The following is a 121,896-nucleotide window of genomic DNA, read 5'->3' as shown; positions in this document are numbered from 1 at the left end:
GCATGTACGCTGCATGCAGTTAGCGTTTCAAGACCACATTCAAGTTCAAATAACATTAACGATCACCACAAGGACAATGTTATTTTTTTTCTACACCGATAGTATGTGTATTGTTTATCGATCTATTAGCTGCAATCAAGTAACTCAAGTTCTCAGATGAAAACCAACAAATTTGTTATGGTCCGCGAATTCTGAGCAAGGTTGAACCCACAAAGCAGACAACAATAACAGAGGAATTGTGTACAAGGGTTTATTGAACAAACACATATGAACACACACACACACACAAAAAAAACACACGGTCGTGAAAAGGGAGACAAAAAAAAGGGTCCATGACAGCAGGTTGGGATGAATAGAAAACAAAACAAAACAAAACAAGGGAAAACTGCGGTGAGAGGCGGCAAAAGCATGGCGAAAACAAATAAGGCACTCAAATACCTGCAGAAGATAGAGGATTCTAAAAACGAGGGCGGCAGACGAACGTAAAAACCAAAGCAAGGATGCAACGAGCAACGAAGGGATCGAAAATATAAACTGGCAAATAGCAGCAAGTCAATATCTCGGCAGCCCGCCTAGGATCGGTTTAAAGACACTACTGATGGGCTGGAATTGGATGCAGGTACGACGTCGGGAGCTCATCCCAAAGCTCTGTGACAAAACAATCTGACCAGCAGCAGAATGTGACAAAATCATGCCAATCGTCATTCTAGCTTTGCTGCTATAATCCACAGCTATTCTCCCAGCACCACCCAACGTCATCACCCCCAGGTGTATTGCGCGAGTAAAACATGGCGCCCTCCGTAGGTCAAAACATGTACTAAATATGATGCTTTTAAATCAATGGCAATATTTTATGTTTCTAATAACATATTTTAGTAAAAGAGAATAATTGTGGTTTATTAGAGCACATACGTTTTAAGTCCGTGGTTCCCTTTAATGAGTAACGACTAAATCATGCCGCTTCCAACTCTCAAATGACTCTCTGAATCTCAAATAAGACAATTTAAATTTAATTTTAAATTCAAAATTTCTGTAATAGTTGCTATAACATATACGCATGTGTACATTTGTTTTAATCAACTATAATATTTTATATAACTATTAATGTTCATGGAATGCATGCACCGCCACATACACTCAACCCTGTTACCATAACCTTTTAGGCATGGTAAAAGAAGAATGGTGACACAGGATGTCATCAATTTTCTAAAAGAATGACTTAAGCAAATTTATATTCTTTTAGCTTTCATATTTTTGTATCATGCGAGCCTTGATTTAATGCCCCTACCTCATACAACCCTGTTATACATGTTCTCAGAATAAGAGCTTTTTCACTTATTTACCTAAATAAATCTGTCAACTTGGACAACAATAACAGTTAGCTAAACAGTTAGCTTCTACTACCGAGAGAAAGCAAATATTAGTAGGCACTGTTTGCAACCCTGTTAATGGCAACCCTATTACTGTGACCATACCAAGTATTGAAAACGCCAAATAAATCATATAACTTTTTATCATTGTTCTGTAAGATATCAAGCCTGTGGTTGTATATTACCTATTAAGGAGGAATATGCGGTAGAAAAAGTAAAGGTTCATTATTCAAGAACTTTGAAGCTGAAAAGTCCTCAATTCTGGAACGACCAATCTACATATATAAGATATTATCTCTCTTTGGATGTAGTGCCTACAGTGACAGCCAGCCTGTTGTTGTCAACAAAGCTGCATTTCCGATAAACTGATAATCTTTCATGCACTCGGATTCTGTGTAAGCTTCCCGGCAGCAGTACTTGGACAACAGGTCATTGATATCTAGTACAGAATCCGTGTGTCTCTCTCTCTGAGTCTGCATTTATATAGATGAATAATTTCCATGAAGGGAATTAACTTTTTTGCAGGACTGCACTACATACAGTACATGGTTACCTCATTTGGCAAACATATTAGACACAATTCCTGTGTTGATTAAAATTGAGTTTTAACATATTTTACGATGAAGATTTATTGTGACTCAAGCGTGGGAGTGGGTTATTCAAACAGAGCAATGAAGAAAGAGGAGTTTGCCCTTTAGATCAACATTATTTGCACATACATGCTGCCCTGTGGGTTTATTTGAGTTTAAAGGCCACTTTAGGACTCCTGGCTTCACTTTGATCAGCGCCACGATGAAGAGAACTGTGCTGTATATCAGCATCTTTGGGCTGCTTCTGGCTTTTGGTACCACACAACCCAAGGTAGGATGATTGATGAGACAAACGAATGCAAGGCCACAACACATTCTTGTGATGTTTCAGTGCTTGACTTCAGGATCGTGGGTACTCGGGATAACTGTATGTATTTAACATTGATGTATATCAGCAGCAATTTGTCCAAATTTCGAAATTGTCCGATATGCACGTGTGATATATCATTGGAAATCTTAAAATCACAAATTTTCTGGGGGAAGAAAAATTATGAACAGGAGGGCATTTCTAAAAAAAAAAAAAAAAAAAAAAAATGTTAAACAGCAAAACCCTATCTGGAAGTGAGAGCATGCGAGAGCAGAATTAAAGACGCCACAATTTTGATGAGATATTATTGCGTACTTACCTTGTTTCGATACAAAAAGTGTGATCCAAAAAAGCTGTGTCAAGACACAGCTGTGAATGGATTTTTGGGGATTTTATGGGTGAAACATGGTAATATAACAAGGGTCGGGATGCAGAAATCACAGACATCAAGGAGTGGTCGAGATGTTGTTTTTCATATATTTACCCTTTTAAATGTTGTTTTTCAGTTTTTCTGTGTTTTGAAGCAATTATTTATTATCTACCATATAGGAGAAAATGCGACAGTAACAAAAAAAATACAATTAAGCGATAGAGGTCGATAGCCATGACTTTTTTACAGACACCATTTTTTTTTTCATTGTGACATCATTTGTTTAAAAGTTAAAAATATGCGAGTTAATAATTTTTTTTACGTTGTTTTTTTTTATTTTTTTATTTTTTTAAAGAATTAATGATTAATTAATAACATTTTTCATTTTTTATGGCTGGGTTGAAACAAAAGCGGTTGCGCGACATCTGTAAACGGGGGTTTCCAGGGTAAAAGGTACAGATTAAAAATAGTTCGGGGGCTTAATGCGCCATGAATCTGCTATGGCAGCATATCGACATATTGTTCTTTCAAACACAACAATTCTTTTGGCTTAATACACAGCAGTTTATTTTAAAGAGGGTTGCAAGAGCAGAAACTGGTTTTTCAGTCTTGTCTGTGTTTTCCGCCATATATATACATGTATATATATATATATATATATATATATATATATATATATATATATATAAATATGTATATATATGTATATATATGTGTGTGTGTGTGTGTGTGTGTGTATATATATATATATATACATACATTATATATAAATGGCGGAAAACACTCAGGTGACTTGAATGTCCGCTCTGAGACCCCCAGTTTAGCCAACTTTCAAGATTGTCCGATATGCATGTGCTACATCATTGGAAAGCTTAAAACCTCGATTTCCGGGGGGAAGAAAATATTTGAACAGGGGGGCATTTAAAAAAAAAAATGTAAACAGCGAAACCCTAGCTGGAGGTGAGAGCATGAAAGAACCGAATTAAAGACGCCATGACTTTAACGAGATATTATCGCGTACGTACCTTGTTTTGATCCAATAACTCCATGTAGCATGTATCACTGAGTGTCAAGACACAGCTGTGAATGGCCATTGCTGGATTTTTTGGGGAATTTCATGTGTGAAACATGGTAATATACAGTAACTTGCAAAAGTATTCGGCCCCCTTGAACTTTGCAACCTTTCGCCACATTTCAGGCTGCAAACATAAAGATATAAAATTTTAATTTTTTTGTCAAGAATCAACAACAAGTGGGACACAATCGTGAAGTGGAACAAAATTTATTGGATAATTTAAACTTTTTTAACAAATAAAAAACTGAAAAGTGGGGCGTGCAATATTATTCGGCCCCCTTGCGTTAATACTTTGTAGCGCCACCTTTTGCTCCAATTACAGCTGCAAGTCGCTTGGGGTATGTTTCTATCAGTTTTGCACATCGAGAGACTGACATTCTTGCCCATTCTTCCTTGCAAAACAGCTCGAGCTCAGTGAGGTTGGATGGAGAGTGTTTGTGAACAGCAGTCTTCAGCTCTTTCCACAGATTCTCGATTGGATTCAGGTCTGGACTTTGACTTGGCCATTCCAACACCTGGATACGTTTATTTTTGAACAATTCCATTGTAGATTTGGCTTTATGTTTTGGATCATTGTCCTGTTGGAAGATAACTCTCCGTCCCAGTCTCAGGTCTTGTGCAGATACCAACAGGTTTTCTTCCAGAATGTTCCTGTATTTGGCTGCATCCATCTTCCCGTCAATTTTAACCATCTTCCCTGTCCCTGCTGAAGAAAAGCAGGCCCAAACCATGATGCTGCCACCACCATGTTTGACAGTGGGGATGGTGTGTTCAGGGTGATGAGCTGTGTTGCTTTTACGCCAAACATATCGTTTTGCATTGTGGCCAAAAAGTTCAATTTTGGTTTCATCTGACCAGAGCACCTTTTTCCACATGTTTGGTGTGTCTCCCAGGTGCCTTGTGGCAAACTTTAAACGAGACTTTTTATGGACATCTTTGAGAAATGGCTTTCTTCTTGCCACTCTTCCATAAAGGCCAGATTTGTGCAGTGTACGTCTGATTGTTGTCCTATGGACAGACTCTCCCACCTCAGCTGTAGATCTCTGCAGTTCATCCAGAGTGATCATGGGCCTCTTGGCTGCATCTCTGATCAGTTTTCTCCTTGTTTGAGAAGAAAGTTTGGAAGGACGGCCGGGTCTTGGTAGATTTGCAGTGATCTGATGCTCCTTCCATTTCAATATGATGGCTTGCACAGTGCTCCTTGAGATGTTTAAAGCTTGGGAAATCTTTTTGTATCCAAATCCGGCTTTAAACTTCTCCACAACAGTATCTCGGACCTGCCTGGTGTGTTCCTTGGTTTTCATAATGCTCTCTGCCCTTTAAACAGAACCCTGAGATTATCACAGAGCAGGGGCATTTATACGGAGACTTGATTACACACAGGTGGATTCTATTTATCATCATCGGTCATTTAGGACAACATTGGATCATTCAGAGATCCTCACTGAACTTCTGGAGTGAGTTTGCTGCACTGAAAGTAAAGGGGCCGAATAATATTGCACGCCCCACTTTTCAGTTTTTTATTTGTTAAAAAAGTTTAAATTATCCAATAAATGTTGTTCCTCTTCACGATTGTGTCCCACTTGTTGTTGATTCTTGACAAAAAAATTAAATTTCATATCTTTATGTTTGAAGCCTGAAATGTGGCGAAAGGTTGCAAGATTCAAGGGGGCCGAATACTTTTGCAAGGCACTGTAACAAGGGTCCAGATTTTCTTTTTCATATATTCACCTTTTCAAAGTTTTTTTTTTTTTTTTTTTAATTTTCTTTGTTTGGATTGATTATTTATCATCTAACATATCGGACAAAATGCGACAGTAACAACTAAAAAAATACAATTAAGCGATAGTTATGAGTTAGATAACCGTGACGTTTTTACAGACAGCATTTTTTTTCATTGTGACGTAAATTGTTTAAAAGTTTAAAATATGCTAGTGAATAATTTTTTAAAGTTTTTTTTTTTTTTTTTGAACGAAATATTGGACATCAGTTAGTGATTCTAAGCTAAAAATGACAGACATTTTGAATAATAAATATAATTTATTACCTTCGTTTTATGGCTGGGTTGAAACAAGCGGTTGCGTGATGTCTGTAAGAGGGGATTTCCAGGGACAAAATGGACAAATTAAATGTAGTTCGCGGAGCTTAATGCGCCATGAATCTGCTATGGCAGCATATAGACATATTGTTCTATCAAACAAAACAGTTCTTTTGGCTTAAAATACAGCAGTTTCAGTTTCAGAGGAGTGCAAGAGCAGAAACTGCTTTTTCAGTCTTGTCTGTGTTTTCCGCCACATATATAATTATTATTAATTATTATAATCAAGTATATTATAAATGGTTAATTTGAAGTCAATTTGAAGGTTAAACATGTAAAGTGTGTTTCTGGTTGTAGAAGCATGCACTTTCACATCAACAGTAGCAAGACCTAATTGCCATAAATATGGCTATTGAACCATAATGAGTTTGACACCCCTGCGCTAGACCAGTGAGAATTTATGTCCACCTTGTTTTTTCATATGGATTTGCACTTTGCTCAGCTGATGACAGACCAATTTGTTCAGGATGATTGGGAGATCTACAGCTTTCACATCAACTCCACCGTGACCAGCCGTTACGCTACCACCGTCATCAACAGTCGTGTGGCCAATCGTAAAGACGAGTCCAAAGAAATAGAATTCCACGTCCGAATTCCCAAGAATGCCTTCATCACCAAATTCAGAATGTAGGTGCAGTGATCAACTATTATGTGCATATTAATATGTACAGTATGTTATGTGAGCGGCAGTTGTGAGCAGCAGTTCTGGGGGCGAAAAAGCTTTGTTAATGCCAGTGATCATGGGAGAATGGCCAAAATGGTTGGAGCTGATAGAGAGGAAACATTAACTCAAATAACAACTCGTTCAACAGTTATGCAGAAGAGCATATCTGAACACACAACACGTCAAACCTTGAGGAAGATGAGCTACAGCAGCAGAAAATGACACCAGGTACCACCCCTTGAAAAAGTCTGGCCATCATCATCTGATTTCTGGCATCATCAAGACATTTTCACCCAAAGAAGTGCCGCTCACTTGATGTTATCTCTTTTTTCGACCATTCTCTGTGTAACCTAGAGACGGGTTGGGCTAAGAATCCAGGTAGTGTAGATCAGCAGTTTCTGAAATACAGTACTCAGACCAGCCCGTCGATCACCAACATCCATGCCACATTCAAAGTCACTTAAATCACCTTTAGATCACCTTAGGTCAATCTGAGGTCAACCGGCCCCCCATTTTGATTAGAAAATGGCTTAAAATTATGTCAATCGTTTATGCTTCGTTTGCGCTGGTTTTTGCTGTTTGTTTGTTGTGATGCTATCGTTTTATAGATATTGAGATATTAATTACGAGTGATGACGGCAATTACAGCCACTCCGTCGCGGCTGACGGAGGGTACCAACACTTTCAATAACAGAGGGGTGTCCCAACAACTAGCACAAATATAGCACAAACAAATGTCATCACTACGGGTGTATTTTGCAGTGAATGGGGGGCTGCGAGTCGCGTCGTCACTTGAAATTAATATGTCATTTATTGCAAAATGGACCTGAAGAGGTCCCATTTGTACTGTATGTGCTACGTTTGCGCTAGGTGATGTGTATGACACCCCTCTGTTATTGAGAGAGTTAGTACCCTCCGTCAGCCGCAGGAGTTGGAAAATCGGTTACGGAAAATTTGCGAATGACGTCATCACTCGAAATTAATATCTTAATATCTTTTAAATTAATGCAGCACAAACAAATTTTATCTACGGCACAAACTTGCATGAACGAATGGCACCATTTCGGGTCGGTTTTGCGATAGATGAAGGGCTGCGTGACGTCATCACTCGGAATTAATATCTCAATATCTGAAAAGTGATAGCAGCACAAACGAAACTTTTGACATCACCAACCAGCACAACAAAGCATAAACGATTGACACCCTTTTTAGCCATTTTTAATCAAAAAGGGGTGCCGGTGTTCTGCCAGACCAGCGTACTTTATCAGAATAGCATAGCCTTATGCCAGTCTGACAACTACGTCTATCGTGTGAGTTTACATGATCAAAGTAGCATTCTACGCATGCTACAGCAATGTTCTATTACGTGGGTCATTTCAGAATTTTTGAAGACAATTTACGTCCTTTCCTTCACATTTGAAATTATTCACACAAGAAAACCGTCCTTTTTTTCATTCTTTTGTGTTTTTAATTTGGGCTTGTACAATTGATCAGAGAAGCATTCCTACATATATCCTCTGTATGCTATGATGATGTTCTAATACCTGGAACATTTCTACATCATGTTACAGCTGAGGTATACCTGCTACAACGACAATTATCAAATAGTTTAAATTTAACGATGCAGTGAGTAATGCTGTAAACGTGAATACCCAATGTAGGAACGCGTAACGTGACCCACGACGAAAGAGGATAGCAGAATTTACAATTTGAAAATGTTTCAAAACCAGAGAAAATGCCTAGCTCCTTCTGGGTATTATTATAAGTAAATAAAAAAAAAAAAAAACATGTACACTAGTACCTTGACATATGATCGCTTCGACACACGATCTTTTCGCTATCCAACGTAAAATTTGATATGCCATTTGTTTCTACATCCGACGACATGCTCGAAATACGACGATACACAGTATGACAGAGCCGCAGTTTTTTTGTTTTGCCGCAAGACGGATGCACGGCGGATTTACTTGTGAGAGAAATCAACACGGGTTCTAAGAATGTTAGTGCAGGTGGTGAAAAAAGGAAAAAGGTGACGCTGACCATTGAAATGAAGATGGAAATCACCAAATATGAGCGTTGTGTGCGCATCCGTGAACTGACTCGACAATACGGCGTTCCTCCTCCGACTTCCATTCGCCAGTCTTTATAAGGTGACAATTATTATTGTTGTAACATCGCCAAAGAAATCGTCAGCTTCGACAGGTTTTTAATAATTTTTTTTCAAAACTTGTGCAACATAACACGCCTACTGTCCGCAGCAGCTGACACCAACAACAGAACATTGAAAGAGAACGTAAAATCTCTGCCGCACCTATCTCTCTCTATGACACCAGCCACACGGTGCGTTCAGGTACATCACGCAAAACACAACCTCCACATTAGAACCCAATTCATTATATTATTACTGGTAATATTATTATTTGGATTTTTACTTATAATTTATTTGTTTTGCTCTGTGTAATTGCTATTTGCAATAGTACATGCAGTATTTGTTAAGGATTTAACGTAGGTTTCGGGCTGTGGAACGAGTTAATGGAATAATTTTGGAATAGGTACATAATATAATTATATATAATTAATGTATTCATATGGGAAAATCCTGCTCGACATACGACCATTTCAACTTACAAACAAGGTCCTTGAACGAATTAACTTTGTATGTAGAGGTACCACTGTAAACAATAAAATGTAGCATGAAGCCATCATTAAAATCATTATTTTTGCTTCCCTGTCATCGCCAGTGTGCCACCATGATGAATTAAAAACTAGTTGATGTACAAATTTGGGCATCCTGATGTGTTACAATACCGGTTTACCTCAGATTTGTAAATATCTTAAAAACGATAGCAGCACAAACAAAAGCTTTTACAGCACTAACAATCACAAATGTAGCACAAATGGTTGACATAACTTTTTATATAAATTTTCATATGAGGGGGGGCAACAGTGGGCGCATTACTTTTTCTTAAGTACAAATTTGCTGTACTAGGTATTGAGAAAAGGCCAGCGTGCTTCCGTGCCCACAAGTTTGTTCTTTTGACTGAAGTCACGGAGTCTGGGCTTGTGCTGTGCACTATAATATAAACGATACTGGGGACTTGAGTCGGTGGGCTGAATACGTCGAAGACCAACTCAGCCAACATGCTTTCCCTCAAAGTGCCTATTACAGGATTAAAAAAAAAGTCTTAAATAGCATTATTATGTGAATTACAATCATATTTTGAGACGATTCGACTATATACAACAATTTGGCAAAGCGCAGATGCTGAGAAATAGTCTTTTAATCTGCCATTTAGAAACATCTTTAATTATAGCGCTATGGCATCCCCAGCTGGAGGATGACATTGGCAGGGTCACGATTTCAGCTGATTTAGAATTCAGCTCATTGAGAGAGAAGATTCAAGACATCAGTAAAATACGACAGAGAGGAGCAAAATGTCTCTCTACTCCAGTATTTTTACAGGATATTCTTTTTATCTAAGTATTTTGCCCAAATTGCTAAATAAATGTTATGGTCATGACAAATAACAGTCTTGTGCTAAATAGAATATGAAATATTAAAAATGCGTTTATTCAGTACAATAGGGCAAAATTACTGCATTATGCTGAAAACTGACAACTTATCCTCTCCCAAACAGTATTTTCTGCCACCGGAGGTTGTCCAACTTTTGTCATTTTCCTGCCCGGCTTCGGAGAGCGTAAACAAACCAGGAGGCGTGACGGCTAGCCGACATGCTAACCCAAACCGAGCGGCGTTTCAAAGTCTTATTTCATCTCTCGAAGCGAAAAATCACACAAAACTACCCCGACTCCGACTCATGTCACATGGCGGCGGGGTTGTTGATTGTCTTCGCCTGTTGGCAACCCCCCCGGCAGCGAGAAAGTGACAGCTCGTCGTTCCCCTGCTGCGGGCAGGAGAGCTCGTTTGCCAGGGAAGTAGCTGGAGAATGACCGCCAGACAAACCGGCCGACGTCAGAGAAGCGCATAGCTGCCCGAGCCCAATCCGAAGACAGTGGTCTATTGCTGGTGTTCTTCCAAATTTTTCACCCTTACAATATTTTGCTCCCAATGCTGTTGTGGCTGTGAGAGGCTGTAAGACCTCTTTTACATTCAGTTAGACTCTCAATATTATCCACAGGTGCTAAATAAACAAGTATCATCGTAAGCATACATGTTCAACACGAATATGGCGTAAATTAATGCTTGTCGACACGGCGAAGACGTAAACAGTGAGACAGCGGCGTGCAGTTGTTGTCTGCAGCTAACATGGCAGGATGTGTCTGAGGAGAACTTTTCTACATGTCCGTCCATGATCAAATGTTAATAAATATCCTTTTATTTAAAGAAAGTTTGTAGTGTGTACTTTGTAATCGCTGTAGTCATGGCCACTTTTAACACAAAGTCACGATTTCTGATGGGGTGCAAAATTTTTTCAGAACATCGGGCACACGAAGAGGGCAATAAGCCGAGTATAGACCCTACTCACCAACGTCACAGAATGACGTGTCACTGTATCCGGCCGCCATATTGTCCGTCATTGTTTATCCTTATTCTCAATGTTTTCAATTTGTCGTGCAATTTATAGTGCAATTCATGGAAGCCCCGATGCTTTCAGACGCTGTAAACTCATTGGATGCGTTGCATAAAAGGCGTTATGTGGAAAAGCTTAAGTCTATCCATTGGCCAGATCCATATTTGATGCCTAAATCGATATTTTTTGACCCGCTGTCTTCGCCGTCTCTTCCTGACATCTGCTACCCTGATATCTACAACTATCTTGTCCACAGAAACTCAGCCTATTCTCACAAAACTTTGAAAAACTTTAAGAGCAGCACTCTAAGCAACATTACCCCGTGTGACCCTTTACTTCCAATTTTCTAAAATGGCGACAATAAAAAAAAAAAAAAAAGTTGACTGCGATGGCCGACGCTTCAAGGATAGGTGGATATTGGACTATTTTTTCAATAAAATACGCAACAACTGTGTCTGCCTCATTTGCAAAGAGACAGTCGCTGTTTTCAAAGAGTTCGATGTGACGCGATATTAGCAAACAAGACACGCTGACATGTACGACAACATTACAAGGAAGATACGCAGCGAGAAATTATAGCAACTTGTAGCTAGTTTAATTTCACAGCAGCAGTATTTCGCAAGAGCCCGAGTGTCGAAAGAGAACGCCACAAAGGCGAGATTGTTGAAATTATGAATTTAAAAAATTATAATAAAGCAAATGTGACACACAGAAGGCTTGCTAAAATGTGTTTAAATATATTTTTCTACGTAAATCAGCCAAGGTAGCCCCCCACATTTTTACCACACCAAATCCCCCTTTGCAAAAAGTTTGGACACACCTGTTTGACTGATGATCCGGAGACGAGGCCAGCTTCTTTCACTTGGTACCAGCTTAATATTCTGAAAAAAATAATGATGGTGGAAGAAATAAGCATCTTGAATTTGAAACTGTATCTTGTCGGTGATTAGCCTCGCAATGATCTTAATTGTGGTTGTCAGCCCAAAACCCTCTAAATATATATTAAATGCATCTTACCAGATATAAAATGACTACTACATAATCTGTGGTGATCATTTGGTGCCCAGTTTTCTCGTCGAATTGCAGCAGTCCATCTCGCTCTTCTCTCTGGGTCTCTCGGAATACGGTAGAACTTCAAGTCTCTCCGTCTATCTTCTCTGTTACTGCAACCAACCGTCAAACACGCCTTCACCATTTTGATTATTAATTTTAACGAGCAGAAAAACACGCCATAATAGGAGGAATTTACGTAGCGGTAATGCTTAAACCCGACGAGCTGACGGACAATATGGCGCGGAGGCGTGGTTGTGACGTCATGTGAGTAGGGTCTATAGCACTCTCCCGACGGGCAAGCGAAGAGGACCGAGGGGGGTGTGCGACAAGCCGCCGGTCGCCGGGGGACAAGGAGCATTGTCAGCCGCAAAATGCAAGCCACCTCCATGTTAAAACGTGCCATGATCCCAGTATTTGACATAATACACAACACAATGTTTACTCACTTCCTCGTAAATCCAATGGTCCCAGAGTTCTCGGATTGTTTTGGCCAATCTCGGGGTGGGGTTTTTTGAAACAAACCCTGCAGCACATTTGGCAGGCGTGATGCAAAAAATAAATGAATTAATCCACAAAATCAGCTGAATCCGCACTCCATCTGCATGATAGAAAGCAATGGTGTATTGTGAGACATTGACCAGGGTGACGTCACATTCTCGTTCCTCCTCAAAATAGGAAGTTATTTCATAGCGCGGGATTAAAAAAATTGAATAAATAAAATGATCGCATACACACACATCCAAACAGTCCATTTCATTCGGGACCATAAAATTCGGCGTGAAATATGAAATAAACATGCTTTTTTCTGTCATAGGCACTTTAAGAGGGCAAAGCCTGGGAAATCTGATTAAGGGTCTTTTATCTCGGGGTTGAGGTCACTAATGTTGTTATAAAGCTGGTGGCAGGGCTGAGATGAGATTCGCTCGGAATTCCAAAAGGCTCTGGGTGTTGTAGGGCTATATCGGATAATGGCCAATTCCACTCAAAAGATCCTATCAGATTAGTCAAAGTCAGTTTGGAAAAATTAGAACTATATTCTTGTCGATCATTTGTTGTTGGGAGATACAGTATACAGTACAGTACAACTGAGATTTTTTTTTTTTACCCAACTTTTACTTCAGAAAAACTTAAATGTTCATAATGATAATAATGATGATGATTAGGAAATAACTTTGATCTTTTCCTGACTTTCCCCAGGTTCATGGAGGGCCAGGTGTACGATGGTGTCGTGAAGGCTAAAGAAGAAGCTAAAAAACAGTACAATGAGGCTGTATCCCGTGGAGAAAGCGCTGGCATAGTCAGGTATTTTCCAGGATTCTCAGAAATCATATGTATTATATGTAGCGGTTCACTTTATCGGATTTAAATGAAGTCAGGGTGGTTTCAGTTCTCACTTGATGATAATTTGAGTGAGTAAATGTTGTTCTGATTGGTGACCAGTCAAAGTTACATTCAACCTCCCCCACTAACCCGAACAGGCTTAACGATACAGAAAATACATTCATGTCTGCTTAAATATTTGTTTTCTGTACCTGTCACAGTTCAGTAGGGAGGACTCTCGAGGAGTTCAAGACCTCAGTGACCGTAGCCGCTCACAAAAAGGTTACCTTTGAGCTCACGTACGAGGAACTACTCAAACGCACGCTGGGCAAGTATGAGCTGCAGATACACGCTCGCCCCATGCAGCCTGTCAAAGATTTCAAGGTACGTGTATACCGTGGCGTCATATTCCTAATAAATCACTATCATTACACCCGTCTGATTTATTCCAATTCTCAGGTGGATGTGCATATAGACGAAAAAGCAGGAATCAGTTTCATCGATGTTAAAGGGGGACTTACCACCGGCGTGCTGGCAAATGCCATCACCAAAACGCATGTAGACAAACAGGTAAAACACAAAGCAAAGAAATACAATAATATTGCATACAACTACTGGCTAATACCATGCTTCCAAAGTAAAGAGCCCAAATTTAAAGGGTTTTCCAAATTACATGTCACTTGGTTTATTTTATTTTATTTTAAATTACATGTCACTTGGTTTATTTTATTTTATTTTGTTTTCTCAATGTCGCAAGCTACAGAATTCGTGCCCTGTGACCGGCTAGCAACCAGTTGAGCGTGTACCCTACCTCCTGGTTATAGTCAGCTGGTAGGTTCCAGACTATGGAGGACCAGGAGTGCAAAAATTACAGAAATAAATACACAATTAAATAAATTATAAAATGCGTCATTGTAATGAAATGCTTCTATTTCAATATTTATCTATTTATTTATTTCAATATTTATTTGGATATTTATTTGTATATTTCCATTTTCTATTGATTTATTTCAATTTATATATATTTTTTAAAAATTTTATTTATAGATTTCATTTCAACATTTATTTATTTCAATATTTATTTATTTATTTCAACATTTATTTATTTCATGCTTGCACTCACGTTCCCCTTGTAACTGCATGAAATAGTTGTATCTGTCATTGGCTCATCAAACTCGGTAGGCGGGCGTGGACCAGGCGGGGTTTGAGTAAATTTCAATTTATATATATTTTATTTATTATTTTTATTTTTCACTTTTTTTTTCAATTTCTATTTTATTTATTTCAACGTTTATTTATTTATTCCAATATATATTTATTGAGTTGATCAAGCCAAGCGATTGCTCCTTCCTTCCCAACCTGGCTCGCATAATGAAGGCTGGCCTGACCGCAGTAATAAACTAAACCGCTGTGTTTTGTAAGCCACGTGCTCAGGGTCCGAATTTCCAGTGTCAACATGTTCTGGTAAGTCTAACATGTCCGTTATTGAATCCCGAGAGAGCTCACGCAGGACCTCGGCAATCACTGCCATGTTGGAAAGGAAGGAGAGATAGCTTGACTCGATCAACTCAATAAATATATATTGGAATAAATAAATGTTGAAATAAATGTTGAAATAATTAAACGAAAAATGAAACAAATAAATAGAAATTGAAAAAAAAAAGTGAAATATATAAATAATAAATAAAAAATATATAAATTGAAATAAATACATAAATATTGAAATAACTAAATAAATATTGAATTAGAATTGTTTTAATGACACATTAAATAATTTATTCCATCGTGTAATTATCTATTTAATTTTTGCACTCTTGGTCCTCCATACAAGCACCACTCCGACCCATGTGATAATATACAATATGGTAGAATGTTGCAAGCCAAAAATATTACTGCTAATATAGACCCCAATCACCAACGTCATACAATCACGTGATTGCTGTATTGTGCCGCTATATTGTCCGTCATTGTGTGTCCGTATTGTCATTGATCGTAGTTTCTAAAGGTGGATTCACTTGCAGATTATGGAACCCTCGGTGCTTTCAGACGCTGTAAACTCATTGGATGAGTTGCATAAAAGCCGTTATTTGGAAAAGCTTCGGTCGATCCAGTCGCCAGATCCATATTTGATGCCCAAACCGATGTTTCCTCCCGTCCGGTCCCGTCCCGTGCATCAGAGATCGTCCTGAGACCACAAAATTTCCAATCATACCCCGGTTTATGTCCCGATGAGGAGTCGGTTACCCAAAATCGGCACCGGCCCGAATATAAATCGACATTTGGTCAGCTGAGAATCAACATTGTAACGATTGTAATGAAACTTGATCGACTACGGGCCGGTGTGTGCCCAAAAATAGCTGCCCTGCGTGAAATGTCCCCCCTGACAGGGGCGCTTATCTATAACGCTTTATTGACGTGAAAACATCAAATGTTTTCATGGACGCTTTACAGTAATGGATTTACGACTGCAAGATCGTTTTTTAAAATAATTAAATTACACAAAATATTAGTACTGTATTTTAGTAACAAATCGTGGACTGGGCCACATAACCATCTTTGAACAGAAATTTATTAGTCTACAGGTTTTCAAGATACATATTCACGGTACAAGAAAGTTGTTTCCGTGTGGGCGCTGCCATCAGGGGTGACATTTCACGCAGGGCGGCTATTTTTCGGCACAACACCTGTTGTTGCGCTCACCTTCTTGCTGCGCGACCGTGGTGACGAGCTTCGTAGTCTCCGTCTGATGATGTCTGCGATCGTGTTGGCATCATATTGATGTTTTTGCCACTGTCTTACGGCTGTCGACACAAACGCATCATGGACCGAGATAAACAAACCGTGCTGCTTTCGAGATTTGCCCTTTTAACAATGGGCACACAGCAACTACTAAAATGACCGTTTATCTTCTCTGTTACTGCAACCAACCGCCACACATGCCTTCACCATTTTGATTAATCAATGGTAACGTTTGTCAGGAAGGTTTTTGTGTTCGTTTACTCGGCGGTTATTCCTTAGACAAGCAGACAAACTTGCAGTAATAGGAGGAATGCATGTAGCGGTAATACGTAAACACGATGAGCTGACGGACAATATGGCGGCACCAGTCAGGGGGTCGGAGTTGTGACGTCACGTGATTGGGGTCTATAGACAAGTTTCCTGAGCGAAACATGGGCGGCGTCATCTTGGAAAATTGCTGCTTGGAACTTCTGGTTGAGAAAAAAACCTTATGAGTTGCGATTGAAGTTAGCAGTGTGTTGACGAAGTCAAAATCAAATCAAAGGAACCCACTGATTCTTCAAAAATGGATCGTATACAAGGGTTTGGGATTTACAGTGCTGTGCGTGGCTGTGCGAACTCTTGGAAGCGCCTAAAGAAATGGTTTGAAGGGGAATATTTTTATTACTGACCAGCTACAAAGCACCACTGTGGATGTACCCCACCATACGGCTTACATAGGAAACGAGTGGCAGACAATAGTTCGCGAATGTGGATCGCTGCTCTAAAATTAAAGTCTCCACCTAAAAGATTATACAGTGCTGGCCGAAGGTACTGGCACCCCTGCAATTCTGTCCGATCATGCTAAATTTCCCCCCGAAAATGATTGCAATTATTAATGCTGTGGTAGTAATATCTTCATTTATTTTGCTTGCAATGAAAAAACACATAAGAGTATGAAAAAAAAAATCATTATCATTTTCCACAAAACTTCAAAAATGGCCCGGACAAAACTATTGGCACCTTTTGAAAAATCTCTAATTTCTGTAATTAACAGTACCTGTTACTTACCTGTGGCACATAACAGGTGGTGGCAATAACTAAATCACACTTCCAGCCAGTTAAAATGGAATAGAGTTAACTCGACCTCTGTCCTGTATCCTTGTGTGTACCACACAAGAAAAGAAAGAATAGCAAAGAACTGTCTGAGGACTTGAGAGGCAACATTGTGAGGAAGCATGGCAATCTTAAGGCTACAAGTCCATCTCCAAAGACCTGAATGTTCCTGTGTCTACCGTGCACAGTGTCATCAATAAGTGTAAAGCCCATGGCACTGTGGCTATCCACCTTAGATGTGGACGGAAAAGAAAAATTGACGAGAGATTTCAACGAAAGATTGTGCAGATGGTGGATAAAGAACCTCGACTAACATCCAAACAAGTTCAAGCTGTCCTGCAGTCCGAGGGTACAACAGTGTCAACCCGTACTATCCTCCAGGAAGACCCCACTTCTGACTGAGAGACTTAAAAAAGCCTGGCTGGAGTTTGCTAAAACCTACCTGAGAAAGCCCCCAAAAAACGTCAAAACCTTTTTCTTTTATACCAGGCAATAGTAGGTGGTTCATTTACCTGACATGTTTCGGCGAGCACTCCTGCCTTCGTCAGAGGGTCACTGATGTTGGTGTGACGCGTCTTTATCAGTTGATGGATGCTGCCCATTCACTCTTCCAAGATGCTGTTCCAGGTCATAGAGAGCATGTACGCCCCCTCGTCCCTGTTGATGGTTCTCGGGCCCCGCTTGCGGATCTCAATGGCCTCCCTGATCCAGCGCTGATGTTTGTTTTCTTCGGTGCGGATGACTCTTTTTTCCAGTTCATGATATGGTTTTCCTTTTGCAGTGATCGGTGATGGCTGATTTGTGATGTTCTTGTTGTGATTGTTCTTTTATGGCACTTGTTTGTCTCATTGTTGTTTCCTTTTCACATTCCTTCTTGTGTTCTGTTTCTCTTGTAATGAAGCTCCTCCCTGTCTCCCCGATGTATGATCTATTGCATGATTTGCATGGAATTTCATATCTTGAGTTGCATTTGTTTTCTGGATGGATCTTGTCCTTTGGGTGGACCAATATCTGGCGGAGTTGGCTGGATCAGGGAGGCCATTGAGATCCGCAACTGTAGTTGCAGTAAAAATGACTAAACTTCATGATTACAATCATCATCGTATTATTAATAGCGAAGGAAACAAGCCGTTTCGTGGGCCAGATTTTAGGTCTTGTTTTTTTGGAGCACATACCTTCCATAACACAGTGGCAGCATGACTACACGAATGCCTAGGACCCGCGATGAACAGTCTACAGTTTCGACGTCTTCCTCCTTTGTTACCAGCACCCATTCTTTGTGGGACGGAGCATTGAGGCACTGACTTGGTTCTACCCGAGTTCGTGTACTGTATGAAGACACATCCAACTTTGTGGCTGTTCAGGTATTGGAATGCCTCGGAGCTTTTCAGGTTCCTGATGGCGTTTCCATCCACTGCCATAGAGTCAATAAAATATGATAATATTTTACTTGTGGTCACCCTCGGCCATTTCTAAATATTGTCTTCCCATGTCGAAATGGCAGAAGGATGCGACATGCATGCGGTTTCCAAACGTGTTTTTTCAGGGTTTTTAGTGAGTGATGCTACTCTAGTGCCATTGAAGTCAATGGTAAAAAACTTGAAAATGGAAGTCGCTTGCAGAAATGCGGAAGTAAAGTGGAAGTAACTCGGAAACTTGTCTATTACTCCTAATAAAAACAATGATAAGCGACCATAATGGTCTTTCATGCTGTATGGGCAAAGTAGCAACAGGTGGCAATGCACTTTCAGCCAATTACTTGCCAGAACCAAGAGTCAATTGCACAAATAAAGAGCGAGGATCCTTGCTTACTTGCTGTAGGCCACAATTCACTTCTTTTCACCAGCAGATTAAGCTAGTGTGTATGTTCTTCTGGCTGGTATGTTCATTTGGTGAGGTTTTTGGAGTCTCCCTCAATTACTGAAATAGGGGGAAAGAGACCTTTTTTTTTTAATCCATTTTTCACATACACACAGAGTTTGTGACAGTGAAGAAAAAAATGTTAATGATGACCATTTTAAAATCGAATATGTAATAATTTGATAGTCTCCTGCTCATCCAGATAAAATGCAGTGATTAACATACTATAAATATACTGTAGCCTTACGAGAAAAATACATTTTAAAAAGTCAATGTGCTACTGCTCCTGTCAACTCATAACTTCCGAACACTGATTTTTCCATTGACACTTTGCAGGCCTCGATCTCTTTCAACCCCTCAGTGGACCAACAGAAAACATGTGAGAGCTGTGGAGAAGCGGGTATTAATGGAGATATGGTAATAGTTTATGATGTCAACAGAAGCAGGTCACTGGGGGACATCGAGGTAAAGTCAACATATCGTACTATTTAGTCATCAGACAATTCAATAAGAATACTAATATACAATAGCAAGATGCAGCATAGTGTCACACACTTCACTCTTGCTGTTTTGCAGACATCAAATGGGTATTTTGTCCATCACTTTGCTCCATCACAACTTCCCCGCATTCCGAAAAATGTTGTCTTTCTCATTGACAAAAGCGGTTCCATGCATGGCAAGAAAATAGAACAGGTACCTGTTGTTTAGACGCGCAGGAAGATTTTTTTTTTTTCATCATGACTGTAGCAAAAAATTTTAACAATATTAAAAAACTGTTTGTTTTCAGACTCGTACAGCATTAATCCATATCCTGAATGACCTTGCGGAGGATGACTTCTTTGGTCTCATCACATTTGACCACAGCTTGGCTTACTGGAAGCGAGAACTTGTTCAAGCAAACTCCCAAAATGTGGATGAAGCCAAACAATTTGCACAAAATATTATGGATAGAGGAGGTAGTCTAAACATTTCATCTCAGATAATTAACATTTTGATTGTTGTGATAACTTGCTAAATATCTACCCAGAAGCTGTGTTGTTTAACCTTTTTAGGCACAAATATTAATGATGCCTTGTTGGATGGATCACGTTTGCTGAATGACAACCCCAGGAAAGGTTCAGCTTCTATCCTCATACTCCTCACTGATGGAGACCCAACCTCAGGTTGTCACACACACATGCACGTTAACATACAAATTAGAACATGGATTGGATATTTTTTAAGATAAAAATATGTGATTGTTAACTGCAAAAACAGAAATTAAATTATTTTGAATGTTAGGCATTTACCTGCGAAGTGAATCAACACCTATGGATGGGCTTACGAATATCATCCATGTGCTGTGTTTTGTGTACTGCAGGGGTCGGAAACCTTTTTGGCTGAGAGAGCCGTGAACACCAAATATTTTTTAATGTAATTCCGTGAGAGCCACACAATATGTTTAAAACTAAACATAAAAGTAATGTGTGCATTTTATGTAATTTCAACACTTTTAAACAACAATAGGTCCCTGAATTCTTTTAAATAACATTGTTATGCTATTGCTAATCAATGATGAGCAGTGTTGGGGAATAACGCCGTTGTAAATAACGCCATTACATAACGGCGTTGTTTTTTCAGTAACGGGGTAATCTAACTAATTATTTTTTTCGCCGTTACCGTTACTGACGGTCAAAAGCGGTGCGTTACTCACTCTGAATAAATTGAAGAAACTACCAGCCGTAGCGAGTCTACTCTGCTCTGTTTATTTGTCATCCAAGACTTGGGGTGCGTTTAGGTTCATGGCAATGAAAATAGTAAACACACATAGCCTACCTTTGCAAGAACAATGGCGTTGCTGTTTGATACGGTCATAATGTGCAGGTCCTGCACCCATCCGCAGTAAAACTTTTCGTAGCTTTGTAGCGATTTTGTAATTTCGGAATCGCTGATGAGTTTAGTAACACACACCAAACAATAAATACAGCAGAATTTCCATTTCGCGTAATTGTGGAAGCCCGTCGACATCTTTACTCCATTTGTCTTTGGCTTGCTCGTAAGGGTCAGCATTGTTCAGATCCTTAAGTTTGATACATATCTGTTCTTCGCCTTAGTAACGAGTTTGTCGCTTTATCGAACTGGCAAGTTAAAGTTTAATGTCAGTGAGCCAGACCTGCTTCAAATATGGCTGCGTTGTTGTCAAATCTCACGTGATCTCCCATTCTGTGACGTATACGCTCGAGCCTAATAGCGCACGTACTTCTTATGACTCCAGGCTATTTGTCCATGCTCATTCATTCAAAGCTTTTGTCCAGATCTGTGGTCAGCAATTCAAATCAGTTTATTTTTGTTGCACTTCAAGTGTAGGATAAATCTGTTGCTGCTGAGGTGCAATAAATATTACAAGGTTCTATAACACAACTACCTGTCTGTTCTTCTCTATTCAACTGACTCGAATACTGCTCAGAAAATTTCAAATTCTTTGACATACAACAAATTCTTTTTAAAGAAACGGAAATAGTTACTTTCCCTGGTAACTAGTTACTTTTACTATAGAGTAATTCAGTTACTAACTCAGTTACTTTTTGGAAGTAGTGAGTAACTATAACTAATTACTTTTTTAACACTAGAAAACCCAGCAGAGGCCGACTCGGCCCTTCCTCAAGACAAATATTCCTAATATTCCCAAGCAATGGCCGATTTGGCCTCTTTTCCTAAAAAACCCAGAGGTGGCCCAAATGACCCAAGTGCTTTTGAATTAGCAAGTCGTTGTCAGACAGACAGCAACCATTCATATGTAAATGCAACTACTAGACATACATTGTGTTAGAATGCGGCCCAAACGGAGGGGAACGCACCGCGGTTGCACACTTAATGTGATAGTTTTTGTCAGTTCAAGTCAAGCTACATTTATTAATTTACATTTATTTATGGAGTTTTACGCTTTTTACAAACTTTTAACTTAATTCTCCTATACTCCACACAGAAAAACAGAAAAAAATGGCCCAAATGTGTACATTGTTTTTGCAAAAAAAACGTTTTAGAACTGCAATTTGAGTTTAAAGCGAGATCATGTATATAGTTTAGAATGACTGGATCTAATGGAGCATGAATTGTGGCCATTTTGTCTGAAGTTAGTACGAGAAAACGTGTAGAAAACCTTTGAGAAAAACAGAAACAGAATTTGTGTCATGAGAAGGTGGAAGGGAGCGGCCCTGAACAGTTTCTTTAACACACTGAAACAATGACTGAATGTCCTAATAGTCCTAATTATTATGAAGGGAATATATACTGCACAGTGTTGTCGATCTTACTTAAAAAAGTAATTAGTTACAAGTTACTAACTAAATTACTTTTTGGGAGAAGTAACTCAGTTACCTCATTGTAAGAGTAATTTGTTACTCAGCAAAAAAACTCATGTTACTTTTCATGTTCTACACGTTATTACAAATATACAATAGAAAACATTTCACATCAAAGATGTTTATGTTAACTGATTGAATTGATTTTTTCATTCCTCCCCCCTTTTTTAAATTCACCTATATGAGAGTTAGTGGTATACAATCTCTTTGGGCTGTCATGATAAATGGTAAAAAAATCACAGGGACTTTGATTACTTGCCATTGAAAATAAATGGGAAATTGTTTTTATATGTATTTGTTTAAATTCTGATACAGGACATACCATCTTCATAAGTAGGACTGATAATTCAACATTCAGTCATTGTTTCAGTGTGTTCAAAAGCAACTGCTCAGGGCTGGTCCCTACGCCCCCCTCAATTATTTATTTTGAGTCCTAATTAATAAGTCTCACCAAAAAACAAAGTAACAATATGTATGCCGATCCTTTCCTAAGGTGGTAAAATGATCAGGTGTTTATTTTGTCATAACATAGCAATTGCATTAAAAAAAAAAAAAAAAAAAAAAAAAAAATATATATATATATATATATACATATATACCGTATATATAATTTATATTTCATGTGTGGTGCTTTTCGAATGAAAATATATACTTTGATTGAAGGAACCTTTTTTTTTGGATTGACTAAGACATACACAAATCTACCTACAAATTTATCAACCTACAGTCGGCAAGTAACAAATAAGTGTCTAGTAGTCAGGCTACTTTAGCTGAGGAGGGGGTTGGGCGAAAGACAAAGCAGCCTCACTCAGCAAGGTTTCGCCCAACCCCCTCCTCAGCTAAAGTAGCCTGACTTGAGCCTTTTTCGCCCAACCCCCGCATCAGCTAAAGTAGCCTGACTTACTCAGACACTTATTTCTTACTTGACACTAAACTGCTAAACTTCTGAGAATATTTTAATAACAGTATTTTAATAATTCTAATTCATTCGGATGTATTTGTTTGAATACCCTCTACATGTTAAAAAAAACAATTTCAAAAAGATCAATTAACAATTTGCTGTGGATATACATTTATGTGCATAGATATTTAGAAATAATACAACTAAGCACACCAAGACACAGTGGTGAAATGAAGAGCACCACACATGAAATTGCTGGGAAAAAAAATGCAAGATTAGTAAATACCACTCTTGGTTCAGAAACAAGCCATCATTCGGGTTTCATACAATGGTGTAAATATTACATTGAATTTGAAACCAAATTAAATTAAACTGAACTAGTGCTCCACATCTATGTGCATGTGTTGTGGACCCTTCCGTTAGTTACCAGTGTTTGTTTTGTTTGCTTTGCTTAAATTAAATGAAACAAGCTTGATACATCCAAACAATATTCTAACAGCTGATGACCAGTATTATCTACTCTCAATGCGTTTTCTTCAGTCAGAAAAGTAATAGTTAAAAAAAGATTAATCACGATAAAATTGCACTAATTAGGGGTATAATCAATAAAAAATCGACACCACTAATTGTAATGTTAGTTCATTGTTCATTTTGTTTCTTCATTTGTAATGTTTGTTTTGTTTTTCAGTGCACTTTTTGTCGTTGCTTTTGGATACGTAACAACTTTCCGAACGGACTTATGACGTACGTGAGTGTAAAGAGGTGTCCCAATTCGTAGGGCTGATGTTTCAAGCCCTACCCCTTATTGCTTCGTTTGAAAGGCCAAGGGGTGGGCCAAGGGGTAGAAATTGGATGCGGCTTGCGGTAGGCGGTAGGGTAGGCTCGGCTTCAGGGCGGATCTCCAGGTAATATTAGAGAGCACCAAAACCCCATTGACTTCTCGTGATAATCTTAAAAAAATCCGGAACTCTTATTGTATGATTTTTTTTTTTTTAATAATTTATTCGTAATTTATTGGGGTTCATAAGTATTTGTACCCTTGAGAAAATCATTGCTAATATTTAGTGCAGCAGCCATTGTTTGCAATTACAGAGGTCAGACGCTTTCTGTAGTTCTTCACCAGGTTTTCCCATATGAAAACAGAGATTTTGGCCCATTCCTCCACACAAATCTTCTCTAGATCAGTCAGGTTTCGGGGCTGTCGTTGAGAAACACCAAATTTCAGCTCTATCCAAAGCTTTTCTGGATTCTTGGATTGATGTCTGGAGTCCACTCCAGAACCTTGAAATGCATTTTACGCAGCCACTCCTTGGTCAGCTTGGCTGTGTGATTCGGATCATTGTCATGTTGGAAGACCCAGCCACGACTTATCTTCAAGTCCCTGACTGTGGGAGGGAGGTCATGGCCCAAAATCTGACGATACATTGCACCATTCTTCCTCTGATTTATAGAGTCGTCCTGTCCCCTTTGCCGAAAAGCATGAGGTTTCCACCTACATACTTCACAATGGGGATGTTCTTGGGATTGTACTCTGCCTTTTTTTCCCTTCACAAACGACAGTAAAGTTAGCGCCAAAAAGTTCTACTTTGGTCTCATCTGACCAAATGATTTTCTCCCATGACCCCTCTGCTTCATTCAGATGGTCCCTTGCAAACTTCAGACAGGCCTTTACATGTACTGGCTTCAGCAGCCTTTGAAACTGTGCATCCAGCTCTCTGCAGGTCATTGACCAGCTCCTACCATGTAGTTCTAGGCTGAGCCCTCACTTTTCCCATGATGAGTGATGCCCCACGAGGAGAGATTTTACATGGAGCCCCATTCCAAGGTAGATTATCAGTCATGTTTAGCCTTTTCCATTTTCAACAATTGCTGCAACTGTTGATTTATTCTCACCAAGCTGCTTTCCAGTTGTCCCGTAGCCTTTTCCAGCTTTGTGGAGCTAATCAATTTTTTTATCTGGTGCCTTTCGAAATCTCTCTGGTATTGCCCATGGTAGCGGGTGGATTATAACTGACTGTGGGGTGCACAGGTGACAATGATGAGCTCAAACGGGTGGTGTAAAGGTGGACTTTTTTTAAGGTAGAATGACAACTCTTTGAGTGTCATAATTATTGCTGATTCTCAGGTGCACAAATACATGAACTGAACCCCAGTAGATAAAAATATATAGCAAATAAATTTTAAAAATCATACAATGTGATTTCTGGATTTTTTTAGATTGTCTCTATGAGTGGAAATGCATCTATGATTGAAATTTCAGACCTCCACCTCTTTTCAAAGTGGGTGAACTTGCAAAATCACAAGGAGTGCAAATATTTGCTCCTCATTGTATACCAAGTAGTCCCAGGAAAACAAAAAATTCTTGATAACCTTTCAACAAGTCCAATATAGAGGATAGAGGGTGTATTAGAGGTACATTTATGTGTGTTTTCTATAGTATTTCATCGTTTTGACTTGATAGTTTTGATTTGCTATGATTACTCTTGTTTGAATCCTGTGCATCAATAAATACCAGGAAGAAAAGACAAAAATTAACTTTGTCAGACTCTTATTTCAGTTTTACATTTGATACTGATTCAATGTTCTATTTTCTGCAGGCATCACAAATATACTGTTATAACAAATATTGCTAGCATATAAAGGCCCCACAAATACACTGTCAGAGATATTTTTTCCGACAGTAAAATCGTAAAACAATACACATTATTAAAATGTGCAAAACCCCATAAATGTAGCTTGACTTGAACTGACACATAATATTACATGAATAGTACTACTGTTGTGTGTTCCCCTCCATTTGGGCCGCATACCAACACAAGTGGTTGCATTTCCATATGAACGGCTGTTGTCTGTCCGACAACGACTTGCTAATTCAAAAGCACTTGGGTCATTTAGGCCACCTCTAGGTTTTTTTGGAGGAGAGGCCAAATTGGCCATTGCTTGGGACTGTTAGTAGTAGCCGAATTCTCTGGGACTTCTAGTGTTAAAGTAACATGCCGAACACTGATGATGAGTATTTCTTACCATTAATGCGACTTCTGGTGCTGCATGGTTTTGCTAATGGCTTTGTAGTCTGGTGGATACTTGGTTGGGCTAAGCTTCATGCAGGCATTGAGAAACTTAGAATTGGTCTCTTTTTATGTTCATGAAACAAGTTTATCTATCAGTAAATTTTTTTTCTTTAGCGAACTCAGTGAATGACTTGAATAAATCCTTCCTTCTTGTTGTCCCTTTCATAGTCAAAACCTTGCAATCACGCTGAACTGGGATAAGTTGCTTACGTCTGTTGACTCATCCAAAGCGAGAGGAAAAAAAACGCTGGCACATTTATGTCCTTATGTCCTGCTGAAAAGTACGACACTCTTCTTCTTTTATTCTTTTTGCCATCTTCTCTAAAGGGTTTCTAAAATTAGTTGACAACGCGGAAAACGAAACTGAAAACGAGGGAAGTTTTCTTCCTGATCTCACGCCCATGTGCACATTGGCCGCTATTTTCGACAGCAAAATACAGTGTCTGTGCCTCATCTGCGTTTTTTATGCGATTGATAGATAGATAAATAGACACAACGAAATGTATGCTTTCCACTTTCCCACTAAAATTACTGTGAACCGGCTTTCTAGTCGCCGGTGAACTTTGTCTGCGAGCCAAATGCAGCTGTCAAAAGAGCCAGATCTGGCTCGCGAGCCAAATGTTCCCGACCCCTGGTGTAATGGATATTTGAGCGCCAACGGTGTGCAACACATGTAGCCCGATGATATAACAAACCCCACAGGAATAATCCTCAGTGCATCTAAGTGACTACGAGCAGTCATAAGCTTCGTCTGTGTTTAAGTCTGACTGTATTATCTTTCCCTTTGGTGGCCAAGTCGCGATGAAATAACCTTGGTCTACTTATATAGTGTATGTATGTAAGCTGATAAGAGATACAGTTGTTTTCAGTTAACAGCAATGTCACAGATTGAAATAAACTAGTACCTGGATTCACCAGTGTTTATATTAAACACCAGGTGACAGTATGCCATTGCGACAACCTTTGTTTTCCACCTACATTCACATTTTTTTAAACGGGGAAAATATTTTTTCATTTGAACGTTACATCATTTCCGTTGGGAGGTATTGATTTGAAATTAGAATGATAACCATAGTTTCATTGCCATATCACAGTCTTGTTTTTCATTTATTAAATCAAAGTTATTCTTCACTCGGAATGCCTTTATTGCAGGTGTGACCAATCCTGAACAAATACAGTCAAATGTGATGGAGGCCATTCAAGACAAATTCCCACTCTACTGTCTTGGTTTTGGGTTTGACGTCAATTTTAAATTCCTGGAGAAGCTGTCCTTGCAGAACAATGGCATTGCACGCCGTATTTATGCAGACTCTGATGCTGATTTGCAGCTGAAGGTAAATATTTAACCCTTCCATGCCTGAATTATGATTTTCCTTCTTAAATGTTCATATTACATTCATACGGTACATAGACTTCACTATTAATTGGCGGGACACGGGGCGGGACCCCAATTCATAGAAGGCCTATTTTAAAAAACTTAAAATATTTTCAAAACCAAAGCCGCTAGCGACAAAACAGGCACCCGCCTTTGGCATATATGAGTCTCCATGAGCAGCGGCATAAAAAAATTCAAAGCCATTCCCTAATAAAATCTCGATTAATTATTTTTTATATAACAAAACTTAAAATGGCTATAAAATTCTCAGATTTTACGCTAGATGCACAAAAATCACCAAATGAAAAGATAATCACCTATATTTTCAGTATCAATAGCAATATTTAACTTTTTTTTGTGACTTTTTTTTAATGCAATTTTTTACATGTTTTCAACAGCTAATAAATTACTCAATTTTTACATCAGAAACTTAATACTTGAGGAAAGCATGCAGAATTAATTATAAATAATATATAAATAAGTTCTATATACAATCACAATTTATTATTTATTGAATTCTGATGTCACTATTGCCTGACCATGTTTTATCAGCTATCTGACCCTCGTCGTTCAACAGTCACATAGCCTCTTTGCCTATGACTTGTGGGTCCCGGTCAGTTCCTGTGCCTCGCTGTCTCCTTCCTGACCTCCTCAACTGTCCTTGTTCTTCCTCGCTTCTGAAGTCACTTGGCGTAGTTGCCGACTGCGGCGAGGAGCAACTTGTCCGTCGACGGGCTTGGCTGATCGTCGGCCAGCTCCCTGGCAAGCTTAGCCAAGATATTTTTGTCATCGTCTTTTTCCTCTGCCTTGGCGCGGTCCAGGTCGGCCAGCATGTCCCCGGGGAAGAAGCCGGCGAGCTTTAGCAACTGCAGGCGCTGGGCCAGTCTGTTGCTGACCATGAAGTTCTTTACGCTGGTCCAGTAATTGCTGCCGCACATGTGGCAGCGCTTGCCAAAAGAATACTCCGTCGGGTCAGAGTGGGCCTTCCCCATGCACACATACAGTGGGGAGAACAAGTATTTGAGTGTATCAAATACTTGTTCTCCCCACTGTACTTGACCCCCGTGGATCTTGCGAAGGATGATATCCCTGCAGGAGGAGGGCAGGGCATTGCAGGTGATGTGCAGAGCCGAGGCTGTGGGGGTTGGCAGCCTGCCGGTCTTTGTCCCTCTCTTCTTTTTCTTCTCCTTGCTGACCCAAATCTGAAACATTTTATACATATAACCAAAAAAATTAAAACTGAATAAGCTTGCTGTTGATTCAATTCAATTTAATCAACTAAAGTGTGTTTAGTTACCTTGCAAATCTCCCCAATCTCCTGAAGGAAGTTGATGTTGACCTCCGACTGCTCATCAAAACAGCCTGCCTGGTCCTCAACACCTCCTTACTATCTGAAGTGCAAGGAGCAGCTGTACCTTCGGCACTTAGGTCATCGTTCCCGTCCCCCTGTATGTTCTTGAGCCACCTGGCCCTCAGCTCATCATCCCTGGGAATTTGTGGATACTGATTGAGGTCCCCTTGGTGGCCTGCTCCTGGTCGACCGCATTGTTGGTCAGGTAGCCTTTCTTGCAGCCTACAACGCAACACTTCTTTCCCATGGTGTTTCACTGACAGTTTTTAGATTTTTTTTTTTTTTTTTTGTACAAATATTTATTGTCATCATAATTGGTATTATTGACAATCATTGACAAGTACAAAATGTGATATGATTTGCCCGAAGGAACCGAAGAAGAAGGCAAAGGCAGACGGGAGGAAGCATATGCTTATCAGTTTCCCGTCCCCCATACAACTAAAGAAGCACACTCAGACATGGTACATACATCAGATGGCCACAAACTGTACAATAACACAATCAACAATCTGGGTTTACAATAACTCAGCGTCCAGTCAAGCAGCTCGATTAATTTCAGGGCGTACAAGGTTATGGCTTTGTCATGTCCCTGACATTTTATAATCTGTTTCCTGTGGGAACATTTTGTTGTGGCTATGTGTGTGGCAAAAGTGATTATGTGTTATCACAGCTGGTGTAAGTAGCGACTCAAAATGCTTTTCTAATAAGTGTCTTAAAAGGATACATTCCTAAGGTGTACATGGTGGCAACAATTGGCGCACACAAAGATCACTGTAACAGTTTCATCAGACATGAATGTATGAGGAAAATCAAACATATTTTATTCCATTTGTTGTGTTTTTTCTCCACAACAAAAAATATGCTTATTATTCGTGTTATACAGTATTTTTTCCATATACTCTGTAAGCTGGAAGTTTCAGCTTACCGTCCACATCCACGAGTTGTTATACTGGTCCGCTGTGTAGTATTTACAGTTATCCAGCTATTGTAGAAGTTGTGGTCCAGAAGTGTGGTTTCAGATGTCATCATTAATTTTCAAGTGAGGTCAGCTGGTCAAGACTCCTAATAGCTTTAATCTTCATATCTTGCATCTTGACAAGGATCCTGCAATCCGAGACCCAGGTGTTGGCTATTTTCCCAGCTTTCTTGAGTTGACGTGCTTTGATTGCAATTTTGGCATTTTGGCGAGTCAAGTTGTCATTAAAAAAAAATCGACCCTTTCAGGTGGCGGCGCTGGTTAAGCAGGGCAGTCTTGGTCTTGTGGTCTGCCAGCTTCATGAGCACCGTCGCCGGTCCTCTCCCCGCAGATGGGAGCAGAAAGCAGCGACGGCTGTCCAGCGGTTCCATGTTTATTCCATAATCTTTCAGTTTAGCAATTGCCAGTTGTGCCACTGTATCACCTGGGCTAGGCGTCAGTTGTAATCCAGAAATGATGAGCTCATTTGCGCGTTGGCACTGGTCGAGATCGTCAGCCAAAATTTCAAGCCTCTTGATGCGATCATCTCTCTCCTCGACCGCCTGCTTGAGTCTCTCGTTTTCAGCGCGCATTAACTGGAGCTCTCTGACGATTTCGTGATTCTGGTTTTCAATCAAGCCAATCAAGGAGACCTGCAATTTCTGTATGGAGGATTTTATTTCATCCAAGTCTCCAGGTTTCAAATTCTTTGGAGCCATACTGGGAGTCGAGCTTGCTGGCCTGAGTTGGCCCTGAGCGCTTATCGGTTGAGATAAGTTGCTCTCGGGAGCTCAGAGGAGTGCGTCTGTTCACAGCTTGAGCTGAATCAAGATTGAAATGTTACATAAAATAAATACAATCACAGCGGCCGTAGCAAAACAAAGAGCTTTAAGTTGAAAATTCTTGTAAATAAATGCGTAATTCCCGGGGATTTTTTTTCAACAGATTTCAAAATTAAATAGTCTAGATTCTTGGTTAAAAGCTAAGTATTTTCTCCTAATACAAAATGTAGTATACATACATACATTATACACATACAGTGGGGAGAACAAGTATTTGATTTCCCATTGTCAGTGTATCAAATACTTGTTCTCCCCACTGTACATATTTAAGTGCTGTCAAATGATTAAAAAATTTAATCTAGTTAATTATATGTCAACTTTGTGATTAATCATGATTAATCACATTTCCCTCGGCATGAATAAAGTTGCTCTTCAGGAAAAAAAATGTAGGAAAATACTACTGTATAATCGACTTTAAATTTGTTTTAAGATGAAATGTAAAATGTGTGAATGAATTAATACTTAGCCAAATAGAGTTTTAAAATTTTATTTAACAATTCAGCTCGTATAGAATAAAATAAATAGAAATAATTGTCTGTATTATACAGCAAAGGACTTTAACAGATTGAAGTGCCTCAGACTAACAATGTGGCTCAAGTACTGTTTGGCATATTACCCTAAATTAACTGCCAACTTAAAGACCAGACAAGCACAATACAATAACAATAACTAGAGTTTCAAAAAAAATGTGAAAACTACTTGTCTGTTAAATTGAACATTTCACACAAATAAATGCAGCATTTGCAGTTTTACACTAAATGTCCTGAAAGCTGTGTGAGATATATATATATTTAAAAAAAAAAGTCAATTTTTACGCACTTAACTGAAAAACATTACACTAAACTCTTTGTAAAGGTGTTTAGAAACACTGCTTGAGTTAGCCAGTCAGGCTCTTTTTTTTTTTTTTTTTTAATTTTTTTTAACCAACTGCTCAGGCAAACTAGCTTGACATTTTAGGATAACAGAGCAGACCTTTTCTTTTGAACAATGTGCCCTGTCAAAGAAAACAGTCTCTCCCAAGGAACGGTTGTGGCAGGGTTGGCTCGATACTTTTTTGCAAGGTTGGCTAGCTTACTGTGGGCACCACTGTGCGCAGACCACCACTGTAGTGAACATGAGTTCATGAATTTTTGTGACAATAGTTGCCCGTGAAGGTGTTCTTTATGTTGGGTCGCCCGTGGCTATCTGGATGAGATTTTCAAGACCCTTGTCTTCAACTATGTTAATGGTCTACAGTCTCTAGCTACCCATGTAGCGATAGCAGTAGTCAACCTACTTGTTGTCTTTTTTGTTGACAAGCCCAAGTCTGCACTCTGCCAGTGTAGCTTGATAACTGCGGCTTGTTCCCGCGGTGTCAGAGTCGTTGCTAACACTAGCAAAGATATGCTTTGCCCGAAGGTGGTACTTTAGGCTGGTTGTGCTTCGATGGAAGGACAGTTCATCACAGCAGTATGTTAGGCAGCTTTTTAAAACGGAATTTGCCATGAAACAGTCCTGGGTTTTCATCCTCACTCATTGTGGCTGGCTGCATTTTGTCCTGCATTGCCGCGCGGAGAATGTAAACATCAGCGTGTAGGACTACGGGGGGCAGTTGTGGCCAAACTTAGTGTGAGCGGTAAATTGCATTATTTTTTTTTTTAAATGCGTTAATATTTCCAGATTAATCATGGTCGTTAAGGCGTTATTGTTGACAGGCCTAATTATATATATATATATATATATATATATATATATATATATATATATATATATATATATATATTTATATATATAATCAGGGGTGCACATAAGTGGTCCGCATGCGCGCATGCGGACTGGACGGAGACAAACGCGCTGGCCCTCAACGGCTTCCATACGCTTTTGTGTACCGCTTTTGCTGACCGCTGTATTTGCGGCGGACATGAGAAAATCACTTCTCAAAATGTCAAAGAGGCAGGCCCCACTGAGTAATTATTTCCGTGTTCCCCCACCCCCGTCAAAAGACAGACAGATGACAGACGTCACCGGAGCTATCGAAAAAAAAAGAACTTTTGCTGAAAAGTGGTTGCAGGAGGTACCATGGCTAGAAGCAAATGATGCTCGCACGGAAATGTGGTGCAAAATTTGCCGTGAGAATCCCAATGTCGCTGATAAGAGCAGCGCATTTTATATAGGGTCAAATAATTTCAGCCATCCAAACTTTGAAAAGCACGAAAAAATGTGGCAATGTGGCAATGTCAGACAAGTTAATGAAGAACAGCGCCATGCACTGACAAACGTGTTTTTGCTCGCATTTCACAAAGCTAAACATGCACGTTCAATGAGCTCTTTACAAAGGCTTGGAGTTAATGTGGGAGCCGCATAATGCCCTTTATAATGCGTATACCCCCACCTACTGTACAATGGTGGTTTTTATTGGTTAATATCTTGTTCACCTGCCAAATCTTGCTTGTACCCTTTTTGCTGCTTCTAGTGCTCAATTACGGTATAGTTTCACGGGGCTTATCGAATGTGGCAGAGGCATGAAAACATAACTATCCATAGCGTACCGCACGTAACACTTCATCTTTACTCAATAATATTCATGATCTTAGCAACTGTTGCTTTGGGGGTCAAACTCACATTTTTCCCTCATGTTAGATGCATGTAGAAAGTGTACGTATGTATGTTTACTGAGCTAAACCTCCCAATTCAGTCCGAAAATCATGTCTCTGATGCCAAATTCACTGGTACAGATGTGGAAGAACATACAAATGTTCAGTTAAAGAGATGGCTTGAGTGTCAAGGGCTGAAAAAGAGCTGACCTGATCCAGAGGTAGCTTTTTTATGAACACCTTTTTCTTGTGTGCATTGCCTTTACATTACGACACTGACGATGATATTATCATTTTTCAAGAAGCTATCCTTTACCACCTTATGCCCTGTCTTTTTTATATATTCTATCCTCTGCTTGTATTACATCTCTGACCGTTCTTGGGGGTAATTTATATTGCTATTTTTGTGTAGCGACTGCGAATGCTACTCAGTGAGAGCCAACGAACACTTTAAATTTTTTCTTCAAATGACAATTCTTAATTCTATGAATTTATTTACACTTAAACAGAACTTACAACAGTAAAGGTAAAGCTGTTAAATCTGGAGCGTACCTGTAGGCATGAACAGGCTTTCTACAAAAACACCAAGGGCAAACATGGTTAATTTATTTAAATATCGGTATTTTAGAAAAATAGGCCTACATGACTGTTGTGACATATAAATAAAATTTTAATTTTTTTAGGTCATTCATTGTCAGACAGAAGCAGCATGGCAAAATGCCCCTCTAAAAAATAAGTAAAAATATCAAAAAGGCCTTATATCTCTTCGGGGCAGGCAATGGATCAGGATTGTTGATGTGTGGGACCATGGCCCCCAACAAGATTTTTACTGCATATGAAGGTGAATAGCTTCACCTTGCTGGCGTTAAACTGGTCTTTTGGATGTCCGCACAAGTTGATCATTTTTTCCCTCTGAGTTTTTGGCTTCGGGAAATGTATGATGAAAACATCCTTCATATGTGGACGGACATAATGTCTAGTCATTTCTACAAGCTCCATAGCAGCAGTGTTTACTCTGCATGTTCTTTTTTGAAAGATTACCCGCAGAAAACAAGCAGTACTAGAATTGGTTATATGCGAGCACGCTTCTATGTTAAACCCCTTCCGGTTTCCGATGGAGACGTCACGCAGCCTTGCGGTCTAAAAATAGCATTCATGCGGTATGCTATTCACAATGAGGAAAAAATAAGAAAACAAACAAAAGTAACGTGTAACGCAGGCGACAATTTGAAAAGTGGAGCAAAACGTACAGATACGTGCTGTAAAATGTAATGAAGTAAAATAAAAAAGTACTACTTCTTACCGTATTGGCCCAAATATGAGATGGTGTTTTTTGCATTGAAATAAGAATGAAAAAGTGGGGGTTATCTTATATACGCGGTCAAGACATTATACCCATTCACGACGCTAGATGACGCCAGATATTATTGAAGCAATGTTCTGTCATGATAAATCTCAGCTACTCTCAAGTTTAACCAGTTTGCATTATTTTATTGCAATGTTTTTCCTTATTCGATTTGTTTCAAGACTACAGTTACAGTTAGACCTCACTTTGATGGTTAATGCTGTTATTGCAATTTTGTTGTTTTATCACAATAGACCAGAATCAACCAGAAGCCATACATTTAAGAATGTAATGAGAATGTGTCAATGTTCAGATATTAAGATTTGAATGAGGCAGAATAACATATTTTTTCTCTCAAATATATTGCTATATTCCTTTGTTTCAGATGTACTGTAATTATTTTCAGTATGAAAATTAATTTGGTGTTCAAAAAGTTTTCAAACTTGAGTCTTGAAAAAGAGTGGGTCGTCTTATAATCAGGGCTGTTTTATATTCGGCCAATACGGTATTTGGACTCACATGATGTTAGTAAGAGCATTTTTCTCAACAGGGATTCTACGACGAGGTGGCTAACCCTCTTTTGACAGATGTGACTATGATCTATGATGGCGGGGCTAATCTGACACAGACCAACTTCAGCCAGTATTACAGTGGTTCAGAGATTGTAGTGGCTGGTCAGATCACTGACAACATTGACACCTTCTCCCCAAGAGTTGTGGCCATTTCAGTAAGCATCTGACTTCACTACACATCAGCTATGGAAATTACATGTTCTAAAAAAAAGTTTACATTCTGCAGAGGAACACAAGCATCGTTTTCTCTGAGGAAAAGGGTACCACAGAGTTGACAGATGATAGCAACATCCAGAGAGTTTGGGCCTATCTGACTGTCAAACAACTGCTGCAGAAAGAGTCAGTAAATACACATACCATTAAAATATATATATGTATTTCATTTTAAAACTGCATTTGTATTAAAAATAATAATAATAATAATAACTGAACTTTTCAGCTGCTTGGACACCCAGAACGGTAAATATGAATGCTTAAATGCTGAAAGTTTTTATGTGTTGCAGGAGAGCATGGTATACTTTGTGCTAGTATATATTGTGGAAAAAATGCAGCTGGACAGAAGAGGCTTTAAGCACAAACAGAAAAAAGGAAGAACAATGGAAATAGTGATACAGAAAAATGATTAGCTGACTTACTTCGTAATGAAAAGTTATTGTTGCATATTCCAGGAATTCCTACAAAAAAAATGTGTCGTTGATATAATTTCATTCTTATTTTTAACTTAGCTTTTATACATTTTAAGAAATTGGAGTTGTTGTATTACTACGCCCAAACGGCACAGATGGGGAAGAAAATACTGTACTTCAAAGGAGGCCTATTTTCCCATCTTAAAACAGCCGTTTTGGTCCAAATTTGTCATGCTCATGCGTTTTCTCCATACAAGGCGTGCACAATGGCAGTAGACATGCATGCTGGATAGTTTACATACAACTACTAGGCTACTAGAAAGACAGCGTTCTATTTCACCTGTCCTACAGTGTTTGTTGAAGTTTTTGCATTGGAAATAAAAGCACCCGTGTATTATGATGCAAATCACCACAGCTAGACGGTGCAATGACACGAACACAAAATCAATAAAAACCAATATGTCCAATAAGCCTTGGTTAAACACTGGTTTTACAACCCTAAAATAAATTGCAAACGAGTATCCAACAGCGTTCTGCATGGCAACAGCTCAACAACAACAACAAAAAATTATATGGCTACAATGCAAGCATGTCTTATCCATTTGAAGACACCAAAGGCGGGGGGCTGCATTGTTGGGCTCAGGTGTTGGCGGTATGTTGCTTCCGCTTGGGCTAGTGATTCATCGCGACAGTCTAAATCTGCAGCTAACTTTTCCTTGCTGGGCAATAATATGGAAATATCATAAACATCTTCATTTTCGACCTTGAATTTTTTCGAAAAATTTTGCTGTTTCTGAAAAGAAAAAAAAATCGCTAATTTGTTTTTGCGCCATGTAAACCCCTCCTCTGCCAACAGTAAACTTTTTCATACCAATAGCACCTTACACTGCTGGCCAAAAGTATTGGCATCCCTGCAATTCTGTCAGATAATGCTCAATTTCTCCAAGAAAATGATTGCAATTACAAATGCTTTGGTAGTAATATCTTCATTTATTTTGCTTGCAATGAAAAAACACAAAAGAGAATGAAAAAAAAATTGTATCATCATCATTTTACATAAAACTCCAAAAATGGGCCGGACAAAAGTATTGGCATTCTCAGCCTAATACTTGGTAGCACAACCTTTTGACAAAATAACTGCGAACAACCGCTTCTGGTATCCATCAATAAGTTTCTTACAATGCTCAGCTGGAATTTTAGACCATTCTTCTTTGGCCAACTGCTCCAGGTCTCTGACATTTGAAGGGTGCCATTTTCTGATCTCTCCACAGGTGTTCTATGGGATTCAGGTCTGGACTCATTGCTAGCCTCTTCCAAGGTCTCCAGTGCTTTCTCTCAAACCATTTTGTAGTGCTTTTTGAAGTGTGTTTTGGGTCACTGTCCTGCTGGAAGACTCATGACCTCTCAGGGAGACCCAGCTTTCTCACACTGGGCCCTACATTATGCTGCAAAATTTATTTGTAGTCTCCAGACTTCATAATGCCATGCACACGGTCAAGCAGTCCAGTGCCAGAGGGAGCAAAGCAACCCCAAAACATCATCATGTTTGACTGTGGGGACCGTGTTCTTTTCTTTGAAGGCCTTGTTTTTTCCCCTGTAAACTCTATGTGGATGCCTTTTCCCAAAAAGGTCTACTTTTGTCTTATCTGACCAGAGAACATTCTTCCAAAACGTTATTGGCTTTCTCAGGTAAGTTTTGGTAAACTCCAACCTGGCTTTTTTTATGTCTCTAGATCAGAAGTGGTGCACATAAGGACACAGGACAGCGGCTGAGTCAACTTTAATCCATTTTAGCTGGCTGCAAGTGTGATTTAATTATTGCCACCAATTGTTATGTGCCACAGATAAGTAACAGGTGCTAATAATTACACATATCAGAGAAGCATCACATGACGTTTCAAAAGGTACCAATACTTTTGTCTGGCCCATTTTTGGAGTTTTGTGTAAAATGATAATGATTTCATTTTTTCCCCATTCTCTTTTGTGTTTTTTCATTGCAGGCAAAATAAATGAAGATATGACTCCCAAAGCATTTGTAATTGCAATCCTTATCTGGGAGAAATTTAGCATTATCTGACAGAATTGCAGGGATGTCAATACTTTTGGCCAGCAGTGTATTTAACGTGACCCGGTAGCAAGCAAGCTGTGAGGTGGTGACAATGTTATTAATAAAAAAACAACACCTTTTTCAACATATATATTTAATCCTCAAGGTTAAATACGCTATTTTTTTCAATGTTTTATCCATTTTTAACACACGCACGCACGCACGCACGCACGCACACACACACACAAAAAGAATCTACCAAAACACTTTTTTTCCCTCCAACACCAGGAGGTGCTACTGTACAGCACCCTCAGTCCCCCACTTCCAGTGCCACTGACCCCTAGTAATCGAAGAATAAGAGGGAAGATCGGTTGGATAGGGGTGTGGCTCTGTAAATTGACTGCACAAGCAACATTAGTAATCTGAATCTCCCAGGGTTCAGGGCAGGGAAAGGACCTTTACCCTGAGAGTGACACCCCACCACCTCACCAGTGCTAGCAGCACGGCGACCCAGGGGTCCATGGTGATGGGAATGAGAGAATGACAAAAGGTCCCCACAGGACGGAGTTTAGGGTTAGGAGTAACATTAGGCTTAAACACGTTACGCCCCTAAGGAGCACATTTCACCCCTAAAGTATGTTACGCCCCTGTCTTGCAGGCCACAGAGAGACCCTATTCTTTTCATCCACAAAATTGCTGTTTGCAAGGGAGCACCCAACACCTCCAGTATATTACTACAGACATATCACTAATCTCCAAAATCGGCACGAACTGTTTTGCATTTGCAAAAAAAAAACAAAAAAAAACCCTTGTTTCACATTTTATTCTGAAGTGCACCAGGGCCATCGACAAAAATAAAGCCCTTTATGTGTGTTATATTGCCAATTGTTTTAACATTTACACAATTAACTTGACAGGTTGCAGTTATCAGGAGCTGAGAAGGAGAAGTTGAAGAATGAGACTTTAAGGCTGTCACTCAAATATAATTTTGTGACCCCACTAACATCCATGGTGGTCACAAAACCAACAAAGGAGACCACGGAAGTGCTTGACAAACCCATTGAAGGACCTCCACCTCGTGGGGGGTTCACTTTCGGATCGAACAGCCAAAATGTCGGGTCTGCACAAAGAGTCAATATACACAGAAGCCAGCCTCGTGCCAGAGTTATGTTCAGTGAGTATCATTCATTCAGCAAACAGTGCACACACTAGACACACATTCGACATACAGATGTCTCCCTTTCTAGAGCTACAAAGGAGGCCTATTTCAGGTAAACTGTATTCTGTTCAAGGGCAGGAGTGTTGAGTGCTGCTCTCTCTGTCTCTCTCTCTCTCTGTTTCTCATTCTCTCTGTCTCTCTCATTCTCTCTCTGTCTCTGTCTCTCTCTTTGTCTCTCTTTCTGTCTCTCTCTGTCTCTCTTTCTTTCTCTCTCTCATTCTATCACTCTCTCTCTTTTTCTCTCATTTGTTGCTAATAGTAGTTCTAATAATGAAATCAAAAAGTTAAACAAATTTAAATTTTTACATTTTATGATAATGTTACTTTTATTTTTACATAACAGTATGTGAACTGTCATCAAACCCTTTCTTTTATCCCAGGCAAATAGTAGGTAGTTTCATTTACCTGACATGTTTCGGCGGGCACTTCCGCCTTCCTCAGAGGGTCACTGATGTTGTTGTGACGCGTCTTTATCAGCTGATGGATGAATGAAGGCGTGACTCACCTGTCAGAGTGACAGGCGAGTCACGCCCTCTGCTGCCCATTCACTCTTCCAAGATGCTGTTCCAGGTCGTAGAGAGCATGTATGCCCCCTTGTCCCTGTTGATGGTCCTCGGGCCCCGCTTGCGGATCTCAATGGCCTCCCTGATCCAGCGCTGATGTTTGTTTTCTTCGGTGCGGATGACTCTGGCCTTTTCCCAGTCCATGATGTGGTTTTCCCTTTTGCAGTGATCGGTGATGGCTGATTTGTGATGTTCTTGTTGTGATTGTTCCTTTATTGCCCTTGTTTGTCTCATTGTTGTCTCCTTTTCGCATTCCTTCTTGTGTTCTGTTTTTCTTGTAATGAAGCTCCTCCCTGTCTCCCCGATGTATGATTTATTGCATGATTTGCATGGGATTTCATATATTGAGTTGCATTTGTTTTCTGGATGGATTTTGTCCTTTGGGTGGACCAATATCTGGCGGAGTGTTGTGTGTAGTTTGACCGGTGTGTCTATACAACTATTAAGAGAAATTTATGGCGAAAATTGCGTCAAGGAGTTTTGCCTCCTAGAAAGGCTGACGAGAAAACGGGCGCGCTATCGAAACCACCTGAATTTCAACCTGCGCTGCCGGGACGAGGAAGTTATAGACCCTACTCACGTGACGTCACAGCCACGCCCCCGTGCCATGTTGTCCGGATACTAGCCATGTTAATGCATTAGCGCCTCATAAATTCCTCCTATTATGGCGTGTTTTTCTGCTCGTTAACATTAAACAATCAAAATGGTGAAGTCGTGTGTGGCGGTCGGTTGCAAAAACAGAGAAGATAGACGGAGAGACTTGAATTTTTACCGTATTCCGAGAGACCCGAAGAGGAGACCGCGATTGACTGCTGCAATTCGACGAGAAAACTGGGCTCCAAACGACTACCACAGATTATGTAGTAGTCATTTTATATCTGGTAAGATGCATTTAATATATATTTCGAGGGTTTTGGGCTGACAACCCCAATTAAGATCATTGCTAGGCTAATCGCCGACAACATACACGTATATATGTAGTGAGTGCTATCGCTAAACCATATAAACAATAAAAGCCCTAGCTCCATTGACAAATGACATGAAATACATTAGACTTGAGAGTGGATGTTAGCAAGAACAAAAGATTTTGAATTGAAAATTTCGTAACTCACCTTCTGAGGACAAGATTCCTGCCGAATTTTCGTGTACGAGGACGTGTTTCACCCAACCAGCAACGTAGCATTTATAAGCCTCCAAGCTCTTAAAGTTTTTCAAACTTTCGTGAGAATAGGCTGATTTTGTGTGGACAAGATAGTTGTAAATATCAGGATATCAGATGTCAGGCGAAGCCAGCGGGTCGAAAAACATCGATTTAGGCATCAAATACGGATCTGGCGAATGGATAAACGGAAGCTTTTCCACGTAACGCCTTTTATGCAACGGATCCAATGAGTTTACAGCATCAGATAACACCGGGGCTTCCATGAATTGCTCTATAACTTGCTCGACTAATTGAAAACAATGAGAATAGGTCTGAAAAAGAGGTACAATATGGCGGCCGGAAACAGCGACACGCCCATTTTGTGACGTAGGTGAGTAGGGTCTATACCGGCTAGCCTGAACATCAAGAACCCGATCCCAACCAGGAACGCGGAGCGGATTATCAGAAAAGTGCGGATGACTCTGGTCAAAGAACGGATACGATGCACAACCAGTAAACTCAACAACATCAACAGTGAACTACAGCGGTTAACGGAGCAGTTTGAACGCCGATTTCCCCTGGACAACAACAAGGTAGCAACAATACGCGCACACTTGGACAATATACACGAACAAGAATTCACAACCACCAAATGCCGACACATCCGCAAACTGGACAGACTCATTGCACAGAAAAAGAAGGCATGACCGGACCACACATACATTAACGATAAATGGATTAAAAACATGTCACAACATAATCTCACGCAGGCCGAGCGCAGCATATTGTCAAAAGGACTCAACTACGCCGTCACACCCAAAAAGATACCGCAGGAGGAATTTATTTTAGCAACGGAACTAGCATGCGAAAAAATACACAACCCAGGACAAAAAGCAGCATTACGTAATGAAATAGCAGGAATACTAAAAACGGCCAAACCACCACCCAGCAATATTACCATACAGGAAGCAAGAGCGAGTGCGACACTATAAAAAAATAAAGACATCACAATCCTCCCAGCAGACAAAGGCAGAACAGTAGTAATTATGGACACGGACACATATGAAAAGCAGATGCAGCAGTTACTACAGGATGATGCTTATGAGGTGTTAAAAAAGGACCCAACAGAAAACAAGAAGAACAAACTTAAAGAACTACTCAAACCATTACTTAATGAAAAGAAAATAGACAAACAGTCGTACAACTACTTACTACCCACAGCAAACATCATCCCCAGGATCTACGGCACACCAAAAATCCATAAACCAGGTACACCTCTCCGCCCCATAGTAGACAGCATAGGATCAGTAACATATAACCTCTCAAAAGCACTCACAGAAATAATAAAACCATTACTGGGACTCACAGATCAACATTGCAAAAACTCAAAACAACTTGCCACAGAACTCGCAAACATAAAAGTACAGAAAGGTGAAATGCTCATATCACATGATGTCATTTCCCTCTTCACCAAAACACCTACACAGGCCACTATACATATAGTTCACAACAGGTTAATTGCAGACAGAACACTCAAAAAACGCACAAATTTAACAGTACAGGACATCACCCAGCTACTTCATTTCATCGCCACTTCCACATACTTCCAATATAGAAACACAATTTACAGGCAAAAAGAAGGATTCGCCATGGGGGACCCACTGTCTGCCATCATGTGCGGTTTTTTCATGGAGGATTTAGAACAAAAAGCACTCACGACAGCTCCGGATGAATACAGACCCACACTATGGAAACGCTACGTAGATGACATTCTGGAAAAAGTAAAAACAGGACATACACAACGACTCACAGACCACCTCAACACCATGGACACCACCGGCAGCATCAAATTCACCCATGAAGAAGAAATAGATCAATCCATAGCCTTTCTAGACATAAACATACATCACACAGACAACGGCGACATCAAAATAAAAGTACACAGGAAACCCACACACACCGATCAATACCTTCTATGGACATCGGAACACCCCACTATCCACAAACTATCAGTAGTCAGAACACTATACGAACGTATGACAATAATAACGGACCCGGAAGACAGAACACAGGAAGAAAAACATATACAACAGGCATTAAAAAGGTGTCAGTATCCACAGTGGGCAATAGAAAAAGGTGCAGCACAGGTCAAAAACAAGAACAACACAACACAGGGGGGAAGGAAAAAACAAACAAAACAAGAACACACAGATATGGTGACGTTGCCGTACATGAGGGGAGTCACGGAACGTATCCAAAGGGTCATGAAAAAATACAACATAAACACACCGGTCAAACCACACACAACACTCCGCCAGATATTGGTCCACCCAAAGGACAAAATCCATCCAGAAAACAAATGCAACTCAATATATGAAATCCCATGCAAATCATGCAATAAATCATACATCGGGGAGACAGGGAGGAGCTTCATTACAAGAAAAACAGAACACAAGAAGGAATGCGAAAAGGAGACAACAATGAGACAAACAAGGGCAATAAAGGAACAATCACAACAAGAACATCACAAATCAGCCATCACCGATCACTGCAAAAGGGAAAACCACATCATGGACTGGGAAAAGGCCAGAGTCATCCACACCGAAGAAAACAAACATCAGCGCTGGATCAGGGAGGCCATTGAGATCCGCAAGCGGGGCCCGAGGACCATCAACAGGGACAAGGGGGCATACATGCTCTCTACAACCTGGAACAGCATCTTGGAAGAGTGAATGGGCAGCAGAGGGCGTGACTCGCCTGTCACTCTGACAGGTGAGTCACGCCTTCATTCATCCATCAGCTGATAAAGACGCGTCACAACAACATCAGTGACCCTCTGACGAAGGCGGAAGTGCCCGCCGAAACATGTCAGGTAAATGAAACTACCTACTATTTGCCTGGGATAAAAGAAAGAGTTTGACGAATATATAAGTGTAGGCAAAATGAACTCTATACAACTAGTATGTGAACTGGATCCAAGCAACAAATTCATGAGAAATAGAATTTTTGAGAAGGGCTAAAGAAAGGACCAACTAAAATGGCGTTCAAAAAATGACATTCAGGGCACCTTTCACACAAATTGTTTTGCAAACCTGCTAAAATGACATCCAAAGTTATTAAAATATAAAATAAATAGATACAAATTTAGTGCCACTATAAGAAATAAAATGATACTGTTGAAAATGTTTTCAAAAAGAGTTTTACGATTTGATTGCTATTGTTAGTATTATATTTTAATTAGGGCTGTCAAAATTATCGCGTTACCGGGCGTTAATTAATTTTTAAAATTAATCACGTTAAAATATTTGACGCACTCATAGAATGTTAGGTTTGCACGACGGAAGGGGATCCCAGAGCAGACAAAGGCAGAGTGACTGTGATCAAAAAATGTTTTATTTGTTGCCAGATCCAAGAGCAAATAGGCAGGCAGGGTGCTGACAAGGATCGGGAAGAGATCAGGCTTGAGGTTCCGACATGGGGCGCGCAGAGACAGGTCCTGGGATGAGAGCAAAAAATCATGAGCCGAGAAACACAGAGAAAAGTATTCAAATAATTACGAGAAGCAACTGACGCTGGAAACGGACAAGTTGATCTGGCGACGAGGTGAGGCGTCCACTGGCTTATAAAGGTGGCTGATGATGATTGCCTGCACCTGTGGCCGCTCCACCCGTCTGACCTGTGAATTAGATGAATCATGCACACCTGCCGGGGATGGCCCAGCTCTCAGGAGGGAGGGGCAGAGGCCCTAACAGCACCCCCCCCCTCTACGGGCGCCACCTGGCGCACGGCGGAGATGCCCAGGATGGGCACGGTGGAAGTCCCGGATGAGCGAACGGCACAACACCCATCGGGCCGGGATCCAGGACCGCTCCTCCGGGCCATAGCCCTCCCAGTCCACCAGGTACTGGAGCCCACGGCCCCTGCGGCGGACGTCGAGAAGACGTTCCAACCTGTAAGCCGGCTGCCCGTCGATCGACAAAGGAGGCGGCGGAGGTTGAACAGGGGGGGACAAGGGACTCGAGGAGACAGGCTTCACTTGGGAGACATGGAAGGTGGGGTGCACACGGAAATTGCCAGGGAGCTTGAGGCGTACGGCAGCAGGATTCACCACTTTGTCGATCTCGTAGGGACCGACAAAGCGGGGGGACAGCTTCGCGGACCCGGTCTTAAGAGGCAAGGACTTGGATGAGAGCCACACCTTCTGGCCAACAGCATAGGACGGCGCAGGCGTGCGGCGGCGGTCCGACTGAGCACGTGACTTGTCTGAGGCATGTAGGAGAGCGGAGCGAGCCTGCTCCCAGACCCTGGAGCAACGATCTATATGAGACTGGACCGATGGAACCGCAAGGTCTTGTTCCTGCATTGGAAACAACGGGGGTTGGTAGCCCAAGGAGCAAAGGAACGGGGACATTTTGGAGGAGGCGTTTGGTAAGGAGTTGTGGGCGTACTCTATCCAAGGAAGTTGGTCGCTCCATGTGTTCGGATGGGCCTGTGTAGTACAGCGGAGGGCTGCTTCGAGCTGCTGATTGGTGCGCTCGCAGTGACCATTAGTTTGCGGGTGGTACCCTGAAGACAAACTTACACTGATGCCCAGGGCTGCGCAGAAAGCCCTCCAGACCTGCGAGGTAAACTGCGCTCCTCGGTCAGACACTATGTCCACCGGGATGCCATGTAGGCGGAGCACGTGTTGAGTGAGCAAGTCTGCTGTTTCCTGAGCCGAAGGGAGCTTCTTGAGAGGGATGAAATGGGCTGCCTTGGAGAACCTGTCAACCACTGTGAGAATGACCTTGTTACCTCTGGATGGCGGGAGGCCGGTGACGAAATCCAAGGCAATATGGGACCAAGGGCGGCTTGGTATGGGTAATGGGCGGAGGAGTCCCGAGCTGGGTTTTGTGGACGTCTTGCTACGGGCGCAAACCGTGCAGGCAAGGACAAATGATCTGGTGTCCTCTGTCATGGAAGGCCACCAGAACCGCTGACGCAGCACTGCCAGTGTCCTCCTGATCCCAGGGTGGCAAAACAGGCGTGACGAATGAGCCCACTCTAGCACTTTCGAACGGAGGGACTCTGGAACAAAGAGGTCAGATTGAGGACCCTCTCGGGGGTCCGGGTGCTCACCATGGGCTTCTTTCACCTTCCCTTCGATCTCCCACTCCATCGAGGCAAGGAAACAGGACTGTGGGAGAATGGGCGCAGGCTCCTCCCGTGGCTCGCTGGCTTGGAACTGACGGGACAGCGCGTCGGGCTTGATATTCTTTGAACCTGGAATATAAGACAGTGTGAAATTGAAGCGGCAAAAAAACATCGCCCACCTAGCTTGGCGGGGGTTTAGTCTCCGGGCAGACTTGAGGTATTCTAGATTTTTGTGGTCAGTAAGCACAAGGAAGGGCTGGGGTGTTCCTTCCAGATGGTGGCGCCATTCTTCCAAGGCTAGTTTGACTGCCAAAAGTTCTCTGTCCCCAATGCTGTAATTGCGCTCTGCGGAAGACAGCCGGCGAGAGAAGGCACATGGGTGAACCTTGCCATCGGCGGGTCGCCGTTGTGATAACACCGCACCCACGCCTATCTCTGAAGCGTCGACTTCAACAATAAATTGAAGAGACGGGTTGGGGGGGCCCGTATAGGTGCCGAGGTGAAGCGGGCCTTGAGGTCACTGAAGGCGGAACTGGCAGCGTCAGACCAACGGAACGGAGTGATAGTAGAGGTGAGCGCTGTGAGAGGGGCTGCTATCTTGCTGTAATTACGGATGAACCTGCGGTAGTAGTTGGCGAACCCAAGAAATCGCTGGAGCTGCTTTCTGTCGGAGGGGCGAGGCCATTCCAGGACTGCCTTAACTTTTGCTGGGTCCATGCGTAATTGGCCTTTGCCAACGATGTAGCCGAGAAATGTGGTTTCGTTAACGTGAAACTCACATTTTTCGGTCTTCACGAAGAGTTTGTTCTCCAGGAGACGTTGGAGCACCTGACGGACATGGTCTTTGTGCTCGGAAGGGGTGCGCGAGAACACCAAGATGTCGTCAAGGTAAACCACTACGAACCTGTTGATCAAGTCCCCGAGGACGTCGTTAACCAGGTTCTGAAATACTGCTGGGGCGTTGGTGAGGCCAAAAGGCATGACCAGGTACTCGTAATGCCCCAGGGGCGTGTTGAATGCCGTTTTCCACTCATCACCTTCTCGGATACGGACGAGATGATACGCACTGCGCAGATCGAGCTTGGTGAAAATGGTAGCACTATGGAGGGGGGTGAATGCTGAGTCAATGAGCGGAAGAGGGTACTTATTCTTTATGGTGATTTCATTCAGGGCGCGGTAGTCGATGCAGGGCAGCAAGCCGCCGTCCTTCTTGCCCACAAAGAAGAAGCCTGCGCCGACAGGGGAGGAGGAGGGGCGGATGATGCCAGTGGCCAGGGATTTGGTGACGTACTCCTCCATCGCCTCCCTCTCTGGTCCTGAGATGTTAAACAAACGACCCTTGGGAAGAGCAGCACCAGGAAGAAGGTTAATGGCGCAGTCGTAAGGACGGTGAGGAGGAAGCGACATGGCATGATCTTTGCTGAACACCCGCCAGAGGTCATGGTAGCATTCTGGAACTGCTGACAGGTCAGGTTGCTCCGGCTTCTGGACAGGAGAGGACGGCACTAGCGCAGATTTGAGACAGTTAATGTGACAGTACTGACTCCATGCAGTCAATTTTGGGTGGGTCCAGTCAATGGAGGGGTTGTGTTTTCTAAGCCATGGCAACCCGAGGACCAATGGTGTGTGGGGGCTTACAAAAACAAGGAAAGCGCTCACCTCTTGGTGGTTGCCCGATAGGAAGAGGTTGATGGGCTCTGTTTGTCGGTCTACACTGAAGAGGAGCTGGCCATCAAGTGCAGTGGTCCTCAATGGAAGGGGGAGCTGGTGTGTCGCCAGCCCTAGCTGGTTGACAAGCTCGTGGTCAATAAAGTTCTCGTCTGAACCACAATCAACTAGGGCAGTAACAGTGCGTGACTGGCCCTTTAAGGAGAGCGTAGCTGTGAGCTGGAGCCGACGTGAGGAAACATGAGCCATGTGACTTACTAGTAGTCCTTGTAATGGTGGGTCTGGACGCACTGGGCAGGTGCGTAGAAAATGTCCACTTCTCCCACAATAAACACAAAGACGTGCGTCGCACCTGCGTGTGTGCTCCTCCCGGGAGAGCCTGGTGTGTCCCACCTGCGTTGGCCCAGCGTTCACAGCAGGGGGAGACGTCACCGGCGCAGCGTTAGTGGCCTTTACAGGAAGTGGAGGCGGGGGCGGAAAAGCAGCGAGGCGAGTGCGCGGGTCGCGCAGCTGTTCCATGCGTTGTCTCTTCCTCTCGCGCTGGCGATTATCGATTTGAATCGATAATCGAATCAGGTCATCCAAAGAAACCGGCCCGTCCCGCGTGGCCAATTCATCTTTCAGGGATTTGTTCAGTGCGCCGGTGAAAACCTCCTGGAGCGCTGCGTCGTTGAAGCGGCTTTCCACCGCTAATGTCCGGAACTCCACCGAGAACTCGGCGACGCTCCGAGTCCCCTGACGAACCGACATGAGCCGCTTCGCTGCTTCTCTCCCACGGACCGGATGGTCAAAGATTTTTCTCATCTCCTCAGTAAAACTGGAGTACGTGTCACATACGGAAGAACCATTTTCCCACACAGAGGATGCCCATTGAAGCGCCGTACCCCGCAAGCAACCGATGAGGTAGGCAATCTTTGTTTTTTCCCCGTGGTACGTGGAGGGCTGTTGCTCAAACACAAGGCTACATTGCATAAGAAAGGCGCGGCAGGCACCGAGGTTGCCGTCGTAAGGCGCAGGCACGGGAACGTGTGGCTCTCGGGAAGCCGAACATGCCGGGTCGGTTACCGTCATGTAGCGTGGAGGAGCCAGATTCGTTTGTGCTTGGGACGTTGCTAGTTGTGCCTTGAGGGTTTGGAGAGCGTGAGAAATGTCAGCTACCTTGTTGAAGAGGACTGTTAGGGCTTGGTGGTGGTCACGGAGGGAAGCAGGTGGTTGCGGTGAGCCCGTGGTCTTGTCTGCGGGATCCATTGTGGCCAGATCAATCTGTTAGGTTTGCACGACGGGAGGGGATCCCAGAGCAGACAAAGGCAGAGTGACTGTGATCAAAAAATGTTTTATTTGTTGCCAGATCCAAGAGCAAATAGGCAGGCAGGGTGCTGACAAGGATCGGGAAGAGATCAGGCTTGAGGTTCCGACATGGGGCGCGCAGAGACAGGTCCTGGGACGAGAGCAAAAAATCATGAGCCGAGAAACACAGAGAAAAGTATTCAAATAATTACGAGAAGCAACTGACGCTGGAAACGGACAAGTTGATCTGGCGACGAGGTGAGGCGTCCACTGGCTTATAAAGGTGGCTGATGATGATTGCCTGCACCTGTGGCTGCTCCACCCGTCTGACCTGTGAATTAGATGAATCATGCACACCTGCCGGGGATGGCCCAGCTCTCAGGAGGGAGGGGCAGAGGCCCTAACAATAGAAGATATTAACCCCTACACTTTATTTGACAGCAGCATCATAAGATTGTCATAAGACCGTCCTTATTATGACATGACAGGAGCATTAATTGATGCTTCTGACAAAGCCTCCTAAAACCACACAAATGCAAAAAAAAAAAAAGACCAGGTTTTAAACATGTATTAGGCTACTGCATTACGCTGCTGTAACAAGGCATACATGAGAAAGTAATTTTCATTCAAAATTTTATTTTCAAGTATATACTTGGACAAAATAAGTACAAATGACTTTCATTATGCACAGTGAAATGGAATATATTTTGAAGGTAACACAAACATTGACCATTTTATATTAAAAGGAAATAAGTAGCCTAACATAGGTAAATGAACGAAAATTAGACCAAAGTGCACATAAACTACTGTATACTGCCAAATGTATAACATTTGATACATGCATTTCTGGACCTCATTACAGTAAAAAAAGAAATGTTTAAAAGCTTATTGTGTTCAATCTCACTTTAGTTATAGTTGTTCTACCACGAGAACTGCATGTAATGCTTAATGTATCATTTACGATACAAATTAGAGAACAAGTATTTGATACAAATACTTGTTCTCCCCACTGTATATGGCGGAAAACACAGACAAGACTGAAAAAGCAGTTCTATTTCATCCTTGCTGACCGCCAGAGGCGGTGCTGAAAGCACTGATCCCTTCACGCATGCGCAGTGCGAGTAAAAATACCAACGATGTGTTGGTATCTATTTATATACAGTGGGGAGAACAAGTATTTGATACACAGTCAATGGGAAAACCCATTGGCAGTGTATCAAATACTTGTTCTCCCCACTGTATATTATATATATTTATATTGATCACAGGCCAGGTGACGGCTCTGGTGCTGGACCTGGTACTGTCTTCTCTTCTGGCCATCGAGCCTGTGGCTCCTCGGGCTTGTCCCCGAGGTTTTTTATTCGACTTACTTCCTGGTTCCTGAGTGGACCGGCCGTTTTGACCGGTTCTCGTCTTGACGGGCCTCGGTCGGTTCCTGTGGGTTCTCCCATTTCGCATGTTTACCTCTGTGGACATCTTGCGGATGGTCGCCCAGGGGTAGTGGTCCTCTTCTGTGGACCTGTGTGTTGCCTGCTTTGTGCAGCCATTGCTCCTCGCCACAGGCGGTTTCTCTACCTTGCCTTCGTGGATCGCCTCTGGCTTTTTCGGTGCTCCCGTTTGGCCTCCCCCTTTCCCCGAGGGTGTTCCCCCGTTTCGTTGGGTGGCTCTGTCTCCCCTTTGGCTGGCGGGCATGTAGATTCTGCCCTGCCTCGACGACTGGCTGATAGGTGCACCGTCGTGCGCTTGGGCGTGCGGTGGTCGGGTCGTTCTTTTTGCCCACGTGGCTCGCTGGGGCATCTGGGTCGATTTGGGGCTGTTTTGCTTGATCCCCTCTCGACAGGTGGCCTTCCTTTGGGTGTCTATGGACCTGGTGGCCATGTTGGCTCCTCCGTCGTCCCGTGGGGGTGGACGCTCTGCGCCTCCTCTTGCGTTTTCAAGTTGGTCAGGTGTGCCCATGTGTGGCCTTACTGCGACTTTTGGGCATGTTGACGTCCTTGTCCGCTGTTGCGCCCTTGGGTCTTCTTTTATTGCGCCCCCTGCTGTGGTGGCTGAGTGGCTTTCGCCTGGTTGCTGTACGGCCCCGGCCCTGGAGGCTCAGTGTCTCCTGCCGGTGCGCAGGTGCCTTGAAACTGTGGGGGAACGGTGTCTACCTGTGGTAGGGCGTACCGTTGGGTATGGCCCCTGTCCGGCGCGATTTGGTCACTGTGGGTGCCGATCACTCGAGATAGGGTGCTGTTGGCAGCGCAGGGCTGCTTGGGGCCGCTGGTCTGTACTGGACCGCGCCGATCACTGCGATGTGCTGTGGCTGCTTGCGGCTCAGCTTGCTCTTGGGTATTTTTGCCTGTACCTGCGGGGGTGGCTTGTGCTGTGCGGAAGGACAACGCTGACATGGTGTACTATACCATACGCCAGGGACGCGGGGTCTGCTCTTCTCTTGTGGTGCCGGCCCCTCCCCTTGAGAGGCTGCAAGCCTCGTTTCTTCCTGGCCTGATGGTCTATCTTGCCGGTGCCCTATCCCACCGTCGTCTGCCACCGGGGGTCTGGAGCCTCCGTCCCGATGTGGTGCACACGGTTGCTGGGTGTTCGACGGGGCTGGGGTCGTTCTCTAGCCTCTGGCTGCGGCCGGCCCTCAGTGGGTGGCCCACAAGGCGCCGTTCCTGCTGTCCATTTTCTCTGCTTGGCGTGTCGGCGTATTGCTCGCGGTCTCGGTTGGCCGTCGTGCATGTTTTTGCAGTCTGGGGGCTTGGGTGTCGCGCTGTGGCCTAAGTGTTTGCTGGCTCGTACTGTGACCTTTCTTATTTTTGCCCCCGACTGCAGGGGCAGTGACGGGCCGGGGCTGTTGTGCCCGGTCAGGGCCCTGTGGTGTTGCGGTTTTCGCAGGTCTTCCCGCCTTTTTGTTTGCTATGGGGTTCGTGGCAGGGGATCTGCCCTCTCCAGGCAGCGCCTTCCTCGTTGGGTCGTGGATCCAATTGTCGCTCTTGTCAGATGCCCCCTGCCCTCTGGGGTGTACTATCACTCTGCCAGGGGCATTGCTGCTTCCTGGGCTGCCTTGAGGAGTGGTGGAGGAGGTCGTCTGTGCCGCTGCCTCATGGTTGGGGCCTGGCTCCTTCTTCGGGTTTGATGTCACCTCCTCCCTCCCACGAGAAGTGGTCTTCGGGTTCCTGTGGAGTTTGGGTTGGTGATTCATCGTGACCCCGCTGGTATTGGTCATTCAGTGCTTTCAGCACCGCCCCTGGCGGTCAGCAGGGATTCATAGAACCGTAGTTACCTAAGTAACTTTTGTTTCTGCTCTTGCACTCTGCTATTGTATTTTAAGCCAAAACAACTGTTGTGTTTGATAGAACAATATGTCTATATGCTGCCATAGCAGATTCATGGCGCACTAAACCCCAAAGTTATTTTTAATTTGTTCGTTTTACCCTGAAAACCCCCGTTTAGAGACGTTGCGCAACCGCTTTTTTTTTCAACCCGGCCATAAAACTAAGGTAATTAATTATATTTATTATTTAAAATGTCTATCGTGTTTAGCTTAGAATCATTAATTGATGTCTCATATTTCGTTTGAAAAAAAAAGACTTTAAAAAATTATTCATTTGCATATTTTAAACATTTAAACAAATGACGTCACGATAAAAAAAATGGTGTCTGTAAAAAAGTCACAGATATCTACCTCAGAACTGTCGCTTTATTGTTTTTTTTGTTTTGTTACTGACACATTTTCTCCGATATGTTAGATGATAAATAATTGATCCAAAAAAAGAACATTTGAAAAAAACGTGTAAAAGGGTAAATATATGAAAAAGAAAATCTAGACCACGCCTTGATGTCTGCGATTACTGCATCGCGACCCTTGTTATATTACCATTTTTTACCCATAAAATCCCCAAAAAATCCAGCTGTGGCCATTCACAGCTGTGTCTTGACACTCAGTGATAAATGCTACATGGAGCTTTTGGATCGAAACAAGGTAAGTAAGCGGCAATATCTCGTTAAATTCATGGCGTCTTTAATTCTGCTCTCGCGCGCTCTCACCTCCAGTTAGGGTTTTCCTGTGTAAAAAACATTTTTAAAAAAAGTGCCCTCCTGTTCACAATTTTTCTTCTCCCAGAAAATTGAGATTTTAAGCTTTCCAATGATGCATCACACATGCATATAGGACAATTTTGAAATTTAGCAAAATTGGGGGTCTCAGAGCGGAACTTCAAGTCACCTGAATGTTTTCCGCCATATACAAATTAAATTTAAAAACATTTAAAGACTACATAAAGCTTACAAATTGAGACAAATCTGAATTTTCTGTTCATTATTTATGGGGTCAGGCATTATAGGGTTAAAATGATGTTGTGAACCTCCCCATCAGAGAAAATAAAATGTCTCTTCAACTCTTTCCTGTCTCTTCAAGATCTGATCAATTTTCTGTTGCTCTGCTCTTTTTGCTTTGCCCTTTTTTATTGCATTAATTCGACAAACTTGTTCTTTTTTTATGTCAAAGAAAATGTGTATATGAACCAATCAGAGCTAATTATCCATGCTCATCACATGTCAGTATATCATCCAATTGAACCAGCAACTGTCACGGCCAGGGACAGTGGTTAGCTGATCGCGTGCACATATCGACACAACACATCAAACACACGCTGGGAGAACTCCGGCTGTCCATGGAAATATAAATATCAGTGAAAACAGATGACGCTGCACAAGCACTTTATTATGCTTGTTGTTAACACTTGCGTACGTAAATCTGATGTTAGTTGATTGTTTTTCTCTTGGAGATGCCTGTGTGGCAGACAGGCAGGTTGTTTTTAACATGGGGTTTTGACAGTTGCCATCATATTTTCGGGATCGAAGCACCATTCCACTCCATTTCGGCGCCGAACTTATTGCCGGAACGGTGTTCCTAGCCCTTCCAGCCCACTTTCACCCCTCGTCATATGACACCACTGTCAAACAAAGTGTTACCTATCAGCTCAAATAAATCAACAAAAAAGCCGCACTGGACTATAAGCCGGAAGATTCAAATTGAGGGAAAAAAAAATAGAGGCTTATAGTCCAAAAATTACGGTAGTAACATTAAGCATTACATGTATGATGTTTTTTTTTTTTTTTTTCAATGTGTAAATCAATTCCTTTTTCCTGACAGGTCGTCCTGGTGTTGCTAGTACGCTTGCTGGTAAGATGTCACAATTTAAATCATATATATATATTATATATATATATATATATATATAAAATTATTATTATATATATTTTTTTTCTTTTTTTGTAGGATCCCTTCCTGGTTCACAAGGTACGACATAACACATATTGAAGAGAAAATACTATTGGACTTGTACACCAGCTTCTTTAAAGACAGACCAGGAAAAAACAGGCGTTCACATGTCCAGAATGCTTTTACTCATTAAATAAAAAAAATAAACGTACTTGATAGTAGTTACATTCATGCATTATATTAGAAGCAACACAACTGTACAACCTTTTTATCCTTCAAGCTTGACTTTTGTTATCCTGACATGGAAAGCTGTCATCACCATATGAAGACAGTGTGCAACATACAGTATCTTAAAAATGTTTTCCATTTATAAACAAACAAAAACAAACTTGTTGGTAGTTACATTCATGCATTACATTGCTGCCTTTTTTTTTTTTTTGTTCATCCAGGTGCTCGTGGTAAGCTGTTTACAACAAATGATTGCTAAACTACATGACCAGAATTTAAAAGATTTTTTATTTTATTTGCTGTTTTGTTGCATATGATTTTTTTTTCATGGTGGGTATACTTGCACTAATGAATTTTCTTTTTACAATAAAAGCTTTTTATTGAATAGTTCTGTCCTTACACACGCAACAATGCTAGATTTGGATGACTTTAACACTTCCTCAATTCTTTTGCTTTTTGAGTGATAGCAGCGTTACGTAAAATCATAAAATTGTCTTCGACAGAAAATTTGTCAATCGATTGATTTCCACTCTCACTTTAGGTTTTCTGTCAAACAAAACAAATGGAGTTGGTCACTAAATTAAGCCCAGCATAGCCTTTGGCCTGGTATTTTAAGGCAAATGCTAATATTGGCATCTATGAAGCAGTATTGATATTTGAACAAAAACGGTGTAGCAACACATTGAGACAGACAATGTGACTCAAGAGTCATGTATTGAATTCTTTATCATCTGGAAAGAACGACATATGAAATCAAATTTTGAGCCAGGACATACAGTATTATACCCCATTGCTTCCCACTATTATGAATAGCACTAGAGTTATAAGCAGCATATACCCTGCTACAATACAACTGTCGTTGCCAGGCAGGAAGCAGGTGTGACATATGCAAAATGTGCACACAAGAATAAAGCTTTGGAATGAATGTTGAATGTGAATGTGCATATGTAATTATTGTATAATTCGATAAAGCTTGAGGAAATACAAATACAGCGGTACCTCGACATTCGATCGCTTTAACATACGATACTTTCGACATCCAAGGTAAGATTTGACTCGTCATTTGTCTCGACATATGAAGCCATGCTCGAAATATGTCGATTTATAACAGCGTCACAATTACAGTATATTGCTCTTCTGCAAGAGAATTTAACTTGGGTCCCAAAAAGGTGCAATACAGGTGCTGAAAAAATTAAAAATGGTCGAAATGCTCTCCCGTGAAATGCCCGTTTAAAAATGTTCCCGTTGTTACTTCTTGCGTTCGCTTATAAGTGCCCATTTAAAAAGGAAAAGCGATGGATGATACTACACACAGAGCGTATTATTAACAAATGTTAAAGTTGTATAATCATATAGCGAGAATAAGGAACGTCACTGACAAGCGCAGGCCCCCGCGAGTGGATAGTGAGTGGTCTAGGATAGTGCGCCTACAGCTAACAAGACTCTTAACATTGCATACCGCTTCAACATATTCAATAGTATTTAGTTTTCATTCATTTTAAATTAATATTCTGTCCGAACAAGCTTAACAGAGAATCCACACCGTGCCATCACACATCAAGCAGATGAATATGTAACTTTTTCTCCGCAGTGACAAAAACAGCTAACTGTGGCCCCAGTAGTTAGGTAGCCTACCATATGTAGCATATGGAACAATGAAATTAACAGTTCACCTGCTGTGGCCTGAATGTAGTCTCACACTTTCCTCCTGGTGCGCATGGACTTGAATTGCGTGCCCGCTTGTGCAGTCCCTGTTTTTTCACCTCTTTTATCAACACCATCGTCGTTTTGGGGCTTTTTGAAGAAACTTCGGACACTCAGTTGCCTTGACATTTTTCAGAGTGAGGCCAACGACGTCATGCATCAAGAGAGACAATAGCTAATTAATAAGCTCACTCGCCACCCTGTGGTCTGGGGTGTGAATTGCAACCGGTCAAAATGACGGATGGATTTCAGTTTTTTCCGTCACCGTTTTAAAAAATCGGTCAACGACGGAAAATATTCGGTTAACGCGACCCCTGGTCACGATATTTAAAAAATATATCGTTTTTGGGTGTAGGGACTGGAACAATGGGCTTTCTATTCAAACAAGTGATTCAAACAATAAGATAATTTAAGGTAGGAGGTTGGTCCAGGAGCTAATTAAAGTCACATTTCAAGGCACTCCATGATCCTGACAGTGTTGTTCCTCATGATTTGTTTACCTTTTGTTCTGACATGTGAGGGACAAATCATGAGAAGCAATCATTACGATGTTGTCAGCTGGTTATATTAAAGTACAAATGATTCTAATGTGACTTTCTATAATGGTTGGCTGTTATTCTGATTCATTCCAATTTTGACTGTTGTTTTCCAGCTTCAACCTGGGTTCCACGTGATCATGACATTCCATTTTGTAAGCAGCCTGACGTCACCTGGTTTAATGAGCCATGATAAATAACAAAGCTTTGAAGGGTTCAAGAGTGCATTAACCTCTGAATTATTCTATGTATTTGCAGTTTCACCAAACTTTCATGCTGACGTTCGGCCCACATTTGCAGTACCCGGATTACCTTGTAAGCCAAATTATTTGATTTTCTTGTACTGTTTGTACAGCACTGTTCATTACTTTTTAAAGTGCTATATAAATTAGCTGAGGGTTCAAAACAAGATGATTGTGGCGCAGGTGGCTGAGTGAGTCATTCTTTTTCAAAGGATCAGGGGTTCTGATCCGGCTTCCATTTGGGCACATTGTCGTTATGTCCTTGAGACACTTAAACTTTCCTCTTGCCAAATTGACTGCCTTCTTTCTCTGCTGCAGGGCAGCTGTGCATGGCAACCCTAGTAAGTTATCAGTATCGAGTGTAGACTGCAAATACAATATTAAGTGTCTGAGTATCCTGGAAATTGCTTTATAAATCCAATGAATTATTAGTATTATTTTTATTATTACAGATGAAAGGGCTATCAGGTCGCCACACAAATTGTTGTTGTTCTTGGTCATACTAACTTTGAACTGAGTTTGAAGTCCTACTCCAATGTCCTTTGTGAACTGATCATCTTGAAACTTGTAGCATGAGCCTTTATCTATTGATCCTTGGAGCCCTATTTTATTTTTTTAACTAATATTATTTAATTATACAGATTTTTTGCAGAATTATAGTAAGTAGTTGGCCAGTAGAGGTTAGTCTTCTGTAGATTAGGAATTTGCCAGTAGAAGGTGTGCACGCACAGCACATGTAATTATGGTGCCTGTGTTGCATGTAGTTTACAAATTAGTAGAGGCAGCCAACAGCCTGTAATTCCAAACGCGTGCTTGTTATTACAAGTATTATTATTATTAAAACTTCGCATCAATGGGTTCAATCATATCTTATGTATTAGTAAAGTGTCTGTACTGCAATGAAACAAACTTAATATATTGGCAACAGTTGATGTGATTGTGACACAACAGAGAAAAGTAGTTTTTATTTTTTAATTTATTTTTGTAAAATATTATTTTGAGAAACCTTACATGATATTTTACCAGGTTTGTAAGCTTTTTTTTTTTTTTTTTTTTTTTTTGCAGTTGGGCGTGTTACCGAGAAAGGGTTTACACTAATACCACATGTGGCCTTTAGCAATTAGGTGTAAAGGAAGCACAAAGTGGCCAGATACTACCATAATATGGTGCTGTTGTTAAGGCAAGTTAGGTGAAGCCGATGCAGACTAAAGTGCAACCAGGAAGCAGATGGAGAGTGAAGGGATTTTATTTAACAAAGGCAAGCAGCTGGTGGGGGTGATGCTGGTTCAGTCAATGGCTGTAGCAGGTGTCTTTGAGGGCTTTGTTGGGTGGGTTTCCTGATGGCAAAAACAGAAACAAGGCAATGGTTAAAAAAAAACAACAACAACAGGTCAAGAAGAGTAAAGGCCCAAGTACACTGCATGCGTGATCGTTGCGGTTCCGGTCCGACTCCGGTAAAAAATAGCGCCGGAGCCAATCCGTTCCCATTATATCCAATTGTTCAACGTATACCAGCCGCGTCAGTGCTCCGGATTGACTGCGAACCACCTCCGGCGTGCCCCATGCCTGCCGGATGATATAGGCTATTTTCTATTTTTGCCGGACACGCATCCGACAAAATGGGCGGAGCTGGGCCTGACGTCAAAAGCCCAGGTGCCTAATCACGGTTTAAACATGAGCGAAGATGGATGATGAGCGCTTCATCATGGAGGTGGAAAGTCACAAAGTGATATACGATGCAGCAGATCGTTACTGTAAGGACACCATTAAAAGCGAAACTGCAAAGTGTCCTATTATGTGTGTTTTTCTGGCAATGATATCAAACACACGATGTGCTAAGCAAAAAAAAAAAAAAAAAAAAAAAAAAAAGCGTATCTGGAAGTTGCCTGGTACACCAGACTCAACGCTGTTCCAGCTATTGAGTCTGGCCACCATTCCCACGGATACAATTTCCAGGGCGGAGCAAGCCACAGCAAACAGACAGCGGAGTGGACCAATCAGCGACGGGCAGACGTGACGTTATTAACTGACGACGGAAGGACGAGGGACTTGCGCGCAGAAATAAACATACGAAGAGAGCGGAGTTTATTCAACATGGCTAGCGCGAGACAGACTATTGTCAATGACTCGTGTTGCTGTGTTTTTGGTAATTTAAAACAGAATTTACCGCGGATTGGACCATGTTCTCGGTTATCCCGTTGACCATCTGTGTTGTGGAGACGACTTTCGGCGCGCAAGCGTGACGTTGCCCGTGAAGAACACGTCACGCAAATAAACGGATCTGATTTGTCGATTGATTTTGTACCTGCTCGAAAAGGCCATTAATGGGATGGTTCCCAGACTATTTCTCTCAGTGTTTGAAAAATACAGGGAGAATAGTCTGGCAGAGCCAGGCAAATCTGGAAGTGGTTCCACTGCAGAAATTCTCGTGCCCCGCGCACAAACAATCTCGGTTTGAATACAGAGTCGAGGGGGAAAAGTACGAAAGAGAAAAAAGAGACGAAAGACAAAAAAGAGACACGCACAAGTTTCGACCTGGTGGTCTATTCAAGACGTTTCTCTTTCTTTCCTACATTTCACTCGACTCTTAATAGAAAAAACAGTTTGCGCTGGGCACATGAATCTGCAGTGTTGAGACACCAATTCCAAGTACGCTGTTTTTTTAGTTCGTGTCGTATATAATTCGCTATCCATTTTATAAATATGACAGATTATTTATCAGTTGTTTATAACAGCTCTATGAGATGTTATGTGCCATAAATTTTAAATGTGCACAAAGATATAAACGCACCGACACAACCAAGGGCATAAAAGCCCCCTGCACGGAGCCCTGATCTCAACATGATGCAGTCAATCTGGAATTAAGAGACAGACACAACTAAAATATTGTAGCGTCGCCGGGGCTGTCATCGGTGGGTTAATTTATGCACCAACGCGGGGCTGTCATTGGTGTGCTGGTGCACCAGCCCGACGCTCCGATTGGTGGACTAGATAGCGTCAGTGTAAATACAGTGGGGAGAACAAGTATCTGATACACTGACAATGGGAAAACCCATTGGCAGTGTATCAAATACTTGTTCTCCCCACTGTAGTTGTTGTTTTTGCATTGGTGAGGTGGCGGGAAGTTAATAAAGAAAAAGAGGAAAAAGGCGTTGAAGCTCCTGTGTTGTTTTCGCGGCCAAACTTCCGCTTAGCAAACGTTACAATATCAATATACAAGGAAAAAAATGTGCTCTCTCTCTGCTTCTCTGATGAGTACATACTACAGACTCCGTGTGTTTGTCGTTGTTTTAAATGGCACATTATCGCGCGCGATCACGCGAGAGCTCATGAGGGGACGGAGTTGGCGGACCGCAGCCGTGCAGCAGCCGGTATGATTTGCCTGTTTTTGACGGACTGCGTGGCACGCAGTCAACACTGAACCGGACTGGAACCGCAACGATCACACATGCAGTGTACTTGGGCCTTTAGCACGAGTTATAATTAGGGATGGGAATCGAAATCCGATTCCAATTCGGAACCAGTTCCGAGTGTTTCGAGGCCTCGACATCACAATGAAAAAGCCTTAACGATCCCTTTAACGATTCCTAAAGACGCGTATTGCGTCGTGACGTGTCTTGTTGTCCAGACGCATCAAACTAGCATGGCGCCAAGAACCACTCGCTCCAAAGTTTTGACTACACTTCACCAGGAAAGAGTGTGAAAATGAAAGGTTACGACGGGTAAGCACGAGCATTGCAGCCATAAACATAACAATGACAGCACGTAGGTTCAAACGCTCGAAAGTGTGTCTTCACTTCACGAGGAAAAATTACAACAAAGCGACTTGCAGTCATTGCAAGGTGGAGATAACTGCATCGGGAGGGAATACGACTGCGCTGTCCTCACAGAGAGGCTAAGGCTCAGTTCTGGCTATACAGCCAGCTAAACTCCCAAATGACGATGTAGAAGACGTTGGTATAATTTGCTGACTTTATTCAACCATCACTTGAAGAGTGAAACTAAAGGCCCAAGTACACCGCATGCGTGATCGTTGCGTTTCCGGTCCAACTCCGGTAAAAAATAGCCCCGGAGTCCATCCGTTCCCATTATATCGTATTGTTCAACGTATACCGGCTGCGTCAGTGCTCCGGCTTGACTGCGAACCACCTCCGGCGTGCCGCATGCCCGCCGGATGGTATAGGCTATTTTCTATTTTTGCCGGACACGCATCCGGCAAAATGGGCGGAGCTGGGCCTGGACGTAACAACCCAGGTGCCTAATCACGCTTTAAACACGAGCGAAGATGGATGATGAGCGCTTCATCATGGAGGTGGAAACCCACAAAATCATTTATGATGCAGCAGATCGTTACTTTAAGGACACCATTAAAAGCGAAACTGCAAAGTGTCCTATTATGTGTGTTTTTCTGGCAATGATATCAAACACGACGTGCTAAGCAAAAAAAAAAAGAGCGTATCTGGAAGTGGTTCCACTGCAGAAATTCTCGTGCCCCCGCGCACAAACAATCTCGATTTGTATACAGAGTCGAGGGGGAAAAGTACGAAAGAGAAAAAAGAGACGAAAGAGAAAAAAGAGACACCCACAAGTTTCGACCTGGTGGTCTATTCAAGACATTTCTCTTTCTTTCCTACATTTCACTTGACTCTTCATAGAAAAAACAACAGTTTGCGCTGGCCACATGAATCTGCAGTGTTGAGACACCAATTCCAAGTACGCTGTTTTTTAGTTCGTGTCGAATATAATTCGCTATCCATTTTATAAATATGACAGATTATTTATCAGTTGTTTATAACAGCTCTATGAGATGTTATGTGCCATAAATTTTAAATGTGCACAAAGATATAAACGCACCGACACAACCAAGGGCATAATAGCCCCCCTTCCCTCCACACACGGAGCCCTGATCTCAACATGATGCAGTCAATCTGGAATTAAGAGACAGACACAACTAAAATATTGTAGCGTCGCCGGGGCTGTCATCGGTGGGTTAATTTATTTACCAAAGCGGGGCTGTCATTGGTGTGCCGGTGCACCAGCGCGACGCTCCGATTGGTGGACTAGATAGCGTCAGTGTAAATACAGTGGGGAGAACAAGTATTTGATACACTGACAATGGGAAAACCCATTGGCAGTGTATCAAATACTTGTTCTCCCCACTGTAGTTGTTGTTTTTGCATTGGTGAGGTGGCGGGAAGTTAATAAAGAAAAAGAGGAAAAAGGCGTTGAAGCTCGTGTTGTTTTCGCGGCCAAACTTCCGCTTAGCAAACGTTACATTATCAATATGCAAGGAAAAAAATGTGTTCTCTCTCTGCTTCTCTGATGAGTACATACTACAGACTCCGTGTGTTTGTCGTTGATTTAAATGGCACATTATCGCGCGCGATCACGCGAGAGCTCACGAGGGGACGGAGTTGGCGGACCGCAGCCGTGCAGCAGCCGGTATGATTTGCCTGTTTTTGACGGACTGCGTGACACGCAGGCAACACTGAACCGGACCGGAACCGCAACGATCACGCATGCAGTGTACTTGGGCCTTTAGAATAGAAATGAAACAAATCAATTTCGTCCCCAATAACAAACAGGTTTGCATCAACGTAAATCAGCGATGATTAGCTGCTAATAACAGTATAGTTAGCATTCGTTCGCTAGCATTAGCACATCGTTCAAACCACTACACAACTGGATTTAAGTGTCCGATCGCGAGTGGAAACACAACAACAACAACACAAAAGATGATACACACAGGCGTTGCCTCTGTAGATATTAATATTAACAAAGAACGTAGGCTCGTAGAAGTGTTTCCTTCTCTCACTTCGCTCGCTCACTCGCTTGGATGCGGCATTTCTTCGGGTGCCCAAACTGCGGCCCGCGGCCCAAATGCCTCCACATTTGGTCCGGCCATTTTGAATTTTTTTTTTTCTCTCAATCGCGTTATTTATTTCCTGGCCTTTTTCCTTGAAGAATTCAGAGAGGGTTATTTGGTTATCATCTATTTAATTAATAGTGTTTTTGTTATTAATTATTGTTATTATATTATTATTTTTATTTTATTTACTTTCATTCCGTGAAGAATCCAGAAAGGGTTATTTGATTGTGGCTTTCTGAAAAACAATATTTTTTTACATTTGTGCACTTCTGCAATCGTCACACTTTTTCTGTTACAAACTGACCCCGGCCCCTCATCAGAGAAGGTAAAAGTTATGTGGCCCTCACAGGAAAAAGTTTGGGGACCCCTGCTTTAACACATATTGCCAAAGGCAGAACAACAACCTATCTGCCAATATATACCAATATTTTTTATTTCTATTAGATAAATGTTTCAGTAAAATGTTACACATTCTTGTGTATTTGCCACTTATTGCCACAGTTAACATTGAGGCTTTGGGCCTCTTTTGATTTCGTTGTGAGTTTGTAAGGTTGTGAGTTTTGATTAAACAAACTCGATGCCAATCAAAACGTTTGTTGTTCTTTTCCCCCAAATTAGAATCGATAAGAGAATCGATAAAGATTCGAATCGTTAAGCAATATCGATAATGGAATCGGAATCGTAAAAATCCTATCAATTCCCATCCCTAGTTATAATAATTTGATATAAAAACCCCTCTTAATGTGTTTGTTTCAATAAAATTTGTAAAATTATTTTAACTAGTAGGCCACCATTGTTGATGACGTCACAGGGCGGTGACGTCACATGGCCACACTGCTGGAATTCCATGTGTCAGTCTTTAAAAAAAAAAAAAAAAAACACCCCGTGTCACTCTTTAATTATGTAAGGTAGTTATTTAAATCCGCCACAAGGTGTCAATGGAGAGTTTTAAATTAATTAGGGCTCAAGCCAATGAGTGCGTTTTGTCCCTTGACTGATGCCGTAGTTTTCCTTTAATCTACAGTGGGGTGTAAGGCAAAGAGAAAGGAAAATGGACACAGGCTTTCAGATTCGTAGCTTAGACAGCGCCATTTATTGGAATAAGCTTCGGCAACCCCTTCACAAAAAACATAAGTATCATATAGTAAAAATACAACAAATATTCATATCTCTAAAAAAATTATGTTCACAAAAAGAAAAGTGCTTCAATCTGTAATAAGGAGGCCCGATTTTCATACAGTTAAACAAAAATGCAAAGAGAACTGGGGTTCACAAATTCACAATCAAAATAGATGTGCAAAATACACATAAAACTTATTTAGACTTTGGTCAAACTCGATTTAAACATTTTGGCAACTCGTTTAGCTCAACAAATACACTGAATGGCAATATTTAGTCACAATATACTAACTATGATGCTAGGAGCCTGTAGCTTCCAAAATGACATCACAGGGCACGGTTTCTCAAAGACGGGCACTTTATTGCTTTTCTGTGATATGCCGTGAAAACTAAAAGATGTACAAATAAAGCTTAGACACTTAAACAAAAAAAAGGTAACGTGCTAAACAAGAATGAAGCTAACCTCGTGGCCGCCTGCCACTTTGGAGGTCCTGGACGAGTGAACGTGAACTCGTGTGCATACAAAGCTTTACAAAACAATAGTACAATTAATAACAGTTACAAACACATTGCAACATACAGAAATATAACAAAAATACCTTGTGCAGCTAGCACCGGTTTCTTTTTATGCAGCTGGTCAACTCTCTGCTGCTGCGTGTGGCTTAATGAAAGTCCTTTTTTGTCTGGGCGAGAGCAGGTCTCGCTGTAACTCACGCCACGCAAATCTCGCGAGACTAGTGGTAACCAAAGCAATTATTATACAAATATTTACAAACAAATAATTCTCAATATGAATTAAACGACTTTCAATAAATACTGTAACTTTTAACCCTTAACAAATTACTAAAACATTATTTTAATATAAGAACTATTTCTTAACCGTTACACTCCCACCAAAATCACTCATTGTTTTTCAATGTTATTTTCTTAAAGTGTCCTTGTTTGGGTTTGAGTCTGATTTAGTTTGTGTCAGTCTCAAGTAAAGTCACAACTTTGTGTATTGGTCTGTCCAGGTATATTAGTCTCATCAGTGGTTTACCTTTGTCAAAAGTAGTCTCACTGGTCTTCAACCTAACCTTTCGAACTTTGCCATCTGGACTTTCAAGTGTCTCTGTCACTCGAGCTAGTTTCTATGTGCATCTTGGAGCGTTATCATCCTGTAGTATCACAATATCGTTTACTTGCAGGTTTCTTGAAACTTTCTGCCATTTCTGTCGTTGTTGGAGATTCAACAGATATTCTCGCCTCCATCTTCGCCAGAATTCATTTGCCAGAAACTGGACCGTTTTCCGTTTTTGTTCAAGTACAAGTCTTCTTTGCAAAATTGTCCTGGAGGTGGTAGAATAACTGAAGACTTCATGGTCAATATGTGATTAGGAGTTAGTGGTTCCAGACTTGTGGGATCGTTAAGATGTTCAACACTTAATGGGCGACTGTTGATGATTGCCATTGTTTCATAAAAAAGTGTTCTTAGGCTACTTGTGTCAAGCCTGTTTACGGACTTGTCTAACATTGTCGCTAGGATACTTCGCACTGTTCGAATTTGGCGTTCCCAGATGCCTCCCAGATGGCTAGTTGTCGGAACATTCATCACAAATTCGCAACCAATGGCTCTTTGTGGTTCTTGATCCATGTTCTTCATTAACTCCATGAATTCTCTTCTAGCTCCCATAAAGTTTGTCCCTTGGTCGCATCTCAGTTGTCGGACAGGACCCCTTATGGCGATCAGAGTTCGAAGAGCATTCATGAAAGCGTCTGTTGATAAGTCATTGAGTGTTTCAATGTGCACAGCTCGTGAACACAAACATGTGAACAATATTCCATATTTTTTTTATTTCTTTTCTTCCTTCCTTCACTGTGAATGGGCCGAAACAATCAACGCCACTATAGGTGAAAGGAGGTGCCATTTCTGTTCTCACTTCTGGCAAATCCGCCATCTGTTGGACGTTTGTGGCCTTCCTGTATCTTCTACACTTAACACAGCGGTAGATGTGCGAAGAAACAATATTTCCACATCCTAGAATCCATATTCCGTTTGCACGCAATTCATTTGTAGTCATACCCCTTCCTTGGTGATGTACACGCTCATGATGGTGTTTGACGAGTAGGGACGACACGTGTGACTCTTTAGGAAGAATTGCAGGATGCTTGATGTTGTAGTGTAAGGCTTATTGGGATAACCTTCCTCCAACCCTGAGAACTTCTGACTTGTCCAAGAAAGCGTTCAACTGCTTTAGTCTGTTGTGCTTGGGCAGAGAATTTTCTTTATGAGATCTGATATTCTTTATTTCTTCAGCGAAAGCTTCTCTTTGCACCAGTTTTATGATGAAAACTTCTGTGTCTTTTCTCTCTTCAAGATCTGTGACTTTGTTCTTTGTTGAATGCCTTTGTACTCTTTGATGAATCTCTTCAGTCTAGTAATGGCCTTCACTGCTCTTGACCAATCGAAAATTTCTTCAAACGTTCTAGCAGTGGGTTAGCTTCTGTTGACTCTACCATGACTGTATGACAGTTACGATCAGTCTCATCAACTTCTCCCACCATTTTCTGCTGGACTGGAAGATCTTGTTTCCAAAGGAAATCAGGTCCTTTCAGCCAGTTTGAATCTTTCAGATGGATTGCGCTTACGCCTCTTGAGGCGTGATCAGCTGGGTTGTTCTCTGAGCTAACATGTTGCCAGAGTTCAGGACTTGTGTTTTGTTTTATCCTTTGAATCTTGTTTGCCACGAATGTGTGGAATCTTTTTGCATCGTTGTTTATGTATTCCAATACCACTTGTGAATCTGACCAATAGAAATCTTTCAGATTTTCAATTTCCAGTTCTCCTTTGATTAAATCTGCATTTCAAACTGAAGTCACTGCTGATGACAATTCGAGCCTTGGGATAGTTGTCTGTTTAGTGGGCGTAACTCTCGCTTTACCGATACTGAACAACTGATTTTTCCTTCTTTGCTTATTGTTCTGAGGTACGAACATGAACCATAACCTTCGAGACTCGCATCTGAGAAGTTATGCAACTCGTATTGCGCTATGTCAGTGTCTTGTGAGTAGCTTTGTGGTATCTTTAGAGCTGATAGTTTGGGCAGATCTCTTAACCATGTTTCCCATTGTGGTCGAATGTAGTCCGGGAGATCATCGTCCCAATTAGCCTTGTCTTTGCGCAATCTTTGGAGTATTTTCTTTCCTATCAGTATGAGCGGCGCAACAAACCCAAGGGGGTCATAGACTGAAGCGACTGTCGAGAGAACCCCTCTCCTTGTCAATGGGTTGTCTTTGACTTGGACTTTGAATTGGAATTCATCTACTTCGACACACCATTGTACTCCGAGTGCACGTTCGATGTGTGGTTCTCCAAGAGCAATGTCTTGAGCCTTTGCTTGAGCTTGTTCTACTTGGGGAATTGCCACAAGTACTTCTTTGTTATTAGACACAAACTTATGCAAATGGAGATTGCCTGTTTTACAGAGAGCTCTTGACTCGTCAACTAGTTGGATGGCCTCGGCTGTTGACTTGACACTAGCAAGTCCATCGTCAACATAAAAGCCTCTTTGAATGAACTTGATTGTATCTTTGCAGAACTTGCCTCTGCCTTGTGCTGTGAGATGTTTGAGTCCGAAGTTACAGCATCCTGGAGATGAGGCTGCCCCAAAAAGGTGCACAGTCATCCTGTATGCTGAAGGCTTGGAGTTCAAATCGCCTTTGTTCCACCAGAGAAACCTAAGGTAGTCTTGGTGTTGTTTGACAGCGTGAAATTGGTGAAACATTCTCTCCACGTCACACATGACGGCTATGGGACCCTTTCTGAATCGGCACAACACTCCGACCAGTGTGTTGGTGAGGTCTGGTCCTGTGAGAAGGTGATCGTTGAGGGAAGTTTCCTGAAAGCGTGCTGAACAATCAAATACCACGCGGATCTTTTCGGGCTTGTGGTGGTGGTAAACCCCGTGGTGTGGGATATACCATGCTGCTTTGTTAGCCAGTTCTTGTTCTGGGACTCTTTCTGCGTTTCCACGGGTTATGATGTCCTCCATGAACTTGACGTAGTCTTTATAGTATTTCTCATCTTTTCTGAGTCGACGTTGCAATGAAGACAATCTGTGTTCTGCGTATTGTTTGTTGTCAGGAAGATTCGGATTGTCAGTCTTGAATGGTAGTGGAAGTTCATAATGACCATTTTTCTTTTGTCTTATGCCTTTAGTCACCCTTGACATGAACAAAATGTCTTCTTGTGAGACTAGATTGTCATCTGTTGCATGTTCAGAAAAATCTGATTCAAGAGCCTTTATGACATCGACTGGACTGACTTCTTTAACCTGAGTTCTACATACAAAATGCACTTTTTGCTTGAGTTCAACTGCTGATTGTGACACAGGAATTACTTCACGAACAATGACTCTATGACTTATACCTATGGCATCAATTTGATTTTTGACTTGGGATGAGCAACTGACTATGCTCCAACCTAGATCAGTTAGCTGTGCATAAGGTTGGTTATCCTTGCCTGCGAGAACCTCTCTTGGTAGAAGTGCTTGTTGACAGTTGTAGCCGATAAGCAGACCAACTTCACATTCGAGCATTGGAGGTAACTTATCTGCCACCCTTTCGAGATGGGGCCAATTTAAGGCAGTTTCGGATGTCGGGATATGTGTTCTATTAACAGGAATGAACTCTCTTGTAAAGACTGGTGATAATGGGATTTTCTTGTCATGGTTGTACCCTCTGACTTGAAGATTTACCAACTTCTCACATGGTATAGGAGTTGATTTAGAAGACATAGTTGATAGACGTAGATTGGCTTTACTTTTATCTGTGTCGAGATCTTGATCTACTTCATCCAAAATGAAAGAGGTATCGCTCTGAGAGTCAAGTAGTGCGTAGAGTAAAACTTATTTATCTGGGTGGTTTGTAGCAGACACCCAGACAGGTAGGATCGAGGATGTCAATGTAACTGTAGTTTCTTGTGTTACTCTGTTTGAGATCCCTGTATCCGCCTCTTCTTTAGCGTCTCCTTTGCCCTTGTCTTGAGCATTGTCCTCACTTATTGCAGGTGCTGCCCTTTTGCGCTCTGCAAACTTATCATCATGTAGACATGTTGGATGTCTCCTTTGACATTTTTCACATGTGCTCCTTTTATCACACTTCTTTGAATGATGCCCAGTTTTCAAACATCCAAAACACAGCTTTTCTGTCTGTGCAAACTTAATACGATCTTGAATTGTTTTCTCAGTGAACTTGAAACATTTGTCAAGTGAGTGACCATTCCTTTTACAGAAGATGCAAGCAGGACTTCCAGTACTTGTGTGACTTGAGCTTGTTGAGTTATGTGAGTTTGTTGTTAACGTCTTTGCTTGAATGACTTGACTGCGTGGGTGTTTGAATTTGGTTGCTTCCAAACCTTTGAGTGCTTGCAGTGATGCTATGGGGTCACATGCTAAGTCGGCTTCTGTGGACACAAATTCCACAAACGTGTGAAAAGATGGATACTCTCCATTGTTCATTTGTCTTATCTTCAGGGCTGTACGGTTCCATCTGGTAGTCAACCAATCTGGAAGTTTCAGCAAAAGCTTCTGAATTTCCATACAGTCATTGAGCACTTCTAATGCCTTAATGTGTGGCATCGCAGCTTCGCAATTCATGAGGAAATCAGAAAATTCTCTCAATTCACTTCCATCCTTAGAGCTTATTTTGGACCAACCATAAAGCTTGTCTCTAAAACACTTCCTGAGAGTGAATAAATCTCCAAACCGTTTCTCTAGCATTTTCCAAGCTGAGTCATATGCTTCATCTGTGCCTACCAAGAGGAATCCTTCAACTGCTCTTTTTGCAGCTCCACCAAGATACTTCCTGAGGTAGTACAGTCTCTCATTTTTGGGAATGTTTTTTCTTTCAATCAAGGTTTCAAATGACAATTGCCAGTCCTTGAACTTGAGTGGGTCTCCAGTGAACAATGTAGGTTCTGGAGTTGGAAGACGATTAGCATTTATTGCTTCAGCTAGAATGCCAACTGGATCTGTGTTTGGCTGAGTTTGTGCTGGAATCATTTGAACCTGTGTGCTTTGAGGGATGAATGGATGACTTGTAGCCTTGAGTGTTTGACTTGTGATGGCTGTAGGTTGTATTCCTGGATTTTGTTGAGTGTGTGAGACATATGCGGCTTGAGTGGGAATGCTTGGCGTGATAGCGATTGCTTGAGGTTTACTCCCTTTAATGCTCTCGAATATACTTTGACTTTCGGCTTAGTCATATATCCTCACACGAGCTTTAGCTGCTTTGAGTTTTTTGACCTCCTCCAATCATTCTATCCTTCTGCGCTGCTCTTCCATTGCTTGCTGCCTTTCCATATTCTCACATTCCAATTTTTGTAGCTCAGCTGTTTCGTTCTCTTGTTCCATCATTACTGCCAACATTTCTTCAGATGCTGCTGCATCAGCCTCTGCTTCCAGTCTTTTAATTGTTTGTGAGTAAAATTGACCTGAACTACTTTTAGAGCTTCGTGATCTTGATGTTGAACTTTCAGACCCTAGACATGAACCAACATCTGGCCAGGGCTCATCATCTTGATTTCCTTCTAGCCATCCTTGTGCCTTTCTGACAATAAATTCAGAGAGTGATGTGCAAACATCTACTTTTCGCCTTATGTCAGCTTCGGGGCTTAGCATTTGACGTATTTGTTCATAAGCACATTGCACAGCTTTACACGTAGTGTTTATATTGGAAATCAGCTCTTTTAGTTCGCTTTCTGAAGCTTCCTTCCTTAGCATTATTTTGCTAAGTCTTGCCTGATATCGCCATCTTTCAAATGCGATTGCATAGCTGTGATGGAGGGCTTTCAGCTTCTCCTCTTGATGGCTTTGACCTTTTTCGGTTCACGTTCTTATTCTTCTGCGAAGAGTTTCTTGTTCTCTAGTTTGTGCTGCGTCATTTTCATTAGCTTCATTGAATTGTGAAGCACAGCACTCTTCTTCATTGTCTTTGTCAGTCATTTTGTAAATTTGGTTGAATCTTAGTCAACACTATGTTTGAATTTCAAAACACCTATCGTACAACCTTAATACTTTGGGATCAATATTACTTAATATTTGTACCAGTATTACACTTCCCTTTTGCATACACACTTCTTGTACACACTTGGTAAATAATTTGACCCTTGATAAACACACACAATTTTCACAATTCAACAATTTAACATCACCTTTAAGTATGGTAGAAATTAATTAACCTTTGACTAATGTGCTGTAGAAACTTATAGTGAACACATAAACTTGACTTATTCACTTATATTCTACTCTTAACACAGTCCTTTAATAATTTCTACTTTACTCCCTTGATATTTAACGTTGTTGATGTTATGCTTGGCTGCTTATGAGCGATAACTTTGGTACCGTCTTTTACCGCAGCTGGCGTCGTCGTCTTAATGAGCTTCTCACCGGCGCTGGGCTGGGCGAGTTTTCACTGTAGCTTCCAAAATGACATCACAGGGCACGGTTTCTCAAAGACGGGCACTTTATTGCTTTTCTGTGAAATGCCGTGAAAACTAAAAGATGTACAAATAAAGCTTAGACACTTAAACAAAAAAAAGGTAACGTGCTAAACAGAAAATGAAGCTAACCTCGTGGCCGCCTGCCACTTTGGAGGTCCTGGACGAGTGAACGCGAACTCGTGTGCATACAAAGCTTTACAAAACAATAGTACAATTAATAACAGTTACAAACACATTGCAACATACAGAAATATAACAAAAATACCTTGTGCAGCTAGCACCGGTTTCTTTTTATGCAGCTGGTCAACTCTCTGCTGCTGCGTGTGGCTTAATGAAAGTCCTTTTTTGTCTGGTCGAGAGCAGGTCTCGCTGTAACTCACGCCACGCAAATCTCGCGAGACTAGTGGTAACCAATGCAATTATTATACAAATATTTAGAAAACAAATAATTCTCAATATGAATTAAACGACTTTCAATAAATACTGTAACTTTTAACCCTTAGCAAATTACAAAAAAGTTATTTTAATACAAGAACTATTTCTTAACCGTTACAGAGCGTTTATCGGGAGTCTTGTTTGCTGTGAAGACAACAGTGAAATGAACGTAAATCACATTGGACCCACACTAAACAGGAAACTACGGCGTCAATCAAGGGACAAAACGCACGCCTCTGATTAATTCAAAACTCGCCATTGTGGTGTATTTAAATCACTACCTTACATAGTTAAAGAGTGACACTCTCAAATACGGCAGCGTGGCCATGTGACGTCACCGCCCTGCGACATCAACAACAATGGCGAGCTACTAGTTTATTTTTTTTTAATTTTAGAAATTTTATAAAAACAAAAACATCAAGAGGGGTTTTAAAATCAAATTATCATACTTCTTACTAACATTTATCTTTTAAGAACTACATGTCTTTTTATCAGTGATACCTTTTAAAGGCAGTGGTGATTACTGCTGAGCTGCAGGTGCACACAGAGGTCTACTACATCCAGCCTGCCAAGGTTGAAATAATATTAGTTTTATTATTATATTATATATTTTACATATTATATATTATATTCTTTTTTATTATTAATATTAGTTCAACAGTTTAACATATATTAAAACAGGAAGTGTTACAAAAGTAAAAGTAGAAGGGAGTCTGGGCAAGGACCACCACAGCTGTGTCAAGCTGGATTTTGCTCGTTTACACAGATGTTTGACTCACAAAAATGCATGAAACAATGGGGAAAAAAATGGAATTCCAACCCTGCCAAATTTGAATGATTAAAAAAATGTACCGACTGTAAAATGAGGTTTCAATATCACGAAAAATCAAGCTGTTCTCTCAGCTTGGTGTTGTCCGCTGAAAGTGCTAAATGCACATCCAGTCAACTGCAGTAATAAAGCACAGAAAAATTGACATTTATAGATTAAAATCAGGGGTGTCAAACCAATTTAACAATGGGATGCTGTGCGTCCTGGTCTTCGTTCCAAAAGATCCAGCACAGACAGTTTAACCAATGAGGTTTCTGTAAGAACAAGCAGCACCCGAATGCAATTAACTGATTACACTTGTAAGACACCAGATTGGTGAAAAGGAATTCATCTCGTTTGGTTGGAATGAAATCCAACACCCACTCTGGCCCTTTCAGGACCGGTTTGACATCCCTGATTTAAATATTGCATTATTTATATAATTTATCCTTGATGCAGCTCAGTTAAGAACCAGGAACCAGGGCAAACTCTCATTCTTCCTGTTCATTACCTTTTCAAAATATTGGAAAATCAATGTAGTGCTTCCAAGTCACGCCTCGTAAAAATAATCAAAAGCATGTATTTCAACAATCTTTTTCAAATTTTTTTGTTCTATTTCAAATTAAAGTCCCTGTTGGAGTAAACATATATGCTGTTATTTTTGCATGTAGCAAGAGTATTAGCTCAAGAGTGCAATAACTTCTGAATCAATGTATGTAATGTGTTTGCAGTACTACCGACCTACCCGCCTTCAGGTAAGAATATTTGAATGATCCAAAATAGGTCATGCAATTTAACATTTGCTAATGACAATGTCTCCATATCCTTTTACAGTCTTTGCAAAAAATCACACACAGTTTTTGCACCCCGCTGAGGCTCCAGCTATTTCACTGTGTTTTGGTATTCCTGGAGAAACAATACTTCGACTCTTTCATTTGCCCACTGGAGGTCAGTCATAAGAGAGGATGTTTGCTTCAGTTGCTTCCATTTATTAATGTGGTTCATTTCATGTGAAATCAGTTGATATACTTTTTTTTCACCACTGAGAATTTCTTCAAATTTTCAGGAGACAAAACATATGTGTTCTGACCCTCCTAAATATAGAGATATGTTCGTACAAAGCTTTTGAAAGCTGTACCTCTTGACATTTTACCCTTTTGCGTTTTTGAAAGTAAATTGACGCTGATTTCATTAAGTTTTTTCTAAATAATTTTATGGTCTCTGAAATGTATAGCCAATGTTCACCTTTCGACTCATTTTAGATTTAGAATCGTCTCCACTCTGAACTTGAAAGTAAGTAAAAATACCATTCTAAAAATAATATTGTGGATGGATCGGGGGTGGAGATGCTTCAATGTATCATTCTCATGGGCACTGCAAAGGTTTCTGAGAATTTCTGTATTTCAATTAGTAAATCATCAATCCATTCACAATGCAATACAAATACTTTGGTCCTGGCAGACATTAACATGATTATCTTTGGTAAATTATTCAAGACTGTATACATATATATACATATACAGTGCCTTGCAAAAGTATTCGGCCCCCTTGAACCTTGCAACCTTTCGCCACATTTCAGGCTTCAAACATAAAGATATAAAATTTTAATTTTTTGTCAAGAATCAACAACAAGTGGGACACAATCGGGAAGTGGAACAAAATTTATTGGATAATTTAAACTTTTTTAACAAATAAAAATCTGAAAAGTGGGGCATGCAATATTATTCGGCCCCCTTGCGTTAATACTTTGTAGTGCCACCTTTTGCTCCAATTACAGCTGCAAGTCGCTTGGGGTATGTTTCTATCAATTTTGCACATCGAGAGACTGACATTCTTGCCCATTCTTCCTTGCAAAACAGCTCGAGCTCAGTGAGGTTGGATGGAGAGTGTTTGTGAACAGCAGTCTTCAGCTCTTTCCACAGATTCTCGATTGAATTCAGGTCTGGACTTTGACTTGGCCATTCTAACACCTGGATACGTTTATTGTTGAACCATTCCATTGTAGATTTGGCTTTATGTTTTGGATCATTGTCCTGTTGGAAGATAAATCTCCGTCCCAGTCTCAGGTCTTGTGCAGATACCAACAGGTTTTCTTCCAGAATGTTCCTGTATTTGGCTGCATCCATCTTCCCGTCAATTTTAACCATCTTCCCTGTCCCTGCTGAAGAAAAGCAGGCCCAAACCATGATGCTGCCACCACCATGTTTGACAGTGGGGATGGTGTGTTCAGGGTGATGAGCTGTGTTGCTTTTACGCCAAACATATCGTTTTGCATTGTGGCCAAAAAGTTCAATTTTGGTTTCATCTGACCAGAGCACCTTCTACCACATGTTTGGTGTGTCTCCCAGGTGGCTTGTGGCAAACTTTAAACAAGACTTTTTATGGATATCTTTGAGAAATGGCTTTCTTCTTGCCACTCTTCCATAAAGGCCAAATTTGTGCAGTGTACGACTGATTGTTGTCCTATGGATAGACTCTCCCACCTCAGCTGTAGATCTCTGCAGTTCATCCAGAGTGATCATGGAACTCTTGGCTGCATCTCTGATCAGTTTTCTCCTTGTTTGAGAAGAAAGTTTGGAAGGACGGCCGGGTCTTGGTAGATTTGCAGTGGTCTGATGCTCCTTCCATTTCAATATGATGGCTTGCACAGTGCTCCTTGAGATGTTTAAAGCTTAGGAAATCTTTTTGTACCCAAATTCGGCTTTAAGCTTCTCCACAACAGTATCTCGGACCTGCCTGGTGTGTTCCTTGGTTTTCATAATGCTCTCTGCACTTTAAACAGCACCCTGAGACTATCACAGAGCAGGTGCATTTATACGGAGACTTGATTACACACAGGTGGATTCTATTTATCATCATCGGTCATTTAGGACAACATTGGATCATTCAGAGATCCTCACTGAACTTCTGGAGTGAGTTTGCTGCACTGAAAGTAAAGGGGCCGAATAATATTGCACGCCCCACTTTTCAGTTTTTTATTTGTTAAAAAAGTTTAAATTATCCAATAAATGTTGTTCCACTTCACAATTGTGTCCCACTTGTTGTTGATTCTTGACAAAAAAATCAAATTTCATATCTTTATGTTTGAAGCCTGAAATGTGGCGAAAGGTTGCAAGATTCAAGGGGGCCGAATACTTTTGCAAGGCACTGTATATACTGTATGTATATATATATGTATATATATATATATATATATGTAACACTCAGGTGACTTGAAGTTCCTCTCTGAGACCCCCAATTTAGCCAAATTTCGGACGGAAGGGAATTTTAAAAATAAATAAAATGTTTTTTAAACAGCAAACCCTATCTGGAGGTGAGAGCCCACGAGAGCAGAATTACAGACGCCATGACTTTATCGAGATATTATCGCGTACTTACCTTGTTTCTATCCAAAAACTCCATGTCGCATGTATCACTGACTGTCAACACACAGCTGTCAATGGCCACAGCTAGGGTTGGGCGATATGGGAAAAAATATATATCACGGTATTCCCAAGACAATATCACGGTTTCGATATTATCACAATATTTTTAAAACACTATTTTCGACAAGGCAGCTGGTAGCAAGGATCTAAAACTTAAATCATTTTCGCGAAACCGACTCCATCAACTGTTTGAATAGGACACATATCTTTTGCCAGATAAAAGGTTATTGCGTCAGTAATGTCATTCCATCGTTTACCACTTTTCTCGTAGGGAGTGCATTTTAGGAAAGCATCCGAAAGTTTTTGCTGCTTTGGCGCTGTAGCGGAGGTTGGCTTTTTAGCTTTGGCAGTTTGGCTCTCAGTATATTGCTTTGGATGTTTTCATTTCAAATGGTGGAATAAGTTTGATGTGTTGCCGTCACTTGCCTTTACGTGTTCCTTGCAAATCTTGCAAATTATGTTTTTTTTATCTATATCGTCCACTTTGAAGCCAAACCAGTTCCAAACAATCGATGTGGAGTTTTTCTTAGTGGTAAACTCTTCTGCCTCGCTAAGCTCGCTCTCTGCTGCCTCCGCCATGACGCACACCTCCTTTGTGAAAGTGGTAACAGTGGGCGTGTGCTCCCGGGCGGCGTCACTCACTTTCCAGTCTATTGATTGGCCTAGACTAGAGAGCCTGACGAGGAAGTGTAAAAAGGGAGAAAGGAAGACTAGTGATGTGAGTGGGTTTGAAATAAAAGTTAATAAACCGCGATATAACGATGTCCTAAAAAATACGTACCTTCAGCACTTAAGATCGTGAGACGGTTTTATATCGTCATATCGCCCATGTATAGCCACAGCTGGATTTTTTGGGGGATTTTATGTTTGAAACATGATAATATAACAATAGTCGCGATGCAGAAATCGCAGACATCAGGAGTGGTCGAGAATTTCTTTTTCATATGTTGATTCTTTTAAACGTTTTTTTTTTCTTTTTTTTTTTTTCTTTGTTTGGATCAATTATTTATCGTCTAACAAACCGGGGAAAGTGCAACGGTAACAAAAAAAAAAAACACTTTAGCGATAGTTATAAGGTAGATATCTGTGACTTTTTTACAGACGCCATTTTTTTCATTGTGACGTAATTTGTTTAAAAGTTGATATGCGAGTGAATAATTTTTTAAAGTCGTTTTTTTTTTTTTTTTTGTCAAACAAAATATTAGACATCAATTAATGATTCTAAACTAAAAATGACCGACATTTTGAATAGTATAATTATTTACCTTGTTTTCATGGCTGGGTTGAAACAAAAACCGTTGCGCGACGTCTATAAACGGGGGTTCCCAGGGTAAAAACGGGCAAATTAAAAATAGTTCGGGGGCTTAATGCGCCATGAAGCTATGGCAGCATATACTGTAGAAATATTGTTCTATCACACACACAACAGTTGTTTTGGCTTAAAATACAGCAGTTTCTTTAAAAGAGGAGTGCAAGAGCAGAAACTGCTTTTTCAGTCTTGTCTGTGTTTTCCGCCATATATATATTTATAATATGATAATGTTAATAATTCAGCCGTACTTTCCTTATATAGTATATTTATAGCAGGAATTTGTCTATAAATTCAAACGTTGATGGGCTCTGAAGTTTAAATTACAAATAAATATCATGTCATAAGATTTCCAATAAACAACTTTATTTCAAAACTTGCAACAGTATAGCTCGGCGTTGCTCAGGTTTGTGTAACGTCAATGCATTACAACCAAATGGCAGATAAAACATACAGTACTTCCCTGAGAGATGCAGCTGTAATGTAGTTATAGTAAAGGGATACCATAAATGGGTTAATGTGCAATCGCTTTTTCATCACTGTGTACAGTATGAATATCAAGCCAAAATGAACCCCTTTGTATTGTTCTGGAAAATTGTTGTGTGATGTTTTTTTATTTTTATTTTTTTTTTTTAAATCCAGCGCATCCATCACAGCACATTTAATTGTGTACATGAAACCGTAATGTTTGATAGCTAACTGCGACATTGCAATCGCAAAGGGCACGTTTTTTGCTCAAAAGACGGAGCTGTCGCTTCTACAATCAAAGATTTTCTATGCCAAATTTGGGAGTTTTAATGTAATTTTCAGCACTAAATAAAGGCCTACAGAGATTAAACCCATCTAAGAACACTCGCAGAAGTTTACAGTACAAAATGTGTAAATTTTCAAGAAAATCGGTCAAGCCGTTTTGGAGTCCTTAGGGAACGAACACACACACGCGCAGACACCCCCCCCCCCCCCCCCCCCCACATACAAGGTTCCATTTATATATAAATTTAGACAAACTTTATTGTCAAATCTTAAAGGAAACCTCGGACTAAAAGACTTAGGCTCTAATAAGCCACAATTGTTCTCTTCTACTAAAATATGTTATTATAAGCACATAAAATATTGCCATTGATTTAAAAAGCTATAATATTTAGTACATGTTTTGACCTACGGGGGGCGCCATGTTTTACGGCCGCTTAGAGTGATTACGTAGATCGGGGCGACAAACCAATTCCACAAAGGGCCAAAGGGTCCTGGATTTCGTTCCAACCAATGAAGAAGTCATCTTTTCACCAATCTAATCTCCTACAAGTGTAATCAGTTGATTGGAGCCAGGTGCTGCTTGTTTCAGCAAAAAATTAATTGGTTAATCTGTTTGCAGTCTTGGTTGAAATGAAATCCAGGACCCTCTTGGCCCTTTGTGGAACTGGTTTGACACCCCTGATGTAGATTGCCACTGTCACTCGACAAATACTACAGGGTTACTGAAATTCCTTCTACACGGTGAGATGTCCAACAAATGCGCTCATCTGTTAAAAGCAGCGAGTACTTACTATTTGTGTTCTTATTGAGTCTTTTATTTCCTTTTCATTGCCTCAAAATACTTTTTGCATATGTTTCCCTCTCATACTTTTAAGCATTTTGTTGTGGTAGCTTTAAAGCAGACTGTTGATCTGTTGACCACATTAGTCATGTAGCATATTTAAGCCACCCTTGTTTGATATTACTACGTTTCAGTATTTTCTTAGGGCATCTTTAGTGTGTTCTGTCTGTATGCATCTCAACAAAACAAGTTGAAACACACGGTAGTACTTTGGGTGTCAAATTCGCCTCTTGAAGACGTTTCGCCAGTGTAGCACATTTTGGCAGAACACCGTCTCCCCCACCCCCTACTCTCATCTCGTCTCATCCCGTCTTTCCTGTTCAGTTTGTTTGTGCTACTCGTTTTGTGAAATATCGACAGTGCTGTCATGCTTATTAATATTCCTCTTGGGTTCTAATTGAAAGGGTTGAACAAATAACATGTTAATGTCGCTAGAGTCATATTCTGGAAGCCCGGCAGCGTAACCATGTAACGTCACAGCCCTGCGAATTCAACAAGAATGGTGACCTACTAGTTTCATTAATTTTAAAAATTGCATAAAAACGAAAACATCACGAAATCATCATTGTATGATCCCAAAATAAGCTTCCTAATTGGTATTGCTTTGAAAATGCAGACGAATCACTAACTACGTAAAGGTTTAGTAGCCTTCAGTTCTTTAATAAAGAGGGTTAGAATGAAAACGTAATTTTAAATTATTATATTCTGGTCTTTTGCTTCCCTTTTCAAGTGCACATCAAATTTAGAGAGGAGCAGAGAAAATGTCATGGAATGGCTCTTTTTTTTTTTGTTACGTGGACACTATTTTCAGTGTTATGGTTGTTTCCATGAGTTGAATTGCCATGCATCATTTGTGCTCTAGAACTTTCTGTAAATGGTGAACTGGATACTACAAAAGGCTTCAAGACGATTGTTGTCCACTTTGAGACTAATGGCACGATTACTCTGGACACGGGCGATATCACCATTGAATACGGACAACAGGGACAGAAAAGGTCATGGTATGGGGGACAGGAGACCACCACTGTTGGAAGGTGATGTTGAAAGATGTGGTCGAGTGCATTCAAGTGCCCCTACTTGTTTTAGCATTCATTGACTATTTTAAGAGATCAATATCATGGCCAGCAGAGGTGGGTAGAGTAGCCAAAAATTTTACTCAAGAAAGAGTACCATTACTTTACTTCTAATATTACTCAAATAAAAGTAAAATTAGCCATGCAAAATTTTACTCAAGTGCGAGTAAAAAAAGTATTTGTTGAGAAGAATAAAAAAGTAATGAGGAACACTTTAACTGCTTATAATGTCTGATTAAAAAGAATATATATACAGTGGGGAGAACAAGTATTTGATACACTCACAATGGGAAAACCCATTGGCAGTGTATCAAATACTTGTTCTCCCCACTGTATATATATATATATATATATATATATACATATGCAATGCCTTGCAAAAGTATTCGGCCCCCTTGAATCTTGCAACCTTTCGCCACAATTCAGGCTTCAAACATAAAGATATGAAATTTAATTTTTTTGTCAAGAATCAACAACAAGTGGGACACAATCATGAAGTGGAACAACATTTATTGGATAATTTAAACTTTTTTAACAAATAAAAAACTGAAAAGTGGGGCGTGCAATATTATTCGGCCCCTTTACTTTCAGTGCAGCAAACTCACTCCAGAAGTTCAGTGAGGATCTCTGAATGATCCAATGTTGTCCTAAATGACCGATGATGATAAATAGAATCCACCTGTGTGTAATCAAGTCTCTGTATAAATGCACCTGCTCTGTGATAGTCTCAGGGTTCTGTTTAAAGTGCAGAGAGCATTATGAAAACCAAGGAACACACCAGGCAGGTCCGAGATACTGTTGTGGAGAAGTTTAAAGCCGGATTTGGATACAAAAAGATTTCCCAAGCTTTAAACATCTCAAGGAGCACTGTGCAAGCCATCATATTGAAATGGAAGGAGCATCAGACCACTGCAAATCTACCAAGACCCGGCCGTCCTTCCAAACTTTCTTCTCAAACAAGAAGAAAACTGATCAGAGATGCAGCCAAGAGGCCCATGCATCTGGATGAACAGCAGAGATCTACAGCTGAGGTGGGAGAGTCTGTCCATAGGACAACAATCAGTCGTACACTGCACAAATCTGGCCTTTATGGAAGTGTGGCAAGAAGAAAGCCATTTCTCAAAGATATCCATAAAAAGTCTCGTTTAAAGTTTGCCAGAAGCCACCTGGGAGACACACCAAACATGTGGAAGAAGGTGCTCTGGTCAGATGAAACCAAAATTGAACTTTTTGGCCACAATGCAAAACGATATGTTTGGCGTAAAAGCAACATAGCTCATCACCCTGAACACACCATCCCCACTGTCAAACATGGTGGTGGCAGCATCATGGTTTGGGCCTGCTTTTCTTCAGCAGGGACAGTTAAAATTGACGGGAAGATGGATGCAGCCAAATACAGGAACATTCTGGAAGAAAACCGGTTGGTATCTGCACAAGACCTGAGACTGGGACGGAGATTTATCTTCCAACAGGACAATGATCCAAAACATAAAGCCAAATCTACAATGGAATGGTTAAAAAATAAACGTATCCAGGTGTTAGAATGGCCAAGTCAAAGTCCAGACCTGAATTCAATCGAGAATCTGTGGAAAGAGCTGAAGACTGCTGTTCACAAACACTCTCCATCCAACCTCACTGAGCTCGAGCTGTTTTGCAAGGAAGAATGGGCAAGAATGTCAGTCTCTCGATGTGCAAAACTGATAGAAACATACCCCAAGCGACTTGCAGCTGTAATTGGAGCAAAAGGTGGCACTACAAAGTATTAACGCAAGGGGGCCGAATAATATTGCATGCCCCACTTTTCAGATTTTTATTTGTTAAAAAAGTTTAAATTATCCAATAAATTTTGTTCCACTTCACGATTATGTCCCACTTGTTGTTGATTCTTGACAAAAAATTAAAATTTTATATCTTTATGTTTGAAGCCTGAAATGTGGCGAAAGGTTGCAAGGTTCAAGGGGGCCGAATACTTTTGCAAGGCACTGTATGTGTGTTTGTGTGTGCGTGTGTGTGTGTGTGTGTGTGTGTGTGTGTGTGTGTGTGTATATTACCGTATTTTTCGGTCTATAAGTTGCACCTGAGTATAAGTCGCACCAGCCCAAAAATACGCAATGAAGAGGGGGAAAAAACATATAAGTAGCACTGGAGTGTAAGTCGCATTTTTGGGGAAAATTTACTTGATAAAATCCAACACATAGAACAGATATGTCATCTTGAAAGGCAATATAAAACAAGAACAACATGCTGAATAAGTGTATAGCGGGGGTCCCCAAACTACGGCCCGCGGGCCGGATACGGCCCACCTCCACATTTGGTCCGGCCCCCTAAACATTTGTTTTGTTTTGTTTTTCCCAAAAGTGTTATTTATTTCCTGGCTTTTTTCTGTGAAGAACCCAGAGAGGGTTATTTGGTTATTATCTATTTTATCAATAGTATATATATTATATCATTATATAGTATATTATTAGGGCTGTCAAAATTAACGGGCGTTAACGAGCGGTAATTGATTTTTTAAATTAATCACGTTAAAATATTTGACACAATTAACGCACATGCCCCGCTCCAACAGATTAAAATGACAGCAGAGTGTAATGTCTAGAGCTGGGAATCTTTGAGCACCTAACGATTCGATTGCGATTACGATTCAGAGCCTCCGATTCGATTATAAAACGATTATTGATGCACCCCCTTCCTTTTTTTTTTTTTTTTTTTTTTTTTTTTTTTTATGTTTTGTACATTAGTTCCAAAATTCCTCAAAAATACTCTAAGGCTAAACCAAACTACTATTTCAGTATCAAGTTAACATATAACAGAAACAAATATACAAAAATAACAGTAAATAAAAAAGTCCAGTTCCCATTCTGTAACAGCAGCTTTATACTACATTCAGTTAATTTAATGTTGTGAATCAACCGTTAAAATTGTTAAAATTGCTCCCGTTATTCCATAATTTCCCTTTTGTCTACTTTTGACGTGTGAAAGTTTTAAAACTTTTTTAAAGATAGATTCAAGTCAATATTTTACCGATTTAGGAGTATTTTAGATCAAAAGTTAATTAGGTTCGCTTGGAAAGTTCGCTACAACAGCCTTGCATGGAAGTGTACTGCTTTAAGATGGCGGCCGTTTAATAACGCCCGTATCTAGCTTTCTGTAGATGTGCTGCTAACTCTACCGAATCTATATTGCATCTAGTCCTATATAAATGATATCTACCGTAACATTATGTGGATGTACTTTGTAGCAGCTGTCAGCAGCAGTCAGGTATGTTGTTGTGTTTTTTTATCTCATGGCATGAGTTGAGCTAGAGCCGTGAGTTGAGCACTGGCATTACCTGAGGGGCCGGGTAATGAGAAGCATGATGTTTAGCTACTCTTGCTCCGTTCCTCATTGCGTCCCGAAGACCGCGCGGCGCGCTGAGTGTGTTTTACTTCCGCTTTACTTGGAATATTTCAATAATCGGAATTTGGATGTTTGTGAATCGTTCTCAAATCTTCCACGGCCGAATCACGAATAATTTAAGAATCGGAAATTTTGCACACCTCTAGTAATGTCCGCTTGTTACTTGTTTTTTGGTGTTTGGCGCCCTCTGCTGGTGCTTGGGTCTACCTGATTTTATGGCTTTCAGCAACATGAGTGAGCATGGTGTAATTATTGACATCAACAATGGCGAGCTATTTGTTTATTTTTGGATTGAAAATTTAACAAATTTTTATAAAACGAAAACATTAAGAGGGGTTTTAATATAACAGTTATATAACTTGTACTAATATTTATCTTTTAAGAACTACAAGTCTTTATATCCATGGATCGCTTTAAGAGAATGTTAATAATGTAAATGTTGATTTATTGGTATAATAAACTAATACAGTACTTATGTACTGTATGTTGAATGTGTATATGTCTTGTCTTATCTTTCCATTCCAACAATAATTTACAGAAAAAAATAGCATATTTTAATAGATGGTTTGAATTGCGATTAATTACGATTAATTAATTTTTAGGCCTTAATTAACTCGATTAAAAATTTTAATCGTTTGGCAGCCCTATATATTATATTTTATTATATTATATTATATTATATTACATTTATTTTATTTACTTTTGTTCCGTGAAGAATCCAGAAAGGGTTATTTGATTGTGGCTTTTTGAAAAACAATAAATGTTTATATTTAGGCACTCCTGCAATCGTCAAACTTTTTCTATTACAAACTGACCTGGCCCCTCATCAGAGAAGGGAAAAGTTATATGGCCCTCACAGGAAAAAGTTTGGGGACCCCTGGTGTACAGTATGATAATGTTACATGATGCATGAACAACGAAATGCGAACGTGGCCGGTATGTTAACGTACCTTAGCTGTTAAGAGTTATTCCGATAACTATAGCATAAAAAACATGCTAACAAGTTTACCAAACCATTAATCTCACTCTAAAACACCTAAATAACATGTGAAATGATATAATGTGTTAATATTTTCACATATAAGTAGCTCCAGACTATAAGTCGCACCACCAGCCAAACTATTTAAAAAAACTGCAACTTATAGTCCGAAAAATACGGTATTATGTATGTTTTTTCTCAGCACAACTTCATCTATATGAACTGTTATTATTATTATATTGTACTATAACCTAAGGCATGACCATTATAAGGCCAAAAATCACAAAAATGACACAAAAATCCTCAAATTCAGACCAGAACAACACTTCGAACATCAACCGTCCAAAGACCATGAGCTTCTCTAGTGGAGAAAAACATTGTTACCTCTGATTAGTGTAATCGAGTCATGCGGTTATTGTTGCAACGTCTCATTGGTCAAAGTGAGACAGCCACTGTCAGCATCTCTGGCAGAAATACAACCAATATGCAGAATAAAAAGGAAAAATGTAATGACTAGTGTAGCCAAAAGCAGCTGAGTCAAGTAAAAGTAAAACGTATTGCGTAGTAAAAGTACTTTAAGGAGTACATTACTCAAGTTAATGTAACGGAGTAAACGTAACACGTTACCTCTCATCTCTGATGGCCCGCTGACAACTCTATTGTTTGGTCAATTGTTTGATCAAACTCCATAAATAAGTCACGCTAGCTGTGACCAAGATCAGCATGTTGTGGCCTGAGAGATGAGAATGGGGAATTTAAGCGAGGCTGCCTTCTCTTGCAAGCAGAATTAAAAACTGCAAATTTCAGCTTTAAAAGTTAGGTTGTTGATATTATTATTATTGTTAGCTATTAAGATTTTGTTTGTGTCGCTATTTTGTTGTCTGTTCCTGACTGGAAAACAAATATGTTTTTCTGTAGCGCTACAGTGATTACGCGGAATGGAGAAGTTGATATCACAATTGGAGAAATGCACTTGATCATCTTGCATCATCGGATCTCAGGAGACCAATACCTATGGCCAGTTTTAAAGCAGAGGCCTTCACATGATAATGCTGAAGGAATTTTAGGTAAGATTTTCTTCAAAATATGTAGTTCATATACATAGTGTATACATGTAAAAAAAAACTACACGGTGCTGTTCAAATCGCAGTGTTTTTTATGATTTAAAAAAAAAACACATTTTCCACTCGTAATATGACGTACAACCAGTACAATTCAATTGAGTGAGAGAAAATATCTTTTCAAGAGGGGATGTAAAAATGTACAGCTGAAATGATCAGGATTCTCCAAAACTAGACGAAGACTAAGACAAAAATTAAAAGGCCGCCAAAAACAACACTGCCTGGAAGCTAGTAGAAAAGTATAAGCAGACTGAGCGGAAGACACGGGAGGCACAAGACTGAATTAGTCTTAATAAGAGACACACACGTTGCTAGGGATATTAAAAGATCTTAAAATTGTTGATGGTGGAAAAATGGGGAAAAATACACGAGATAGTAACTCTACCATTTAATGTCGAAATGGATAAAGCAATGTATGTCAGTACGACTTCTTCTATGACTATTTTCGGCAAATTTGGTCATTCTACCATCACATGCTCTAGGAAAGATAAACCTTACAACAACCTTACCTTACCACGTTGGTAATTAAAAGTACATCCTCTTCATGTGCTTTTGCTGTCGGCGCAAAAATAAATAAATAGATAAAAAAATATATATAATGCATCAAAATGCAGACCGTAAGTTTTTGTTTGCAACTGAACATTTTAGTAAACACTTGTTTAAAAAAATAAATGTTTAATGTGCACACTATGTTATTAAGATGTCTTTAAAAAAGTCAAAATCGAGGATAAATCTTTAAAAAAACAAACAGAAAAACCCACTCCGTTTCTTACCATATTTACCGTAATTACAACACCACATGAAGGCAGCATCAATCTGCACATGTTAAAATAAATTGTTCCGACCGGAGGTCTGATGCATGAGCACTCTAATCCTAATCGCGTTAATATTTTTAGTGTTCAATGACAGTGCATGCGATCATAATTTTAATCTGAAAACTGATTGGTGTAAGGAAATTTTGTACATGTAAACGTAGCCAGTTTTGGCACAAAACCTGTGGCAACAATGGAGTAATAGATTCAAATACCTATCCAGCTGTGCAAAGATGCTGGACTGTGTCCGTGGTCAAAGTCAAGATGTCACATCAAAGTCATCCAAGTAACTTGTAACACCTGCTGTTTTTAGCACAAAAGCCAGCGGTTTATGAAGAAGAGCACCAACCTTATTTCACAAGACTTAAATTTAATAACCAGGAAGTTAATGTTGTCAGGTAAGTCATTAAAAAAAAGATGGATTTTTTTGTTGTTATTACTACATTAATTCTGAGCTGACAATGTTTTCTTTGCTTTATACAGTAAAATATATGTTCTTGACAACAGTCTTTCTCCACCCATGCCGATTCCTTGCTGGCCTGTGTCTACTCAGACAGCACTACATACACCGTTGGGCAATTTCGTTGTCAACTCTATATAATGAAGATCCAGGATTTTGGATACATTTAATCTTAAGTAAGCATGATGCAAGGAAATTGATCACATCATGAAAAATAAAGTTACCAAGTGTGTATGAGTTCATGATCTCCTTTGAAAACATGAGGATTTTTCACTTTACTTCTGATTTTATTTTCAAGAAAAACAAAAATGATTTTAGATGACAGTTTTTGTCGCAGATCAACAGCAAGTCTGTGATACCAAACTAAATGTTACAGATAATTTTTGGCCATCCAAATATGACTTGCAAAGCACCATCACATTTACTTGTTTATAAAATTTTCACTATATTAATTTCCATATTTATATTAAACAAACAAACAAAAAAAAAGGGCTCAAATTTGGATACAGTAGGTGTCATTTATTGATTTTGTTGTTGTTCGAATATAGAGACTGTAGCTATAACTACTGTACAGTGGTACCTCCAAGGGCATAGGCTTGCATAGGGGCCGTAGGGACATTACACAACCAACTTTTCAGGATGCGCAAATGGTCCCCACCAACTTTTAAGCAACCTTATTTGCATTATACTGTATAATGAGTTTAGTTTCTGTAATTTAGATTGTCTTCCCATATGTGGTAAGGATAGAATTGACCCTACTATTATTAAGTGAATTCCTTTCATTGTTCAGACTTACATTTCTCGCTTTCACTTGCTGAATGTGCCGGTCCATTTTTTTCCACTCAAACGCCCGTTTGATTGTCTGATGACTTGACCCCTCCAAACAACACACACACACCCACACACTTACACAGCCCCAACAGGTTCTTTTAGACAACATGCCGCCCCCTTTGAAGAGGAGGGATACTAGAAGGGTTTTTTTTGGCTCGCAGCAGCCACTGTAAGTAATGTAAAAAGACTTCAGTGTTTTGGAGGTAGGGGAAACAACACTAATTTTGCTATTGAAAGTCTGACCTGCATCAGAGTTAGTATAACATCAAACTGTGTGAACACGCTAATCTGCAAAACAACTGCGGTCAGGTAAGCCTCCACAAAGAACAACAAAGTCAAGATAGCCATCCTTCATTTTGATCATTGTTTGCATTATGTGCATTACAGTATGGCAACACGGTGGCTTCAGAGTGCAAGTCCCTTTATTGAGAGAAAAAAAAGAAGAAGAAAAAAACGGCCTTGGGCACCTCTACATTTGAATTTAATTCGTTCAAGGACCTGGTTTGTAAGTCGAAATAGTTGTATGTCGAGCTGGATTTTCCTATAAGAATACATTATTATTCAATGAATTCATTCCAAAGCCCAAAAACCTACACTAAATCCTTAATAGATACAACTGGAACAATTGCAAAAACAAATAAATTACAAATACAAATCGAAATAAAAATATAATAATTATAATAATGTAACGAATTGGGTTCTAATGTGGCGTTTGTGCTTTGCATGCTGTTCCTGAATGCACCGTATGACTGACTACAGAGTGAGAGAGGTGCGGAAGAGTTTTTACTTTCTCTTTTCATGTTGTTGTTGGCGTCGGCTATGGCGGACAGTAGCCGTGTTGTGCTGCCCAACTCTGAAAAAAATGATTAAAAACCTGACGAAGCTGGCGATTTCTTTGCTGATGTTACAATAATAATAGTTGTCTTCTTAACTTATAAACACTGCTGAACGGAGGTCGGACGAGGATCGTCGCGATCATGGACATATTCCGGCCGTATTATCGAGCCAATTCACTGACGTGCACACCACGCTCGTATTTTCTATCATTTCCATCTTAATTTAAATGCTAAGCATCACCTTTTCACTTTTTCACCACCTGCACTAACCTTCTTGGGACCCACATTGATTTCTCTCACAAGCAAATCCGCTGTGCGTCCTCTCTTGTGGAAAACAATGAAATTGCGACACTGCCATAAATCATCGTATTTCGAGCATGTTGTCATATGTCGAGACAAATTTTCCGTCAGATGTCAAAAGGATCATATGTCGAGGTACCACTATTATTTTTGTTCGAACATTGTATATCATGGTAAAAATAAAGTAGTTCTCTTTTAATTCCGAAAAAACAAATCAAATGACGCCTGTCCAAATTTTGGGCCTGTTTTTTGGGGGGGGTCACCAACTACTATCACGCTACTACAAACTAATAAAATAATCATTCATTCATCTTCTGAACCGCTTATTCTCACGAGGGTTGCGGGGGTGTTGGAGCCCATCCCAGCTAACAACAGGCAATAGGCAGGATATACCCTGAACTGGTTGCCAGCCAGTCACAGTAAAATATTAATAATAATTAATAATAATAGTATGATAGCCCTTTAGTCCAAGCAGGTCAAACATTTGTGCTAAATTTCAAGCGGTCTGAGAAGATTAAGGAAGACTGACAATGAGAGGATGATCGACTCTCATGAGAGCCAAGTGAAGGAGAAGTAGAGAGGGGCAAGGTATAACTGACGTTACAAAATGGCTGCGCTCGTAACCGCTGTAATAATTTGTCTTTAAACCTATTTTCTCCATTATAAGACGTCTAAAAAATTCACATTTTGCGAATTTCTTTCACATAAAGGTTAGTTTTGATGAGTTTTCTCTCCCTTAAATATATACAACATACAGGAAAAGCAAAATAATGGGCTTTATTCTCAATTCTCTGCGTGGAGTTGAGTTGTGCCTGAAGTTGCTAATTTTGCAGCCGATTGCAGACCGTCAGATTTGCAAGAGGGGGTGCTATGGAAGTGGTCACGGTCAACTTGATTCATGACCAATCTAAACATCTTGCTGCTTAATTCAGCAAAACAATTGACACATTATGTTCGTGTGGCAACATCGAAGCTTTACAGTAAGATAGCTTAGACATGATTCCTATTGAAAATGTGTAATGTGTTAAAAAGTGCAAAATACGACAAGATAGACCTGGATACTTGATAAAGTGAAGTTATACATCAAGCAAGAATTGAAAAGAATTCCACCTATAAAACATTAATTTGTAAATCATAAATAGCCGAAAGTCCTGAAATACATAGATTTGGCTGAAATTCAACATGCAATGCCTGCTTGCCATGCTTAAGGGCTTGGAACTTCAGACAACATCCATGGTAAATCTTGATGAGAATAATTTTCAATATTTCGATTATCAATGTACTGTATTTCCCTGCTCACACGTACGACTTCAAATAGGTTGTTTGCAATCATCAATTACAGTTTTTCTCAGTCGCTTTGGTGCACTGGTCGAATCATCCTTTCCATTTCCATAACAATTTTTGTATTTCTCAAAACTATTTGTAAAAGTAGCAAAAACCATGGATTACCTGCAAAATCCAGTTCTTGGCTCAAAATCCTTCGTCTCAGAATCTCAAAATGAATTCCTTTGTATAAGAACATGTCAGTGCTATTACAATTATAGTCCTTGTGTCATTGTTTTCGGACAAGACTCCTTGTAGGCCGTTTACATGGTGACGCTTCGACACCAAGACACAACAATTGTGTTGTGGAATGGCCTCGCCTTTAAATGGTGATGGCGAAAACTGAAGGCAAAGAGGCAAACCTTTGATTCCGGCCTCCAAAGCGGAACGATTCGACTGTGGGGATTGCTCTGCAACCATTTGCATGGAACGCGCTCGCTCCGATGACGTCAGCATTCGCACACGTCACTTTGGGCATTCGCAGTTACTGCTATTAAACATTCAAAACAGCAAACATGGCAGATTGGTGGCTTTAAAGTAGGGGTTTTTAATAATATTTTTAATTTAAATATATTTTATTTTCGCTTGTTTACGCCTTTTAAAGTAAAAGAAAAAAACATGAACGCCATTGCTTCGAGGTTTTTTTTTTTTGTAATTGACAAGCTATATATCATACAATCATTTAAAGTTGTAAAGAACAGCAACCATACAAGAAAAAAATAAATATACAGGAAAAATCGTGAATAAATAAAATAAACATATAAAAACGCCATTGCTTTGAGTGGGTGGGTGTTTTGTCTTCCAGGCTGAGGAAGTTGTTGTGTAGGAAGTGCATCGTTGGCTGTTGCCTTGTAAAACAGTACTGCCCTCTAGGGCCCAGCATGAATACTACATCGTTTTCACGTGGAATTGCGACATTGTCCGAATGGAGACGCAACCAAGACAGCACCATGTAAATGCAAAAAATTTGTCGTAGGTATGCTACCGGCCCCTTAGTGGAGGGGGGTATATAGATTGCAAGAAACTGGTCAAGATTTACTTAACATTTTTACTGTTTATAGCATTTGTTGACAGACCATGTCATTGCATAATGAAACAGAAAGCACTATGTAGCAGAAAGAAAAAATAATAATAATTAAAAAAAATCTCTGATGTGCTCTGGAAGTTCTTAGACTCTACGAACCTATTAGGGCCTATTCTTAGGCAGCCATTATTAGGGCCTTTGTGCTGTTTGTCAGTCCAGTGTACTCCACCCACTGGTAGGATTTTTTCACATCAGCCATTCCTTTATATTGCCGTTGGTACATTCCACGTAGGGGCTTGTCCCTTCAGGTTTTTTGCTCCTCCTCTTCTGCACTCTGATGAAATCTCTGCTGCCTGAGAAATTCACTTGGCAGCTTACCTTTCGGGGCCATTTTCTTGAAAAATTCTAGGGTTTGTGATATTTCTTCCCGGACTAAAAGAAAGCCCGCCCATCTCATCAGACCATTGGACATGGTTCCAGTAATCCATGTGCGTTGTTGACATGTTTTCAGCAAACTGTTTGCAAGCTTTCTTTTGTACCGTCTTTAGAAGAGGCTACCTCCTGGGGTGACAGCCATGCACACCAATTTGATGTAGAGTGCGGCGTATGGTCTGAGCACTAACAGGCTGACCCCCCACCTCTTCAATCTCTGCAGCAATGTTGACTGCACTCCTGTAACGAGTCACATGACATTTGGGAGGGAAAATAACAAGCAGTACTCAATTTGGACATTTAAAGATGTACGTAGTTTCTATGGGGTGTACTCACGTTTGTTGCCAGGCGTTTGGATATTAATGGCTATATTTTGAGTTATTTTGAGGGTAAAATAGATTAACTCTATTATATAAGATGCACACAGACTACTTTTCATTGTGTCACAGTGTCATTTTGTCAATGTTGTCCCATGAAAAGATATACTTAAATATCTGCAGAAATGCGAGGGATGTACTCACATTTGTGATACACTGTATTTAATTGGTAATTGAAATTAAAATGAATGGAGCAATTTAATCGTATTTGTGGATGCTGTCAATACATTACCGAATTATATATCGAGAGGAGCCAGATGAGGTGGCTTTGGCATCTGATTAGGATAACTCTTGGGTGCCTTCCTGGTGTGGTGTTCCGGGCACGTCCCACTGGGAGAAGGCCGCAGGGCCGACCGAGGACACGCTGGGGAGACCATGTCTCCCGACTGGCCTGGGAACACCTTGGTATCCCCCAAGAACTGCTGGATGAAGTGGCTGGGGAGAGGGAATTCTGGACTTCCCTGCTCAAGCTGCTGCCTCCACAACCCGACCTCGGATAAGCGGGAGAAAATGTATGGACCAACTTTTCCTCGCCTCACCACTTACAAAGATCGTATTTGAAAATAATTCAGAATGGATCAAATTCAAACAATCAAATTATTTTTGGGAGAGTTTGGTGGTACAGTGGTACTTCGACATACGATCACTTCGACACGATCTTTTCGACATTCGACGTAAAATTTGACTCGCCATTTGTTTCTACATCCAACGACATGCTCGAAATACGACGACATGACAGCGCCACAGACAGATGCACGGCGGATTTTGTTGTGCGAAAAATCAACACAGGTTCAAAGAAGGTTAGTGCAGGTGGTGAAACAAGGAAAAAGGTGACGCTTACCATTGAAATGGAGATGGAAATGATAGAAAATATGAGCGTGGGGTGCACATCCGTGAACTGCCTCAACAATACGGCCGTAAAATGTCGATGATCTCCACGGTCCTCCTCCAACCTCCGTTCGCCAGTCTTTATAAGTTAAGGTGACAATGATTATTATGGTAACATCGCCAAAGAAATCGCCAGCTCCGTCAGGTTTTTATCATTTATTTCAGAACTTGTGCAACACAACACGTCTACTGTCCGCCGCAGTTGACGGTGTTTTCAACAGAACATTGAAAGAGAAAGTAAATCTCAACCACACCTCCACCTCTCACTGTCACATCATCGATGCGGTGCATTCAGGTACAGCACGCAAAACACGTCCACCACATTAGAACCCGATTTGTTACATTTGAAGGAGATAGTATGTTTTCTCGTAGGCACCGTCTAACTGCTTGTATTACTCGAACACACTCGATATAAAATAAATAGCACTTATACCATAGTTTAAGGAAAACAAGCAGAATAAGACCCGCGCTGGTGCAGACCCAATGAGCCAGGCGGGAGCCCGGCAATCCGGCCAGAAGGGCAAACTCAGCGTGTTCACCTTAGTCTTAACCCTTTGTACTGACTCAATTTTGAAAGGTTTAAAGAAGGCTCACCGAGAACAAGTTGACAATTTTTCGGATCAACAGTGATCAAACAGAAAGGCGAAACAGGCACAGACTCAGGCGAGGAGGCAAACTCGTTCCAAGGTCAACTTATCAGAAGTCAACAAAAGGTTTCTGAGAAAAATTACAACGCTTAATTAAACAGTCAGTCTTTTGAAGGCTCTCGCAGGGCAGGCCGTGGGCAGGAAGAAGGGTTTGTTTGGGATTATTGTGGATAATGGGATTTTGCCACCTCAGCATCGAAGAGCTCTTGGAGTCTTGTCAGTCGTGTTATCAATTGGATAGAGTTGGTGCGTCAATCTTGCTCATGACGCACAAGTTGGGCTTCTGTGATAAACAGGCGTCACTCGTATCTTTTATGCCCTATATTCTGCTTTTCTTAAACTATGGTATAAGTGCTATTTATTTTATATTGGGTGTGTTAGTGTAATACAAACAGACGGTGCCTACGAGAAAAAGTACTATCTCCTTCATATTATTACAGGAATTATTATTTTATTATTCCGGTTTTAATTAATAATTGATTTGCTTTGCTATGTGTAATTGCCATTTGTAATAGTACCAGCAGTATTTATTAAGGATTTAGTGTAGGTTTTCGGGCTGTAGAACGAATTAATGGAATTATAATGTATTTTTATGGGAAAATCCTGCTCGACATACGACCATTTTGACTTACAAAGTCCTGGAACGAATTAACTTCGTATGTACAGGTACCACTGTATATTATCGGTATTAATCTAATAGAGGGGAAGATCAATTTACACTTGACTGTGTACACAAACAAACAAATATCACTAATGTGAGAATACAGCAGATTCAATGCCTAGCTCAAGGGAACCATGATTGTAACAAGAGAACACACTAGCATTACATCGAAAACTATTTTTTTGTTTCTTTTTATTTCTGCTCACAATTCTACCTGTAACCTAACATGAGTCCAACCTGAGGTGCTCCAACTGGTCCATTGATATTTCAGGAGCGTTCGTCTGACTTGTAAAAGAGGTGACTGAAAAAGACGATCAACTAGTTTGTCAACAATTACCGTTCATGACCTGAGTGTGATTGCCTTATCAAGCCTATCAACTTGTTACCAATACGTAAGCAAGGTGCGAGTAAAAATGGACTTTGACCAACTTTGTTTTATTTAAAAAAAAAAAAAAAAAGACAACAGGGTGTGACTGCTGTAATGTTATTTGTCCTATAAGTCACACAACTAACATACGAAGCGCTCCTTGCACTGGCTAAATACCACAGGTAAGTGACTGTTTGGTTTCTGTATATTTTCAAATGTTGTGCTAAGACTGTATGCACAATAAGAATCTGCACTGTGCTTATCTGTTTTGACGCTCAACTGACAATGTAAAGTGCTTTAACTATTAGAGCTTCAACAAGTTTGCTGTGCCTATTCTTTTTTTTGTTTTTACTAAGGCACACAATATAAACCAAATTCCTCCCTTTTTTGTGTTGTGTGACCTTTCCAACAGATTGAAGTTGAAACGAAGCAAGTAGAGATTGTTTTGACACTGTGCCAGCTTGCTTTTAACCTTGAGTCATGCAGTGAAAAAAGAAAAGCAAGACTTGTTCAACAACATGACACTCCCAACTTGATGGCATGTGAAGGAAAATGCTTAGGAGACACTTCATGCTTGTTCTTGAGCAAAATGTTTCATTTTCATTGTCTCATTTGTTGTTTTTTACTGGCTTTATACAAACCGGCCTGTGGTTGGGCAAGAGATAACGACTCCGAAATCACATGTTCACAGGTAAGGTATTTTAAAAATGCATCGTTTTCATTTGCTTTTCCATGTTTACACATTCGATTTGTCATAGTCATTGTCGAAAACATATTGTGTGTTAGAAATGTTGCAACCTACCGAATATAAATGTCAGGCAAAGTCATCTGTGTGCAATAAGCTCCCACTGTGTTGTGGTTCATCTATCACCACTCTGCTATATCAGGGATTCCATTTATTTGTTTTTTGGTGTGTTGAACAATATGTTTCAAAATCGAGTTAAATGAATTTGAGTGTGATCCATTCAGGTATGCCTTCTGCATTGGTGCGTCTTTCATATAGATGTTGTCTCAGATCAGTGCCCTCTGGCAAATGCTTTTTGAAAGCCTCGGTTAACCCTTGAGAGTCGAAGGACGCGCCGGCGCGTCCTCAGCGCACGTCGTCTTTGAAGCACCCTCGCATTTTAATTACGTCACCCACATGCCGTTGGTTGGTCTCGTTTTAAAGTGCGGAAGTTGCGGTTTACTCTCGTTGTTATTTGAAGTCAATCGACCAACTAAAACGTGAGATATTGTCATTTAAGTTTTATAGTTTTATTGTCCTCTCAAAAAAACATTAAAACGCTGCATGGATCATTTGTTTATGTCTATATTTCCATCATTTCTTGTCCTTTTTCAAAACGGAAGCTCCATGAAAAAAACACAAATCAAACGAACCCTTTCGAAGTCACAGTGGAAGCACAAAATGCGTTTTTTTTTTTTTTATAAATATAACTGCCGCGCGAGGTTCCACCGAACGAGAGGGAGGAGTGTTCTGAAGCAGCGAGGGGGCGAGCGACGGCCGTTTGAATCAAGCAAGCGAGCGAGCGACTTTGTGTGACTTTGAGGATGAACGGAAAACTAAATTTAGCGCAAGCAATTGTGCTTTTTGATCAACTTGAGGAAGAGGGTGGTCCAAATTCGTCATCATCGTCTTCTTCAGAAGAGTCCTCGAGTGAAGATAGTGACGGATTTGAACACGTGGGTGACGCCATCGACGAGCAGAGGTAAGCCAACTCACTTTTTTTTTTTTTTTTTTTTTTTTTTATGCTGTAAAAGTTTCTTTTGATATTGCAAGACAAAGTTAATTTTGATGCAATATAAGTGCGTGTTTGCGTATGTAATAATAAAATGTGCATATCAGATCAAAGTATAATTTGTGGTCTTCTTTCTATATGAAGATTAGGGATGTAGCACATATTCAGCTACGGTATTCTTTCTATTGTCATACATATAGATTTCCATTATTATTTATTGCTGTATATATTTTTATTTTATACTTTATTATTTTCATAAATACTGACTTTTGTTTCATGTACATTTATAGTGACAATGAAAGTAAAGTGAAATGAAAATGGAAGGGTGGAAAGAGGACCGACACCCCATGGAAGTGTGGGCTGTGATGTAGCCCTGTGTCTAATTCCAGGACGAAACTGCTTTTCGGAGTGGCATGCCTGAAAAAAATTTAACTTGTTTATTGTAAATATTTTTGAAAATACTTTTTTCCCCAATGTTATATATATATATATATATATATATATATATATATATATATATATATTTTTTTTTTTTTTTTTTTTTTTTTTTTCCCACAATCAGTCTTCTCAATTTGTGTATATAAATGTGTGTTCAAGAAGCTTGATTGTGTGTACATAGTTTTCATCAGGTGATGGGCCGCAATACCTAAACTCATAAAGAGATGGCCTCTAAACACTTTTTGTGTTAGATGGTATATTTTTCACCGTTCTTCACTGTTTGGTCTGCTGTATATAACCTGTTTTGACTAGAGCATGTATAAATGCAAAAAACGCCTATGGCTATACCTGTTGTTTATGTTGAATTGTCAAATAAAAGACTATTTATTCTAAATTTTTTTGGTTGAATGTTCATCCTAACATGTTGAGTGAATATTATAAAGTTTCAAAACGGTTCGTTACGCATGTTTGGTTGTCAATTGGACATCAATATTAAAAATTTTGACAAAACGATTTTGGAATTTTTGGTCTTTTTGGGCCCAAAATTATGATTTATAATTGGTCAGTGAAGGAAACAACAGTTTGGACATGAAGTTCAAGGTGTCACAAAAAAAGGGACCAAACCAGGCCATCGTAAACAATTCTGTCTTTGAAATATAAAGGCAACTTCAAAGGCATGCAAAATCAGACAAAATAGGCCCAGACCTTAAAGGGTTAAAAACAACTAAAAAATAAATCATCCAGTGTTAAAACTGCATAGGTCAGTCACATCATTTCATATTTTCAAATTTAATGCTTGCAAACTTTTATGTGTGTTTAAATATCTCTTCAATGTGTTCAAAAGTTTTTTTGTTTAAGCATTTCAAAAGAGTTTGAAAGATATTTAGGGCATGCAGTCAAGTTAATCTCTATTCTCACTAATAATCATGGATTCTATAAAATAATCACTGTACACTAAAAAAGGTGATTTCGCCTCAATATATGCACAAATTCCATTCATGTGAAATATGTGCCTGTAGAACTTAACCCTTCTGTTGAAGGAAAAGCAAGCAATAACAATTAAGGTACATTATTTGGAGTCTGTGATCCATCATAATTTTCCGACCAAGTAAGCGAAATATGATCATTTCCTACGGCACACCCTTTAATCATTCTCACGGGTCATAGTTAGAAATACTGCCCTACATACGGTAATAAGCAAATATATTGCTCCTCAACTGTTGAAGATCAATGCTTTTATTAGTGATTGTATCCTAACCAATGCATCCATTTAGGGTCTCTCTGAGTGTAAGGTGTCGGCTGAGATGCCGATCGGCATCTTGGAGAGTGATTCTGCAGATGTTCAGATACTGACAGTCAAAGTGGAACTCTGCTGCAACGACATCTTGCCATGCACATTGTGCCTACTAATCGACGCTGAACTGATTATACATGAGGTTGAAGACATGGACAAAAGGCTCAATTTAGCAGTTGGCACAAAGGAGGACGCAACAGGTGGGATTCAACACTACATGTACCGTATTATTTTTCAATTATACTATACAGTGGCATAGACTTCATAATGATATTGACGGGGCCCTGCGTCTCCGTTAAAGCTGGCCGAGTGGAAACACAGACAAAGGGCTTTTTACGTTGAAATTCTTGTGAATAAATGCTTAAAACCCGGAATTCTTTATAGATATGGAAGTAAAACAGTCTCGATTCAGGGTTAAAAGCAAAAAAAAAAAAAAAACGGACAGTAGCTTTTATTTTACATAAATATGTGGAATGTGCTGCTAGTCTTTAAGTGACTGTGGCGCCGCCTTGTCGCCACAAAGAGCTTTTTTACGTTGAAATTTGTGAGAATAATGCTTAAATCCCGGAATTCTTTATAGATATGGACGTAAAACAGTCCCGATTCTTGGTTAAAAGCAAAACAAAAAAAAAACGGGGCAGTTAGCATTCATTTTACGTAAATATGTAGGATGTGCTGCTAGTCTTTAAGTCACTGTGGTACCGCCTTGTCGCCAAAAAGAGCTTTTTACTTTGAAATTCTTGTGAATAAATGATTAAATCCCTGAATCCTTTATGGATGTAAAACAGACTTGATTCTTGGTTAAAAGAAAAAAAAAAGGGCAGTTAACATTTATTTTACGTAAATATGTCGAATGTGATGCTAGTCTGTTAGCCAATGTGCAATGCGATGCGATGCAATGCGGACCCCTTCGTACAACAAAGAGCTTTTTGCGTTGGGAATTCTTGCGATTATTTATAGATATGGATGTAAAACAGTCTTGATTCTTGGGAAAAGCAAAAAACTGGGCAGTTAGCAGTTATTTTACGTAAATTTTGCGAAGTATAACGCCACTGCTGTAGCGGCGAATTTCTCCCAATAATTTATTCATGTTTCAAAATGGTAGGCAAAATAAAATAATTACCTTGAATCCTCGAACAAATCACTCCTGAGACAATCCTTGCGGTATGCGGTTCAGCTTTCGTACTTTTTCAACCTAAATCCGGCGTTAAATCGCTGCGTGCGTATGTTTGAGAATAACTACTTGATGTGGGCAGGCCCCCTACTTGAAGGTGTGGTGCAGTGTCTAACGGGTTTGACCCGTCAATATAATTATGAAGTCTATGACAGTGGATAGATGACCAGACTCAAGACTTTTTCTAGATAAATGCTGTCATTCAGTCAATGTTTAGGGTTAGAGTTTGAACACGAATGGTTGAAAAATGCATTAAGACATTTTTTTGGGTCGCGTAAACAGTACATTACTGTACCACCCACCCGGGCGCTATGGTCTCTCCTCTCAAGCTCGGGTCCTCTACCAGAGGCCTGGGAGCTTAAGGGTTCTGAACATTATCTTTGCTGTCCCTAGGATTGCGCTCTTCTGAACGGAGATGTCGGTCGTTGTTCCTGGTATCTGTTGGAGCCATGCACCCAGCTTGGGCGTTACTGCCCCTAGTGTCCCGATCACTGATGGCACCACTGTTGCCTTCACTCCCCACATTTTATATATATATATATATATTAGGGCTGTCAAACGATTAAAATTTTTAATCGAGTTAATTACAGCTTAAAAATTAATTAATCGTAATTAATCGCAATTAATCGCAATTCAAACCATCTATAAAATATGCCATATTTTTCTGTAAATTATTGTTGGAATGGAAAGATAAGACATAAGATGGATATATACATTCAACATACGGTACATAAGGACTATTTGTTTATTATAACAATAAATCAACAAGATGGCATTAACATTATTAACATTCTGTTAAAGTGATCCATGGATAGAAAGACTTGTAGTTCTTAAAGATAAATGTTAGTACAAGTTAGAGAAATTTTATATTAAAACCCCTCTTAATGTTTTCGTTTTAATAAAATTTGTAAAATTTTCAATCAAAAAATAAACTAGTAGCCCGCCATTGTTGCTGTCAATAATTACTTACACAATGCTCATGGGTCATGCTCAGCCTATTAAAATCAGTCGCACCCAAACGCCAGCAGAGGGCGGCAAAACTCCGTAAAACACAACAAGTGAGCGTTTCACTGTGTACTGCCATTTAAATCTCTCTGAGTGGGGCATCTGCGTTAATTGCGTCAAATATTTTAACGTGATTAATTAAAAAAATTAATTAACGTCCGTTAACGCGATAATTTTGACAGCCCTAATATATATATATATATATATATATATATATATATATATATATATATATATATATATATATATATATGTGTGTGTGTGTGTGTATATATATATAAATAAATATACTATATATATATAAATATACTATATATATATATAAAATACTATATATATATATATATATATATATATATTTTTTTTTTTTTTTTTTTCTGGCGCATTTGTCTACATGGTTACCATGCCAAAGTGCTTTACATCAGCACACATCCCTTTCACGCACACATTCTCACACCAATTAGGGTGCAGTGCCTTGCCCAAGGGCACTTCGCCAGTGGGCAGTCGCAGCAGGGAAGCGAACCAGTGATCCTTCGGTCCCAGGACAATTCGAGCTCCCAACTGTACCACGGCCACCTGCGTTTACTTTATTAATTTGGCCATTCTACCCTTTGGCAAAATGTGTATTTGATTATAATGTGGACTTTTGTGATGCATGCTTTTATTTTGGCACAAGAAGCGCACGTACACACGAATAAGTCGTGCAGCCGAGTGAGAGAGAGCGTGGAAATATTACACCTTAGCTCGCTGTCTAGCTAGGATTTAGCTCCAACGTCTTAGGCTAGGATAGTACAATGACGTGTAACACATGTTTATGGATAGTTATTTTGACATTTAGGGGTACTTCAAGTGTTCAATACGATATACGATGACATTTGAGTCAGCGTAGGAACGGAACTCGTTCGTAACCCGGGGACTACCTGTATTACTGTTCACTTGAAGGAGCCATGCATAAGATTGGTGGCCAAAAATGGTACTGCAACCAAGATTGAAATCCATCTCTTTCCCCTTTGGGTTGCCAAATAAGTGCTTTACCATGCTTTACTCATACCATCATTGCATTTTCATCTTTTTTTTTTTTTCTTTTTTTTTTTTTTCTCAAGTGGTAGTTGACATAATTAACTCAGATTGTTTGTAAAAGTTCTAGCAACCTTAATTAAAGTAGCCTAGTTCTGGCAACCTCAATGCAGACACAGAAATAAGTACAGAATCAAAACAATAACAACCCTGACTGACAAACAATCAACTTTTAAAATGGGAAAATCTGGGCTGTACCATTGACAAACTTGTTAGAAGTACATATTTGCAAAAAGCCATGTTTCTATAATGTCCAATGAAATAGAATGGACATTCATTGAAGTGGATTTCTTACACATGGCTCCTTTAAGGCAACATAATTACTATACTCTTCTGAGGAGAAACACTGTATCAAAGCTTTTCCTGTGTGTCTGTATTTTACTGTCACCAGGTTGTCAAAGCAAACACACACCAGAAGGACAAGCAAAATGCCCCTTAAATTGAAGCAAAAAGTGTGGCAGTGACAGTTTTATTTTTCACATTTCATTTAATAATGATATTACTTTGTGTAATAAAGTGTTGTATTTCATAGTGTTCTTTTTGTCATTAAAATAGTAGGTAAATAAATCTCGGTTTATTTTGGTCTTTGGAAGAGGACAAACCAGATAAAAGTATGTATCGGATAAACTATTGTTGTTTTGTTTGTTATGGCCTTTAATGAAATGATGATATATTATTAAACTATATAACTTTTTTTTAAACACCCTGTTGTTGTTTATGCCTAGAGTCTAGGCTTAATAACATGCCTCAGACGGTTAAGCACACATTAGACATTGTATCATTATCTATTTTTGTTTTTTACTCAGCTGTTTTTAATTAGTCGACGTTTTCTTTAGACTGATTAAAATATACTTTAGTAGTTTTTCAATAGTTTTAAACTCAGTGTTGTGTTCACTTTGCAGCAGCGTTTGTGACATTGTGTTACAAAACACCGCAAACTTTTCCAGCATGCAAAAGAGTGGACTTCACAGTCAATCCTAAAGAATTTAAGCAGAAGGTGGCAAAGGTAAAATATGACTTCCAGACTTTTTATTTTGAATGGAATGCTAACCAATTTATGCAATTATCTAAAATTTTATATGTATACATATATATATATATATATATATATATATATATATATATATATATATATTTTTTTTTTTTTTTTTATCGTTAACAATTGTGCAGGTATCCTTGGTGATTACAAATCCAGCTGGGGTTTCCTTCGACAGTATTGTTATCGTATATGTTTGTCCTTCAAAAGGAAAAGTGCAGCAACTAATTAAAGAAGTTATGGCTCCTTCGCTCGATGAAGGTAGCACATGACACTAAATTGGGATCACAATACTTTGATTGGTAATGGTCACAGCGGCTTTATGAAAATAACGCAACTCTTCACATCTGTCTGCAGTTTGCTCCAAAAAGCTACCGAAACCCATCAACGAGTGTTATGGTAAGTAAGCACACATACAATGTCATAAACAGTATAAACTAGGGGTGTAACGGTACACAAAAATCACGGTTCGGTACGTACCTCGGTTTTTTCGGTCATTTTCGGTACAATATAAAAACAAAATGCAAAATATAAATGTGCTAGTTATTTTTTACACACTTTTGTGCTTTCAACAATAGGAACAGTAGCCTATACAAAGCTAGAATTCTGCTCAAAAATAAAAATAAATAAAAATTAAAAAATACAATATTCTGAAATGTAGATATTTTGAAAAACAAAATAAAAATGAATAACTTTGGCTAAAACTTTTTCTTTAAAAAAATATCTGATGTGCAAAATTGAGCTGTTGTACCACTGAACAGTTTCAAGTTTCTCATATTAACTTTATGACCACAGCCTCGAAAAGTAAGGGTTATTAGGGCTGTCAAATGATTAAAATTTTTAATTGAGTTGATCACAGCAAAAAAATTAATCGTAATTAATCGTAATTCAAACCCTCTCTAAGATATGCCATATTTTTCTGTAAATTATTTTTGGAATAGAAAGGATATATACATTCAACATACTGTACATAAGTACTGTATTTGTTGATTATAACAATAAATCCACAAGATGGCATTAACATTAACATTTTTTCCGTTGAAGACATTTTATTTTTCTCTGCAAAAACAAACACACAATTGGATTGTTTTTGTTCACCACTTTAAATAAGAGCACCGCAGCAGTAGAGGTAAACTGTCGTTTTCGTTCAACCGGTTTTGTTTAGTGTAGAAGCCGGGGTAGTGGCTGTCTTATTTCCTTTTTACGATCAGGGTTTACTTAGCGGGTTTAAGTGTAGTTTCATTTTGTTGTTTTGGCCTGGGCTTACGCTGAAGCCAGCTTCTTCCGCATTTTGTATATTTTGTTCATTGCGAGTTCGACTTGTGTGAATAAATTTGTGTCCACTTGCAACTTGTGTGCATGGCTCGTTTTATGTTATGCCCTTAGCGACCGTGGGACATAACAGTGGGATTATGGGATGCATGAGCGGGCATTCCGTGCTTGCGTTAAATGCGTCATATATATTAACGTGATTAATTTAAAAAATTAATTACCGCCCGTTAACGCGCTAAATTTGACAGCACTTTACATTACGTCACAAACTCGTTCGGTATGCCTCCGTTCCGAACCGAGGAAAACGTACCGAAACGGTTCAATACAAATACATGTACCGTTACACCCTTACTATAAACCCAACTGTACATTGTGTTGAATTAAATTCAACTAAGAAATGAACTCCTCTTCTTCAGTGCCCACAGTCGACACTGTAATTAACATAGAAATGAACCAAGTGGAGCTGCAGTCTGCTGAAAGGAGTAAAGTGTGCGTCCAGTATGAGGAAGATGGAAGATGTCAGGTCTGTTTTACAAGATAGAACGTGTGTGGCCAGTGGTGTTCCTAGCCTACATGGTGTTCTGTGCAACAAGATGCTTTAACACCCCCCCACCCCACTCCAAAAAAAATAAAAAACATCACAAAAAAAAAACAACAACAGTGAACCCCCAAAAATACAGCCCATGAAATATAGTGGGATAAATAAGTATTTAGTCAACCACTAATTGTGCAAGTTCTCCCACTTGAAAATATTAGAGAGGCCTGTAATTGTCAACATGGGTACACCTCAACACTTTGTTTGATTTTTAAAGACTTTATTTGCAAATCATGGTGGACAATAAGTATTTGGTGAATACCAAAAGTTCATCTCAATACTTTACTATGTACCGTTTGTTGGCAATGACAGAGGCCAAACATTTTCTCTAACTCTTCACAAGCTTTTCACACACTGTTGCTGGTATTTTGGCGCATTCCTCCATGCAGATCTTCTTGAGAGCAGTGATGTGTTGGGGCTGTCGTTGGGCAACACCGATATTTCAACTCCCTCCACAGATTTTCTATGGGGTTGAGATCTGGAGACTGGCTAGGCCACTCCAGGACCTTGACATGCTTCATACGAAGCCACTCCTTTGTTGCCCTGGCTGTGTGTTTGGGATCATTGTCATGCTGAAAGACCCAGCCACGTCTCATCTTCAATGCCCTTGCTGATGGAAGGAGATTTTCACTCAAAATCTCTCGATACATGGCCCCATTCATTCTTTCCTTTACACAGATCAGTCGTCATGGTCCCTTTGCAGAAAAACAGCCCCAAAGCATGATGTTTCCACCACCCATGCTTCACAGTGGATATGATGTTCCTCAGATGCAATTCAGTATTCTTTTTCCTCCAAACACGAGAACCTGTGTTTCTACCAAAAAGTTCTATTTTGGTTTCATCTGACCATAACACATCCTCCCAGTTCTCTTCTGGATCATCCAAATGCTTACTAGCGAACCGCAGATGGGCCTGGACGTGTACTTTCTTTAGCAAGGGGACACGTCTGGCAGTGCAGGATTTGAGTCCCTGGCGGCGCATTGCGTTACTGATAGTCGCATTTGCTACTGTAGTCCCAGCTCTCTGTATGTCATTCACTAGGTCCCCCCATGTGGTTCTGGGATTTTTGCTCACCGTTCTTGTTATCATTTTGACGCCTCGGGGTGAGATCTTGCATGGAGCCCCAGATCGCGGGAGATTATGAGTGGTCTTGTATGTCTTCCAATTTCTAATAATTGCTCCCACAGTTGATTTCTTTAAACCAAGCGTTTTACCTGTTGCAGATTCAGCCTCGTACAGGTCTACAATTTTGTGTCTGGTGTCCTTTGACAACTCTTTGGTCTTGGCCATAGTGGAGTTTGGAGTGTGACTGACTGAGATTGTGGACAGGTGTGTTTTATACCGATAATGAGTTAAAACAGATGCCATTAATACAGGTAACGAGTGGAGCCTCATTAGACCTCGTTAGAAGAAGTTGGACCTTTTTGACAGCCAGAAATCTTGGTTGTTTGTAGGTGATCAAATACTTATTTTCCACCCTAATTTGGAAATTCTTTAAAAATCGAACAATGTGATTTTCAGTTTTCTTTCCACATTCTGTCTCTAATGGTTGAGGTTTACCCATGTTGACAGTTACAGGCCTGTCTAATCTTATAAAGTAGAACTTGCACAATTGGCGATTGACTAAATACTTATTTGCCCCTCTGTATACTTAGCAATAGCCAACAACCAAAACACAGCATTTGCCAAAAATGTTACATTTATTAACACTATCAAACCAGTTCAAAGTGCACAACAATAAATATGTGCAACAAAATATTAATTTAACATCACAAACAATAATAAAATGTTGTAAAAATAATAAAGAAAGTGTTGAAGATTCTACTTGTGACTTGTTGGCTCAGATGTGCTGACCACTACAGGTGCTCCGGTTAGAGAGCACAGGAGATTAAATACTTTTTTTGGGCTCATGTGCAGGTGTGCATACATGTACACACCAGGGGTCGCGTTAACCGAATATTTTCCGTCGTTGACCGGTTTTTTAAAACGGTGACGGAAAAAACTGGAGTCCATCCGTCATTTTGACAGGTTGCAATTCACACCCCAGACCACTGGGTGGCGAGTGAGCAAATTAATTAGCTATTGTCTCTCTTGATGCATGACGTCGTTGGCCTTACTCGGAAAAATGTCAAGGCAACTGAGTGTTTGCCTGGCACGGCCAGACTGTTCTCCCTGTATTTTTCAAACACTGAGAGAAAAGTCTGGGACACAGCCTCTCGGGTAGGTACAAAATCAATCGACAAATCAGATTTGTTTATTTGCGTGACGTGTTCTTCACGAGCAACGTCATCCTTGCGCGCCGAAAGTCGTCTCTACAACAACACGGATGGCTGGAGAGCCGAGAGTATGTTCCAATCAGCGGTAAATTCAGTTTTAAATGAACTAAAACACATCGACACGAGATATTGACAACAGTCTGTCTCGCGCTAGACATGTTGAATAAACTCCGTTCTCCTCATATGTTTACTTCCGCGCGCAAGTCCCTCGTCCTACCCTCGTCGCTTTGCTAACGGCACGTCTGCCCGTCGCTGATTGGTGCACTCCGCTGTCTGTTTGCCTCTTGTTAAGCTTGTTCGGACAGAATATTAATTAAAAATGAATGAAAACTAAATACTATTGAATATGTCATTATTATCATTTAAAAATGTAAGTGACGGGTAAAAATAGATTATGACCGGATTTTTATGACACTGTCAGTCAAAATGACAGACAACGAAAAAGTCTAGCGCAACCTCTGGTACACACATTTAATACCTGGTGAATATCATAAAGACTTATAGCCAACATTCACAGACCTCTTGTGATGAACGGCAAGCCGCTTAGGTGGATCTCAATCACAGACTCAGAGATCAGAGATAGAGAATAAGTTTGTATTTAGTAAAAAGTACAATAAAGGAAGCATGCCAAACAGTACGTGAATTTAACAAAGTCTATTAGAAAACAGAGCACAAAAAAAACCTGATCAAAATACGATACAACCGGCGAAGCATGAAGATGAGGACAAACACAGCGGTAAGCAAGGCAATCGTCCGACAAAGCTGAGACACCCAGGCGTCCTTAAATACAGTGCGCTCCTAATGCGTCACAAAGATGGTGTACTCCTTATTGCGTCATGAAGAACTAAGAATGCATGCGTCATAAAGAACTGAGAATACAAACATGTCATAGAGAACAAAAACATGACACCTCTTAATGTGTTTAGCTTATTAAACATTATACATCATTTTAACTATAAACCAACCAGAGTGAACATTTGCGCGCTATATCCCTTCAAAACACTACATTCACTGCTCACATGGATTTTTTTGATATGATGATGACAGTCATAGCCAATCAAAAACAAGCTAACAACTACGAAATGATGAGTGTGAACGATTAAAAAAACACCCAGCATCGTAAGGAATGTTCACTATGTGAAGCGCTTTTAATTCACTTTACGAGGCATACTCAATACATCATTGGAGGAGCAGACGCATGAACTGGGAAACGTAAAATAAATAAAAAAAGCATGAGCAGTTTCCAAAATAAAAGTGCCGATCTAAATATAAAGTAAATTAATCAAATGTCTAAACTAATAAATGCTTAAAAAAAATCTTATCAGAATACATATACATTACAAAACGAGGCCAAATATTCGAGTTAAAAAAAAAAGATTCTTTCCTCATTAAGAATCAAAGTCAACCCTATGTGAGTGACACTGTTAACTGATCCAATCCCCGTTCCTACCTCCTTCTCTTTTTGCGGTTGCGCACAGACAGTAACTGCGGTCTGCAGGGGGCGTCATTGCAACACTAGGGGCGCAAATTATAATAGTAGACAATCACTCGCGTACACGTTCCCTGAGCAATTTGCCGCCCCGAACGACCGCCCAACCTGACCATACCAGGAACCATTATTGTGTATGGCAGACATGTTGTAGTGCCATAAATAATTCATTTGTCCATTTTTTACACAGTTTGACATACTGTTGTTTTCTGGTGTTATGTCTCCGTTTAGAGCTGGGAGAGTGAAACCATCCCATTGCACTCTGTGACCCCTTGCTTGTGTCTTCAGGTACTTTTATTTCATTCAAGCATGTCCATGAAGTACATAGATGGTAAATTAATCCGTACTAATTTACAGTACATGTGATAAAAGTGATGTGTTGGCAGGTTTGGGATGATGACAAGCAGATACGCTCTCAGAGCTGCCCCTTCAAAAATGCGGGTAAGTGAGAATCCTCTATTGAACCTCAAGTCGAACTTGAACCTTTATTAAAAGTCCTAGTGGAAATGAAAATTATCAACTAAGAAATAACTTATAAAAACTAACTTAAAAAATTATTCAAACCTAAATAGAAGCAGACATCTGTATAATGATTGTGATTGTGTATGTAAAATGTAAATGTAGCCTTAACCCTTGGGCGTTATTTTATTTTGACTAAATTCTTGTGATTTTGTCCAAAAAATGGCTTTTCCTTTGAAGTGTGATAACTTAGTCATTTCTGAATATTTTTTCACTTTCAACCACTCAAAATGTTCAGTGCCATCAGACCTATCTACACATATAAAGTTTTTTATTTTTTTTAAAATTTTCAATGCCCCCTATGGACAATAATAGTAGCATTATCCGAATAGCAAAACTAATCATGCTGTATATATATAAAAAACAAAAGTCTAATTTGAATATTACATATCACATAGTTAGAGGCTTGAATAAGTCTTTAAGTCATAACAACCGATTTTTTAATGCATGCCCAGTTTTTACACATTTGCAGTTTTCTCATTTACACTAAACTCTTGTGATTTTGTCCAAAAAATGGCTTTTCCTTTGAAATGTGATAACCAAGTCATTTCTGAATATTTTTTCACTTTCAACCACTCAAAATGTTCAGTGGCATCAGACCTATCCACACATATGTAGTTTTTAATTTTTTAAATTTTTTTAATGCCCCCTACGGACTATAATAGTAGCATTATCCGAATAGCAAAACTAATGATGCTGTATATATATAAAAAACAAAAGTCTAATTTGAATATTACATATCACATAGTTAGAGGCTTGAATAAGTCCACAAGTCGTAACAACAGATTTTTTTATGCATGCCCAGTTTTTACACATTTGCAGTTTTCTCATTTACTCTAAACTCTTGTGATTTTGTCCAAAAAATGGCTTTTCCTTTGAAATGTGATAACTAAGTCATTTCTGAATATTTTTTCACTTTCAACCACTCAAAATGTTCAGTGGCATCAGACCTATCTACACATATATAGTTTTTTATATTTTTTATTTTTTAATGCCCCCTATGGACAATAATAGCAGCATTATCCTAATAGCAAAAGTAACTATGCTGTATATATATAAAAAACACAAGTCTAATTTGAATATTCCATATGACATAGTTAGAGGCTTGAATAAGTCCACAAGTCGTAACAACCAAATTTTTTATGCATGCCCAGTTTTTACACATTTGCAGTTTTCTCATTTACACTAAACTCTTGTGATTTTGTCCAAAAAATGGCTTTTCCTTTGAAATGTGATAACTAAGTCATTTCTGAATATTTTTTCACTTTCAACCACTCAAAATGTTCAGTGGCGTCAGACCTATCTACACATATGTAGTTTTTTATATTTTTTTATGTTTTAATGCCCCCTATGGACAATAATAGCAGCATTATCCTAATAGCAAAAGTAACTATGCTGTATATATATATATAAAACAAAAGTCTAATTTGAATATTCCATATGACATAGTTAGAGGCTTGAATAAGTCCACAAGTCGTAACAACCAATTTTTTTATGCATGCCCAGTTTTTACACAATTGCAGTTTTCTCATTTACACTAAACCCTTGTGATTTTGTCCAAAAAATGGCTTTTCCTTTGAAGTGAGATAACTAAGTCATTTCTGAATATTTTTTCACTTTCAACCACTCACAATATTCAGTGGCATCAGAACTATCTACACATGTAAAGTTTTTTTTTTTTTTTTTTTTTTTTTTTTGCCTCCTATGGACAATAATAGCAGCATTATCCTAATAGCAAAACTAACTATGCTATATAGGGTATACATAAATCAAACTAAAGTATTTTATATTACATAATTACATCATTGGATAAGTAAAAGTCGTAACAATAGATTTTTTAAGAACAAGACTGTGACAAAGTGACAACTGATTTGATGATAGAATTTATGTTAACAATTTTACAAAACATATATACAATATAACAGTTAACATAATAACAATATACAGAATTCATGATGTGCACTTTGAGATTTGTTTTTCAAATGTAAAGTGCGTTATAAATAAAATGTATTATTATTTATTATTATGTTCGAAGCCCGAAGTGGCTTTGCGCAAAGGCCACATTGTTTGCGCTTGGACGGGGGTCCAGCTCGCTGCTCTCCCAAGCCTTCGGCAAAAGGCGGTGGTTCCCGTTTTAGAACTTCTGGCCGAATTAGAGCCTTGCCAAGTTCCTCAAGAAATAGTCGGCGCTTGTAGCTTTTCTTCACGTTCCACTCAGGGTAGATCTCCGTGAACAGCACAAATGCGCTGAAGGACAAAATGTCCAGCATGTGAAAAAATTCACACATTGGCCACCTGAGTGCGCACCGGCGGCAGGAGTATGTGGCACAGGCCTGCAAATCACAAGCACGCACAACAATAACAGCTTTGATCTTTGATCAGCTTTTACAAGACAAACCTTGATATGCAAAACATGTGCTTACTCACTTTCGTCATCGCCTCGATCGCCGTCATTTTCGTCATTCGCCTCAACGTGGTAAAGTCCGTGCCCCCGCCTTCTGCTCCCCGCTTTCATCTACGTCATTATGTTGTCAACCATTTCCCATTTCTCGTCATCAAAGTCGTCCTCCTCCGGCATCGAAAGTCCGGAAGAATTTCTTCAATGTCTTCTGGGCTCTCCGAAGAAGCGTCCGAACGAAGGTCGTCGTCGGAATCAGGATTTTCTAACACCATCCGAATCGTGTTCTGCAGTGAAATACTTCTCGCCGCCATCGATCACAGTTGTGTTGGAAGAAATGCAAAATGGTGATCCTCGCGAGAACAAAGACTCCAAAAATGCCCAGAACCAATGAGAGTAAAGAAATTCAAACACCCAACCAATAAGAGTTGAAATTCAAACGACAACAATAAACACGTGTTTTGGTTTTTTTTTTTTGCATTTCCGGGAAGTACCGGTTTATTGTCTCGTGCACACGTGCAAAATTGCAAATATGCATGCCCAAATAGACTGAAAGTGAGCTCAGACACATAAACACCATTTTTTTTGTAATGCCAACCGTTTTTATCGCATTATTTTTTTACAAATCTGTATTGAGTTTCGCAAGCAAATTCATGTATTGGCCTATGGCTCCAACTAGTGACTTCTGGGTGTCAACACAAAAAATTTTTTATCTGCATGTTTTTGACTCGCCAAAGAAGCGATTGCATCAATAATCACGGAAAATGCATTATAAAACATCAGGTTTACAGCATATTAAAAATCATGATTTATAATGGGAGTCAATGAGCCAAAAAATGGCAAAATAACAAGAGTTTAGTGCAAATCTTCCCAGCCTGTTTGCAATAAGTTAGAAATTCGCGGATGGTGCCATTTCAAAGTTCTACATGATTTAGTATCCTGCAGGAAATATCAGCTCCCTAGTGTATTTTTTCATATGCTTTTTTTCCTTTTAAACACAGAAAAAAACGAAAAAAGCCAAAAAAATGGACAAATAACACCCACGGGTTAAATGTTCTTACACTCCAAAAGTATCTGTAAAATCTCAAGAGTTGTGAATGTGAGCTCCTCACGTACTATGTTCCCATCAGGGTTCCTTCAAAAGAATATATGGCAGAACCTGACTGTCTCTGTGGGCCACGGTCAAATGAATGACAACGGCCAAATGCTGCTCTGGAACCTCTCTGCCCCCTGTAGGCTGGAGGGTGAGGTGTGGCCCTGTCAGCAGACTTGGAATCACAATTGTATTGAGATTGAGGGCTTTCGACAAAAGCTGGAGAATAGAACATGGGAACAAGAAAGTCATTTACGATGGGTACAAAAAAATATATATTTATAGTTAAAGTATAAAAACACTTCAGGTTTAGGCCATAAATATCAAGCAATTAAATAAAATCAATTTTCCCTCTAGGTCAAAATGGGTGTCTTTGAAGATATCGATCTGCAACTGTCGCCATGTGTGATGGTATTTAACATTCTGAAATATTTCCAGGTCTGCCATAAATAAGTTGTTTTTCAAACCATTGCATTGTGTTTTATGTACAGCTCAATTTAAGGACCGGAGACCGTCACGTAGGACCTATCTGCTGTCATTACTGTAGGTTATGGCTGTCATGTAAAATATTGAATATGTACAGTGGGGAGAACAAGTATTTGATACACAGTGTATCAAATACTTGTTCTCCCCACTGTATATACAATATACTGAATGGACTAAAAAAGGATGTTCCTAATTATAGTTGGCATTACAGCAACCAAATGGCACTGGACTTTGCTGATTGGAGTTGTTTTGCTGGTTATCGCCTTGACAGCACTGATGCATTGTCTTCTCCGTGGCTTTGTCAAAAGTAGGTTCACGCAAAACAGTCTCCACCCCACCAAAAGATTCCAACTGGGCATTATTATCAATCATGCTCTGATTTTATAGAATGGACACTTTCACTCACTTTCCAAGGAGAATGCGCAGCAAAGTGTAAGCTTTTATATTTTCTTTTAGATTCAGAAAATAGAAAATCCACACTGACATTCATCTCTTTTTATTTTCTTTTTTAAGCCGTCCAGAAAGGTCACGTGGTGCTCCTCAGTCCTCCAGACAGTTGTGAGGGCGTTTCTGAAGTTTGTAGCCTGGGCTGCCTGCTTAGGAGCCAGGGCTTCAGTGTGTCTGTGGACCAGTGGTGCAGGATGGAACAATGCAACCTGGGGCCCCTGCCGTGGCTTCACTCTCAGCTGCTACACGTGAAGAACCTAGGAGGCCGCGCGGTGCTCATTTTGACACGCAGGGCCATGGGGCTGGTCCACGAGTGGAGCCGGCAGCACTGGGAGAACCTCCAGGCGGAAAGACTCGACAGGAGCATGCCACAGTCCCCGTACTCAGATGTGTTTGTGGCGTCGCTGCACCTCATCCTTAGGGACAAGCAGCAGGGACGGACTGGAGAACGTTTTCTGCTGGTCACATTTGACCACGACATTGTGCAGCCTCCTTGTAGTTTACCGGAGCTATTTCAAGGCCTTCATTTGTTCCAACTTCCATCTCAGATGAACACTCTCTTATGTGAGCTGGCTGGAGGAACAGGGAAGGGCAAGGGTGGACAAAGGACGAAAGCTGGTTGGAAATGGGGAATATTGGATGGATGGAAATTAAAGACTAAAGAAGCAACACGCAGCCAGAGAAAAACACTTGTACAGTGTAAATATTCTGGGATTTAGAGCTCATGCCTGACATTTGTTGCATTGTCTTCTTCTTACCAAAGGTGGGTAGGGTAGCCAAAAATGTACTCAAGTAAGAGTAGCGTTACTTTAATATTACTCAAGAGCAGGGGTCGTGTTAACCAAATATTTTCCGTCGTTGACCGGTTTTTTAAAACGGTGACGGAAAAAACTGAAGTCCATCCGTCATTTTGACAGGTTGCAATTCACACCCCAGACCACAGGGTGGCGAGTGAGCAAATTAATTAGCTATTGTCTCTCGTGATGCATGACGTCGTTGGCCTTACTCGGAAAAATGTCAAGGCAACAGAGTGTTTGCCTGGCACGGCCAGACTGTTCTCCCTGTATTTTTCAAACACTGAGAGAAAAGTCTGGGACACAGCCTCTCGAGTAGGTACAAAATCAATCGACAAATCAGATTTGTTTATTTGCGTGATGTGTTCTTCACGGGCAACGTCATTCTTGCGCGTCGAAAGTCGTCTCTACAACAACACGGATGGCGGGAGAGCCGAGAATATGTTCCAATCCGCGGTAAATTCAGTTTTAAATGAGCTAAAACACATCGACACGAGACATTGACAACAGTCTGTCTCGCGCTAGCCATGTTGAATAAACTCCGTTCTCCTCGTATGTTTACTTCCGCGCGCAAGTCCCTCGTCCTACCCTCGTCGCTTTGCTAACGGCACGTCTGCCCGTCGCTGATTGGTGCACTCCGCTGTCTGTTTGCCTCTTGTTAAGTTTGTTTGGACAGAATATTAATTAAAAATGAATGAAAACTAAATACTATTGAATATGTCATTATTATCATTTAAAAATGTAAGTGACGGGTAAAAATAGATTATGACCGGATTTTTATGACACTGTCAGTCAAAATGACAGACAACGAAAAAGTCTAGCACAACCTCTGCTCAAGAGAGTAAAAAAAGTCATCCAAAACACATACTCAAGTACATGTAAAAAAGTATTCGGTGAAAAGAATAGTGGTATAAAGAATAGTCAAGTAATGAGTAACATTATGAGTAACTGCTTACGATATCTGATTTAAAAAACAGAAAACAATGGCATATTTTTTTTCTCGGCACACAGTTATCTATATGAACTGTTATTATTATACTGCACTTTAACGTATTATACGTATTACATAACCACATTGAGCAAAGAAATAAAATTGTAATTCCAGGGAGAGAAAAAAAGTCTACAGAACTGAAGCCTCATTTGTCCAAAAAGCATGAGTGCCCTCTAGTGGAGATAAGAGTTCCTTGTTTGAATAGTTGAATAGTTCCTTCATAGTTCCTATTGTCAAATTAAAAGGATCATATCTCCGGTTTTCCGTGGTTAATCAGTGACAAATAAAATTTGGAGAGAGGTTAAAATCCGCGCTTTTAAGTCATGTTGAGGGCACCGCTCAATGTCAAATACTTCATTTTTATACGGTGTTTTGAAGACGCCACGTGATTAAACAGGCCAGCGTGATTGTAGATTGACAAGCTTGAGTGTGATTGGTATAAAGGAGTCATGTGATTTTTGTTGCGACATCTCATTGGTGAAACTGGTCGAGCTACTGTTGGCATCACTGGCAAAAAAGAGTAGTAATCTAATATGTAGAATTAAGAGGAAAAAGGTAACGACTAGACTAGTCTAGCCCAAAGTAGTGGAGTAAGAGAAGAGTTCTTCTTCACAAATGTACTCAAGTTTAAGTAAAAACTTTAGCTTAGTAAAGCTTAGTAGAACTATTCTTAGAAGTACATTTTCTCAAAAAGTTACTCAAATAAATGTAACGGAGTAAATGTAACGCGTTACTACCCACCTCTGCTTCTTACTACTTTTGTTGTAGCTATATTACTGGTGCTTATTGTTAACTTTGTATTCTCATAGTTGGATAATAAATAACCTTAAAGAATTAAGAAAAAACAGCAGTGGTGGGTGATGCCTTTCATAACACAATACATTTGTAACTTGATGTCACAATTCAAATCCAAGAACGGTGAACAACCCCCATCCCCTGGCCACCATCAGTGCCAGCCCTAGCATAGACAAGCGAGGCAGTTTCCTAGGATGCCATCTCTTGGAGGGTTTGCCAAATTGCTATGGGCAAAAAAAAATACTTGTGGAAAAAAACACTCATACACCGTTTCCCGAATGTCAATTTTCTACATATAAAAAAATATGTATGTATGTATAAGGACTGACAGAATGCACGCACAGTGCGTGCATGTGTTCTATCAATATGTACACTTTGAATATAAGACGGGTATTAATTATGTCTTTTATTTGTGTCCTCTTTTTGGAAATCAAAATACGGTCACCCTAAGGTATGTCCATCATTGTCTTAAATAAAAGGTAAACATGAAAATAACTTCAGCTTCGTAAATAGCTTGCACCCTGTATGGAAACTTTAATCACTCGTTTCAGGTGAACCATAAACAGTGACGGACGTACACCTTTTAAGTTTTGAAAATACAATATTTACAAATTAAACGATTAAAGAAAAAAAAAGTCATTTTCTTCTAACTACACTTTCACCAGGGCCTGGATACACTGTAAACAAATAAATAAGTTACTGTATATTCATGGTTAAATACCGGCAGTTACATTTGACCCAGGTGTTTTAGCTCAGTGGTCTGAGTGATTCCTGCTTGGGAGTTGTGTCAGGATGGGCAACCAGCATAAAACCTTGTGTGCCAAATCTACCATGCGAAGTGTCTGTTTCAAAGCAAACTATGGAAGCATAGCCCAACCTACAACAAACATTCTTGTGTTTTCTCAGCAAATTTGCCCTTGTCTGTGTTATGTACTCATATTTATATGTTCACTTTGATGCATTATGTAGTCTTTTGTTTTCAATCAAAGCAATCATTCATTAACATAATGGTTAGTTTTAGTGATGCACAATAATACATTTTTCAACCGATACCGATAACCGATAATTTCCTCCTCATTCCTACCGATAACCGATAATGTCAAGCCGATAATTCTATTAAAAGATTTATGTAAAATTTTAAACAAAAGAAAATATTACTGTGCAAAAATATAATTTATTGCTCTTTTTTTTCAACATAAAATATGAACAAGTCGTCAATTCCAATATCTAAATAATGACATTGTCTGACATTGTGTAATGGTAAACCTTTGGCAACAATTACTTACAGAGTAAATACCTAAGTTGCACAAAAATGCCTTTAAAAGTAAGCCATTCCTAACATATATAACATTTATACACTGCAAAACACACTTCCTTAAAACTAGTCAGTTTTAAGTGTAAATCTATTGGAAATAAGTGAAATTATCTGCCAGCGCTTCAGGTGTATTTCTCTCAGATTTCTTGGAAGAAAAATAGCTAGCTGAAAATAATCTTAACAGCCTTATTTTAAGAAATACATTATTATACTTAATCCTAAAAAAACTTGGAAGAAGAAAAGATTTTGAATATTTGTGGCTACAGAATATTATTGTCATTTCATTACAACAGGAATGTGCATATTTAAATTAATAAGTGTTAATAAGTGCCAATAAGTTTAGATTATCTATTGTGACTGTAATTGAGCAGACAAATAAGTTAAATTAATTTGACAAGTGATTGCTAATGTTATATGCTTTGTTGCACACTGTGAAAATGATTAACTCAAAAGAGCGAGATGTCATGTACCCATTCTGCAGCGCTTGGTTTACATTTGCGGCACTCACGAGTCGCGACATTCACTTTACAGCAGCTAAACTGATAAACGGCAGTACTATTTGGATGCAGTTGGAGCTCGCATCTCCGTGCGTGTTGTTTTGTGCCTGAGTTTTGTTAAGCCGAAAATAAAGGCAGCATTACAGTCATCTGACCGCTCGTCATTTTACATACTGAATGCATTATTGACGGGCTGACTTCGTTTTCTCCATGTTTAAATTATCATCTAACCATTGTGCCGTCATGATAAGCTTGCTTACTGGACATCACTTTTCCAAATGTAGTGGTGAAAATGTGATTGGCATGTTTTTCATGAAGAATGGTGGTCGTATAAACTGCAGTATTTTTTTTATCCAGGGCTTTGGCTCTCGGGTCATTTCGGTAAAAAAAAAATCGTGTCTCGTGTCGGCGGCGGCTACGTTCGTACCGGATAATCCGCCCGCACCGGCCGGTTTGCCGCGGCGTATTCGGGGCCTGGCTCTGCTCACACACCGTGAGGGAACGCTCGAGAAACCGGGGTGTTCGCCGGAGGTCCTGAAGCTGGGGAACCGGGCTCTGCCCGCCCCGCCAACGGCGAGGCGGCGGCGGCCTGCCAGAGCGGCGGGCTCCGTCGGAAGACGGCTACTTGCCGACTATCGGTCTCCAGTCGTGCCGGTGTTTAGCCTTAGATGCGAGTTTACCACCCGCCTTGGGCTGCTTTCCCAAACAACCCGACTCTGTATCGTCACAAGCCCCTAGTTTAACTTAGTGTTTACAATAGCTTTAGCATTCCCGCTAGCAGCAGCAGCCTGGTATTCGTTCCAAAAATCTTTGTGATGCAGTTTTAAATGGATGCTGGGTTAGTGATTTTGAATGAGGACGCTTTCTTTCGGCCTCGTGGAACTTCTGCGGTACATGTTTCGCAAATGGCGAGAGCGTCGTTTTTTTAGTAACAGCCGCCATAATATTCAACTATTTCTTGTCGTGTAACTCCGCCTCCTCAACCCCTCCTCCCTCAGGGGCTTCAGAGAGGGGAGGGGTTGAGGAGGCGGCGTGCTGAATTCTTCGGTTGTGCACATTTGGAGGCTAAATCAAGTATATAATTATCGGATTGCATTATCGGTTGAATTTTTTATTATCTGGATTATCTGTGTGACGTCATAATTGCCATTATCGGCCGATAATTATCGGCCACCGATATTATCGTGAATCTTTAGTTAGTTTTAACATATAGCATTTGGTGCCATAAAAGTGATCCCAGTTATCTTAGGGGGCGTTTACATGGTGACTCTCCGAGAAGACGAAAAAATTCATGTTTGCATCAATGTGGTTCCGTCTCCATTCGATCAATGTCGCAATTCCGCATCAAAACGATGTAGTATTCATGCCAGGCCCTAGGGGGCAGTGCAGATTTGCAAGGCAACAGCAAATGATGCACTTTGACCCCAACAACCTCAGCCATGAGGACAAGGGGCATTTTTCTTTGCTCCAAAAGTGCAAAAATGGAAACATATTTAAATAAAAAATATTATAAAACGGTCAATATTGAAGGGAATAGGTACCTTTCTCACACACACCATACTGGACTGTCTCAGGAAATTCCTGAGACAGTCAGGAAATTAGAATATTGTGTATTCTAATTTCCTGAGACAGTCCTGTATATATACACAGGACTGTCTCAAAAAATTAGAATATTGTGTATTCTAATTTCCTGAGACAGTCCAGTATAATTGTTTGCATTAGTCTAACACATTCATCTAACTGTGGTGTAGGCAGACTTCACTCCATGCCCTTGGACACAGTAAAGTGAATCACCTTATCAGGGCTCATGAAGGGGAAATGGAAAAATGGTACCGTTTCTCGTAGGCACCGTCTAACTGTTTGCATTACTCTAACACACGTAATACAATCAATCAGGGAATTGTATCATTTCTCATATGTACTGTAGGATTGTTTGTACTACTCTAAAGCACCTAAATAAATAGCACACCCTAGTTTAATGAGAAGAAGCAGAATAGATACACAACGCCATCTTATCACAGAAGCCCAACGTGTGCGTCGTGAGCAAGATTGACGCACCAACTATCGCAATCAGTTCTCCTGGCCACTCCAAGGACAAAGAGCAGGGCGCTCTCACCCAGCCCGGATAACGAGCTTATAGCGGGCGCTTGGGACATCAAGACCACCGTCGGTCGCTGTGGCAACCACGTCCCATCCACGCACGAACCTAAACCGCCCAATACCGGCCAGAGGGATGATCCCGAAACAACACCAAGCCACAGCTTCGGCCCGGCCCACTCCACCGCAGACTTCAAAAAGACTGGACACTGAGATAACAAACGTTCGCTGCTCGGAAACATTTTCTATGTAGCCTTGTTTTGGATCCAGAATTGTCCCTCCATCGTCTGTTTTTGCCTTGTTTTTGACCATTGTCGACGAATAAATTGTCAACCTGCTTTCAGTGAGTCTTCTTCAAACTTTTGGAACATGGAGTCAGTACAAAGGGTTAACATAAGAGGTGAACGCGCGGAATATCAGCCCTCCCGGTTGGCGCACGGAGGCGGTAAGCAGCGGAGCACCATTTCCATTCGGCTGTCGCCGTTTCCGTGGGGCTTGGCCGAGGGGGCGAATTCCAACAATATGTTACGCCATTTGCTGTTTTTAATGTTTAGCAGCACCGCTGCGCACGCCCAATGTGACGTGTGCAAGTGCTGACGTTATCGGCACAGGAGTGTTCGATTGATATGGATGCAGAGCAAGCCCCCCCAAACCCCCGCAATCAAATACTTCCACTTTAGAGGCAGGATTCCAAGGTTTGCGTCTTTGCCTTCCGTCTTCGCTGACACCATATGAACGCGAGGCCACTCCGCAACACAGTCATTGCGTCTTGGTGTCGCCATTTAAACTGCCCCTTAAGGCCAAGTTATGCTTCCGCGTCAGACCTGCGCCGTCAAGGAAGACTCGATTTACAACCCTCAGCCGTAGCCTCTCTGGCTCCTTCCTTTTTTCTGACTTCGCGTCGCGTCAACGTGTGTGACGTGGTGGAAATGGACATGATTGGTCCGTTCAGACTGTTATTTCCGGTTCAGCGCAAAATCACCGGCATTGTCAAACATTATTTTTCTCCACGCAAAAAAGGCCCAAGCCGACGAGAGTATCAACGAAGAGCAAGTACGACAACTTCTACAATCTGAAAATAAGGGGCTGGAGGTCAGCCAGCGATTTAATGAAAAAATAAAAAGAAAGAACCATGAGACAAGTATGTGTGTGTTCGGAATGGAGTGGTCACACGAAGCGGTGACCCAGTCGGCCAAAAACTGCCAGCTTTTTATCACTTTATGTCGTATTTTTGGTTGGTGCACCTCATCACTTATTGTGTACATATGTTTGCTGTGAGTCTGTGACTTATTTACGTGTCACACTTCAAGTATATGAAGAATAAAGCACAGATTTGGTGTCAAAAGAGTTTTGATGTTTAATTTTCAACAACAGACAGTTCACACACGATACATCATCACTGATTGAGAGTGCCTCGGTGCATTTATGATAACGTTAACATCAAGGCTTCCAACGCAGTTTGGGAAGTTCCATAGCCACCAGAAACCTTAGTCTTTGAAGAACAAAAAGGTATGACATGATCCCCCTCAGTCTACTGAAGTCTTTGATAATCCTTTAAGGGGAAGTCACAGACGACCCCCAGAATTGTTGACCAATGGTTTGAATGATTAAAGAAAACGCCCACTAGATTGTAAAAATGAGGTATATATTGGAGTCAGATTCTGAAATGTGTGTGCCTCATTCAATAAAATTTGTGTTTATTGTTTGACTGCATCCTGAGACTCCCGGTATTTGCGTGTCGACTCCGTTTTTATTAAAGCCTCCAGAACGGAAAAACAAATTTGCGGCATTGTGGGTACGAGGTCGAGAGCCAACGCCAACATCGGTCCCTTCATATTGTTGTCAGACAAATTGTAAAGTCACAACTATTGACATAGTGCTGGGGTCGGCAACCCGTGTTTTGAGAGCCGCATGCGGCTCTTTAGCGGTGCCCTAGTGGCTTCCCGGAGCATTTTCAAAAATGTTTGAAAATGGGGAAAGAAAAAATATTTTGTTTTGATATGGTTACTATAGGAGGACAAAACTGACAAAAACATTTTTAACGTTTTCCAATGCTATAAAAATATGTAGAATAAATAAAAAATGTCAACTTTTCTGTTAACGAAGATTTGCGTCATAGCCTGCGAAACACGTTTGTATCAGCAGGGAAACCAGGCAGGTGGCTATGTGATGGGCCATGGATCCGAAACGGAAAAAGAGAAAAATAACTAAGAACAGAGGATTCAACGTTTCTTGGACCGAATTATTTGCATTCATTGCCAATGCGGAAAGATTCCCTGAATATTTACTCTGTAGCGAGAAGTTGTCAAATAACAAAAAGAGTAATGTGGTCCCCATTTGGGAGTAAGAGAAAAAAGTGCGATTGCATTACTTCTGAAGAACTTAGAGGAGCGTAAAAATAGATTTCAGAAGTGGATTGCATCGCCAAACACCACTACTACTGGAAGTTTTGTTGCAACCCGGGAGATAGTAAAGAAAAACCGTTCACAGATGGTGAGAAC

At 40.3% G+C, this 121,896-nt stretch overlaps 2 protein-coding genes across 3 annotated transcripts; both read left to right on the top strand.

The window, feature by feature from the left end:
* The first annotated feature begins 2,066 nt into the window (after positions 1–2,066).
* Positions 2,067–87,117, top strand: LOC130921434 (inter-alpha-trypsin inhibitor heavy chain H3). The gene is made up of 23 exons (XM_057845319.1): positions 2,067–2,231; positions 6,277–6,437; positions 13,257–13,361; positions 13,601–13,763; positions 13,839–13,949; positions 19,410–19,538; positions 19,650–19,766; positions 19,861–20,029; positions 20,126–20,236; positions 27,539–27,720; positions 35,378–35,554; positions 35,626–35,738; positions 38,990–39,246; positions 54,224–54,253; positions 54,350–54,370; positions 56,877–56,915; positions 57,019–57,075; positions 73,445–73,468; positions 73,548–73,661; positions 79,904–80,075; positions 85,411–85,559; positions 86,739–86,823; positions 86,909–87,117. Exons 1-23 carry the CDS (start codon positions 2,163–2,165, stop codon positions 87,024–87,026), a joined length of 2,673 nt encoding a protein of 890 aa, XP_057701302.1. The 5' UTR covers positions 2,067–2,162; the 3' UTR covers positions 87,027–87,117.
* Positions 87,118–87,276: 159 nt separating this feature from the next.
* On the top strand, positions 87,277–117,759 carry il17rc (interleukin 17 receptor C). 2 transcript variants are annotated; one of them, XM_057845321.1, is made up of 14 exons: positions 87,277–95,262; positions 98,020–98,239; positions 102,198–102,301; positions 102,466–102,592; positions 102,689–102,730; positions 104,020–104,126; positions 108,195–108,251; positions 108,350–108,404; positions 112,011–112,234; positions 112,331–112,384; positions 112,465–112,516; positions 112,671–112,766; positions 112,847–112,891; positions 112,973–117,758. In XM_057845321.1, exons 1-14 carry the CDS (start codon positions 95,107–95,109, stop codon positions 113,623–113,625), a joined length of 1,992 nt encoding a protein of 663 aa, XP_057701304.1. In that variant the 5' UTR covers positions 87,277–95,106; the 3' UTR covers positions 113,626–117,758. The 2 variants fall into 2 exon arrangements, with proteins under 2 accessions (XP_057701304.1, XP_057701305.1); XM_057845322.1 differs by lacking the exons at positions 102,198–102,301; positions 102,466–102,592 and having other exon boundaries at positions 112,973–117,759.
* Positions 117,760–121,896: the final 4,137 nt, after the last annotated feature.

Source organism: Corythoichthys intestinalis, chromosome 9, assembly GCF_030265065.1.
Source record: "Corythoichthys intestinalis isolate RoL2023-P3 chromosome 9, ASM3026506v1, whole genome shotgun sequence".
NCBI classification, from domain to species: Eukaryota; Metazoa; Chordata; class Actinopteri; order Syngnathiformes; family Syngnathidae; genus Corythoichthys; species Corythoichthys intestinalis.
This window is presented reverse-complemented; position numbering and strand designations above follow the sequence as displayed.

Coding starts and splice junctions, on each gene's coding strand:
- LOC130921434 (XM_057845319.1), top strand. CDS start 2,163: ATGAAGAGAACTGTGCTGTATATCAGCATCTTTGGGCTGCTTCTGGCT. Junction 2,232..6,276: donor TTGGTACCACACAACCCAAG/GTAGGATGATTG, acceptor CAATTTGTTCAG/GATGATTGGGAGATCTACAG. Junction 80,076..85,410: donor GAGACCACCACTGTTGGAAG/GTGATGTTGAAA, acceptor GTTTTTCTGTAG/CGCTACAGTGATTACGCGGA.
- il17rc (XM_057845321.1), top strand. CDS start 95,107: ATGGCATGTGAAGGAAAATGCTTAGGAGACACTTCATGCTTGTTCTTG. Junction 112,235..112,330: donor AAGAAAGTCATTTACGATGG/GTACAAAAAAAT, acceptor TTTTCCCTCTAG/GTCAAAATGGGTGTCTTTGA. Junction 112,385..112,464: donor AACTGTCGCCATGTGTGATG/GTATTTAACATT, acceptor TTTTATGTACAG/CTCAATTTAAGGACCGGAGA.